The following is a 144179-nucleotide window of genomic DNA, read 5'->3' as shown; positions in this document are numbered from 1 at the left end:
TCAGCTGTATATATCCAAACTGCATCATAATTGTAAGAATGTCTTAGAAAGAAGATTCTCTCTAATTTTATGCCGCGACTTTCCACTATCGGTAAACTCAGCTGTAAATATACAAATAATTCCGTAAGAGCAACAAGCATGACATTAATGGACAGTGTGGAATAGATACCAGGCATATTATGAAAGTGTCGGGTCATGGATCGAAGTCATCTATCAAATCTTATTCCCACAGTTTTAATGAACACAAAAAGCGCGAGATATCAAATGATCTCTCGGACAGCTCGGTCAGGGTATCCGATAAACCACTAACTGTACATGCATGGTCAGAAAATTTAATACTGGATCTTGTGCTCAAGTCAATGATTCTGTTGACCAAGAACTCATGGGCATTCTCGTGCTGCCTTTTGACCAGTAGACTTGAGATTGACACAGCCTACAAATGTACAATCTACAATCATCCTCTCGACCAGTAGTTCATTGAGCAACACATCAGAAATGAGTGCAATGAATTTTACACCAAAATTTGAAAGTGGTTGCTCCGTGACATTGAACATCAACAACTATTACTGAAACTTTGTAGATTTTGGACACGTAGAAATCCTGCAGTTTGTTGAGACTGTTGAATTCTTTCCAAACATATTCTATTAACTATATTTTTACTTGTTAAAATTCACCATTTAAATGGGTTTTTTTTATTAAATCTATTCAACTGTTCTTCTTCATTTCGTTTCAAACTGTTCTCCTTATTTACATTTCCTGATCTGGTATAAAACTGAATGACGTCGCGACGGTGGTAGAAACTGAGGTGAAACTAAATGACGTCCCGACAGTGGTGGAAACAGATAAAACTAAATGACGTCACGACAGTGGTGGAAACAGATAAAACTGAATGACGTCACGACAGTGGTGGAAACAGATAAAACTGAATGACGTCACGACAGTGGTGGAAACAGATAAAACTGAATGACGTCACGACAGTGGTGGAAACTGTTGTGATTTGAGCCCTTATTAATCACACGAACAAGTGTTAACTCTTTGAATCCATTTATTGAACTAACCACATGTTACACAACTTCCGGTACTTGACACGCGCACGCGTATAATACTTAACCTGAGCTAAGCGAACCGAACCAATATTATAACATCTCCCCCTTTTCAAGGAAACAAAGTTACCAATAAACTCTTGAAAACACTAAAACTTTACACATAGTAAACATTTAACCATGTCCATATTAATCAATTAGCCATGTCCATATTGATCAATCGACACATGTAGACAGCTATGCCTTAGCTAGAACTAAACAAAATCATCGAAACGCTTGGGTTTCACAACACATCTACCCGAGCGCGTAGTAATAGACTTGGTTATTGAATTGTCACTGCGCGCAAGATCACGATCACGATCAGAGTCTAGCTCTGATGAACACTCATTGTCACAGTCTGAAATGTTCCTGTCCTTCAAAACATCCGCCGTGTTCCCAGGTGGGACATTAGGTTGGACTACTGGGTCTGGAATCACTTTGGACATTGGCTTGTCCAAAAGCACAGGGTTTCCAGCTCCCTGCATTACTTCGGAATCATCGACAAGCTTAGATCCGCGTCTGGTCAACAATAAGTGTCTTCGGTTCCTCCAGTAAACACCTTGTGATGTTCTGACCTAATAAGTTCGTCGTCTACGATTGGTCCTCTCGACGATCCCTTGTGAACTCCACAGTTTCTGGTTGTCAAGCTTGAGCTTAACTGTGTCTCCAGGCTCGAGTTCAGGTAATGTACGTACTGCATTGTGACGATCATATTGAGCCTTGTACCGCTCCTTGTAACTTTTGTCATGCTGATCAATACGTTTCTTACTTGGCCATTTTGGGTTCAGTGTTTTGGGAACAACTGGTACCGGGGTCCTTATCTGTCGTCCCATAATCAATTGACTTGGACATCGAGGCGATAGGTGTCGCCCTGTATGCCATGAGCGCCAAGAAGATATCGTCTTGTGCCAGAATCCGTTTGGCAATCTTCACTCCGCTCTCCGCTTCCCCGTTTGCCTGAGGGTAGTGAGGACTAGTAAAAGTCTGAACGAAGTTATACTTCTCAGCAAATGTGCTGAATTCTTTCGCAGTAAACTGTCGACCATTATCAGACACTAGTTCCTCGGGAACTCCGAATCGCGCAAATATGTTCTTTAATTTGCCGATAACTTGGCCACTGGTTATATTTGATAGGTGGGCAATCTCGAGGAATCGTGAATAGTAGTCCATGACCACTAGGTAGCTTTCATTTCTGAAATCACAGAGATCTGCGGAGATCTTCTGCCAAGGTCTCTCTGGTAGAGCGGTAACCTTCAACGGTTCTTTCCTTTGGGTAGGGCTATGCTCCTGACAGAATGTACACTTTTCCACTATTTCCTTGAGATCCTTACCGATGTTGGGCCACCACACGCACGTTGCTGCACGTTCGCGACACTTGGTAATACCAAGGTGGCCTTCATGAAGTGTTTCCAGAATTTCTTTCTGTAAACAGCGAGGTATAACGATCCTCTGTCTGTAAAGTAGCAATCCGTTTGAGACGGACAGTTCATTTCGCACCGCAAAATAGCCTTCCATATCATGTAAAGAGTTTTCGCGATCCGGCCATCCAGTTTTAGTAAGGCTCAACGCTTTCGCAAGCTGTGGATCCTCTGCTGTAGCTTGTCGTATCCGAGTCAGTTTGCGGTCTGAAATCGGCCATGTTGATTCAACCGAGTCTACAAACATTTCTACCTCATCATCTGATGGAACCTCAGATATCTCGAGAGGGCTCCTCGACAAAGTATCCGGAACAACCAGGAGCTTCCCTGGTACATGTTCTGCTATCGGAGTAAATCTCCTCATACGCATGAGGAGTCGTTGACATCTCAGAGGTGTCCTGTCTAGGTCCTGATTATTGATAAGTGGCACTAGAGGTTTGTGATCAGTGAACAATTTGAAAGACTCTAGTCCTATCAAATAACGCTCGAATTTCTCGCAGGCCCACACAGACGCTAAACACTCTTTTTCAATCTGCGCATACCGTGACTCAGCAGGAGTTAGGGTGCGAGAGCAGAATGCTACTGGCTTGAGCTCATCTCCATCCTTTTGGAATAGTGCACCACCCAGGCCATAACTGCTGGCGTCAGCACTGACAAACGTTGGTTTGTCTGGACCATAAAATGTCAATGTCGGAGTACTGGTCAGCTTTCTCTTTATCTCCTCGAACGCTCCTTGCTGATTAGGAGTCCACTGCCATACAACATCAGACTTCAAGAGGTCTGTCATGGGGCGTAGTATTGTTGACAGGTCTGGAATAAACCGTCCTAGGTAATTTATCATACCAATGACTCTCCTTAGCTCAGTAAGGTCTTTTGGTGGTTCGAGTCCCCTAATAGCTTCAACGCGACTGGGGTTAACGCTGATCCCATCTCCACTGACCACGTGGCCAAAATATTCCAGTTTTGACCTCCCAAACCCACATTTTTCCTTGTTAAGCTTAAGGCCCGATTCTCTTATCCTGTCCAAAACTTTGGCTAGACGTTCATCGTGTTCCTCTTGTGAGCTTCCATAGATTAACGTATCGTCGATGATTGCCTCGACTCCCTCCAGACCAGTCAACATTTCTGACATCTTGCGCTGGAAGATCTCAGGTGCCGATGTAATGCCGAAGGGGACACGACGAAACGCGAACCGTCCAAAAGGAGTTATAAAGGTAGTGAGCCGACTACTTCCAATATCCAAAGGGACTTGATAAAATCCACTGCTGGCATCTAACTTAGAGAATATTTTAGCTCCAGCTAGCTTAGGAGCTATATCTTCTAGAGTTGGTAGCATGAAGTGTTCTCGCATCACAGCTTCATTAAGTTTTTTGAGATCCACACATATTCGGATCTTCCCAGACTTTTTCACCACTGGAACCATGGGGGCACACCAGTCTGTTGGTTCTGTCACCCTTTCTATGATACCATCTTTTTCCATACGACTAAGTTCAGTTTTCACCTTTTCCAGTAATGGGAATGGTATTCGCCTTGAGGCACTGACGCAATAGGGAACAGCATGGTCCTTGAGTTTAATACTCACTGGTTCACATGCCAGTGATCCTGTTGTCCCAAACAAGTCGTCCGTTACTGCCTCCACTCTCACCACTAGCCCCATTTGATGCGCGACATTCCGTTTGAGTAAATTGCTAGAACTTGATCCCTCCAACACGCAGACTGGAAACTTGAATTGTCTCCCCTTCAATTTAACTACACAGTCAAATTTCCCTTCTGAGGGAAGTACCTTTCCTCCTGGACCCTGGAGAATTGAGCCAGTGGGGGACAACTTTGGTCTAGGGTAAAGTTTATTATATGTCGCTTGAGATATTACGCTGGTGTCTGCTCCAGTGTCTATCTTAAATGTTGTTGGGGTGTTTCCTACCTTGAGGGTAACTTCCCATGCCTTGTCATTGTGAGAATGCTTATTGTATTGGTGACCTTGGGCCTGTTGATGGGTACTTGGGTTGTTTTTCTTTTTAGATGGTCTCCCCTTTTTCACCTCTTCAACATGCTTATGACCCCCTTGATCTCGAATCTGTGACTTTACCAATTCTGCTTGCCTAGCAGTTTGAATGGCAGTCTCCAAAGTCAAATCTGCTTTCATCTGTAGTTTTTCAGAAATATTCCGGTCAGAAAGTCCGATTACTACCCTATCCCTCACAAACTCATCCTGATCTGAGAAGTTACAATGTTCGGCAATTTCATACAATGCCCTAACAAATTCCTCGACAGATTCCCCAGGTGCCTGTGACCGCTGATGAAAACGTGCTCGTTCGTGGATTATGTTTCGTTTTGGAATGAAATAATTGTGAAATTTCTCGATCACTTTGTCATATTTATCCTCGTCACCCGCGACATCGAATACCAATGTCTTAAATACATGCTCGGCCTGACTGCCCATAGCGTAAATTAATGCACTTATCTGTACTGCATCCTCATCCTTGTGTAGTTTGGTTGCGGTCCTGTAGCGCGCGAACCTTGTGCTCCAATCTTGCCACCCGCTTGGACGGCTAAAATCGAACTTTTCTGGGGCCTGGAACTTTGCCATCTGGACTGATCGATGTTGTAGTTCCTATTATATCACCAGAAAGTCACCACACTTGTTCATTCTGACACCATGTTGTGATTTGAGCCCTTAATCACACGAACAAGTGTTAACTCTTTGAATCCATTTATTGAACTAACCACATGTTACACAACTTCCGGTACTTGACACGCGCACGCGTATAATACTTAACCTGAGCTAAGCGAACCGAACCAATATTATAACAGAAACAGATAAAACTGAATAACGTCACGACAGTGGTGGAAACAGATAAAACTGAATAACGTCACGACAGTGGTTGAAACACATAAAACTGAATGACTTCACGACAGTGATGGAAACTGAGGTAAAACTGAATGACGTTACGACAGTGGTGGAAACTGAGGTAAAACTGAATGACGTCACGACAGTGGTTGAAACTGAGGTAAAACTGAATGACGTCACGACAGTGGTGACAACTGAGATAAAATGTGATCGTTAAAACTGAGGTAAAACTGAATGACGTTACGACAGTGATGGAAACTGAGGTAAAACTGAATGACGTCACGACAGTGGTTGAAACTGAGGTAAAACTGAATGACGTCACGACAGTGGTGACAACTGAGATAAAATGTGATAGAGGCCAGCAGTGTCAGGGCAACTAAAGGAAGTTGATGACGTCACCTCGATGTTAATACGGTGAGACGAACTACGCACGCGCATTGTTCTCTTCCAAACAGTTCACCTTCCATGAGTGTAGGCGTAGAGACGATTTATTTATATAAGCGATGTAAAGGTTATTGCTGCCCTCGGAGGAGGCATTTAAAATGTCTCTCCTTCGTCTGTATGTATGTCTGCTAGCTATAGGCTTCTGTGGAAGCTGAGACAGTTAGCTGTCCGTAAATTATAAAGCAACACTGCGCACTAAAGCTATTATACACTTACACAGAAGGGCAAAGGTCACGATGGGCGTGTTTTATCATGCAAATGAAGTCGGATATGAAGGAGAACTATTTGTTAATCCTACACTATAATGGTGTACACCGTTTTCGCAGACGTAGGCGAGGTACTTGGATTGTCCTGGATCTAGTCATTCACATCCGTGAGTGAGGTATCCCGAGGCAGTCCTACAGGTAGGGCGTTAGTATTGATCCTGCTGACCCTATCGAATGACGTAAAAGACGACTTTTAGGATATCATCTTATCTCTTCTTCCTAACTAAGTGTATTCTTCATAACATCTCTCTTGATTCCGCCTCGCATTTCGCTTTCTGTTGAGCGCTCGCCTCTGTGAGATAGGCTCTGAGTTCTGTCCTGAGAGGTAGTTTCTGCTCCTGCTTAGTTCTGATTATAAAATGGACTGCGACGATTGGTTCGCCCGTTGTCAATATAATGTGACCGGGTGGAGTGTGTTGCTTGGCGTCTTCGAACGGAAGCATGCATCAGTGATATAGCATTATAAAAAGGACAACAGTTCCACTTTACAAGAAGACATAACACCAGCATACCACAGTCTCCCAAAACACACTCTTCACACACGCTACACACCGCATACATGGGAGACCGTCTTGAAATGACTAAATGAAATGATTAATCAAACAAACAAACAAAAAAAGTGTTCCGAACCCCTGGAACAAACAAGCGATTTGTTCTGTATCAGAGTATGAGTCGGCCATGTAGCACTGTCGTATTGGCGAATACAAGAGAGATGGGTGTCATTCGGAGACCGACAATGCACCATGCTTCATATACTATTATATTGTCACTCTTCGTGTGGTGAGGAGTGCGATAGACTCGAATCACTCAACGAAATGGGACTAATTCACGTACCACGTGATACACGACAACGTTTTTGTGAAACTAGTGTTTCTATTGGTGATGGAATGATGATTATATATCACGCGCTGACGTCATTTCAGCGGATAGATTACATACTGTTACGTTCCACTATTAGATATAACGTTATCAGGTATCACGTGGTACATTGTTGTTCGCCACCATCAAGATTTTACTCAAACGATTTAGTTGTGCTACCATTGGGCGATATGCTTTGTCATCACGACGAAACGTGATACGGACCACGTGACACATTTGTTGATATCTGGCCCTGTAGCGCCGTGTGGCACCTATAGAGCATGCGCCGCAGCACATTTACAGCCAATCACCAGTCGTCAGTCATTAAGGGGGTTTAGTGTCACTCGACATTACACACAGACATTAAAGTCGTAATGAAGGGATTTAGACAGATAACAATGATTCATTATTTGAGTAAACAAACCATTCACACAGTGATGATAAGGCCAGTTTAACGTGGTGTCATTATAGTGGACCGTAATTATATAATCAAATATTTCCATTCTACTTTCAGTTTCCCGTTTGACCTATGTTAAACCAGATGGGCAATATCACGCTATGAACTCCAATCTGGTCAAGCGTATGAATATTTAACGTTTCCGCCGCGTCACGGACAGTGTATACAATATATACTTACGCCCATACATAACGGTCAAACAATTTAAAAAGTGGTTTTAAAGTTGTGTGGTCTATGAAATCTAATAGTATTATCATGTTTACATAATAGCATTTATCAAAAAATATCATCGCATAATTTTCATTTGTTCGCTTGTTTCAAACCGTTTTGTGTTGAACTATATTCAGAAGCTGATGATATGGCTGTTCCGTTTATTAAACTTGGTGACGTCAACACTAGCGCAAGCGGGAAAATTCAAAGGATATACGTGTATAGTGTTGAATTTTAATAATCGTAATGGAAATATAAGTAATAAACTGTTACCAGATTGGACATACACAGTTGATATGAAGCCCATCCGTCCGAAAGATAAATATTCATGGCGCCCGTTCGGGCGCCATTCTATTTATCTTCCTTCCGGATGGGATTCATATCAACTGTATGTCCAATCTGGTAACAGTTTATTGCTTAAATGATCTATTCTGTAATTGTATATTACATAGTTATCTGTCCTTGCGGGTATGGATTGAATGTGAAGTCATATGTTTGCGAGCGTGACGTCATACTTTTCAGTGAAAACGACATGGATTTCGCTCACAAAATAATGACGTCACAATGGTACCTACCCGCAAAGTTTCCTCCTAAAGCTCCTTTTTAAATAATCTGTTCTTCAGTACAAACTCGATAATTAAGAACTTGATTGGTCATGAGCGATACCTCCACTTCAATCTCATTGGCTGACTGAAATGAAAAGTTATTATGCTCCTTTCGGGACACCTCGTAATTTACCGTTGGCGTAACCCACACACCAGAGAACCTGGTAAAATTCATGCATATGCATGATAAAGTAAAACAACGAATTTCCACGGCCCGACTGAGGACATTTTTGTGTCATTTTTGTTGAAATGGGCCTGCTATCGTCTTATTGACGGCGCTTTGTATAGTTCTGTAGGGTGATTTTCAAAGTAAAATAATCGATTTCTCCAATTGTATAGTAACCGTTTTTAAGAAGAAATGCTAGAAATGTGATTTACATGTACATGTATAGCCGTTAAAGCTAAGACGGATAGAAGTTTTGTTTCGGGGAGTTGTCCACACTTTACGTATATAGTACATGTACCATGTAAAACATGAATGTTAACTATGTGTGATCTAGACACCTGAAAACGGAATATGGACACTCTGATGCGTCCATATTGATATAAACTGTACGTAATTCTCAGAGCCCCTGTGGTTAAAGCCAAATGGAGTATACTTTTGGTTACGGTGAGCTTCGCCCCATTACGTACCTCTTACACACCATACATTGTATGTATATAACATGTGTAAGGTCAGTGGACAATCTAGCTAGTCCCAATACACGTATATACATGTATACACAGTAATTAATTCTAGGAATCTAGCGGATATCAGGAAATTTTAGTCGCGATATCATAGAAGTTTGTCAGTATTTAGTCCTGTGTGATAGATGCCTGAGGGTACCCCTCTACATGTCTGGGAGATACAGAGAGCTGACGATAAAATTGGCGTGGCGCTGTAATCGCTGGGCGGTTTAGTAACGCCATTAGATGTGTTTGTGTTTGAAGCCTTATCGCCACCAGCTTAAAAGCCAGATATAATTTTCTCCGTAATTATATTGTACAGAGAATCAATCACATCACTAACGAGACCGCCATGCATATTCCAGGACAAAGCTACGAAACACCTGGCTAGTATCATCGCTAGATGGCGCGACAATCGTCCATCAACCACCATAGCTACCACTGGCGCCCCATCGTAACACACTGTGATAAAAACAAACAAGTCTTTCTACCAGATTTTTAGTTCGATAGAAATATGTTGGGGGAACGTTTCGCTAGTAGTTATATATATCACAGGGATTTGAGAATTAGTTTCAGTTTATATCAATTCGGACCCACCAGAGTGTCCATAGACCATTTTAGAATATAGGGGACTATATAATTAATCTGATTCAGTAAAAATCATATTTTACGTACTAAAAATGTTCTTTAAACACTGGTGTTCAGTATTGTTGTAAACTAATTCTTAGATCCCTGTATACTGAAGTTACTTGACATCTCACATTAGTCTAGGTGACCTAGACGCTTTCAGTTGATGACCCCGAGTACCTCAAGGAGTGCGTGTTAATGACCTAGAATGGCAGCTCCATTTTGTCATGTACCAGAGTGGGGTTGTGATCCTTTATATTCTCTTTACATGTGTAGTGAAATACCTGACTGGGGTTCGAATCGTGCCCTCTCTTACATTGTCACATCCATCGACCCAGCTTCAGTACAGAATGTTTATTTGTAGTTTAAATGAGACAATCGCACTAATTTAGTCAATATGTGCTGCATTCTATTGATTATTGATATATAACATATTTAACTTCAGAACCATACGGCGTTACTGATGAGTTGTCTATAATGTGCCATGTATCAGCTTATTAGGATATTTCTTTTTACTGTAAAGAAATATATCGCTGTTAGATAAAAAGAGTATCTAGCCATAATTGACCTCCATTTTGACTCCACATTTTAAATGATTCTTTATTGACACATTTTACTTATTAAACAGGTTATAATACGTGTATAACACTAAGTTAGTATTCACAGCATCGTTCTTAATGTGAAAAATTCAAAGTATATACCGGTAAAATATAAATTAGAAGTATATAACTGTAGACAGTATCTGTACCTGTAGACTATATACAGTATGGTGTCTGTACCTGTAGACTATATACAGTATGGTGTCTGTACCTGTAGACTATATACAGTATGGTGTCTATACCTGTAGACTATATACAGTATGGTGTCTATACCTGTAGACTATATACAGTATGGTGTCTATACCTGTAGACTATATACAGTATGGTGTCTATACCTGTAGACTATATACAGTATGGTGTCTATACCTGTAGACTATATACAGTATGGTGTCTGTACCTGTAGACTATATACAGTATGGTGTCTGTACCTGTAGACTAATACAGTAGGTGTCTATATGTAGACTATATACAGTATGGTGTCTGACCTGTAGACTATATACAGTATGGTGTCTATACCTGTAGACTATATACAGTATGGTGTCTATACCTGTAACTATATACAGTATGGTGTCTGTACCTGTAGACTATATACAGTATGGTGTCTGTACCTGTAGACTATATACAGTATGGTGTCTGTACCTGTAGACTATATACAGTATGGTGTCTATACCTGTAGACTATATATACAGTATGGTGTCTATACCTGTAGACTATATACAGTATGGTGTCTTACCTGTAGACTATATACAGTATGGTGTCTATACCTGTAGACTATATACAGTATGGTGTCTATACCTGTAGACTATATACAGTATGGTGTCTGTACCTGTAGACTATATACAGTATGGTGTCTATACCTGTAGACTATATACAGTATGGTGTCTATACCTGTAGACTATATACAGTATGGTGTCTATACCTGTAGACTATATACAGTATGGTGTCTATACCTGTAGACTATATACAGTATGGTGTCTATACCTGTAGACTATATACAGTATGGTGTCTGTACCTGTAGACTATATACAGTATGGTGTCTATACCTGTAGACTATATACAGTATGGTGTCTGTACCTGTAGACTATATACAGTATGGTGTCTATACCTGTAGACTATATACAGTATGGTGTCTGTACCTGTAGACTATATACAGTATGGTGTCTATACCTGTAGACTATATACAGTATGGTGTCTGTACCTGTAGACTATATACAGTATGGTGTCTGTACCTGTAGACTATATACAGTATGGTGTCTATACCTGTAGACTATATACAGTATGGTGTCTATACCTGTAGACTATATACAGTATGGTGTCTGTACCTGTAGACTATATACAGTATGGTGTCTATACCTGTAGACTATATACAGTATGGTGTCTGTACCTGTAGACTATATACAGTATGGTGTCTATACCTGTAGACTATATACAGTATGGTGTCTATACCTGTAGACTATATACAGTATGGTGTCTGTACCTGTAGACTATATACAGTATGGTGTCTGTACCTGTAGACTATATACAGTATGGTGTCTATACCTGTAGACTATATACAGTATGGTGTCTATACCTGTAGACTATATACAGTATGGTGTCTATACCTGTAGACTATATACAGTATGGTGTCTATACCTGTAGACTATATACAGTATGGTGTCTATACCTGTAGACTATATACAGTATGGTGTCTATACCTGTAGACTATATACAGTATGGTGTCTGTACCTGTAGACTATATACAGTATGGTGTCTGTACCTGTAGACTATATACAGTATGGTGTCTGTACCTGTAGACTATATACAGTATGGTGTCTATACCTGTAGACTATATACAGTATGGTGTCTGTACCTGTAGACTATATACAGTATGGTGTCTATACCTGTAGACTAATACAGTATGGTGTCTATACCTGTAGACTATATACAGTATGGTGTCTATACCTGTAGACTATATACAGTATGGTGTCTATACCTGTAGACTATATACAGTATGGTGTCTATACCTGTAGACTATATACAGTATGGTGTCTATACCTGTAGACTATATACAGTATGGTGTCTATACCTGTAGACTATATACAGTACAGTGTCTATACCTGTAGACTATATACAGTACAGTGTCTATACCTGTAGACTATATACAGTATGGTGTCTATACCTGTAGACTATATACAGTATGGTGTCTGTACCTGTAGACTATATACAGTATGGTGTCTATACCTGTAGACTATATACAGTATGGTGTCTGTACCTGTAGACTATATACAGTATGGTGTCTATACCTGTAGACTATATACAGTATGGTGTCTGTACCTGTAGACTATATACAGTATGGTGTCTATACCTGTAGACTATATACAGTATGGTGTCTATACCTGTAGACTATATACAGTATGGTGTCTATACCTGTAGACTATATACAGTATGGTGTCTATACCTGTAGACTATATACAGTATGGTGTCTATACCTGTAGACTATATACAGTATGGTGTCTATACCTGTAGACTATATACAGTATGGTGTCTGTACCTGTAGACTATATACAGTAGTGTCTTACTGTAGACTATATACAGTATGGTGTCTATACCTGTAGACTATATACAGTATGGTGTCTGTACCTGTAGACTATATACAGTATGGTGTCTGTACCTGTAGACTATATACTAGTATGGTGTCTATACCTGTAGACTATATACAGTATGGTGTCTATACCTGTAGACTATATACAGTATGGTGTCTATACCTGTAGACTATATACAGTATGGTGTCTATACCTGTAGACTATATACAGTATGGTGTCTATACCTGTAGACTATATACAGTATGGTGTCTATACCTGTAGACTATATACAGTATGGTGTCTATACCTGTAGACTATATACAGTATGGTGTCTATACCTGTAGACTATATACAGTATGGTGTCTGTACCTGTAGACTATATACAGTATGGTGTCTATACCTGTAGACTATATACAGTATGGTGTCTATACCTGTAGACTATATACAGTATGGTGTCTTATACCTGTAGACTATATACAGTACAGTATGGTGTACTATACAGTTGGTGTCACCTGTAGACTATATACAGTATGGTGTCTATACCTGTAGACTATATACAGTATGGTGTCTGTACCTGTAGACTATATACAGTATGGTGTCTATACCTGTAGACTATATACAGTATGGTGTCTATACCTGTAGACTATATACAGTATGGTGTCTATACCTGTAGACTATATACAGTATGGTGTCTATACCTGTAGACTATATACAGTATGGTGTCTGTACCTGTAGACTATATACAGTATGGTGTCTATACCTGTAGACTATATACAGTATGGTGTCTGTACCTGTAGACTATATACAGTATGGTGTCTGTACCTGTAGACTATATACAGTATGGTGTCTATACCTGTAGACTATATACAGTATGGTGTCTATACCTGTAGACTATATACAGTATGGTGTCTATACCTGTAGACTATATACAGTATGGTGTCTATACCTGTAGACTATATACAGTATGGTGTCTATACCTGTAGACTATATACAGTATGGTGTCTATACCTGTAGACTATATACAGTACATGGTGTCTATACCTGTAGACTATATACAGTATGTGGTGTCTATACCTGTAGACTATATATACAGTATGGTGTCTATACCTGTAGACTATATACAGTATGGTGTCTATACCTGTAGACTATATACAGTATGGTGTCTATACCTGTAGACTATATACAGTATGGTGTCTGTACCTGTAGACTATATACAGTATGGTGTCTGTACCTGTAGACTATATACAGTATGGTGTCTATACCTGTAGACTATATACAGTACGGTGTCTATACCTGTAGACTATATACAGTATGGTGTCTGTACCTGTAGACTATATACAGTATGGTGTCTGTACCTGTAGACTATATACAGTATGGTGTCTGTACCTGTAGACTATATACAGTATGGTGTCTGTACCTGTAGACTATATACAGTATGGTGTCTATACCTGTAGACTATATACAGTATGGTGTCTATACCTGTAGACTATATACAGTATGGTGTCTATACCTGTAGACTATATACAGTAGGTGTCTATACCTGTAGACTATATACAGTATGGTGTCTATACCTGTAGACTATATACAGTATGGTGTCTATACCTGTAGACTATATACAGTATGGTGTCTGTACCTGTAGACTATATACAGTATGGTGTCTATACCTGTAGACTATATACAGTATGGTGTCTATACCTGTAGACTATATACAGTATGGTGTCTATACCTGTAGACTATATACAGTAACTAGTATGGTGTCTATACCTGTAGACTATATACAGTATGGTGTCTATACCTGTAGACTATATACAGTATGGTGTCTATACCTGTAGACTATATACAGTATGGTGTCTGTACCTGTAGACTATATACAGTATGGTGTCTATACCTGTAGACTATATACAGTATGGTGTCTATACCTGTAGACTATATACAGTATGGTGTCTGTATACCTGTAGACTATATACAGTATGGTGTCTATACCTGTAGACTATATACAGTATGGTGTCTGTACCTGTAGACTATATACAGTATGGTGTCTATACCTGTAGACTATATACAGTATGGTGTCTGTACCTGTAGACTATATACAGTATGGTGTCTATACCTGTAGACTATATACAGTATGGTGTCTGTACCTGTAGACTATATACAGTATGGTGTCTATACCTGTAGACTATATACAGTATGGTGTCTATACCTGTAGACTATATACAGTATGGTGTCTATACCTGTAGACTATATACAGTATGGTGTCTGTACCTGTAGACTATATACAGTATGGTGTCTATACCTGTAGACTATATACATATGGTGTTCTATACAGACTACAGTATGGTGTCTATACCTGTAGACTATATACAGTATGGTGTCTGTACCTGTAGACTATATACAGTATGGTGTCTGTACCTGTAGACTATATACAGTATGGTGTCTGTACCTGTAGACTATATACAGTATGGTGTCTATACCTGTAGACTATATACAGTATGGTGTCTATACCTGTAGACTATATACAGTATGGTGTCTGATACCTGTAGACTATATACAGTATGGTGTCTTACCTGTAGACTATATACAGTATGGTGTCTATACCTGTAGACTATATACAGTATGGTGTCTATACCTGTAGACTATATACAGTATGGTGTCTGTACCTGTAGACTATATACAGTATGGTGTCTATACCTGTAGACTATATACAGTATGGTGTCTGTACCTGTAGACTATATACAGTATGGTGTCTGTACCTGTAGACTATATACAGTACGGTGTCTGTACCTGTAGACTATATACAGTATGGTGTCTGTACGTAGACTATAAGTATGGTGTCTATACCTGTAGACTATATACAGTATGGTGTCTATACCTGTAGACTATATACAGTATGGTGTCTATACCTGTAGACTATATACAGTATGGTGTCTGTACCTGTAGACTATATACGTACGGTGTATGGTGTCTGTACCTGTAGACTATATACAGTATGGTGTCTATACCTGTAGACTATATACAGTATGGTGTCTATACCTGTAGACTATATACAGTATGGTGTCTGTACCTGTAGACTATATACAGTATGGTGTCTATACCTGTAGACTATATACAGTATGGTGTCTATACCTGTAGACTATATACAGTATGGTGTCTATACCTGTAGACTATATACAGTATGGTGTCTATACCTGTAGACTATATACAGTATGGTGTCTGTACCTGTAGACTATATACAGTATGGTGTCTGTATACCTGTAGACTATATACAGTATGGTGTCTATACCTGTAGACTATATACAGTATGGTGTCTGTACCTGTAGACTATATACAGTATGGTGTCTATACCTGTAGACTATATACAGTATGGTGTCTATACCTGTAGACTATATACAGTATGGTGTCTGTACCTGTAGACTATATACAGTATGGTGTCTGTACCTGTAGACTATATACAGTATGGTGTCTATACCTGTAGACTATATACAGTATGGTGTCTATACCTGTAGACTATATACAGTATGGTGTCTATACCTGTAGACTATATACAGTATGGTGTCTGTACCTGTAGACTATATACAGTATGGTGTCTGTACCTGTAGACTATATACAGTATGGTGTCTATACCTGTAGACTATATACAGTATGGTGTCTGTACCTGTAGACTATATACAGTATGGTGTCTGTACCTGTAGACTATATACAGTATGGTGTCTATACCTGTAGACTATATACAGTATGGTGTCTATACCTGTAGACTATATACAGTATGGTGTCTATACCTGTAGACTATATACAGTATGGTGTCTATACCTGTAGACTATATACAGTATGGTGTCTATACCTGTAGACTATATACAGTATGGTGTCTGTACCTGTAGACTATATACAGTATGGTGTCTGTACCTGTAGACTACATACAGTATGGTGTCTATACCTGTAGACTATATACAGTATGGTGTCTGTACCTGTAGACTATATACAGTATGGTGTCTATACCTGTAGACTATATACAGTATGGTGTCTATACCTGTAGACTATATACAGTATGGTGTCTATACCTGTAGACTATATACAGTATGGTGTCTGTACCTGTAGACTATATACAGTATGGTGTCTATACCTGTAGACTATATACAGTATGGTGTCTATACCTGTAGACTATATACAGTACAGTGTCTGTACCTGTAGACTATATACAGTATGGTGTCTATACCTGTAGACTATATACAGTATGGTGTCTGTACCTGTAGACTATATACAGTATGGTGTCTATACCTGTAGACTATATACAGTATGGTGTCTATACCTGTAGACTATATACAGTATGGTGTCTGTACCTGTAGACTATATACAGTATGGTGTCTGTACCTGTAGACTATATACAGTATGGTGTCTGTACCTGTAGACTATATACAGTATGGTGTCTTACCTGTAGACTATATACAGTATGGTGTCTATACCTGTAGACTATATACAGTATGGTGTCTATACCTGTAGACTATATACAGTATGGTGTCTGTACCTGTAGACTATATACAGTATGGTGTCTATACCTGTAGACTATATACAGTATGGTGTCTATACCTGTAGACTATATACAGTATGGTGTCTATACTGTAGACTATATACAGTATGGTGTCTATACCTGTAGACTATATACAGTATGGTGTCTATACCTGTAGACTATATACAGTATGTTGTCTGTACCTGTAGACTATATACAGTACGGTGTCTGTACCTGTAGACTATATACAGTATGGTGTCTATACCTGTAGACTATATACAGTATGGTGTCTATACCTGTAGACTATATACAGTATGGTGTCTTACTACCTGTAGACTATATACAGTATGGTGTCTATACCTGTAGACTATATACAGTATGGTGTCTATACCTGTAGACTATATACAGTATGGTGTCTATACCTGTAGACTATATACAGTATGGTGTCTATACCCTGTAGACTATATACAGTATGGTGTCTATACCTGTAGACTATATACAGTATGGTGTCTATACCTGTAGACTATATACAGTATGGTGTCTGTACCTGTAGACTATATACAGTATGGTGTCTATACCTGTAGACTATATACAGTATGGTGTCTATACCTGTAGACTATATACAGTATGGTGTCTATATACCTGTAGACTATATACAGTATGGTGTCTATACCTGTAGACTATATACAGTATGGTGTCTATACCTGTAGACTATATACAGTATGGTGTCTATACCTGTAGACTATATACAGACTATACCTGTAGACTATATACAGTATGGTGTCTATACCTGTAGACTATATACAGTATGGTGTCTATACCTGTAGACTATATACAGTATGGTGTCTATACCTGTAGACTATATACAGTATGGTGTCTGTACCTGTAGACTATATACAGTATGGTGTCTGTACCTGTAGACTATATACAGTATGGTGTCTGTACCTGTAGACTATATACAGTATGGTGTCTGTACCTGTAGACTATATACAGTATGGTGTCTATACCTGTAGACTATATACAGTATGGTGTCTATACCTGTAACTATATACAGTATGGTGTCTATACCTGTAGACTATATACAGTATGGTGTCTGTACCTGTAGAAACTATATACAGTATATGGTTTGTCCTTTATGGTTGTCAGACTACCATCATTAAGTGGTGGTGTCTATTTGGACTGTAAGCTATATTTACAGATATGGTGTCTGAATACCTGTAGACTATATACAGTATGGTGTACTCACCTGACTTAGGGTTAGGTAACAGACAACACGGTGTTAGGGATGTGGTAACTACATGTTAGGGTGGTGATGGATACTAACATCGAAGGTGTTAGGGGTGAGTGTAACTACGGTGTTAGGGTGTGGTACTGGGTGTTAGGGGTGTACTACATCACGGTGTTAGGGGTGTGGTACTGGTGTGGTAGGTACTACATCACGGTGTTTAGGGTGGTAGGGTGTGGTACTACATCACGTGGTACTACTGTGTATACATCACGGTGTTAGGGGTGTGGTACTACATCACGGTGTTAGGGGTGTGGTACTACATCACGGTGTTAGGGGTGTGGTACTACATCACGGTGTTAGGGGTGTGGTACTACATCACGGTGTTAGGGATGTGGTACTACATCACTGTGTTAGGGGTGTGGTACTACATCACGGTGTTAGGGGTGTGGTACTACATCACGGTGTTAGGGGTGTGGTACTACATCACGGTGTTAGGGGTGTGGTACTACATCACGGTGTTAGGGGTGTGGTACTACGTCACGGTGTTAGGGGTGTGGTACTACATCACGGTGTTAGGGGTGTGGTACTACATCACGGTGTTAGGGGTGTGGTACTACATCACGGTGTTAGGGGTGTGGTACTACATCACGGTGTTAGGGGTGTGGTACTACATCAGTTTGGTACTACATCACGGTGTTAGGGGTGTGGTACTACATCACGGTGTTAGGGGTGTGGTACTACATCACGGTGTTAGGGGTGTGGTACTACTTCACGGTGTTAGGGGTGTGGTACTACATCACGGTGTTAGGGGTGTGGTACTACATCACGGTGTTAGGGGTGTGGTACTACATCACGGTGTTAGGGTGTGGTACTACATCACGGTGTTAGGGGTGTGGTACTACTTCACGGTGTTAGGGGTGTGGTACTACATCACGGTGTTAGGGGTGTGGTACTACATCACGGTGTTAGGGGTGTGGTACTACATCACGGTGTTAGGGATGTGGTACTACATCACGGTGTTAGGGGTGTGGTACTACATCACGGTGTTAGGGGTGTGGTACTACATCACGGTGTTAGGGGTGTGGTACTACATCACGGTGTTAGGGGTGTGGTACTACTTCACATTCACGGTGTTAGGGGTGTGGGTACTACATCACGGTGTTAGGGGTGTGGTACTACATCACGGTGTTAGGGGTGTGGTACTACATCACGGTGTTAGGGGTGTGGTACTACTATCACGGTGTTAGGGGTGTGGTACTACATCACGGTGTTAGGGGTGTGGTACTACATCACGGTGTTAGGGGTGTGGTACTACGTCACGGTGTTAGGGGTGTGGTACTACATCACGGTGTTAGGGGTGTGGTACTACTTCATCACGGTGTTAGGGGTGTGGTACTACATCACGGTGTTAGGGGTGTGGTACTACGTCACGGTGTTAGGGGTGTGGTACTACATCACTGTGTTAGGGGTGTGGTACTACATCACGGTGTTAGGGGTGTGGTACTACGTCACGGTGTTAGGGGTGTGGTACTACATCACGGTGTTAGGGGTGTGGTACTACATCACGGTGTTAGGGGTGTGGTACTACATCACGGTGTTAGGGGTGTGGTACTACGTCACGGTGTTAGGGGTGTGGTACTGGTGTTAGGGTGTGGTCACGGTGTTAGGGGTGTGGTACTACAACGTCACGGTGTTAGGGGTGTGGTACTACATCACGGTGTTAGGGGTGTGGTACTACATCACGGTGTTAGGGGTGTGGGTACTACATCACGGTGTTAGGGGTGTGGGTACTACATCACGGTGTTAGGGGTGTGGTACTACTCAGGGTTAGTGGTACTACGTCACGGTGTTAGGGGTGTGGTACTACGTCACGGTGTTAGGGGTGTGGTACTACATCACGGTGTTAGGGGTGTGGTACTACATCACGGTGTTAGGGGTGTGGTACTACATCACGGTGTTAGGGGTGTGGTACTACATCACGGTGTTAGGGGTGTGGTGTTAGGGGTGTGGTACTACATCACGGTGTTAGGGGTGTGGTACTACATCACGGTGTTAGGGGTGTGGTACTACGTCACGGTGTTAGGGGTGTGGTACTACATCACGGTGTTAGGGGTGTGGTACTACATCACGGTGTTAGGGGTGTGGTACTACTCACGGTGTTAGGGGTGTGGTACTACATCACGGTGTTAGGGGTGTGGTACTACATCACGGTGTTAGGGGTGTGGTACTACATCACGGTGTTACGGTGTGTACACTCACGTGTTAGGGGTGTGGTACTACGTCACGGTGTTAGGGTGTGGTACTACATCACGGTGTTAGGGGTGTGGTACTACGTCACGGTGTTAGGGGTGTGGTACTACGTCACGGTGTTAGGGGTGTGGTACTACGTCACGGTTTAAGGGGTGTGGGTACTACGTCACGGTGTTAGGGGGTGTGGTACTACATCACGGTGTTAGGGGTGTGGGTACTACGTCACGGTGTTAGGGTTGTGGTACTACATCACGGTGTTAGGGGTGTGGTACTACTCACGGTAGGTGTGGTACTACTCCGGTGTGGGGTTGGTACTACATCACGGTGTTAGGGGTGTGGTACTACATCACGGTGTTAGGGGTGTGGTACTACGTCACGGTGTTAGGGGTGTGGTACTACATCACGGTGTTAGGGGTGTGGTACTACATCACGTGTTAGGGGTGTGGTACTACGTCACGGTGTTAGGGGTGTGGTACTACATCACGGTGTTAGGGGTGTGGTACTACGTCACGGTGTTAGGGGTGTGGTACTACATCACGGTGTTAGGGGTGTGGTACTACGTCACGGTGTTAGGGGTGTGGTACTACGTCATGGTGTAAGGGGTGTGGTACTACGTCACGGTGTTAGGGGTGTGGTACTACATCACGGTGTTAGGGGTGTGGTACTACGTCACGGTGTTAGGGGTGTGGTACTACATCACGGTGTTAGGGGTGTGGTACTACGTCACGGTGTTAGGGGTGTGGTACTACATCACGGTGTTAGGGGTGTGGTACTACGTCACGGTGTTAGGGGTGTGGTACTACGTCACGGTGTTAGGGGTGTGGTACTACATCACGGTGTTAGGGGTGTGGTACTACGTCACGGTGTTAGGGGTGTGGTACTACGTCACGGTGTTAGGGGTGTGGTACTACGTCACGGTGTTAGGGGTGTGGTACGTACTACTCACGGTTAGGTGTGGTATACGGGTGTGTTAGGGGTGTGGTACTACGTCACGGTGTTAGGGGTGTGGTACTACGTCACGGTGTTTGGTATGAGAAAAACTGTTGTCGTTATCGTGACCCGTCTGTAAAAAGTTTCAGAAACCTGGTTTACTACAATATACGTCTTCAATTGGAATACCCTTTCGGATGTTATACCTTTAAACATTACCATGCCAAATAATCCATTTTCAAAGTCCTTCTTCAATTCATTCCGGTTACCGATCTGATCGTCAGGGTACCACCTTTTTTATCTTTTTTTTTATAATTATCTTTTTATTCATGATTTTCATTCAGTACAATATACAAATACACTCAATGGACTCTCAAACACAAAAAAACATACATTCATATATTAAACACATGCATATACATTACATACATACAAATACGAAGCTTAAATTTCTAGTACACAAGGAGAAAAAATGATATAAATTATTTGGAGTTTGGAGGTGAGGGGAAAAACAATTATATTGCGCTGAATATTAAGGAAAGGAATCAAAGACAGGATTAGAAGAAAAAGAAAAAAGTGATAGAGTTATAAAGAAAGAAAAAGGAATATGAAAAAAAAGTTGAAAGAGTCTAGGTAGGATGGAGACGGAGGAACAATTATTACTGTATAAAAACTCTTTAAAAAGAAAAAAAATGCAATTTCGGCTTTGTGCAAGGAATGGGGAAGGGGGGGATAAAATAAATAAATTATAAATGTGGATTTAATAAGTTTAATAAAGTAAATGTGTGACAAAGTGCAATTATAACTTGATTAGTTTTTCCCATTTTCTCCATTCATTTTTCAAATTTGAGTTTTACTTTTTCATCATTATTATTTGAAATATTTTTGAACTGTATAATGGTCTTTAATTGTGTTGATAAGAGCGTTGATGCTTAATGAGCTGCGTAAACATCTCATTCTGTAAATGTATTGCTTTATAATTATGATGATTTCATTGTCCACTCTATTACTATGGAGATAATTTTCATGCAAGAATCCAAAAAGAAATGATTTTTTTTTAACAGAAAAGATAATTAAGAGAGCTTGTAATAATGTGTCAAACTTTCAAGTAATTCCTGCACTTCCTCACACTCCCATAATATGTACGTAATCGTTTCAGGCTCAGTATTGCAGAGTACATAAAGAGGGGAGATAACTACTCTGATTTTAAACAAAAATGAATTTGTTGCCAAAATATAATGGATTAATCATATTGGAACCACTGTAGTTTGGTATTAGTTGTAACATTAAATGGATTTTTATTTATTTTACACCAAGATTCATAATCTATATTGTTAAAGTGAATAGTCGGGCAAAGAAAACCTGTCCAAATGCGTTCATTGGCCTTCCAAAAGTTCTCACATATTAATACGACGGTCAAGTTCTGCTTAGTTTCCCAGTTCTGACCATTAAAGTAAAGAAAAGTTGAAAGCATTGAAAGCGAGGCTGCGTGGAAATGTAACCACGGACATAGTGAGCCGGGAGGACGTTTTAGAATATCCGTACTTTAAATTAATTTCTTCGTACGCAGACAGATTTGGACGAGAGATTTTATTTTTCCATTTCATAAGAAATTATACTGGATACATTCACACCATTTTTACCGACTTTAGCCATCCTTGCCCGACTGTTCACTTAAAAAATTGCATTCTATCCATTTTCTAGGACCAGACGGTATTATATCGGACTTGTTTAAAAAGTTATAAAACAGTTTTGATCCTTTTCTATCTTTGAGAAAGAGTTACAGATTGATAGGCATATATGGATAACGAATATGTTATTTGAGAATTTGTGAAACAAATATTAAACAATTTGAATTCGAAATGGACAAGGGCTGTTAACAGTTAGCACCAGTGAATGGTACTCTCTTTAGTTGTATTCAAGGTACCATTCGTTCTTGAGACACCGTATGACTACAGGGTTGCCATCTAGAGCACCAAATGGCCACGAGGATTTAATTCAACTGTGAAGATACCAATATAGCAAATGTCGAGTTCAGTATGACTATGACAAGAATCCCTAAATTTAGTGTACAAACTGGAAATCATTCATCGTTATGTGGTAGTCATTTCTTGTAGCCAAGTAATGCAGTTTCGGGTCGGAAAGTTGTCCGTACTTCAAAGCCCTTGGATTATAAAGCCATGTTAGAGTTCAAGTGCATGGGCCTATTATAAAAATGCATATCTAACTGGAATCTCAGCACAAATACAACGGAAGAATCTTCCAAAAAGCCATTCTGAGTCTCTCTTCCTGCCTCCAGTCACTCTTTCGACTGTTATCAAGAGTCTGGAACATTTTTGGCCTAAAGGCTCGTGGCATATCAAATTATTGAACTCGTTTGATAAAGTACATATTACATAGTCACTAATGTAAGATCCTCTGTAGATAACACCAGTATGAATGTGATAATGTGTAAAATATTGCGTCCTAATTTTATCCCCTTTCTTACCGTCTCATAAGCCGGATACGGCTGGACATCATAAATCGTTTAAAACTTATATGCTATGGATTTTTGAAAAATTTCATTGTGATTTTACGATGTGTGAATATTGCATTGTAATTACATTAAGCAGTGGTCATATTTCTCATCTTACAATTGTACGTTTTCACTTTGTACCCATCCTCGACACTCCAGGGGTTCCAATCACTTACGATCTCTACACTCCTTGACTATTTCATAGTGAAATTGAAGGCAGCTCAGCGGAAAACATTTGACCAATCACAGACCAGCAAAGATTTCCTTCAAGGACTACAGAGAGAACGACGCCCAACTTCAAAGCCAAACAGTCAACCACAATGCACCGTTATACGGTTTTTTTGATGTACATCAAACGACTAAACTACCTGTTCTGTTCTGTTGCCTCCAGTTTTACTATGAGATAGTCCAGGGGTGTAGAGATCGTAAGTGATCGGAACCCATGGAGTATCGAGGATGTTTGTACCCAGTCGAAAAAATTGTCATATATTCCAAATACAGTGACACCGCTTATTATTTAGCAAAACTTGTAACGGTAAATAGTTTGGATCCCTTTGATCTCCAACATAGCTCGGCGACGATCAGTTTGCAAAACGTTTCTGATTGGCCGACCAATCAGGGTACAGTATCGGCGTGAGTGTAATAATAAGTGGTCGCTGTATTTGTGGTTCATTTGCTAATATTATGGGATACAAAGTGTATAGTCAAAGGGAGATAATCTGTAGTCGAAATAGAACATCTATCTAAACTGTGTATGTACTTAACCGCCTTCCGCATTTTACCTAATTTCAGTTTATTAAGTAATATTCTTGGTGTTTTTTGGGGTTTATGAAGTCATAGACACCAAATGGAAGGACATTTTTCATAGACGCTTCAGATTTTCCGTCCGTTTTGTTGTCAATGACTTCATCAACCCACAGGATCATTCTTATAATTTAATTTATATCATTTAATCTGGTACTCATATGCCATATATTTCCGTAATTTTAGTTACTTTTATAATTATAAAACAAATTGAGTTGTGGCGTAATGATACAAATTATTATGTTTTTTACCAAATAATGCAAATGAAGCTAATATTTTTTTCCGGGGGTTTATAATATCAGTCATATTTGAAACCATGTATAAATATATAAAGTAATACAGAATACAAACAGGTTTTCGTAATCTTGATTCAAATTTTCGTTGAAATTGATAAAATTGTGTATTTTAAAACAATTTTTTTACACCACCACTCAACACAATTCATCCTAAATATAGATGTGCCATCGATTGCCAGATTCGAAATCTAAGACCAAAAGTGATATCCCTGGCCAGTCTAGGTTGTCACTGGAAACAAAGCTCCCACAACAATACCTTATTATCCCATTCCACACCCTAATTACTTTTTAGACATTTAAGTTGACATCCCTGTAAACGGTATCGCCACTCTGAGTTCTGATCAATTTCTAAAAGATTTGATTGACCAGAGTGACATAGTTTGCGATGTTGAGAGCAGACGATCAAACAGAAAGAATGTCTTGTCACGCTACATGTAGTTTCAAACGGTTAAACCTGAACTATTTTGTATTTCTATTTACAAATTTTAGAAACGTTCATTTTGTGGAATGTTCAAATTATGCGTAGTTCAAATTGTAGATCATATCTTGTTTTGTCACCTGTAATATTTTATGAATGTCCGAATACATTTTAGGTATCATATTTGCGATAAGTTTTATCATTTGTTTGTCAATTTTTGTCTTTAAAGTCACATCTTCCGATTGTCCTCCAAGGATAAATTTTGTTTGTTCAATGTGATTGATTTTAGTATATTTAACATAGTCAGCAACCTCTAGAACATTTACAATCGTTTCTAATATTAAATCTCTCTCCTCATACAACACGTGGCATTCTATTATAGAGTATAAAGGTATGTATCTTATCCAATAATTCAGTTTGGCCAATGACCGTGCCGCTTTTAATTTTTTCTGCGAAAACGTTCTGTGTGTATGACGTCATAATACTATATTTACAGAAAACAAACATTTGCATCGATCAGCTGATTTCAAACATCACGCCAGTTTCATATCAATACAAAAATAGTTCCCCGCAATATTTCAACGTTTAATCTTGAATGTGTTGTTTCTTGATATAGAATCAACTAAGGTTTACTGTAATAAGTCAATCAAATCTAATTTGAACTATATTTCTAGTTTATCGTTTGTCATTTGCAAAAAAAGGTCGACCGGAAAGCGGAAGCTTGAGAACGACTTTGTCATCCAGCTGTTCCATTGATCTCGTTTCTTGTCATATATGGGTGTCATAATTTTAAATATTTAAGGATTAAATTGAAAAGATTTTTTATGTTATGGAGATATAACACAAAAATCTGAGTGTACTCTAAATAAACCGCGAAGCGGTTTATGAGGAGAGTACACTCAGATTTTTGTGTTATATCTCCATAACATAAAAAATCTATTCAAATTAATCCTTCTAATTCAATTTACTAAAGATAATCTCTTCAACATTTAAAATTCATTTTGGGACTCTTTTGTCTATGAAATTATTACGCCGTCATCTCAGCCAATCAGAAGCGACGTTACAAACGGCGACGCCATTTTTTCCTTTATGGGCTGATAAAGTAAATTTTTAAGCCAATGGAAATGCTCGTAACAAGCAAAATTGAATTATAATATAATAACCATTCAATTTTTTTCATTTTATGAATTATTCTAATATTAATATATGGATTGAAATTATTTTTCTAATTTTCATAGCGGCTATGAAAAGCAGAAGCTATCTACATATCTTCCGAGGAGCGCTAACGCGCTCCACGGGATATGTAGATAGCTTCCTCGGAAGATATGTAGATAGCTTCTGCAATTCATAGCCGCTATGAAAATTAGAAAAATGCATTTAATCCCTATTTACATACAGTTATTCCGGTCTATGGAAAAACAAGAGGCCCATGGGCCTTAACGGTCACCTGAGTTGGAATATATAATGAAACAAATAATGAAACAAATTAAAGACATATAAACACTATATGCTGGGCCTTGAAGTTGGTCAGTGACTTATAAATTTGACCATTTAGACTATGAAGAGTATTTGCTTCCATCAACCTGTGAACTTAGAGGTATTTTTTGAAATTTTAATCATTTTGTCCCTGTTTGGTCATGCCCCTCTGGTCCCCCAGGGGGTCATCGAGGACGGATATGGATGTTAAAATGCTATATCTTAGGCTAATAATTCTAATCAAGTTTGACTAATTTCCTACGAAAGTTGGGCAAATAATGTTCACAAATATGTTTTTCCTATATAAACTAAAGTAAACTTAACCCCTCCCAAGGGGGTAACGTGAGACCCCAAGGTCATATAATTCACAATTTTTATAAAACACCTTAAGACCTTTCCATCTATAATTATTTGATTCTACTATATCCAGAATTTCAGAAGAAGATTTTTGAAGATTTAGCCTATTTGACCCTTTTTTAGCCCCGCCCCTCTGCCCCCAGGGGGTAGGCCAGAACCAATGTGTATATGATATAAAAATGCTATCTCAGGCTAATAATTCTAACCAAGTCTGACTCGTTTCCAATGAAAATTGAGCAAAAAATGTTCATTAATGTGTTTTTCCTATATAAACTATAGTAAACTTGACCCCCTCCCCAAGGGGAAACAGGAGACCCTGGGGTCATATAATTTACAATTTTTATAAACAAACTTTAAGACCTTTTCATCTATAAAGTGTATTTGATTATACCATTTCCAGAATTTTAAAAGAATTTTTTTTTTGAAGTTTTAGCCTATTTGACCTTTTTTGGCCCCGCCCCTCTGCCCCAGGGGGTCGGCCAGAACCAATGTGTATATGATATTAAAATTCTATCTCAGGCTAATAATTCTAAACAAGTTTCACTCGTTTCCAATGAAAATTGAGCAAAAAATGCTCATAAATGTGTTTTCCCTATATAAACTATAGTTTAACTTGACCCCCTCCCCAGGGGGAAACGTGAGACCCCAGGGTCTTATAATTCACAATTTTTGTAAAGGACCTTAAGACCTTTCTATTTATGAAAAGTATTTGATTCTACCATTTCCAGAATTTCAGAAGAAGATTTTTGAAGTTTTAGCCTATTTGACCCTTTTTTTAACCCCGCCCCTCTGTCCCCAGGGGGTAGGCCAGAACCAATGTGTATATGATATAAAAATGCTATCTGAGGCTAATAATTCTAACCAAGTTTGACTCGTTTCCAATGAAAATTGAGCAAAACATACTCATAAATGTGTTTTCCCTATATAAACTATAGTAAACTTGACCCCCTTTCCAGGGGGGATACGTGAGACCCCAGGGTCATATAATTCACAATTTTTGTAAAGGACCTTAAGACCTTTCTATTTATGAAAAGTATTTGATTCTACCATTCCCAGAATTTCAGAAGAAGATTTTTGAAGTTTTAGTCTATTTGACCCCTTTTGACCCCGCCCCTAAGGCCCCTGGGGGTCAGTCATAGAAAATTTGTTAATAGGATTAAATTGCCTTCTCATACCGATAATTCTGACAACATTTGACTCATTTCCTATTACAAATGACCAAATAATGCGCAAAAATGGGTTTTCCCAATATAAACTATAGTAAACTTAACCCCCTCCCCAGGGGGAAACTAGAGACCCCAGGGTCATATAATTCACAATTTTTGTAAAGGACCTTAAGACCTTTCTATCTATGAAGAGTATCCAAGCCTCAATGCCTTCGCCGTTGCGAAGGGAGTGAGAGAGGAGTTCCTTCGATCTGACCTGGAGGTAGTTGTGGATTCCGTTGAACTTGGTCTTTATCTTGCGATCATTTATCAGAATAAACGCTCGGACCTAGACGTGCTTGGCCTTGATGATAAGATACTCAAACGCAGGAGTCGTGGCAAAGACATCAAAATCACAACGGATGAAGTTACTTCAGCTAGGAGGAGGGGAGAAAGACCACCAGGCTCCGACAAGAGTCTATTTAGAGAACGTGAAAGTGTACCTAGGTCAGATGAGACACGTCTCATGTTCGCGTTGGCCTTGGAAGAGGGGATCAAAATAGTAATGAACCACCAAACTTACACGTTTCAGGGAGACTTATACCACCAACAGAAAGGAGGTCCCATTGGTCTTAAATTATCTGGAGCGTTAGCCAAGATCCATATGATTTTCTGGTGCCGACAGTTCAGGCAGAAAATGGCAGCAGCCACGGTGTCAACCTTCCTTAACCACCAGGTATACGTACACAAAGTTTATGTGGATGACCAGAACCTTGTTGTGGAGGCGTTACCACCAGGTAGTAGGTTTGTTGAGAGCAAGATCGTGATTGTGGATGAATTGGTGGAGAGGGATAGAATAAGACCAGCAGATGAGAGGACGGCGCAGATAATTAAAGAGGTTGCCAACTCAGTATGCCCCTATACAAGAATGGAGGTTGACTATCCATCGGCCCATGATTCTGGATGGATGCCGTTGCTGGACATTCAGGTCCAAATTCGCGACGCGGATGGGTCTGTGGACTGGAAGTTCTACAAGAAAGAGGTTTCCAGCTCACAATTCATCCTCAATCGCAGTGCACTCCCTGTGTCCGTGAAACGCCAATCCCTAATTCAGGACGGCATACGCCGATTGCGTAACACCAGACCATCTTTGGTACCAGAACTGCGCCAAGAGCTTATGGAGGATCTTGCAGAGATGATGCTGATCTCAGGATACCCAGAGTCTTTTAGGGCCAATGTAATCATTGCTGCCCTCAGAGGCTATGCCAATCAGGTATGCGCGAGTGAGCGTGGTGATACGCCACTATATCGGCATAGATCTTGGAAGGAGAATGAGCGCAGGTCTATGAAGAACGTGAAAAAGGCGTCGTGGTTTCGACCAGCTGACACCGTAATTTTCGTAACATCAACTCCTGGTGCAGAACTTGCCAGACGTATACGAGGGGTGACAGCGGTACAGGGGCCCAGACTTGACGTGAATATCAGGGTGGATGAAACTGGTGGGCAGACGATCAAGCAGCAACTTGTTCGTACCGACACTAAATTTGGTGATGAGTGTCAACGAGGAGAGTGTGTGCTGTGTCAGAGCAACCCTGGTTCTGGTGGTGGGTCATTACATTTCCGGTCCGGTGCGCTGTACAAAGCCACATGCAAAATCTGTGCCAAGCACAACACAGTGGCTGAGTACATTGGTGAAACCGGCCGAAATGCCTATACCCGGTTCCAGGAACACAGGCGCCAAGTAGAGAGTGGTAATCTCTCTAATGCTCTGGCTAAGCACTTGCTCGAAGAACACCCAGGAGACGAAGGTGACATTAGAAACTTCAAGTGTGAAGTCCTCAAGACCTTCTCCAAGCCACTCAAGCGACAAGTTTCAGAGGCGGTCGCTATGCACGGATCAGTTGATGACAAGCTCCTCAATTCTAAGTCAGAATGGGAGCAACCGGCCGTAGAGAGATTGGTAGTCACTAGGGAACCACGACTGTGAACAGCAATATGTGATAGGAAATCTGATTAAAATACAGATCCTTATGACCATTCCGGTGATAAGAGGATCTGACAGCGTCCCATGGGGGGTCATGTCATGTTCAGGTGACCTTTATACCACGTGTACTCACGACCACGTGTAGGTTCTGCACCTTGCTGCATCAAGTGTAAACAACATTTCGCCCCAGTATACATATACGGTAAGCTATGTTGTTCTCTTGGGGCGATATGACCTTAGGTGTGAAAGTTTTGGGGGTAGCAATTTGACTGGTCTTTATCAAGGATCACGTGGACATGGCCCCTAGTGGGATTTTTTCTCTGATCCTTTTTATCAAACATAATGATAATGGGAATCTGTGTTTTATTTTATTAGATTTGATGTAATAGGCACTATGTCTACAGAATAGTGTGAGGTACGAGTTGTCTCAAAACAATAACATACCCTTAGTCGATTGTCAAAATTTTCTTTCGATTGCCACCTCGAAAAGCTGGTATGTCTGACGTTTCGACCGTGCATGTGATTGCATATAATATCCCCTTTTGATACGTCAGTGTTATGTTTATGGCTACACGAGTCTATCTGATAAAGTATCTTGTGGTTATAACCATTGTTTAAACACTGGGGTTGATTTAGTGCATATAGCATGTTGGGTCGAAATAACCCGCCATATACATCAAACGGGCCGAGACATTTCGTACCTGCACACAATAGATGTAAACAAACATGTAGACGAACACGTTGTGTTAGTGTTATTTCGGACTGAAGAAGGCCCTATAGTGGCTGAATGTATATTCCATAGAAATAATTTTGATTTTACTTTGAATTTATTTTGGCCTTTTATTTCGGATTATTAATATACTAGCCTTATACCGTTTTTCCTCATTATGAAGAGTATTTGATTCTATCACATCTGTGAGTAGAGAAGAAGATTTTTGAAATTTTACTCAATTTTACCCCTTTTGGCCCCTCCCACAGCCCTCTGGGGGGTGGGGACCATATAATTCACAATTTTGATTGGCCTTATGCCTTAAAAGGTTTGTGCAAAATTTCATTGAAATTGCTTCAGCAGTTTTGGAGAAGAAGTCGAAAATGTAAATTGTTTACGGACATACGACGCACGACGCACGACGCACGACGGACGACGACGGACAAAAGGCGATTAGAATAGGTCACTTGAGACTTCGTCTCAGGTGACCTAATAACCTCAATAAGAATGAGTGTTACATATGAAATTAGATTATCTAGAAATTATCAAAATTCCAGAATTTACATGTTCGGTTTATTAAAAAGACAGTGAATAAAATGTTGCTGAAGAAAGTTGGAGTTACCTTTATCACACAAAAAATATCAAAATAGAAATATAAAGCGCAGCTTGAACGGGCCGAAGGCCCGTTAGCGAAGCTAACACTTGTGATGAAGATGTATCGGTAACGTTATTCTATGTAAATCATCCAATATATGTAGAGTTGGAAAACTTTCTCGTAAACCGGAAACGGAAATCACATCAAGATCCAGCGTTGCGCGAGACAGTATCCAAAGTCACACTCTGAATCTAACATTCACATTTTGTCCTGAATCTTAACTTAAAAGCCGCTTTACGAGACAATTTGCTTTGGAATTTTCCGTCTGGCAACGCAACGGAAAATGACGTTGAGACATATTTTGTAGCCGCAGTCACGAATTTTTGCACTAAGTGAGAGTAGAAGTATCATATGCTAATACTGTTTTCTTGCTATAACCTCAATGCCAGTAATTCAGCAAGGCTATGATTCTAATAATGTTTTCTAGCAGTACATTGGGTATGACAATGCATACACTAAGAACAAAACACATGACATCGATAAGAGTTCAATAGCCTGATAGGTCAGGGGAGATAACTCTTTTGTCGTTATAAATTCTTTATTTGTCTGCTGGCATCTAAACTGCATTCATAACAATTAAATATTTGTATTTGGTATCAGTTACAAAAACCATCATTTACTCGATATCGAAAATCTCGTATGGCGGTGTCCTCTTTGTCTGGGCTCATGGCAAATGTATGTATTGTAAAGTATTTTTAATATCTCTTACATGTACTGTTTCAATGATTTTACTTACTGAATAAAATTACTGGTACTGTTTGCGAAGGCGCTTAAAATATTCCCCACGGTAGTAAAAAGGAGTACACTCTCATTCGGATTAGTAGATTAATTTTTTCCTGCGCATCAAAAAAGTGTCTGGCTTCGAGCGAAACCAAGGTTTTACCGAGTCATCTCGGCTTTCCTAAGTCTCGTGCCAAAATAAGCATTGTATTTAAGGATTAACTTGAATAGATTTTTTATGTTATGGAGATATAACACAAAAATCTGAGTGTACTCTAAATAAACCGCGAAGCGGTTTATGATGAGAGTACACTCAGATTTTTGTGTTATATCTCCATAACATAAAAATCTATTCAAATTAATCCTTATAATTCAATTTACTAAAGATAATCTCTTCAATATTCAAAATTCATTATGGGACTCTTTTGTCTATGAAATCATTACGCCGTCATCTCAGCCAATCAGAAGAAACGTTATAAACGGCGACGCCATTTTTTCCTTTATGGGCTGATAAAGTAAATTTTTAAGCCAATGAAAATGCTCGTAACAAGCAAAATTGAATTATTGTAAGATAATAACCATGTATACTCTATATGTTTGCTTTTGTGAAACACGGACGTCGAGGTTTCATAATAAGATGTAATCCTAAAAATATGAATTGTCATCATTTTATTGAACGAAACAAACGACCGCATTCACGACGATGAACATTGAGAGAACGATTAAATACAACACAGAACACGTCCACAGTCCCAGACACAGGGGCCTGACAATAAGTAACAGGTAATATACAACACAGATAGAGTAGTGTCCCACACAACATACACACGTCAAAAGTCCCAGACACAGGGGCCTGACGACTAGTGACGGGTAATATACAACACAGATAGAGTAGTGTCCCACACAACATACACACGTCAACAGTCCCAGACACAGGGGCCTGACGACTAGTGACAGGTAATATACAACACAGATAGAGTAGTGTCCCACACAACATACACACGTCCACAGTCCCAGACACAGGGGTCTGACAATTAGTGACAGGTAATATACAACACAGATAGAGTAGCGTCCGTAGGAGCCCCACACACCATACACACGTCCACAGTCCCAGACACAGGGGCATGACAATAAGTAACAGGTAATATACAACACAGATAGAGTAGTGTCCCACACACCATACACACGTCCACAGTCCCAGACACAGGGGCCTGCCGACTAGTGACAGGTAATATACAACACAGATAGAGTAGTGTCCCACACACCATACACACGTCCACAGTCCCAGACACAGGGGCCTGACGACTAGTGACAGGTAATATACAACACAGATAGAGTAGTGTCCCACACACCATACACACGTCCACACAGGGCCTGACACTAGTCAACATAAATAGAGTAGCCAGTCCACAGTCCCAGACACAGGGGCCTGCCGACTAGTGACAGGTAATATACAACACAGATAGAGTAGTGTCCCACACACCATACACACGTCCACAGTCCCAGACACAGGGGTCTGACAATTAGTGACAGGTAATATACAACACAGATAGAGTAGTGTCCCACACAACATACACACGTCCACAGTCCCAGACACAGGGGTCTGACAATTAGTGACAGGTAATATACAACACAGATAGAGTAGCGTCCTAGGGCCCACACACCATACACACGTCCACAGTCCCAGACACAGGGGCCTGACACTAGTGACAGGTAATATACAACACAGATAGAGTAGTGTCCCACACACCATACACACGTCCACAGTCCAGACACAGGGGCCCTGCCGACTAGTGACAGGTAATATACAACACAGATAGAGTAGTGTCCACCACACACCATACACACGTCCACAGTCCCAGACACAGGGGTCTGACAATTAGTGACAGGTAATATACAACACAGATAGAGTAGCGTCCGTAGGAGGCCCCACACACCATACACACGTCCACAGTCCCAGACACAGGGGTCTGACAATAGTGACAGGTAATATACAACACAGATAGAGTAGTGTCCCACACCCCATACACACGTCCACAGTCCCAGACACAGGGGCCTGACAATTAGTGACAGGTAATATACAACACAGATAGAGTAGTGTCCCACACACCATACACACGTCCACAGTCCCAGACACAGGGGTCTGACAATTAGTGACAGGTAATATACAACACAGATAGAGTAGCGTCCGTAGGAGCCCCACACACCATACACACTAGTCCACAGTCCCAGACACAGGGCCTGCCGACTAGTGACAGGTAATATACAACACAGATAGAGTAGTGTCCCACACACCATACACACGTCCACAGTCCCAGACACAGGGGTCTGACAATTAGTGACAGGTAATATACAACACAGATAAGTAGTGTCCCACACACCATACACACGTCCACAGTCCCAGACAGGGGTCTGACAATTAGTGACAGGTTAAATACAACATAAATAGAGTAGCGTACGTAGGAGCCCACACACCATACACACGTCCACAGTCCCAGACACAGGGGCCTGACAATTAGTGACAGGTAATATACAACACAGATAGAGTAGTGTCCCACACACCATACACACGTCCACAGTCCAGACACAGGGGCCTGACAATTAGTGACAGGTAATATACAAACACAGATAGAGTAGTGTCCCACACACCATACACACGTCCACAGTCCCCAGACACAGGGGTCTGACAATTAGTGACAGGTTAAATACAACAAAATAGAGTAGCGTACGTAAGCCCCCACACGCTATACACACGTCCACAGTCTCAGACACAGGGGCCTGACAATTAGTGACAGATTATATATATAATTATATCAGTTTGACCATGTTTATACCTTTTAGGGGTAAATTCCGCATTCTGAAGTTAACTACATATAAGTAGATAATACTACCATTACTATGTAGAATTTGACTTACCCATTTTTTTATCTAGACCCCTAAAAAGTCTATTATGGTCTATGTGCACCCTGGTGTGTCTTAGTAAATATACACTGTAACTATTTCTCAGACCCCTGTGGTCCTGCAAGGAGTGAACAAAGGAGACAGTCTCAGACCATACATTAATCAGAATACATCCTAATTATCATATCGACCAGTGATGGCGACCGATCATGTTACCCGGATGTAGACGTTATTTCGTAATGAAACAAACAAATAATATATTACATAGATTGATAGAGTTACCCGATAGAGTAAATTACGTGATAAATAACCCGATAGAATAAATCACGTGATGAATTACCCGATAGAGTAAATCACGTGATAAATTACCCGATAGAGTAAATCACGTGATGAATTACCCGATAGAGTAAATCATGTGATATATTACATAATCACGTGATGAATTACATAGAGTAAATCACGTGATAGATTGCACTATCCAAGCCTCCAAGCAATACGTTCTAGAACTTCTGGACTCATTCTGACAAGTCCTACCACACTTTCAGACATTGGAGAGTCGACTCAGTTAATGCCCTGACATATGGCGGTTACATGTTTGACATCCTAATCCTGTAGGGTTTGGCCTGTAGTAAGGACAGTCCATGATGGCACCAGAATCAGGAGCTGAAGTCCAGTTTCCCGGTGATGAAGTTTCCCAACGCCCCTGGATCGTCCGATCGGTAGTAGTCTGTACATAGCTCCCGGAAGTACGGTAGGTCAACTTTCTTAGTGTTGTTCTGAAGAAGGTGAAGGTCACACACATGAATTATAACTTGTGATGTCAATAGAGTACATATTTTCCTGTTAATTCCTGGTTATTCAAGGAAAGTTAGAGGAGATGATATCAGAAATACATCTGTACTGATGACAGTGTGAAAAGTTGATATTGCAGTGTTGTCTCCTAAAATAATGGGAGTGGAGCAAAATATTTCTATTTGTTGCGGGTAAATTGGCTTCTCTGAATTGTCATTTTAAAATGAATAAATTGCCGATATCAAACAACTATTCGTCTAGTGTCTTTTATTTTATAGCTAGTACACTTACAACTGAAAATAGCTGAAAAAAGCTAATACTCATATCGCTGGAAATAGCTAGTACGCTTAAAACTGAAAATCGTTAGTACACTTACAACTGAAAAATAGCTCAAAATAGCTAGTACACTAACAATTGAATATAGCTCATACGATTACAACTGAAAAAGCTAGTACGTTTGCAACTGAAAATAGCCGGTAAGTTTACAACTGACAAAAGCTAGTCCAATACAACTAAAATTAGCTAGTACACTAACAACTAAAATTAGCTAGTACGTTTGCAACTGAAAATAGCTAGTACACTTACACCTGAGAAAAGCAGAAACGCCTTTCGTGCATCTTTGGCAGGGATTCCAAAGTCAGCTAATACATATTCAAATTCCTCCGCGTCTATTTTCCCGTCTCCTGTAAAGTCATACTGATATCAGAGGTTTTGCATGGTGTACACAAAGACAACATTGGGCTTGATGCGATAACGGATTCGCAATTCTATAGTAATACACCATCAAGTACCGGTATATTATCAAATAATTCAATTTTCTTGTAACGTGCGTTTTCATTGGCTGAAAGATTTATTTAATCAGCCTATAAAAGAAAAAATGGCGTCGCCGTTTTTATTATCACTTCTGATCAAAAACCGCTAAATATGGTTTATTTGGAGTACGCTCGGATTTTTGCGTTATGTACATGTATCTGCATAAATAAACATCTATCCAAGTTACTCCTTCAATGACATAGAATGTTTCCTCAGTTTTATGGTTTCTTAATTCAAAAGAAGAAAATATTTTGATAAAAAATAATCCGGAGCCTACCAGTCCTATCATAGAGGTTGAATTTGTATTCTACATAGGACTCGAGCCAGTCTGGGAGTTTCCTGTCGGCCGGGAGAGCATCCGCCTTCTTGGCCTCCTTGATACATTGCTCATTAAAAGTAGTCCACATCCGCAGCTGAGGACATAATTACAGCATTATTAAATAGAATGCAATTTAGGATTATATTTTAAAGTTGGCCTTTACTAATAGCTTGATATTTTAATCCACATTCAATAAGGTTCGCCTTCTTCAACAATTATTTATTTCGAATTACTTCAACTTCAGTGGGTTTTTTCTACAATGCAAGAGCATCTGTCTGCAGAGCGCACTACCGCTGTACCCTCCCTCCCAAACCCATCAAATCATGAGTTATTTTTCTCGATCACGTGAATCACAATATAAACATAATGATCGAATTACCACATAGAGCATTGTAACAGTTATTTATGTCCTAAAAAACGTTAAATCGGTCGTCAGAATTTTAATAACGATATTCCAGTAGTTTGTATTTATATAGTATACTGATTATTCGGAAATCTACGTCCTTACCCATTCCCCTATAGTGATTTTTCCATCGTTGTTTTCGTCTCCCTTGTCCTGAAGAAGCCGCCATATTGTACGGAATAACTCTAGAGTTTTCGTATGTTTATCTGAACCAGGCTTCCAACCACTCCAATCACATATTTTCTGTAAAACAGACGAAAATAAAACGAATATAGAACAAGTGTATCACTATAGAACCAATGTATCACTATAGAAACATTGTATCACTATAGAAACAGTGTATCACTATAGAAACAGTGTATCACTATAGAAACATTGTATCACTATAGAAACAGTGTATCACTATAGAAACAGTGTATCACTATAGAAACAGTGTATTACTATAGAAACAGTGTATCACTATAGAAACAATATATCACTATAGAACAAGTGTATCACTATAGAAACAATGTATCAGTATAGAAACAGAGTATCACTATAGAAACAGTGTATCACTATAGAAACAATATATCACTATAAAACAATGTATCACTATAAAAACAATGTATCACTATAGAAACAATGTATCACTATAGAAACAATGTATCACTATAGAACAAGTGTATCACTATAGAAACAGTGTATCACTATAGAAACAATGTATCACTATAGAAACAGTGTATCACTATAGAAACAATGTATCACTATAGAAACAATGTATCACTATAGAAACAATGTATCACTATAGAAACAATGTATCACTATAAAAACAATGTATCACTATAAAAACAATGTATCACTATAGAAACAATGTATCACTATAGAACAAGTGTATTACTATAGAAACAGTGTATCACTATAGAAACAATATATCACTATAGAAACAAGTGTATCACTATAGAAACAATGTATCAGTATATAGAAACCAGTGTATTACACTATAGAAACAGTGTATCACTATAGAAACAATATATCACTATAGAACAAGTGTATCACTATAGAAACAATGTATCAGTATAGAAACAATGTATCACTATAGAAACAGTGTATCACTATAGAAACAATGTATCACTATAGAAACAATGTATCACTATAGAAACAATGTATCACTATAAGAAACAATGTATCACATAAAACAAGTGTATCACTATAGAAACAATGTATCACTATAGAAAAAGTGTATCACTATAGAAACAATGTATCAGTATAGAAACAGTGTATCACTATAGAAACAGTGTATCACTATAGAAACAATATATCACTATAGAAACAAGTGTATCATCTATAGAAACAAGTGTATCAGAAAACAATGTATCACTATAGAAACAGTGTATCACTATAGAAACAATAAACATAGTGTATCACTATAGAAAACAATGTATACTAGAACAAAAACAATGTATCACTATAGAAACAATGTATCACTATAGAAACAATGTATCACTATAGAAACAATATCACTATAGAAACAATGTGTATCACTATAGAAACAGTCAATGTATCACTATTGAAGAAAAACAATGTATCACTATAGAAACAGTGTATCACTATAGAAAACACTATTAGAAAATATCACTATAGAAACAATGTATCACTATAGAAACAATGTATCACTATAGAAACAATGTATCACTATATAAAAACAGTGTTATCACTATAGAAAACAATGTATCACTATAGAAACAATGTATCACTATAGAACAAGTGTATCACTATAGAAAACAATGTATCACTATAGAAACAGATGTATCACTATAGAACAAGTGTATCACTATAAAACAATGTATCACATCAATATAAAACAAGTGTATCACTATAGAAACATTGTATCACTATAGAAACAATGTATCACTATAAAAACAATGTATCACTATAGAAACAATGTATCACTATAGAACAAGTGTATCACTATAAAAACAGAGTATCACTATCTATAGAAACAATGTATCACTATAGAAACAATGTATCACTATAGAAACAAGTGTATCAGTATAGAAACAGAGTATCACTATAGAAACAAGTGTATCACTATAGAAAAAGTGAATCACTATAGAAACAACATATCACTATAGAAACAATGTATCACTATAGAAACAGTGTATCACTATAGAAACAATGTATCACTATAGAAAAGTGTATCACTATAGAAAACAATGTATCACTATAGAAACATGTATCACTAACAAGAAACAAGTGTATCACTATAGAAACAAATGTATCACTATAGAAAACAATGTATCACTATAGAAACAAGTGTATCACTATAGAACACAGTATCCACTATAGAAACAATGTATCACTATAGAAACAATGTATCACTATAGAAACAGTGTATCACTATAGAAACAAATGTATCACTATAGAAACAGTGTATCACTATAGAAAACAGTGTATCACTATAGAAACAATGTATCACTATAGAAACAATGTATCACTATAGAAACAATGTATCACTATAGAAACAATGTATCACTATAGAAACAGTGTATCACTATAGAAACAGTGTATCACTATAGAAACAATGTATCACTATAGAAACAGTGTATCACTATAGAAACAATGTATCACTATAGAACAAGTGTATTACTATAGAAACAGTGTATCACTATAGAAACAATATATCACTATAAGAAACAGTGTATCACTATAGAAAACAGTGTATCACTATAGAACAAGTGTATCACTATAGAAACAATGTATCACTATAGAACAAGTACACAATAGTATATCACTATAGAAAACAGAGTATCACTATAGAAACAATGTATCACTATAGAACAATGTATCACTATAGAAACAGTGTATCACTATAGAAACAAAAACAGTATCACTATAGAAAACAATGTATCACTATAGAAACAGTGTATCACTATAGAACAAGTGTATCACTATAGAAACAATGTATCACTATAGAAACAAGTATCACTATAGAAAACAATGTATCACTATAGAAACAGTGTATCACTATAGAAACAATGTATCACTATAGAAACAGTGTATCACTATAGAAACAGTGTAACACTATAGAAACAGTGTATCACTATAGAAACAACAGTGTATTATCACTATAGAAACAGTGTATCACTATAGAAACAATGTATCACTATAGACTACAGAAACAGTGTATAAAACAATCAGCTATAGAAACAAGTGTATCACTATAGAACAGTGTATCACTATAGAAACAGTGTATCACTATAGAAACAAGTGTATCACTATAGAAACAAGTGTATCACTATAGAAACAATGTATCACTATAGAAACAATGTATCACTATAGAACAAGTGTATCACTATAGAACAATGACTATCACTATAGAAACAATGTATCACTATAGAAACAATGTATCACTATAGAAACAAGTGTATCACTATAGAAACAGTGATCAATACAATGTATCACTATAGAAACAATGTATCACTATAGAAACAAGTGTATCACTATAGAAACAAGTGTATCACTATAGAAACAGTGTATCACTATAGAAACAATGTATCACTATAGAAACAATGTATCACGAATAGAAACAAGTGTATCACTATAGAAACAATGTATCACTATAGAAACAAGTGTATCACTATAGAAACAGTGTATCACTATAGAAACAGTGTATCACTATAGAACAAGTGTATCACTATAGACACAATGTATCACTATATAGCAAGTGTATTACTATTGAAACAGTGTATCACTATAGAAACAATGTATCACTATAGAAACAGTGTATCACTATAGAAACATGTGTATCACTATAGAACAAGTGTATCACTATAGAAACAATGTATCACTATAGAAACAAGTGTATTACTATAGAAACAATGTATCACTATAGAAACAATGTATCACTATAGAAACAATGTATCACTATAGAAACAATGTATCACTATAGAAACAGTGTATCACTATAGAACAAGTGTATCACTATAGAAACAATGTATCACTATAGAAACAATGTATCACTATAGAAACAGTGTATCACTATAGAAACAGTGTATCACTATAGAAACAGTGTATCACTATAGAAACAGTGTATCACTATAGAAACAATGTATCACTATAGAAACAGTGTATCACTATAGAACAAGTGTATCACTATAGAAACAATGTATCACTATAGAAACAATGTATCACTATAGAAACAATGTATCACTATAGAAACAATGTATCACTATAGAAACAGTGTATCACTATAGACACAATGTATCACTATAGAAACAAGTGTATCACTATAGAAACAAGTAATCACTATGAAACAGAGTATCACTAAAGAAACAATGTATGACTATAGAAACAGTGTATTACTATAGAACAAGTGTATCACTATAGACACAATGTATCACTATAGAAACAATGTATCACTATAGAAACAATGTATCACTATAGAACAAGTGTATTACTATTGAAATAATGTATCACTATAGAAACAATGTATCACTATAGAAACAATGTATCACTATAGAAACAATGTATCACTATAGAAACAATGTATCACTATAGAAACAAGTGTATCACTATTGAAACAGTGTATCACTATAGAAACAATGTATCACTATAGAAACAGTGTATCACTATAGAAACAAGTGTATCACTATAGAAACAATGTATCACTATAGAGAAACAAGTGTATCACTATAGAAACAATGTATCACTATAGAAACAATGTATCACTATAGAAACAATGTATCATTATAGAAACAATGTATCACTATAGAAACAATGTATCACTATAGAAACAATGTATCATTATACAAACAATGTATCACTATAGAAACAGTGTATCACTATAGAAACAGTGTATCACTATAGAAACAGTGTATCACTATAGAACAAGTGTATCACTATAGAAACAGTGTATCACTATAGAAACAGTGTATCACTATAGAAACAAGTGTATCACTATAGAAACAGTGTATCACTATAGAAACAATGTATCACTATAGAAACAGTGTATCACTATAGAAACAGTGTATCACTATAGAAACAATGTATCACTATAGAAACAATGTATCACTATAGAAACAATGTATCACTATAGAACAAGTGTATCACTATAGAAACAGTGTATCACTATAGAAACAATGTATCACTATAGAAACAATGTATCACTATAGAAACAATGTATCACTATAGAAACAATGTATCACTATAGAAACAATGTATCACTATAGAAACAGTGTATCACTATAGAAACAATGTATCACTATAGAAACAGTGTATCACTATAGAAACAATGTATCACTATAGAAACAGTGTATCACTATAGAAACAATGTATCACTATAGAAACAATGTATCACTATAGAAACAGTGTATCACTATAGAAACAATGTATCACTATAGAAACAGTGTATCACTATAGAAACAATGTATCACTATAGAAACAGTGTATCACTATAGAAACAATGTATCACTATAGAAACAGTGTATCACTATAGAACAAGTGTATCACTATAGAACAAGTGTATCACTATAGAAACAGAGTATCACTAAAGAAACAATGTATCACTATAGAAACAGTGTATCACTATAGAACAAGTGTATCACTATAGAACAAATGTATCACTATATAAACAATGTATCACTATAGAACAAGTGTATCACTATAGAAACAATGTATCACTATAGAAACAATGTATCACTATAGAAACAATGTATCACTATAGAAACAATGTATCACTATAGAAACAATGTATCACTATAGAAACAGTGTATCACTATAGAAACAATGTATCACTATAGAAACAGTGTATCACTATAGAAACAATGTATCACTATAGAAACAATGTATCACTATAGAAACAATGTATCACTATAGAAACAATGTATCACTATAGAAACAATGTATCACTGTATCACTATAGAAACAATGTATCACTATAGAAACAGTGTATCACTATAGAAACAGTGTATCACTATAGAAACAATGTATCACTATAGAAACAGTGTATCACTATAGAAACAGTGTATCACTATAGAAACAATGTATCACTATAGAAACAATGTATCACTATAGAAACAATGTATCACTATAGAAACAGTGTATCACTATAGAAACAGTGTATCACTATAGAAACAATGTATCACTATAGAAACAATGTATCACTATAGAAACAGTGTATCACTATAGAAACAGTGTATCACTATAGAAACAATGTATCACTATAGAAACAGTGTATCACTATAGAAACAGTGTATCACTATAGAAACAATGTATCACTATAGAAACAATGTATCACTATAGAAACAGTGTATCACTATAGAAACAATGTATCACTATAGAAACAGTGTATCACTATAGAACCAAGTGTATCACTATAGACAACAATAGTAATTGTATCACTATAGAAACAATGTATCACTATAGAAACAGTGTATCACTATAGAAACAGATGTATCACTATAGAAAACAGTGTATCAGTATAGAAACAAGTGTATCACTATAGAAACAATGTATCACTATAGAAACAGTGTATCACTATAGAAACAGTGTATCACTATAGAAACAATGTATCACTATAGAAACAATGTATCACTATAGAAACAATGTATCACTATAGAAACAATGTATCACTATAGAAACAATGTATCACTATAGAAACAGTGTATCACTATAGAAACAGTGTATCACTATAGAAACAATGTATCACTATAGAAACAGTGTATCACTATAGAAACAATGTATCACTATAGAAACAGTGTATCACTATAGAAACAGTGTAATCACTATAGAAAAGTGTATCACTATAGAAACAGTGTATCACTATAGAAACAGTGTATCACTATAGAAACAATGTATCACTATAGAAACAGTGTATCAACTATAGAAACAGATGTATCACTATAGAATGAACAATGTATCACTATAGAAACAATGTATCACTATAGAAACAGTGTATCACTATAGAAACAGTGTATCACTATAGAAACAGTGTATCACTATAGAAACAGTGTATCACTATAGAAACAGTGTATCACTATAGAAACAGTGTATCACTATAGAAACAATGTATCACTATAGAAACAAGTGTATCACTATAGAAACACTATATACCAATTGTATCACTATAGAAAACAATAACTATAGTATAGTGTATCACTATAGAAACAGTGTGTCATACTATAGAAACAAGTGTATCACTATAGAAACAATGTATCCCTAGAAACAGTGTATCACTATAGAAACAATGTATCACTAGTACAGTGTATAGCAAGTGTATTACTATAGAATATTAATGTATCACTATAGAAACAATGTATCACTATAGAAAACAATGTATCACTATAGAAACAGTGTATCACTATAGAAACACATGTATCACTATAGAACAAGTGTGTAACTACTATAGAAACAGTGTATCACTATAGAAACAAGTGTATCACTATAGAACCAGTGTATCACTATAGAAACAGTGTATATCACTATAGAACAATGTGTATCACTATAGTGTATCACTATAGAAACAATGTAATCACTATTAGAAACAGCATATCACTATAGAAACAATGTATCACTATAGAAACAATGTATCACTATAGACCACAATTAATCACTAATATAGAAACAGTGTATCACTATAAAAACAGTGTATCACTATAGAAACAATTGTATCACTATAGAAACAAGAATCACAAAAAAACATTATATCCACTATAGAAACATTGTATCACTATAGAAAACAATGAAACCCTATAGACACATAGTATCATTATAGAAACAGTGTATCACTATAGAAAAACAGTGTATCAACGATATAGAAACAATGTATATTATTTACATTTTAATACGTAATTATCAAGTATTATTACTTACTTGTCTAGTATCATCCTTACTTGTCCTAGTATCATACTTACTTGTCTATACCTACTTACTTGTCTAGTACCATACTTACTTGTCTAATGTATTAATACTTACTTGTCTAGTACCATACTTACTTTGTCTAGTCCAAACTTACATGATAACTTAGTATCACTATACTTACTTGTCTAGTACCATACTTTCTTGTCTAGTACCATACATTACTTGTCTAGTATTAAACTTACTTGTCAAGAACCAAACTTACTTGACTAAATTATACATACTTGTCTAGTATTATACTTACTTGTCTAGTATTATACTTACTTGTCTAGTACCATACTTACTTGTCTAGTATTATACTTACTTGTCTAGTACCATACTTACTTGTCTAGTACCATACTTACTTGTCTAGTATTATACTTACTTGTCTAGTACCATACTTACTTGTCTAGTACCATACTTACTACACAATGTCTAAGTATTATACTTACTTGTCTAGTACCATACTTTACTTGTCTAGTACCATACCATACTTACTTGTCTAGTACCATACTTACTTTATCTAGTTACCATACTTACTTGTCTAGAATATACTTACTTGTCTAGTATTAACTAGTCATACTTACTTGTCTAGTATTATACTTACTTGTCTAGTATTATACTTACTTGTCTAGTATTATACTTACTTGTCTAGTATTATACTTACTTGTCTAGTACCATACTTACTTGTCTAGTATTATACTTACTTGTCTAGTACCATACTTACTTGTCTAGTACCATACTTACTAGTACCACTTACTTGTCTGTATTATACTTACTTGTCTAGTATTATACTTACTTGTCTAGTATTATACTTACTTGTCTAGTACCATACTTACTTGTCTAGTATTATACTTTACTTGTCTAGTAACCATACTTACTTGTCTAGTATATTTACTTGTCTAGTATTATACTTACTTGTCTAGTACCATACTTACTTGTCTAGTACCATACTTACTTGTCTAGTATTATACTTACTTGTCTAGTACCATACTTACTTGTCTAGTACCATATTTACTTATCTTGTATTTTAACTTACTTGTCTAGGACTATCTCCATATCCTTCCATGTCCAAGTAGTATTAAACTTACTTTGTTTGAGATCTAAAAATCTTGTATTTTACATACTTTATCTATACTCCATGTCCCGTTCACCTGATTGATATGTAAAAACCAACTGATATGTAAATGATTGTCTATTATTGTGATCACATTCAGGTAGATGTTTGAGGATATTTTAACACTGGGTTTAGTCCTTTTCACTATGTAACGTATCGTTTATTACTGCGATCACATTCAGGTAGATGTTTGAGGATATTTTAACTCATAGTATAGACAGCTCATATTATGATTAATACGGAACTGTGTTAATATTGGTCACGTGATAGGAACAGACGCCAGCTGTCGGTAAATGTTAATTTCCTAGTAAAACACGATATAAGTCCGGATAAATCAGCGCGAGTATCGACCGGTATTCAAGTGGTCCAGGGAACACGTGCTACATATGTGTGTCCGGCAAAATCCCGCCACGTGACCTTACAATTCAGGGTCAAGGTTACATGTACGTAATTTCAAAACGATGAGTAATGTCAAGGTCATCGGCTAATAATGAGTTCAGCAATCAGTAATTAGTACAAATTGATTGCAGAAATTTGGGCAGTGATTGACCCTAGGGAGGATTAGGTATAACATAGCTAACAAACTGAATATGAGGATCAAATATATAGCTAACAAACTGAATATGAGGATCAGATATATAGCTAACAAACTGAATATGAGGATCAGATATATAGCTAACAAACTGAATATGAGGATCAGATATATAGCTAACAAACTGAATATGAGGATCAGATATATAGTTAACAAACTGAATATGAGGATCAGATATATAGCTTACAAACTGAATATGAGGATCAGATATATAGCTAACAAACTGAATATGAGGATCAGATATAAAGCTAACAAACTAAATATGAGGATCAGAGATATATCTAACAAACTGAATATGAGGATCAGATATATAGCTAACAAACTGAATATGAGGATCAGATATATAGCTAAACAAACTGAATATGAGGATCAGATATATAGCTAACAAACTGAATATGAGGATCAGATATAGCTAAACAAACTGAATATGAGGATCAGATATATAGCTAACAAACTGAATATGAGGATCAGATATAGCTAACAAACTGAATATGAGGATCAGATATAGCTAACAAACTGAATATGAGGATCAGATATATAGCTAACAAACTGAATATGAGGATCAGATATAGCTAACAAACTGAATATGAGGATCAGATATAGCTAACAAACTGAATATGAGGATCAGATATATAGCTAACAAACTGAATATGAGGATCAGATATATAGCTAACAAACTGAATATGAGGATCAGATATATAGCTAACAAACTGAATATGAGGATCAGATATAGCTGAATATGAGGATCAGATATAGCTAACAAACTGAATATGAGGATCAGATATATAGCTAACAAACTGAATATGAGGATCAGATATAGCTAACAAAACTGAATATGAGGATCAGATATATAGCTAACAAACTGAATATGAGGATCAGATATAGCTAACAAACTGAATATGAGGATCAGATATATAGCTAACAAACTGAATATGAGGATCAGATATAGCTAACAAACTGAATATGAGGATCAGATATATAGTTAACAAACTGAATATGAGGAAAAGATATATAGCTAACAAACTGAATATGAGGATCAGATATATAGCTAACAAACTGAATATGAGGATCAGATATATAGCTAACAAACTGAATATGAGGATCAGATATATAGCTAACAAACTGAATATGAGGATCAGATATAGCTAACAAACTGAATATGAGGATCAGATATATAGCTAACAAACTGAATATGAGGATCAGATATATAGCTAACAAACTGAATATGAGGATCAGTTATAGCTAACAAACTGAATATGAGGATCAGATATATAGCTAACAAACTGAATATGAGGATCAGATATAGCTGAATATGAGGATCAGATATAGCTAACAAACTGAATATGAGGATCAGATATATAGCTAACAAAAACTGAATATGAGGATCAGATATAGCTAACAAACTGAATATGAGAATCAGATATAGCTAACAAACTGAATATGAGGATCAGATATATAACTACATGTACAAACTGAATATGAGGATCAGATATATAGCTAACAAACTGAATATGAGGATCAGATATATAGCTAACAAACTGAATATGAGGATCAGATATATAGCTAACAAACTGAATATGGAGGATCAGATATATAGCTAACAAACTGAATATGAGGATCAGATATATAGCTAACAAACTGAATATGAGGATCAGATATATAGCTAACAAACTGAATATGAGGATCAGATATATAGCTAACAAACTGAATATGAGGATCAGATATATAGCTAACAAACTGAATATGAGGATCAGATATATAGCTAACAAACTGAATATGAGGATCAGATATAGCTAACAAACTGAATATGAGGATCAGATATATAGCTAACAAACTGAATATGAGGATCAGATATAGTAGCTGAATAAGATCAGATATAAACAAACTGAATATGAGGATCAGATATATAGCTAACAACTGAACTGAATATGAGGATCAGATATAGCTAACAAACTGAATATGAGGATCAGATATAGCTAACAAACTGAATAGGATGAGTATCAGACATAGTTAACAAACTGAATATGAGGATTAGATATATAGTTAAGAAACTGAATATGAGGATAAGATATATAGCTAACAAACTGAATATGAGGATCAGATATATAGCTAACAAACTGAATATGAGGATCAGATATAGCTAACAAACTGAATATGAGGATCAGATATATAGCTAACAAACTGAATATGAGAATCAGATATAGTTAACAAACTGAATATGAGGATCAGATATAGCTAACAAACTGAATATGAGGATCAGATATAGCTAACAAACTGAATATGAGGATCAGATATATAGTTAACAAACTGAATATGAGGAAAAGATATATAGCTAACAAACTGAATATGAGGATCAGATATATAGCTAACAAACTGAATATGAGGATCAGATATATAGCTAACAAACTGAACACGAGGATCAGATACATAGTTAACAAACTGAATATGAGGATCAGATATATAGCTAACAAACTGAATATGAGTATCATACATATTTAACAAACTGAATATGAGGATCAGATATAAAGCTAACAAACTGATTATGAGGATCAGATATATAGCTTACAAACTGAATATGAGGATCAGTAATAGCTAACAAACTGAATATGAGGATCAGATATATAGCTAACAAACTGAATATGAGGATCAGATATATAACTTACATGTACAAACTGTAACTTACATGGATCAGATATATAGCTAGCAAACTGAATATGAGGATCAGATATATAGCTAACAAACTGAATATGAGAATCAGATATATAGCTAACAAACTGAATATGAGGATCAGATATACAGCTAACAAACTGAATATGAGGATCAGATATATAGTTAACAAACTGAATATGAGGATCAGATATATAGCTAACAAACTGAATATGAGGATCAGATATATAGCTAACAAACTAAATATGAGGATCAGATATATAGTTAACAAACTGAATATGAGGATCAAACATAGTTAGACATAACTAACAGACTGAACATGAGTTTCAGAAATTGCTACCAAACTGAATATCAGACACGTGACTTACCAAAAAAGACATGGAACTCGTGAATCAATTTTTTTTTCTGGAATTCAGACAGCTCCGGATTAAAGAACCCTAGTACGATCCCCATCTGTTTCTTCTTATTACGGAACCCAGTCCGGACTACAACAGAGAAGCAAAGAACTTATTAGTCATTGTAGTATTTACTGTTATCAATAGGCCTCTTGTGACGTCAATATATTTTACGTCCCATTTTATCATTAGAAAGCATACTTCTGGGTAGTCTGGCTGGTTAAACAGTCACGTTAAATATATTTTAATTAGCTCAAAACCATTTACGTATATCTTCATAAATACAAATGCCTCGCTTGATAAAATGTAAATACATGTACATTATTAATTATCATAGCGCTATCGCGCACCATTAGATATGTATATACGTAGCTAGCCCAATGTACATCAGCGCATTTGTCTTTAAACGTCCAATTACTGGTTACTGGACAGAATAATGCAACAGGAGCCGAATTAAGTAACACAATTCCTATCTAAGATAATGCCATACCTGACACACCTGTTCACGTCCTAACAAGTTATCGTCCTAAGGCATACGTAGTCGTCCTTACACGTATAGTTGTCGTCCTAATATACGAAGTGATTGTCACTACACATAAAGTTATCGTCCTGTTAGGTTACGTCCTAATATCGTCCTGTTAGGTAGAGCTCACGTCCTAATATCGTCCTGTTAGGTTACGTCCTAATATCGTCCTGTTAGGTAGAGCTCACGTCCTAATATCGTCCTGTTCCGTAGAGCTCACGTCCTAATATCGTCCTGTTAGGTAGAGCTCACGTCCTAATATCGTCCTGTTAGGTTACGTCCTAATATCGTCCTGTTAGGTAGAGCTCACGTCCTATACTACAATGTTATTATATCCTTACACGTTCACACATTAACAAGTCGGCGATCCTCCCCGGTAAATACGGTACTTTAGGTTAAAATAAAAATCACAGTTAGAGAATATACCGTGTCCTCTGTATCAATATAACGTCACAGCTGGTGCGACGATCAGTGCACTGCGCATGCGTGATAAATGTATATTTGAGATGTATGTCTATTTTTTTCCGTCGGTGAAATCAATGTGACATGTGACAGCCATCGGTGGCGACACGCGGACAATGAACGCTGTGTTACCTTACAGTTGTGGATTTATAATTAATACGTATAGGAGTTATCTCCCTTCAAATGTAGAGTTGTCGACCTTTGTCTCGATTAATACAACGAACTGATATTTATTGAAGGGCCACGTCATGATAGGGTCGGATTTCCATATAAACGACTAGGTTAATAAAATTAAAGAACCTTAGTACGATCCCCAACTGTTTCTTCTTATTACGAAACCAGACTGACGCTGCTTGCACTTTGGAAACCATAGAAACCCTAAATGATGAAATCAGTGACGGACCAATCAAATGAATTTATTGATTAATATTTCCATTTGCTCGGGACTAACACTATATAACCTTACCAACCAAAATGGAAATTTATGAGATCATAATTCTCCTATAGCTCCCGTTTGTGTAGTGTTATGTATAACATGTATAATGACGTCGTTCTGAACGACGTCAAGACGTAATGACGCAATGCGCATTTTTTTTTTTTTTTTTTTTTTTGTGGGTACAGGCATGCTAACGGAATTGTTCTATGTTATTTGCGACAATATTTGTAGTTATGATTTGAAGATGTTGAATATCCTAAAGATAGAACATATTAATTGAAATACTAGAAGTGTACTGATGATTTTATCTTTATTTCCATGGACATATTTTACCGCGAATGATGTCGGGAGTTTTTATGACGTCGGAGGTACTTAATTAATTATAACGAGCTAACGCGCGTTATTCAATTTGTCTGCAATCCTGGGAGAATTATAGGACCATAAATCCCCCAAGAAGGCAATTTAAGGCTTAATCATTCACCGAAGAAAATTAATATTTGCTTTCAGGATAGATGTTTTGAAGTTTCGCTTGCCCCTTGCGCATGACGAACAGATGTCCAAACTTCTTCTGTTTTACGCAATATCTACGTAACACTAAACCCAATACTTCAAGATAGTGTGAATAGCGCACACCTTTACGATTTCTTGGTGCGAACTTACTTATATGATAATATGAATATGTGTTAATCTTGTACCACTGTCTACCATTGGTCCGAACTCATTTATTATGGATACCGATGCTAATGTTAACATCTGGTCGAGTCTGCCTGGTAATTAATGTTTCTCTATATGTTAAACTAATCACAATGTCTCTGTCCGCTCAATCTCTCACTATTATTCCAACTAGGTATATAATTTTCGACAATAAATCGATTTCTGCTACCACCAAGAATACGTACTTTTCTGTCTTAAAATACCAACTTTACGTATTCCGTTTACCATGTAATACAATATAAAATTTTGCATCAATTTAGTTGCAAATAAATTATTTTAACTTTATACATATTATGTATTGCGTGACAGATTTCCGCGCGCCATATGACAGATTTCCACGCGCCATATGACAGATTTCCACGCGCCATATGACAGATTTCCACGCGCCATATGACAGATTTCTACGCGCCATTCCTAAATGTATAGGTTAGATGTAAATTTATTTTTTTAACCATAAAATTATTATATAAAACTTTATAAATGTTATGTAAAGGTATAAAAGTATTATATAAAACTTTATAGATAGTATGTATAGGTAAATAATAAATGTTATAATGTTAAAAGGTATAAAATTATTATATAAAACTTTATTTATAAATGTTATGTAAGGTAGGTATAAAAGTATTATATAAAACTTTATAAATGTTATGTAAAGGTATAAAATTATTATATAAAACTTTATAAATGTTATGTAAAGGTATAAAAGTATTATATAAAACTTTATAAAAATGTTATGTAAGGTATAAAATATTATATATAAAACTTTATAAATGTTATGTAAAGGTATAAAATATTATATAAAACTTTATAAATGTTATGTAAAGGTATAAAAGTATTATATAAAAACTTTATAAATGTTATGTAAAGGTATAAAATTATTATATAAAACTTTATAAATGTTATGTAAAGGTATAAAAGTATTATAAAAAACTTTATAAATGTTATGTAAAGGTATAAAATTATTATATAAAACTTTATAAATGTTATGTAAAGGTATAAAAATTATTATATAAAACTTTATAAATGTTATGTAAAGGTATAAAAGTATTATATAAAACTTTATAAATAGTATGTATAGGTATAAAATTATTATATAAAACTTTATAGATAGTATGTATAAGTATAAAATTATTATATAAAACTTTATAAATGTTATGTAAAGGTATAAAATTATTATATAAAACTTTATAAATGTTATGTATAGGTATAAAATTATTATATAAAACTTTATAAATGTTATGTAAAGGTATAAAATTATTATATAAAACTTTATAAATGTTATGTAAAGGTATAAAAGTATTATATAAAACTTTATAGATAGTATGTATAGGTATTAAATTATTATATAAAACTTTATAAATGTTATGTAAAGGTATAAAAGTATTATATAAAACTTTATAGATAGTATGTATAGGTATTAAATTATTATATAAAACTTTATAGATAGTATGTATAGATATAAAATTATTATAAAAAACTTTATAGATAGTATGTATAGGTATAAAATTATTATATAAAACTTTATAGATAGTATGTATAGGTATAAAATTATTACATAAAACTTTATAAATGTAATGTAAAGGTATAAAATTATTATATATAAAACTTTATAAATGTAATGTAAAGGTATTATAATTATTAAATATAAAACTGTAAAAATAGTGCGTATCGGTATATAATTATTTTATAAAACTTTATAGATTGCATGTATAGGTATAAAATTATTATTTAAAATTTTATAAATGTTATGTAAAGGTATAAAAGTATTATATAAAACTTTATAGATAGTATATATAGGTATTAAATTATTATATAAAACTTTATAGATAGTATGTATAGATATAAAATTATTATATAAAACATTATAGATAGTATGTATAGGTATAAAATTATTATATAAAACTTTATAGATAGTATGTATAGGTATAAAATTATTATATAAAACTTTATAAATGTTATGTAAAGGTATAAAATTATTATATAAAACTTTATAAATGTAATGTAAAGGTATTATAATTATTAAATATAAAACTGTAAAAATAGTGCGTATCGGTATATAATTATTTTAGAAAACTTTATAGATTGCATGTATAGGTATAAAATTATTATTTAAAATTTTATAAATAGAATGCATTAGTATCAAATTGTTATATAAAATTTCATAGTTAGTATGTGTAAGTGTATAATTAATATATAAAACTTAATAGATAGTATATATAGGTATAAAATATTATACGGTATAAAACTTTATATAGTATGTGTCAGTGTAAAATCATTATATAAAATTTTATAGATAGTATGTGTAAGTATACAATTTTTATATAAAACTTTATAAATATTGTGTATACAGATGGAAATGTTATATAAAACTGCCGCAGTCCGTTTCCCTAGCTACTGTCGGTGCAATCGTAATACGTGTACAATATACTCACAGCTGTTACAAAATGATAGCTGATGTTTTAGGTGCTGAATATTTGTGTGGTTAGAGCTCATTGGATACAGTTTTATATTAGCTAAACTACTTAATTTATTTAAGTAAAATGAATTATTTTTATGAAAAATTTGAGGAAATAAAGAACTAATTATTATCATAAATGTTTCATTGTGCTAAAATGTTGAGGTACGAGAGAAAACTACATCTCGGGTTTTACAACATTAGATGTCCAAAATGAAAAATATCACCATAATTAATAATATCCTTCATATCCACATAAACTTTATGAATGTTCATCCTGTTTGTAGTTGAAGGTTATATATCAATAAACCGCATTTTGACAAGGTTTGGTACCGATATGTAAACTTGACGAAATTAAACTTTTCTCAAAAAAGATGTATAAAATATGAATGTAAAGTAAATAAAGTATAGTAAAGGAAATATAAGTAGATATGCTCAGTAATACACTAATCCCATTAAATATATTGTACTATAAACAATATACATGTATTAACGTTGTATCGAACATTACAGACGCCTGTGACCATGTAATTGTTTGTATATAGGTTTAGCTGAGTTGTTTATTATAACTTTACCATTTTTTTATGTTGCATATAGTGAACTGTTCTGGTCATTATCATTATGTAATGTGTCTATATCAATGTGTGTGTCATTATAGAAGGATGATTCGGAGCGTGACCGGATTTTCTTTTCTTTCTATCTCATTTGAATTAATATTGTATACGGATTTTGTGTTATTTCCATTACTCTTCATATTTGGAGGAAATAAAGAATTGCTAATAACGAAATATATTGTGCAGGAAACAATACCTGTTGTTTGGAACATAACAGACGCCTGCGACCATGTAATCTGTTGTATAAATGTTTAGCGGACATTGTCAAAAATAAACGTCTTGTCAATAGTGTGTTTACTTCTATATTGAGGACATTTAAATGAGGTAGAGGGCTGTACAGAACCAGTTTTAAATGGAGAAACTATTTAAAGATTAAAGATTACATGTCTGTGTACTATACCGCTGTATACGTGTGGTAACAGTATGACAATTCCGACTCACTACATACTGTCATCATAGTAAACACACGAGCGCTCCTCCCCCAATTTTTTTTTATTTCTACATTACGGCCCATTAGATAAAGTTTTGTACGTTGATTGTGAGGGAGTGTTTTAAATCTTCATTTTGAAATTACAAATCAACAAAAGAAAGACTATCAAAAAGTGCGTGTACATATATGTGCTAAATATAAACATTTATAACTTGTTAAAACTTTTCTTTCATTTTCAAAAAAAAAAGCTTAATCCAGGGATCCCGGGACTTCCTGGGCTCTTGCAGTGCTGTCTAGTGGAAGGTCTCAAGTTGGAGATTTCTGCACAATTAGTGAAATTCAAATATATACAATTGCATTTGTTGTCTGTAGACCTGTACGTGCGAGCGTGTGTGAGAGAATGCATGTACATATACACATGTAGTATGTATGTGTATATCAATAAAACTATTGTTTCATTTGTAAACAAATAATTGTAGATTACTGGAAGCATGAAAGTGTTGATATAGACACTGCCTGTCACCTATTGGCATTATCTATAAAATATTTTGAATTGAATTTTTAAAAAAAATATGATATTGACTGTGGAGATACGTATACGTAATTACATCCTTGATACTCTAGGGGTTCCGATCACTGACGATCTCTACACCCCTTAATGAACACTGGTCTATATGCACAATGCTACTCACTTAATTGGAGAATCCCGGTGGAGGTTTTACGTTTTCCGCCTGTTCGGGAACTCTGGGTTTCCGACATCCGAAGGAACTCTAAACACATTGTAATGATCGTGACGTAACAGCACGTGCGTTCCTGATTGATACCGTACGTATCGATAATCACATATCAGACCAGGAACCATCAATAAACAACATGGCAGCCGGTAGATTTGTTGTTTACGTTAGTCGTGAACTCTTACCTCTAGTGTTACTCTCACCACAGGTGTATACAGGTATTACAGACTGTTCACTCAGCCGTGACGGACAGGTAGATGCACTGTAGGTACAGTGTATTGATTGAAATCCACCTGTCTGCCATATGTTACGCTCTAGTGATTTAACGATAAGCAGATTACTTAGAAGTACCCAATACACACCTGGTGTAGTCGGACACTGAATCTGTTTACTCATACAGAACCGAAAACGGGGAAACAATGGAGCCGAAAACTCGGAAACAATGGAACCAAGACCTCGGAAACAATCGAGCCGAAATATCGGAAACAATAGAAACAAGACATCGGAAACAATAGAACCGAAACCTCGGAAACAATAGAACCGAAACCTCGGAAACAATGGAGCCGAAAACTCGGAAACAATGGAGCTGAAATCTCGGAAACAATAGAAACAAGACCTCGGAAACAATGGAGCCGAAAACTCGGAAACAATAGAACGGAAAACTCGGAAATAATAGAACCGAAAACACGGAAACATGGAACCGAAAACTCGGAAAGATTGGAACCGAAACCTCGGAAACAATAGAACCGAAAACTCGGAAACAATAAAACCGAAACCTCGGAAACAATGGTATCACTGGATGAGACTTACCACAAGTTTAAAAACTTGTTCCAATACATATATATATATGTCATTGTTTATATTAGCTACAATACAAATATGTTTAAATAAAAATAGCATGGTTATTGTTTTCTTTTTGCATATCTTGCCAGCTATGTACTCGTCTGGACGTACGAATGTAGAAACACCAATGCTTAAATGAAAAAAACTAATATTTTGTCAGCTTGATTGTTTTATTTTTACATTTCACTTCGCTTAATGAAACGAGTAAACTCCGCATTCCATTTCCCATTGAAGATGATTGTTCACGCGCTGACCTCTGACTGTTGTGAGTTTTCGCATCCTGAACTCATCAGGTATTACCGCGGAAATACGTTCTATTCTCTGAGGAGTCCCGGATGGAGTTTACGCCGCCTCAGTTTTGAATTAACTTTTGGCAATGAGGTCTTTTGTTATAGTGTTGTACACGGATAGAGCTTGCTCAAGTGATATTAGAAATTGTCAGTAGGCCTGCTATGCATATAAGAATGCGCATATCTTGATAACTTTATCAATGAACGCGAAACAGCATGGCTGAAAAGCATTCTTCTTGGAGTTCTATATTTCTCAGAAAGTACTGATTCAGAGGAAATCTTGCTCAAGTTAAACTTATAGGGTTTGTGTGGTCATTATCAGGCAGACTCGAGATGTAAAAATTCCCGATATATGGAAAAAAGGGGGGAAGGGTTGCGAAAAGCAGAAACCATTCACTGACGTATAGCATTATATGATCCCTCTGGGATCTCTTGTTTTATTACCATTAAAGAGTGTTATGTCAAGATTGAAGGTAGAAGGAAAATATTTTAGAATTAGATTTTAATAGAATCCACCAAAAAAATGACATTCGTTCAGGATTTTTTCGTTCCAAGGTAGCACGAGTTATCGCCCTTCTACCGTTCAGTATTGAATTTAGAGGCTTCTCCAGAGCATAACTAATGTTTATTTTGCTTTTGGTGCCTGCGCAACAGTATTTAATTAGGGCAATAGCGCCATGGATTTTGTACGGGGCATAATTAAAGGGACAATTCAGTGAGGCTAATTCTGTTACATAATCACGAAGCAAGATATGACATTAATGTGTTGTTCTACATTCCTATATAACAAGAAATATTGACAAAATTCACGACATTTTTAAATATTTTGATTGATAACTTTGAAATTCCAAATCATTGATCATGATGATTTAGCAGGTACAACATGTACGCTATGCTCATACTCAAGCCAAAGTCAGGTGCAATACTTAACCACTGAGGAGTTGATGAAATTATGTTTAGTCTAGAATATGGAACGCCACAGCTGCCTTAAGACTAGATGTTTTATTGCATCACGTCTCCATGTTATAGCATCGTGTCACCGTGTTATAGCATCGTGTCAACATGTTATAGCATCGCGTCACCATGTTATAGCATCGTGTCACCGTGTTATAGCATCGTGTCACCATATCATTGCATCGTGTCACCATGTTATAGCATGATGTCACCGTGTTATTGCATCGTGTCACCATTTTATAGCATGATGTTACCGCGTTATTGTATCACGTCCCCATGTTATTGCATGATGTCACCGTGTTATTGCATCACGTCCCCATGTAATAGCATGATGTCACCGTGTTATAGCATCGTGTCACCATATTATAGCATGATGTCACCCTGTTATTATACAGTTAAAGCATGGGATTGAGGGATATAGCAAGTTTCTGGTTTCCCGAGACTTGTCTATTTCCCGAGGCGGAGCCGAGGGAAATAGGCAAGTTCGAGCAATCCCATACTTTAAACTGTTTTAATATACCGATACATACAAAAGCTATGATTACACTAAAAATATATTTCTTTCATACGCTAACGTTCTCTCTATTCCTGTCGCGTACGGCAATGGCCATTGGAGATTGAGATAATTTTACATTGTAATCGATCTACGTAATCTTATCTTTAAACATACAAATTATTCTGAGATGATAACTGTGATTCTATGTCCGTTTTGTTTTGCTTCTATTCAAACCGCAGGTTAAAATTTGATTCCGCTATGATTTCTCGATATTTCATCATTTATTCCACTAGGCATAATACTAAATTTATTTAAGGATTAAAGTCTCTTTCTGGTGGTTCTATCGAAGGATAAAGTTGAGTAGGGTATCGATATTTGGAATGGACCGCGAAGCGGTCCATGAAACAAATATCGATACCCTACTCAACTTTATCCTTCGATAGAACCACCAGAAAGATACTTTAATCCTTATATTTACAGTCTGAACTATTATTTTCATAGCTCAAAATTTACCCTTAATAGTGTTTATAGCATTTATAAGACTAAAATTGAATTATATCGTTTGGTTCCGACAGGCACTTGGAACAGCCACTTGAAGTGGCGGAAATTCCCGCCAATTTATTCAATGAACATACCAATAAAATGAGTTCCGTCTGATGAAGCATATATCTGGGGTTTTCCCGGTATGGAACTATAAATCATTTTATTGATCTGTTGTTAAAAACACCATGGTGCAAAGCAGTTTGGTTTTAATATTTTGCTTCGTATGATTTCACACGCTTACACAATTCATAAGGAATTGGCAGGATATTTAACGATTTTAAAAATCTAAATGTATTCGACTTTGTGGTACATACATGCATGAACATACTTGTAATCAAGGCATAATGGAATAATTATATATTTTTTTTCGTGTAAGTTAAGGTTTTATCTCCATCGCTTAAAAGGGTACAATGTAAATCCCTTCAAAGTATTTACTTTTTCCCAAAAAAAAACCGATAAAAATCCCAATATATTAGATAATTTTATTGTGTCATTAATATTCAATATTGATAGGTTATATCTCGATATCCTTTAGCAATAAAAGAAAAGGGGGAGGGGTGGGTGGAAGGAATTGTAGCTGGCCATGAGTCTTCGCTGGTTGACTATATGTCATGCCCATCGTTTTCCAGGTTGTAAATGATATATTACACATTTTTGAATCAGCATTAAAGTCCTGTATTAAATCCGACTATCAATTCCACAAATGTGTGCGTACTTTCAAAACGCAGTTACAAGATCAATACATGACGCCGAATGCTTCTATAAGCCTTTTATTTTGTCCTTAGGGTGATCGGGTGGTGTATGGTTAAGCCGCTCGCCTTTCACCTAGCCAGCCGGGGATCCGATCCCCGGCACGGACGTGAAAAGTCAGAGGTCACCTGCCCGATCACGTGGGTTTTCCCCGGGCACTCCGGTTTCCTCCCACACTAAGACCCCGCGCGCGCGTACATCCGGGCCATCGAGAGTGAATTATATAAGTTGTATAACTTGTTTCTCACTTACTCGATTGTAAAATAAATAAAGTTTATATTAATATTCATATTTAAATTGTCATAAGAAAATGTGTGGTAAAGTAAAAAAGTGGAATGCGACAGAAAATGAGAGCTTTTAGGGTCTGGGTGCACCCCATGGCCAGATGCCTTCCTTTTTTGTTTCAATAAAAACATATCTTAAACGATAATGTTATAAGATAGGCAAACGATGTTGAAAAATTAATGCACATGACAAAAGTATCCCTATTAGAAAACAGGGTGATAGCAATGGTTCCTGGCACCGTATGGCCATAGACAAGACCAATAGCATTCTTTTCTTTCGTTGTCCAATACACGAATTATGAAGATTGTGTAAGTTAGGGAAAATGAATTATCTAATCTGACAGATAATGTATAAAAGTAAAAGCTTATATCGTTAAAAAAAGTTCACATACACTTTCATTAGTCCTATAAAAACCTTCAATAGGCGATTAGACTGAAAATGGTGTCTTCTTTAGATCTACAATTGTTCTCTATTACTTCAAAACCTCCAAAAAAGTATGAAAAACTGTACCCGAGTGATTTTCGGAGGCAGTGCTCCACTACGATACATAGGGACCAATTCGTACCCGGCCTAAAGGCATAGTAGGCCGGGTACGTATATTCGTTCTAGGCGGCCCCCAGACCCCCATCCTTTTCTTTGCTTCGTGCCTCTATGAATAGATATTCAGACTTTAGGCAGTGCAATTCTGTAATTTTATATTCAAAATATGACATTAGACGTCAAAAATAATAAACGAACATTTTTTACACGGCTTCAATTATTTTTTGGAAAAAGTGTACATTTATTCGAGGGCTTCTGGGGGCCTAGGCGGCCCCCACCCAGACCCCCGCTCTTCTTTGCTTTATGTCCATATATAAATATTAAGATTTTGATATTTGCAATTCTGTAAGTAAAAAAAAAATAAATCAACACTTCAAATAAAAAAATATGACACTTGACACGAAAACCATAAAAAACATCCTTAAATGGCTTCAATTATTTTCTGGAAAATGTGTTCATGAAATCCTCAGAATGCAGGATTTTGCATCATTTATTCGAGAGCTTCTGGGGGCCTAGGCGGCCCCCAGACCCCTCGCCTGATTTGCTTTGTCCCACGCCCCCTCTAACCTCAAAACCTAAATCCGCCCCTGCTTACGTACACAATTCATAACTTGGCAGGATATTTAACGTAGTTGTGACGCGGTGTCCGATACAAAACAGAGAGATTCTTCAATTTTGTGATCACTTGAGTTCTACTTAATCAGTTCACGTTTGAAATTTCTTGAATACACGGATGTTTACATAGTTTCATGTCATTATTTCTGGATTTTGGAGATTTTCAAATGTATCGGACGTCGTTTCGAGGAACATGTACAAACACAGGTAGGCCCACTACTGTAAACGTTTACTGTACCGCTCTCAAAATGTTAACTATATTCATATTGTTGTTTCAAACACTTCAATAAATATTAGAGGTATCTATTACAAGTATTGTAAAGCTACAATTGTAGGATTCCGTTTCATTGATATTTCGAAACACCCAAACGTACCTACTCTCGCCGATTCACAGTAGATTCTAGATAACGTACAGGACTTGTCTGTCCGCCGAGGTGAACAAAAATGCTTTGTCGTGCTAGGTCGTTTTGGTTAAACTTATCCACCTCAAATACTGATGTTGTTCTGACATATCTTATCCATTCGCGTACAACCAAAGATGTTAAAAATACGAATATAATGAAGATCTAGGCTACATGTGGTAGAGAACAACACAGACTCACCGACACACAACATGTAAACATTGCGACGTCATCGGAATGTGCAAAACTGTACACTGTACAACATTGTTTATTATTGGTCAAAGAGGTACGTAGTAACATAAACAATGTAACTTTTCTACATTTGTATTTACACACGTACATGTATATGTGTTAAAACCTATTTTGATACATGTACATGTTCATCGAACGTACGTTCGGTTACTGAAAACACCAAAAGTTTCTGATTTGGACCATCATAAATTCATCCGCGCGGCTCCAAATTGCGCGTGACATACTCAATCTATCGAGAAATAAAGTTGAGTAGCCTTTGGTTGAAATCAACGGGGTTTATACTATCAATTCACCACTGACTGTAAATATATATAAATATTGTTGAAATTCCGAGACGTTAACCACTTACAGGTAATCTAAGTATATAACGTCATTGTACCCAAATTGATACCAATACAAGTAGATTTCTCTTATATGACATTTGTTGATTGGTATGTTTCCCTTTTTTCTGTTTTGTTTTCAAAAAGAGCATATAAACTGTATTTTGATGCTTTGTTTTTCTTATTACAGTGCTTATTTTTATTGTTAGAGCGATTACTATCATGTCTCGAAATTTCTAGTTTTTTTGTCACATGATGTGTACCCAAATTGATACCCAGCAAGAAAAAATGTATAAAATTAAGAAAAATCAATTTATAAAGATTTTTGTGATTTTACTTTATAAATGGGACGTAGTTGCGATTATTATAACAAGCTATACTGAATACAGTAATACATTTTACTGTAAAAATTGTACAAGTGTTTTCACAACAGTAGTTGTGCTAATTTGGTACCCCGTAACACCATGTAATGACTTGTGTGATATTTCAATGATCTAAATTCAGTTTTCTGTGGCATTCACCTAAGCTTATATAGTTCCAATGTGGTGTATATGTCAAAAGACCACTATCAATTATTTTTAATGATTGTAAAAAAATCAATGCAAAAAAAAAAACTGCAAACATTTTATGAATCAGTCAAGTTACAAAATACTTGAATCTAGTAACAGTTTTAGTAAAAATTAAGACGGAGAAATAACGCTATACAAAGAGCAATTTGCATGTGACTGAATAAAAAAAAATAATGTGTGGCAACTATATTTTATCTATTTCTGTTAAGTGTTTATATCTTGGATTTCATTATTTAAGCAAATTTTTTTGAGGAGGCCTTACGCTTTGAAAAAAAACACTATTATAGTACAAAGAGTAATTGTCGCACGGCCACATTTCTAGGGATTAACACGTTTCAAACAGAGTCATCAATTTCAAAGTTATCTTTCAGAGAAAATAACAGAAATAATTACATAAAACGAAGCGTAATTATCAATAAATGACGCATCTTTGGTATCACCACTTAGAAATGAGGTAAACTTTAACAACACAAATGTTTTAGGTATTTTTTCAATTAGGGTATCAATTTGGGTACAGTATCAATTTGGGTAGAATGACGTTACATAACAACTGTACGTACCTGTAAAAGGTATTGTCCTCTGAACCTATTACATTTATCACATGCCTCTCACTTACAAGATAAACATGACGACGTGTTCGGTAACAGTTTACGATCGATACTAACGTCGTCTGAGTACGTCAACGGAGATGGCGTGATCGGAAACTAGCTCCGTCCAATTGTTACGTCACCTAGCAACTGATGGCGTGATCGGAAACAAGTCCCGCCTAGCTCCGTCCAATTGTTACGTCACCTAGCAACTGATGGCGTGATCGGAAACAAGTCCCGCCCACCTCAAATCTGATTGGTTAAACGGAAATACCCGAGTGCAAGGGTGTGCTAGCTTCCAGGGGTGTGCTAGTTCGACGACTAACACACAGCTGAGAGAGGTTTTTGGAAAATACAGGGAGCTATAATAAATTTAACAAAGTATCTTTAATATAGTGTAAATAGGACTACATGTATACATGTATCACAGGGGTTACCTCCCTTGTAAAACATAAAGCGTTTTTTTGTCCATGTCATATCTCTACCTTTTTTTTACATATGCATTGTACATCTACATGTAAGTAAATTAATGACAAGAACAACTTCCCTGTTATACTATCTAAATTTGTGTTTTAGAAGGTGTGTATGTGATATATTTATTTAAAGTAACACGAAAGCTTGAAGAAGAATCATCAGAAGATTTATTTCCTTTTAGCTGTGATTTTTTTCAGAGAAGTTCATCCAACGATAACCTTTTAAGAATATAATATATAACTTAACACATTACACATTTTTTGAAGATTGTGTATACTGTAATGTCATTGTACCCCAGTTTGTGCGTTATTGAACCGTTAATTGTTTACCAAAATATCAGTGTAATTTTGTGTGATGATCGTCCGATATTGGAGTCCTTAAGGCCAGATACATATGATACATGTCGTTGTGTATACACTGGTAAGTTTTTGTTTATTTATCAAAAGAAAACTATATAGACGTTTATATTTAATTTGGCTTCAGTCCATGATTTTGGTTGCGCGGCATCATCAGTTCAATAGATATATCATAAGAAATGTTTTCCACAGAAAATAATTTATAAATACAATGTATATAAAACATTATCGTATATAAACATTATCGTAAATATTACAAACGCCTCTTCTAATTATAGGTGAGGGTAGGTACCAGTTAGGTGACTTACCGGACTGGTAGATTGATTTTTATTGATTTAATTGGCTTATAGATATAATAATATGCATTTTTTGGGTCAAACTTTCACTCCAAAATTCTATCTTTGAAGACCTTTCCTTTGTCTGTGGGCAGTTCACAGAGAGAAGAGTGAAGATAATGCGTTTTCATGTTATAAAACGTTCACTTTCAACAAAATTGTTGATGTCATTAAAACATACGGTCCATTATCGCTGTCTAAAATAGCTATAAGTACAGTATCGCATTCATCATAGAGACACTACAATGTAATTAGTTACCATTTAAAGTTGTATGGTCTATACCTTTCGCTCTTTTGGTCATAGTGAAAACTGTTTAAGTGTTATACATATTTTTCTCCGTTTGCCTGAGGTTTAAACTTTCTAATTTTACCACTTTTTATAAAGTTGCTGCACTGGAAGTATCTTTAATTATAAAAGTAAAAAATCTTTTTAACGTGTACACGTGAAAAATAGGCTCGAAAGATGCCGAATCATTCCGAACTCTTCCGAACATCGTCGCGACAATCTCGAAGTAAAACGAGAGTTGTGAAACCAAGAGAAAATATCAACAATTTTTCAGAAATAAAATATGTGGTCGACCTCATCAGACTCTATCTACAAAGAAAATAATGCTCGCACATTACAATATTTGATACACACAACATTTTACGGTAATGTGTAAATTGGATGTTTCAAATACTCAATCTGTGGACATGCAGAAGGAAAACGTAAACAAACACGTGTGCTTACGCTAGTTACCTGTCTCACCACGTGCGGGTCGTGTCGAACCTCAGTCACGTGATACGATTAGGAATCCGACAAAAACCGAAGTCACTGAACATGGCGGTGATTGAAGGCGCTTTATTCAAAACCAGGAATATATGATTCCTAGATTTCGGCTCTCTTATAGCCGACATATGCTTTTGGGGAGCTTTAAATCATCAAATTACATGTCTATGTTTAAATATCAAATGTTTAAGTTACATATCGTTACAGTGAAATTAGCAGCAATACAACTTTAATGCTTAGTTTTGTGTGACTAAAAAGACATGTAACTAAACCGGTCACTGTGTACAAATACAAAAACCTGAGCGGGACGTGTGGCAGAACGGACATGTAAAAAAGAAACAAAAACTTAAAACATCCCTCAAGCAAAAAGGTTATTTTATGTGTTAATGACGCACAGGGTCAATTGTATTTTTAAAAGGATTTTACAAATATACCTTTATTATTTTGCAAGAACAGTGACAGTGGCGTAGGAAGATGAAACGTAATGGGGGGGGGGGGGGGGGGGGGGCCAATATTTTGTAACCCCCCAAGCGCCCCGCACCCACATGGATACTTTATGTTATTTTTTCATATATCATGACATATAATCCTTGTACACATCTATAGACAGTAGCGTCGCTAACAGGAAATTAATGAATACACAAAGTAGCGTGCGAGCGCCAAAGTCTCGAGAGTTTGAATGTTTGGGGGTCTGGGGGTATCCCCCGGAGAAAATATTAAGATTCAGAATGACTGAGATGAGTTTTAAGATGTGTTTTGATGATTTTGGAGCGCCGAAGGTGCGAGATTTTGTCGTTTGGAAGGTCGAGGGGTCTCCGAAAAAATATTACGATTTAGAATGGCTGAGATGAGTTTTACGATGATTTTGCGATTTTTTGGGAGCGCCCAAGGCGCGAGATTTTGTTGTTTGTGGGGTTCAGGGGTGTCCCCCGGGAAAAATATAACGATTTAGAATGACTGAGATGAGTTTTACAATGTATTTTGTTGATTTAAAAGCGTTCTTAACACGGTAATTTTTCGATTTAAAGTACCTGCATTTAGAAATGATAATTGTGAATGTCGTCATACCATTATGCATCCCTGCTCGATCTGAACATGTACATGTATACCGGATTCACACCATGAATCTTTTAAGAGACATTTTTTGAAACACTATAATCTCTTGATGGACATTTTAGTCTAGTTTGTATATATTGAGTTATCATTATTACAAGGTTTGAACATTACATGCTTGAAAGTTTTGGGAAACACGCCGCGCAGCGGAAAATTTTCTAAAATGAAGTACAAAAAATGTGCAGGATGATCTTCTTTTCTTTCAATGTGCATTTTTTAGAACATCTCACTTGGCGAAAATGGGGGGACATGTTTCCCCCTCCCCGTCCTGGGGAACGGGGGGGGGGGGGTCCCCCCCCCCCCGCCTCCTACGCCCCTGAGTGTTAATGACTGTATCTGTACAGATTGAAGAACTAAAATGCCGCGTTACCACAAGAAATTTGAAGACAACAACTATCGGACATCAGTTTCTTAATAGAGATACACAAGAAATTTGAAATACATAATAATTAAAAAAAAAACACTTTATATTTGACCCATATTTTCCACATTTTCTCTATCTACTGACTTCTAGGAAGGATTGTTTAGAGAGACGTGCGAAATTTTGGCCTAACTTGTTCACTTGATACCTTCGAATCAGCCAAAATGTGACAAATATATTTATGCTTATGATTATAACTACCGAAGCAATAAAAAATCAATTCTAGACATTAAGATAAATTTAGTATTTTAAGACAATTATATGAAAAAAAAAGATGAAAAACACGATAACCAATAATGGGTCATTTTACTTTCTATTGTTTTATTTACATGTACATGTACTTTCATACCACAATACTTTGAACTATTCAACGTAAAGAGTTGAAATATTAATAAACAACAAAGCCGTAATATGTTTCATGGATTTTAATAGAAACAGAACCGTTGTGTATAATCTTTTCACTGGGACCTTTTAAACTAAGCACTTCTGTTTGACTGTACACCGCCAAAAATAGAGCGACTGTATCATAATAAAAAAGGAGAGACACCTTTTCAAAGATACGAAACTATTACGAAACAGAATATATATTCGCTACCTATTTCATTAGTCATTAAAAAAAGTCATTAGAAAATTGTCATTTTGTAGCTGTAGATCTACTAATAGATCTAATCATACCTACCAAACGTCCTCCCGCCAAACAACACAGAAGATAATTTCCGGCTAGCAGATGGTGATCGGGATCGTCTTTTCGCTTGACTGTAAGGTAAAATCCAAATGCATTCCGAGTAGTCTTAATGGAAAACGTCTTAATAACTTGGCGACACGATGCTATAACCTGGTGACATGATGCATGCTATGACATGGTGACACGATGCAATAATACTGGTGATGGTGACATGATGCTATGACATGGTGACACGATGCTATAACATGGTGACACGATGCTATAACATGGTGACACGATGCTATAACATGGAGACAATGCATATAACATGGTGACATGATGCTATATACATGGTGACATGATGCTATAACATGGTGACACGATGCTATAAATGGTGACACGATGCTATAACATGGTGACACGATGCTATAACATGGAGACATGATGCTATAACATGGTGACATCATGCTATAACATGGTGACACGATGCAATAACACGGTGACACGATGCTATAACATGGTGACATGATGCTATAACATGGTGACACGATGCTATAACACGGTGACACGATGCTATAACATGGTGACACGATGCTATAACATGGTGACACGATGCTATAAAATGGTGACGTGATGCAATAAAACATCTAGTCCTAAGGCAGCTATGGCGTTCCATACTAGAACATATATCTAATGAAGTTAACCCACTACTGTAAGAGCGATTTGAGTAGCTCTAGACAAAAATATTTACTACACTGGCAAGGGCCAGGGTCCAGTTTTATATCCAACCATTGACATGTATGTAAAATGTATTGGCTCACCATTCTACCCGACATGTTGGTCAAAAATCTAATACGGTCGCTATGACCTGACTTCCGGTTTTAAACTTATATCATAATCTCGTTAACGGCTTGACAAATTTCTTTCTATTTGGGATATGTCATGTGGAATCAAAATTGGAGCAATTAATTAATGTAACATGTTTCTGTAAAACGTCACCTTCCGGTTGGAAATAAAGGTCAAAGTTCAAAAGTGCGATTTTTTAGAGAAATAAAAAAAATCATCAAAAATGTTCTAGAAAGCCTATAGACCTAATATTAGGTCTACAGCATGCTGACATATATAGGTTTGTTAATGTTAATGACCTTGAATTTCATTCAAGGTCACATGGACCAAAAATCCTGAAATCTTCAAATGATTTCTTGTGAAGTTCTTGGAAGCCTAGATACAAATGTACCTAATATTAGGACTGTAGCATGCTGACATAAATGGCTACAAAGTTTCTTAATATGATTGACCTTCATTCAAGGTCACAGGTGTCAAAAAACTTGAAATCTTCAAATAACTTCTTGCGAAGGCCTAAGGACCTAATATTAGGTTTGCATCATGCTGACGTAAATGACTATCACGTTTGCTCATGTGATTGACCTTGGCCTATATTCAAGGTCATGGGAGCCAAAACTCCTGAGATCTTTTAAATACTTCTTGTCAAATTCTGAAAGGCCTAGAGACCTGAAATGGGACCTGTATCATGTTGAGATAAAGGACTAATAAGTTTGGTATTCTGAGTGACCTTGACCGAAATTCCTTGTTTTTGAAAAGCTGTCAAATTGTCCAATGTCAATTTCAAGTTGCACGATATTCTCGTCAGTCAGGACTTAAATTTCGAATTACTCAGAAGCCGTGTAATATTAACGTTTTTGGTTCTTTAAAGATGTGAAGGAAAATCTCCCGCGGATCGTGGTTAAATTTCCCAAGTTGGGAAACCGATTGGATTACTAGGTAAGACCGTAATAAAACAATCCGTTATGCCTTTACACAAGTGTACATGTAACGAGAGTAGTTTATATGTATGAGCCACAAGATTGTTTCGTGAAGTAAGGGGGATAACTCCTACTCAATAAGAAAGCGGGGAGCGAACATCCTCACACCATGATTGTGGGACTCGTGTACCTGTGTTTAGGAGAGGTTTGATTACACGTTGGTACATTGTGTATCTGTGTTTATAAGAGGGGAGCTTTGATTACACGTTGGTACATTGTGTACCTGTGTTTAGGGGAGCTTTGATTACACGTTGGTACATTGTGTACCTGTGTTTAGGGGAGCTTTGATTACACGTTGATACATTGTGTACCTGTGTTTAGGGGAGCTTTGATTACACGTTTGTACATTGTGTACCTGTGTTTAGGGGAGCTTTGATTACACGTTGGTACATTGTGTACCTGTGTTTAGGGGAGCTTTGATTACACGTTGGTACATTGTGTACCTGTGTTTAGGAGAGCTTTGATTTACACGTTGTACATTGTGTACCTGTGTTTAGGGGAGCTTTGATTACACGTTGGTACATTGTGTACCTGTGTTTAGGGGAGCTTTGATTACACGTTGTACATTGTGTACCTGTGTTTAGGGGAGCTTTGATTACACGTTGGTACATTGTGTACCTGTGTTTAGGGGAGCTTTGATTACACGTTGGTACATTGTGTACCTGTGTTTAGGGGAGCTTTGATTACACGTTTGTACATTGTGTACCTGTGTTTAGGAGAGCTTTGATTACACGTTTGTACATTGTGTACCTGTGTTTAGGAGAGCTTTGATTACACGTTTGTACATTGTGTACCTGTGTTTAGGGGAGCTTTGATTACACGTTTGTACATTGTGTACCTGTGTTTAGGGGAGCTTTGATTACACGTTGGTACATTGTGTACCTGTGTTTAGGGGAGCTTTGATTACACGTTGGTACATTGTGTACCTGTGTTTAGGGGAGCTTTGATTACACGTTGGTACATTGTGTACCTGTGTTTAGGGGAGCTTTGATTACACGTTGGTACATTGTGTACCTGTGTTTAGGGGAGCTTTGATTACACGTTGGTACATTGTGTACCTGTGTTTAGGAGAGCTTTGATTACACGTTTGTACATTGTGTACCTGTGTTTAGGGGAGCTTTGATTACACGTTGGTACATTGTGTACCTGTGTTTAGGGGAGCTTTGATTACACGTTGGTACATTGTGTACCTGTGTTTAGGGGAGCTTTGATTACACGTTGGTACATTGTGTACCTGTGTTTAGGGGAGCTTTGATTACACGTTGGTACATTGTGTACCTGTGTTTAGGGGAGCTTTGATTACACGTTGGTACATTGTGTACCTGTGTTTAGGGGGGCTTTGATTACACGTTTGTACATTGTGTACCTGTGTTTAGGGGAGCTTTGATTACACGTTGGTACATTGTGTACCTGTGTTTAGGGGAGCTTTGATTACACGTTGGTACATTGTGTACCTGTGTTTAGGGGAGCTTTGATTACACGTTGGTACATTGTGTACCTGTGTTTAGGGGAGCTTTGATTACACGTTGGTACATTGTGTACCTGTGTTTAGGGGAGCTTTGATTACACGTTGGTACATTGTGTACCTGTGTTTAGGGGAGCTTTGATTACACGTTGGTACATTGTGTACCTGTGTTTAGGGGAGCTTTGATTACACGTTGGTACATTGTGTACCTGTGTTTAGGGGAGCTTTGATTACACGTTGGTACATTGTGTACCTGTGTTTAGGGGAGCTTTGATTACACGTTGGTACATTGTGTACCTGTGTTTAGGGGAGCTTTGATTACACGTTGTACATTGTGTACCTGTGTTTAGGGGAGCTTTGATTACACGTTGGTACATTGTGTACCTGTGTTTAGGGGAGCTTTGATTACACGTTGGTACATTGTGTACCTGTGTTTAGGGGAGCTTTGATTACACGTTGGTACATTGTGTACCTGTGTTTAGGGGAGCTTTGATTACACGTTGGTACATTGTGTACCTGTGTTTAGGGGAGCTTTGATTACACGTTGGTACATTGTGTACCTGTGTTTAGGGGAGCTTTGATTACACGTTGGTACATTGTGTACCTGTGTTTAGGGGAGCTTTGATTACACGTTGGTACATTGTGTACCTGTGTTTAGGGGAGCTTTGATTACACGTTGTACATTGTGTACCTGTGTTTAGGGGAGCTTTGATTACACGTTGTACATTGTGTACCTGTGTTTAGGGGAGCTTTGATTACACGTTGGTACATTGTGTACCTGTGTTTAGGGGAGCTTTGATTACACGTTGGTACATTGTGTACCTGTGTTTAGGGGAGCTTTGATTACACGTTGGTACATTGTGTACCTGTGTTTAGGGGAGCTTTGATTACACGTTTTACATTGTGTACCTGTGTTTAGGGGAGCTTTGATTACACGTTTTACATTGTGTACCTGTGTTTAGGGGAGCTTTGATTACACGTTTTACATTGTGTACCTGTGTTTAGGGGAGCTTTGATTACACGTTGGTACATTGTGTACCTGTGTTTAGGGGAGCTTTGATTACACGTTGGTACATTGTGTACCTGTGTTTAGGGGAGCTTTGATTACACGTTGGTACATTGTGTACCTGTGTTTAGGGGAGCTTTGATTACACGTTGGTACATTGTGTACCTGTGTTTAGGGGAGCTTTGATTACACGTTGGTACATTGTGTACCTGTGTTTAGGGGAGCTTTGATTACACGTTGGTACATTGTGTACCTGTGTTTAGGGGAGCTTTGATTACACGTTGGTACATTGTGTACCTGTGTTTAGGGGAGCTTTGATTACACGTTGGTACATTGTGTACCTGTGTTTAGGGGGAGCTTTGATTACACGTTGGTACATTGTGTACCTGTGTTTAGGGGAGCTTTGATTACACGTTGGTACATTGTGTACCTGTGTTTAGGGGAGCTTTGATTACACGTTGGTACATTGTGTACCTGTGTTTAGGGGAGCTTTGATTACACGTTTGTACATTGTGTACCTGTGTTTAGGGGAGCTTTGATTACACGTTGGTACATTGTGTACCTGTGTTTAGGGGAGCTTTGATTACACGTTTGTACATTGTGTACCTGTGTTTAGGGGAGCTTTGATTACACGTTTGTACATTGTGTACCTGTGTTTAGGGGAGCTTTGATTACACGTTTGTACATTGTGTACCTGTGTTTAGGGGAGCTTTGATTACACGTTGGTACATTGTGTACCTGTGTTTAGGAGAGCTTTGATTACACGTTTGTACATTGTGTACCTGTGTTTAGGGGAGCTTTGATTACACGTTGGTACATTGTGTACCTGTGTTTAGGGGAGCTTTGATTACACGTTTGTACATTGTGTACCTGTGTTTAGGGGAGCTTTGATTACACGTTGGTACATTGTGTACCTGTGTTTAGGGGAGCTTTGATTACACGTTGGTACATTGTGTACCTGTGTTTAGGGGAGCTTTGATTACACGTTGGTACATTGTGTACCTGTGTTTAGGGGAGCTTTGATTACACGTTGGTACATTGTGTACCTGTGTTTAGGGGAGCTTTGATTACACGTTGTACATTGTGTACCTGTGTTTAGGGGAGCTTTGATTACACGTTGGTACATTGTGTACCTGTGTTTAGGGGAGCTTTGATTACACGTTTGTACATTGTGTACCTGTGTTTAGGGGAGCTTTGATTACACGTTGGTACATTGTGTACCTGTGTTTAGGGGAGCTTTGATTACACGTTTGTACATTGTGTACCTGTGTTTAGGGGAGCTTTGATTACACGTTGGTACATTGTGTACCTGTGTTTAGGGGAGCTTTGATTACACGTTGGTACATTGTGTACCTGTGTTTAGGGGAGCTTTGATTACACGTTGGTACATTGTGTACCTGTGTTTAGGGGGAGCTTTGATTACACGTTTTACATTGTGTACCTGTGTTTAGGGGGAGCTTTGATTACATGTTTGTACATTGTGTACCTGTGTTTAGGGGGAGCTTTGATTACACGTTTGGTACATTGTTTACCTGTGTTTAGGGGAGCTTTGATTACACGTTTGTACATTGTGTACCTGTGTTTAGGGGAGCTTTGATTACACGTTTGTACATTGTGTACCTGTGTTTAGGGGAGCTTTGATTACACGTTTTACATTGTGTACCTGTGTTTAGGGGAGCTTTGATTACACGTTGGTACATTGTGTACCTGTGTTTAGGAGAGCTTTGATTACACGTTTGTACATTGTGTACCTGTGTTTAGGGGAGCTTTGATTACACGTTGGTACATTGTGTACCTGTGTTTAGGGGAGCTTTGATTACACGTTTGTACATTGTGTACCTGTGTTTAGGGGAGCTTTGATTACACGTTTGTACATTGTGTACCTGTGTTTAGGGGAGCTTTGATTACACGTTGGTACATTGTGTACCTGTGTTTAGGGGAGCTTTGATTACACGTTGGTACATTGTGTACCTGTGTTTAGGGGAGCTTTGATTACACGTTGGTACATTGTGTACCTGTGTTTAGGGCTGACGTTGTGACTGTGTTTAGGGGAGCTTTGATTACAAGTTGGTACATTGTGTACCTGTGTTTAGGGGGGCTTTGATTACACGTTTGTACATTGTGTACCTGTGTTTAGGGGAGCTTTGATTACACGTTGATACATTGTGTACCTGTGTTTAGGGGAGCTTTGATTACACGTTGGTACATTGTGTACCTGTGTTTAGGGGAGCTTTGATTACACGTTGGTACATTGTGTACCTGTGTTTAGGGGAGCTTTGATTACACGTTTTACATTGTGTACCTGTGTTTAGGGGAGCTTTGATTACACGTTGGTACATTGTGTACCTGTGTTTAGGGGAGCTTTGATTACACGTTGGTACATTGTGTACCTGTGTTTAGGGGAGCTTTGATTACACGTTGGTACATTGTGTACCTGTGTTTAGGGGAGCTTTGATTACACGTTGTACATTGTGTACCTGTGTTTAGGGGAGCTTTGATTACACGTTGGTACATTGTGTACCTGTGTTTAGGGGAGCTTTGATTACACGTTGGTACATTGTGTACCTGTGTTTAGGGGAGCTTTGATTACACGTTGGTACATTGTGTACCTGTGTTTAGGGGAGCTTTGATTACACGTTGGTACATTGTGTACCTGTGTTTAGGGGAGCTTTGATTACACGTTTGTACATTGTGTACCTGTGTTTAGGGGAGCTTTGATTACACGTTGGTACATTGTGTACCTGTGTTTAGGGGAGCTTTGATTACACGTTGGTACATTGTGTACCTGTGTTTAGGGGAGCTTTGATTACACGTTGGTACATTGTGTACCTGTGTTTAGGGGAGCTTTGATTACACGTTGTACATTGTGTACTTGTTTGGGAGCTTTGTTACACGTTGTACATTGTGTACCTGTGTTTAGGGGAGCTTTGATTACACGTTGTACATTGTGTACCTGTGTTTAGGGGAGCTTTGATTACACGTTGTACATTGTGTACCTGTGTTTAGGGGAGCTTTGATTACACGTTGGTACATTGTGTACCTGTGTTTAGGGGAGCTTTGATTACACGTTGGTACATTGTGTACCTGTGTTTAGGGGAGCTTTGATTACACGTTTGTACATTGTGTACCTGTGTTTAGGGGAGCTTTGATTACACGTTTGTACATTGTGTACCTGTGTTTAGGGGAGCTTTGATTACACGTTTGTACATTGTGTACCTGTGTTTAGGGGAGCTTTGATTACACGTTGGTACATTGTGTACCTGTGTTTAGGGGAGCTTTGATTACACGTTGATACATTGTGTACCTGTGTTTAGGGGAGCTTTGATTACACGTTGGTACATTGTGTACCTGTGTTTTAGGGGAGCTTTGATTACACGTTGGTACATTGTGTACCTGTGTTTAGGGGAGCTTTGATTACACGTTGGTACATTGTGTACCTGTGTTTAGGGGAGCTTTGATTACACGTTTGTACATTGTGTACCTGTGTTTAGGAGAGCTTTGATTACACGTTTGTACATTGTGGACCTGTGTTTAGGGGAGATTTGATTACACGTTGGTACATTGTGTAATTCACAGGGCAGCATTTCAAACATATATATACCTAAATAATACACATATATAAATATTTACGTACATTGTATATTGGCAATCAATGTTACTGACTTATCCAATTCCATGTATGCCTCCACATGTTTAGAAACGTTTTTATCAATATGCATGTTTGTTCAAAAATATCTCATACATGTTGGTTTTCATTCCTGATTAATCCGAGATTTTGATTTTATTTATATCATGATTGTTAAAATAAAGCCTGAGTAAAAGGAGCGGGTCGGTGTGACTTGTAAATAGTGTTTAATACGGTCTCTGTCACTCAGCTGACGGAGCATGCTTCTTTGGCTCAGTCGGTAGAGCCGTAGATTTCCACGCCGGAGACCCGGGTTCGATTCCTGGTCGGGGCACTCGACAGGAATGTGTATTTCCCTGTTGTCTACTCCTGTATTTGTCTAACCAGATTAATATGCAAACTCAATTTTAACTTTTGTCTCAAAAAACTGATTGGGAAGAAATAGTGCACGATTTTCTTTGTTGATAAATAAAAAAAATGTGTGTTCCAGGATCCATTGTTCATAAAATCAACAGAATCAACATGTAACACTGGTAGACCTAAAGTGTTCTAATAAGTTCTCCCAGTGAGCTGTTTTCATATTACGTTCAGTTATGGCGGTTTTATGTAGAGCTGACAAACTTTATGTTTAGGCTCCAAATTTTATATTCAAGTATTCCGCTTGGTGTTTAACCTCTGGGATATTCAGCTGATGGTATTGAAGATACATGTATGCATATTAATGATTAAGTATTTTCTCGATAAATCCAAGATGGTGGCTATGGTCCCTAGAGAGGTCGACATTCAGCACACTTTTCTAACAAACACCTATAACACAGACAGCCGCCATCTTTTATATTAAATTTGCCATGGATGAATGTACATTGGTAGAGTTACCTAGCTGAGATCATAGACAAAGGCAAAAGAATCTGGCTTATAAATATTAATTATAAGTGGGGTTGCTTACTTTGGTTTTTACAGACTTCAAACATCCCAGAATAATCAGACCTGTCTAAAATTAAACACAGTAAAACAATTGCAAATATTGTGGAAATACAAAACAAAATCTACACGTTTGTACAGGCCAAATAACTGTGTTAATATGATAAAGCATGAGCTTTATTTTGCTGAGTTTGTACATTGATCGTTTCTTCATTTCTGGTTCCGGCTCCATTATTACTATACACCGCCTGTATGGACCGTCGCTGTCCGGCACTGCCAATGTCACTCTAAATACTGCCTGGAGTGGACCGTCAGTGCCCTGCAACTCCAATGTCGTCCTAAATGCCGCCTGGAGTGGACCGTCAGTGCCCTGCAACTCCAATGTCATCTTAAATACCACCTCACTGCCCAGCAACTGATATGATCAAACTATTACCACGAGTATTATTTCAAAAGCAATGGCTCCAGGGACCGAAAATTTGTTTATACATGTAAATACAAACCAATTTTTTTACACCCAAATCATATTTCAAACTTACTTTATTTAGACACTCACAGTAACATTTAAAGTTAAAAAGTGTATACTATTGTAATCGAACTTCTTTTGCCTGCAAATTGCAATGAGTAACAAGAAACTGATTCGGGACAATTTAAAATTAATCCTTTATTGAATAAAATTGCTACAAAGGTTTTATTTTGGATTAAATTGAGTTTAATTGAGTTAATTACTTTTCCTGTGTGGTCCACGTTTTCTTGAACCCGTCTTATAAATGCCGAACCGGTCTTATCTGTTTTCTCGATTATCATGAATTTATCTAACAATTTTGTCGATTATCCGGCTAACCGGGGTTGAGTATGACGAAATCGATATTAGCGTTGTTGAGGGGTCATCGAAAATTGCATGAATGGTTGAAATGCGTGATTAACTTTTCTCTTGAAGAACAAAATAAACAACTTGCAGAGCAGGATTTAACAACCAATACAAACATGGCGAACACGGTGTCGAATTATACAGATATGTTTATTTCTTTACAAACATGGCGAACACGGTGTCGAATTATACAGATATGTTTATTTCTATACAAACATGGCGAACACGGTGTCGAATTATACAGATATGTTTATTTCTATACAAACATGGCGAACACGGTGTCGAATTATACAGATATGTTTATTTCTATACAAACATGGCGAACACGGTGTCGAATTATACAGATATGTTTATTTCTATACAAACATGGCGAACACGGTGTCGAATTATACAGATATGTTTATTTCTATACAAACATGGCGAACACGGTGTCGAATTATACAGATATGTTTATTTCTATACAAACATGGCGAACACGGTGTCGAATTATACAGATATGTTTATTTCTATACAAACATGGCGAACACGGTGTCGAATTATACAGATATGTTTATTTCTATACCAAACATGGCGAACACGGTGTCGAATTATACAGATATGTTTATTTCTATACAAACATGGCGAACACGGTGTCGAATTATACAGATATGTTTATTTCTATACAAACATGGCGAACACGGTGTCGAATTATACAGATATGTTTATTTCTATACAAACATGGCGGAAACACGGTGTCGAATTATACAGATATGTTTATTTCTATCAACATGGCGAACACGGTATGTTATTTCTATACAAACATGGCGAACACGGCGAACACGGTGTCGAATTATACAGATATGTTTATTTCTATACAAACATGGCGAACACGGTGTCGAATTATACAGATATGTTTATTTCTATACAAACATGGCGAACACGGTGTCGAATTATACAGATATGTTTATTTCTATACAAACATGGCGAACACGGTGTCGAATTATACAGATATGTTTATTTCTATACAAACATGGCGAACACGGTGTCGAATTATACAGATAATTTTATTTCATTATTTCTAACAAACATGGCGAACACGGTGTCGAATTATACAGATATGTTTATTTCTATACAAACATGGCGAACACGGTGTCGAATTATACAGATATATTTATTTCTATACAAATATGGCGAACACAATATATACATGTATGAACCTTCATTTTAAACTAGCGTTCATGTGATTAACAATTCAGTCAACACTAATATCCCAATACATCGATGGACACTTCCAAAACTCTTTCTCACATACAACTTTGATGTATATGGACAAATACTGTACTTCGTTGTGAATATTAACGAAATTTACAAAGAACTCCGTCTTGCTATTTTACATTAGCACACACAGTAATATATTAGACATGATCTAATTTGCCACGTTTCTCGTGAACTATATGATCACGTGGAGATTTAGCATATCGATTCAAAGTTTTTATCTTTTAGAAACCCCGAGTTAACGTTCCTTTTGTGACAGCTGGATTTAACGTTGAGTGTTCTCAGGGTGATGTCCTAGAGCCACTGGTTTTTTTTTGTTGTTTTTTTTTTTCTTTTTCTTTTTTTCTTTTTTTAAGTACTTGACATACTCCTTTTTGTCAAAGAAGCTGCATATGTAATTAAAAAATTAAGAATCTTTGATTCGGTCCATATAGTGTCATACTACCCTGGTAGACCTCACAGATATCAATATATGTATATTCATACAAAAATCATTTTCAAACTATTTTATTCTATCCAAGTCAATTACAGTGTACTTCGTTGGGAATCCCAAACTTTCGTCCGGTAGATAATTATTTTCTCGGATAAAGGGTTTGGTCTTTGCTGTTGTATCCGTGTTCATTTAGTGAGACACTTAAAGATGTTCCACCGACGACAGAGCATAAACGATACCCATCATTGAAAAAAACTGATATTTGTTCGTTTATAAATATGAAATAATTTATTTTACATGCGCAATCAGTGCATCATTCTCCATTTAGGACATGGAGCCATGGAAATTTGTTGGGACGAAATATTTTTTAAATTCTTATCTTGAAATAAAAATTAGAAACTCGAACATTTCAGTGTTGGTAATGGTTAAATAAGTAACTTTTATAACTGAAGAGGAATACTAATTCGACTTCTCCTGTTTTTGATAGAGAAAAAAAATCATTTGTCAGCGGTGTAGCATCTTCAAACACGATTACCGTATTCGACCCAATAAGCGCCCCCGTCCCTATAAGCGCCCTCCCCCTTTTTGAGGCCTCAATTTCAATTGTCCATGCATAAATAAAGACCAAAACTACACGAAACTGTTTAGATTTGCAATAATTTCGTCTTAGCATTGTTTCATTTTTCAATTTTTCAAACGCCCTGGGCGCTTATTGGTTCGAATACGGTACTTCTAAAATGGCGTGTAGCCACTAGTTATTCACGTTCATTCTGTACAAGGTCTGTACGTGGTGATTAACCTAACAATACAAAACAATTAACTAGTACCACGTGACCACGTGTGTCTGAGTGTACGCTATACGTTAATACCTTAACATTATCAGTCTGATAAGAGGCCCCGAGGGCCTGTATCGCTCACCATGCTAACGGAGACCCAGCAACGCTATTTTGGTTTACTGGGTACAGTATAACTCCTTTAACTAAACGATATTGATCTTCTGGAATCACGATTTTTATGAAAATTAATTGAATAAAAATTAAAAAAATAATAATAATATAAATAGTATTGTGTTCCATAACTTTCAATATGGGATACAGTGTTTCAAATGAAATGTTGACGGAAGTCGCGCCAAGGCTGGGGAGCTAAATATAAGCCATACAAGGCTATAACGTGTAACGATATCCATTCAATGGCAGTTTGTGAATTGTTCTTAAACTGCCTTTCAGGACATTTGACAATCATGATGATAAAAAGCTGAATTACACCGGAACATATGAATTGATATGATATCCATTTCAAATGTCAAGCATTCATGTAAATGTATATATCAGTTGACAAACCAAATGTTCATTTGCATTCAATGTGGAAACATCATGGTTGAACTATGGAAGACACGGAACATGCAGTAGAATTCATGATGTCATATGTAAATATCCCCATTCAGAAAACGTCATTGTTAACAATAAACAACAAAACATGAATTTCCATATGACATCACAAGTTAGTGCTTACTAAGTGACGTCATCAGTTAATGTCTACCAGGAGAAGGACGCATCTCCAAGATACACACCGTTGCTATGGTTGTTATAAGTAAAAACAGAACAAAGAACATTCGGTCAAGGACGAAAGCAACATCTCTCCATTCTTTATACACTTCCTCTTCGTAAAGTTCCTCTAGGTGGCGCGTCTGTAGCAAATCAATTAACTCTTTAATAGCGTCCTCGCGCTCCAGGTAACTCTCTCTGTATATATTATTTTCAATAGTTGACATACTATTCTCTATATCAAAGTGGTCTCTCACATTTGCATCCATACGTATGATTTCCGGATCCTCCATCGCGACTCTGATTTTCTTGTTTTTATTTTTCTTCCGGTTCCGGTAGTCTAATATTCTATCCTTTGTTGCGAATAGTCGAATATTTACACAAAGACATTTAGCTATGAATGTTAGCACAACAACACGAAGCCAGGCAGGTACTCGTTTGGGTTTACCGCGCTGGTGATGTATGCTTAGGATCCAAACAGAGGTTAATACCGACATACAACTCATGGACAGGACCACCATCAGATATATACCTGCAATATTATACAAATATATCTCAAATATATATAACAACATCAAATCTTAACAGAGGTTAGGACCGGCATACAACTCATGGATAGGACCACCAACAGATATATACCTGCAATATTATACAAATATATCTCAAATATATATAACAGCATTAAATCTTAAAAGAGGTTAGGACCGGCATACAACTCCTTGACAAGGACCACTATGAGATATATACCTGTAATATATAACAGCGGTTAGGAGCGACATACAACTCATAAATAGGACCACCATGAAATATACACATGTACCTGTAACATATACGACATATAAAATCTAAACAGAGGTTAGGACCGACATACAACTCATAGAAATGAAATATACACATGTACCTGTAACATATACACATATAAAATCTAAACAGCGGTTAGGACCGACATACAACTCATAGACAGCACCACCATGAAATATACACATGTACCTGTAACATATACGACATATAAAATCTAAACAGAGGTTAGGACCGACATACAACTCATGGACAGCACCACCATGAAATATACACATGTACCTGTAACATATACGACATATAAAATCTAAACAGAGGTTAGGACCGACATACAACTCATGACAGCACCACCATAAATATACACATGACCTGTAACATATACACATAAAATCTAAACAGAGGTTAGGACGACTACACTCATGAACACCCCTAAATATACACATGTACCTGTAACATATACGACATATAAAACTAAACAGAGGTTAGGACATACAACTCATGGACACACCACCACATACAAATATAACACATGTACCTAACACATATAACGACATATAAAATCTAAACAGAGGTTAGGACCGACATACAACTCATGGACAACACCACCATGAAATATACACATGTACCTGTAACATATACGACATATAAAATCTAAACAAGGTTAGGACCGACATACAACTCATGACACACCACCATGAAATATACACATGTACCTGTAACATATACAACATATAAAATCTAAACAGCGGTTAGGAGCGACATACAACTCATAGACAGCACCACCATAAAATATACACATGTACCTGTAACATATACGACATATAAAATGTAAACAGAGGTTAGGACCGACATACAACTCATAGACAGCACCACCATGAAATATACACATGTACCTGTAACATATACGACATATAAAATCTAAACAGAGGTTAGGACCGACATACAACTCATAGACAGCACCACCATGAAATATACACATGTACCTGTAACATATACGACATATAAAATCTAAACAGAGGTTAGGACCGACATACAACTCATGGACAGCACCACCATGAAATATACACATGTACCTGTAACATATACAACATATAAAATCTAAACAGAGGTTAGGACCGACATACAACTCATGGACAGCACCACCATGAAATATACACATGTACCTGTAACATATAGACATATAAAATCTAAACAGAGGTTAGGACGAATACAACTCATGACACACACCATAAATATACACATGTACCTGTAATATACATATAAAATCTAAACAGAGGTTAGGACCGACACAACTCATAAATATACACATGTACCTGTAACATATACGACATATAAAATTAAACAGAGGTTAGGACCGACATACAACTCATGGACACCAATAAATATACCTGTACCTGAAACAATACGACATAAAACAAACAATAGGACCGATACAAATACACACCACCATAAATATACACATGTACCTGTAACATATACGACATATAAAATCTAAACAGAGGTTAGGACCGACATACAACTCATGGACAGCACCACCATAAAATATACACATGTACCTGTAACATATACGACATATAAAATCTAAACAGAGGTTAGGACCGACATACAACTCATGGACAACACCACCATGAAATATACACATGTACCTGTAACATATACAACATATAAAATCTAAACAGAGGTTAGGACCGACATACAACTCATAAACAGCACCACCATAAAATATACACATGTACCTGTAACATATACGACATATAAAATCTAAACAGAGGTTAGGACCGACATACAACTCATGGACAACACCACCATGAAATATACACATGTACCTGTAACATATACGACATATAAAACTAAACAGAGGTTAGGACGACATACAACTCATAAACACCACATAATATACACATGTACCTGTAACATATACGACATATAAAATCTAAACAGAGGTTAGGACCGACATACAACTCATGGACACACCACCATAAATATACACATGTACCTGTAACATATACGACATATAAAATCTAAACAGAGGTTAGGACCGACATACAACTCATGGACACACCACCATGAAATATACACATGTACCTGTAACATATACGACATATAAAATTAAACAGAGGTTAGGACCGACATACAACTCATGGACAACACCACCATGAAATATACACATGTACCTGTAACATATACGACATATAAAATCTAAACAGAGGTTAGGACGACATACAACTCATGGACAGCACCACCATGAAATATACACATGTACCTGTAACATATACGACATATAAAATCTAAACAGAGGTTAGGACCGACATACAACTCATAGACAGCACCACCATGAAATATACACATGTACCTGTAACATATACGACATATAAAATCTAAACAGAGGTTAGGACCGACATACAACTCATAAACAGCACCACCATGAAATATACACATGTTAAAATCTAAACAGAGGTTAGGACCGACATACAACTCATAAATAGCACCACCATAAAATATACACATGTACCTGTAACATATACGACATATAAAATCTAAACAGAGGTTAGGACCGACATACAACTCATAGACAGCACCACCATGAAATATACACATGTACCTGTAACATATACGACATATAAAATCTAAACAGAGGTTAGGACCGACATACAACTCATGGACAGCACTATAATATGTAAACTAAAGTCGCTCAGAACACACATGAACCTAACATACTTGGAAGCAACGTACAGGATAGCCTCTGTAGATAGGACGTTAGGATAGCTTAGATAGCTGGATAGCTCTGTAGATAGGACGTTAGGATAGCTTCTATAGATAGGACGTTAGAACTAATTTTGTCCCTATATAGAATATCGCATGATCGTAGAAGGTGTCTAAAAGGAAGTTAACGTGCCTTCCTAACGTCCACATTGACACCGCCTCACTTTTGACCTAGAGATGAACTTTCAACCCTTTGTGAGAAAGACTATGGATTTTGTCTTCTGTCCGAAATTTTCTGCTCCTGTTTAGCGATCAGCATAAAGGGAGTGGGACGACTGGCTTGTCGGTTTTCAGTATAATGTGACTGGGTGGAAGCATGTTGGTTCTGTTTCTGGCAGCATGGACTATTAATGTAGGAATATAAAGAGCAACATATCCACAATTGCAAAATGACACTACACAGATATACCACCGCCTTCAAATACATACATTTAAATTCTTAACACATCGCAGACAGGAAAGATCCTCCTCAAATGGCCCTAGCTGTTAATAGGACGCTATACAGGGAAGCCACCCCTCCTGAAATAATCCTAGCTGTTAATACGAAGTTAGGCTAGCCAATATAGCTTGCGTTTGTTTTTGATTGGACGACCATACAACCAATCAGAAGACAGTATTGATACTTACTAATGACGGAGATGGACTCCGATGTCTGTGGCATTTTGTCCGCCACCATCAGCATGAAGACAGTTATAGTGAGGAGTACGGAGAGACCCAGAGTTATCTTCTCACCACTTTCCGGCGGAAGTAGAAAGCCGGCCAGGCACAGGAAGGACAGTATAATACATGGTATGATGATATTCATGAAGTAGTACTTAATGCGCCTGCGTAGGTAGATATAAAACGTCACATCCGGGAAGGGTTCTGAGCAGCAGTTGTAGTAGACCTGGTTCCTCTCTACCCTATTCTCTACCAGTTCCCACTCACCATTGTCCACAAAGTTAGACAGATCTATCGTCGTGGAACGATTGAAGACATTCACCTGGAACAAAACGTCACAAACAATCATCTATAAACCCAGAGGAGTCCGAAGTGAGTGTTAGGCATTCTTTCTAAAATCTCGTAAGGCGGCGCTACCGGTTATCCGAAACGAGCTCTAAAGACGTCAACGGTTCTGTGATACTCGTGGACCAGTAGGCGTTAGTGTAGTTTTAACGGAATATGCTGAAATTGTGTTTATAACATGTGGTATTAATGTTAAAGTAAGTACAGGGAATGATAGGCTCTAACATATACTTGTAGAAGCTGTCCGTAGACGGGATATGATAAATCAGTTAAATAACAACAAACAAACAAGATATTTAATTTCAGATTAGATGATATTCGTGGAATGGAATGCGCTAATGCAACAACATTTTCTCAAACGTTACAATTATATAATGAATGGGCACGAACTGACACAGACGAGGGGAACCTTTGGTTGGCACTTGTTGAACTGAAGCTTTCCGTACATTGGACATGTTGTTATTTGAATTCCTACAAGCACACAAATGTTTGACCTGAATTCCTACAAGCACACAAATGTTTGACCTGATTCTTGATAAGCATGTATGTCACAGGGGAAACTGGACAGATTCAGTTTATAAAAAAAACACAACATTACTGTTAGTTTTAACATTGGAAACATCATCGTTTACACTTCAGAAGTTTTTTTTTTTAAATTAATTGTCAGACGACCTATGCCAGCTTCTGTATACCGTAAGACGACAAACTTTCCTGTAACTGTTTACTGAAATGCTGTGTGTGGAGGTACTATTTGTTACTAGGTTGTAAACAGATTTAATCCCATAATAGATTTGCCTGTTTGACTATATAACCTGTAAACAACCTAAATAACGAATTCGTTAAACTTCAAAAACTTAACCAGTTGGTTTTTAATGAAATAAGTGAGCTAACCCGCTAATGGAAGCCATATTGTCCTGGACACTCGTAAAATGGGAGTTATCTCCCTGATGTATGGCAATGTTGGTTCCCAAAGTTCGTAAAGCTGTTACCAGTCGGTATCAACAATACATTTTTATTGTATGATAAATAAATATACGTCAGAAAGCGCATCTTCTCCTTCATCGGCCCGTATTACAAACTGAATATGATTTATACCAATGATACAAAGATACAAATATATTACCGAATGTACACAGATTCCGAACTATGGCAAAACCAAATATGCCAACAAAGGGTATTATTCAAATATCAACCTGTTTTCAGGTAGACACGGTGATATATCAACTCGAGGATATATCACTTACTCGGGTTGATAACTAACCGTATCCACTTGAAAATTAGTCGATAATTGTATAGTATCAAGGCGGGAAAGTCTAGTTTCAGCCAATCAGGAGAGAGCAAATCACACAGTCATATAATATCATGTCACCCATGTCACCTGAGGCTGTATTGCATGGCTATCCATATAGTGTCATGTAGCGTCGACACAATTACGATTTTATCAGTATAATTTTAACTTTTTTTCTTCAGAAAACGTGGCTGGTTTTACATTAAAAGATACAAACAACAAGATTTGCGTTGAAAAGGTCAGACACGTAATTTCTATCTATGGACCATTGATTTGCAGTCGCGGTTTTTTCGAATTTATTTGAAAATTACGGATAATCGTAACAATAAAATTTAAATGAAACGTCGAGGTACGAGAGAGAACAAATACTCTTTTATGCGTGGATATGAGTGGTAGGGATATTCTACCCTCGGCAAGCCTCGGGCTTTACAACACTTTGTGACCCTAACATAGAATATCCCTATCCTTCATATCCACATATGAGAGAGTATTTATTATTACATTCGCCACAAAAGCAACAAACTCAGCATTTTATTGAAAAATGTAGAAGTGATGTCGGTCACCCCTATAGTTTTAATGGTCACATATAGTACTGGTACGACATCTTCGTATTACGGGAAAACATGGAGATTATCATTTATATATTTTGTTCCGTAACTGACTTTAAACATATTTTATTGAGTACAAAAATGAAGTCTTCTCAAATCAACATGACATATATACAGATGAAGACATACATGTAGGTATGAATAATAATTGAATTCATCACAGTACATATTAACAAAATATACTATATATCGTATTATCATATAATGTTTAAAGTGAATAGTCGGGCAAAGAAAACCAGTCTAAATGCGTTCATTGGCCTTCCAAAAGTTCTCACATATTAATACGACGGTCAAGTTCTGCTTAGTTTCCCAGTTCTGACCATAAAAGTAAAGAAACGTTGAAAGCATTGAAAGCGAGGCTGCGTGGAAATGTAACCACGGACATAGTGAGCCGGGAGGACGTTTTTAAAATGTCCATACTTTAAATTAATTTCTTCGTACGCAGACGGATTTTGACGAGAGATTTTATTTTTCCATTTCATAAGAAATTATACTGGATACATTCACACCATTTTTACCGACTTTAGCCATCCTTGCCCGACTGTTCACTTTAAAATCTTTTGCTGCACTTTATAAATAATTGCACAAGTTCAAATACATGACAATTTACTTCAAAAGTTTTCATTTCCGCAAAGTAATAAATTTAAATTGACCTGTATATTTAAATCATTTAAAACTAGGAGTATATCTGTACGGGCAGCAGCATAATTTTGACATTCAAAAAAGTAATGGTTAGCATTTTCACAAGTGTAGTTACAATTTATACAAATAGAATTTGGTGCCAAATTTACACGAAAAATGTCATCTTTGAGAGAACTACACTGATGTTTTAATTTATAATGTATAATATTAAACTTTCTTTCTCCATAATTAAAGTAACATGGTAGACTAGTTGAAATAGGTCGGGAAAGAGGTAGTTTCAAGGAAGAAAAGAGGTAGGGAATTAACATTGACATCAATGGTGTTCCAGTTTCCTAAAGTAGTGGGAAAGTAAGATTTCGTTGTAGTAGAATTTAGAATTCGGAATCTTTCGTTATTTTTTAAAGTATAAGATAATTATAGTCTAATGTAGGAGGCAATAAGTTTGATAGATAACTTGGAGTCATATTATTGTTCATCTTACATAGTAATTGTAGTTTTCTTTTAGCTCTTCTATCTAAAAGGGGTTCCAATTCTGTTTCAAAATATAACGATTCATTTCTTGTATAAAACAGTGACCCAGTTATTTTCATACTTATGAATCAAGAAGAGCTTTTAATATTTTATTCAAAACCAAAATATTTACACATAGACATTTTTAGAATTTCAATACTAAGAATGCATCGGTTTTAAGTTTATAAGTACTTGTTTTTATTTATTTATTTATTTTTTTTTTTTTTTTGCTTGCTTGTTTGTTTGATTAATTAACGTCTTATTTACAGCCAGGGTAAGGTAAGGACGGCCTCCCAGGTTACAAGTACAAATATGAGCTGAAAATCAGTTATGATATACATATATATATACGGTCAAACCATAAGGCCAAGTTGTGGTCTACAATTTCAATTTACATTTTTACAGTGTTAGGCCTTGTATAATTGTATAGTGATTTCTGCAGGTATATTTCCATCCAAACATACATAAAACAAAACTAAAAAGAATTTTACAGTGCATACATTCTGTGTTGTAACTTATGTTTATTAGACATCACGCATGTTTATTTGTCCATTTGAATGATTTTTACAGCTTAATTCACCAATTCTGATGGTTTTCAATTAGAACGAATATACGTATCCGGCCTACTATAACTTTCTGCCGGGTACGAATTGGTCCCTACGTATACGTGTCGTAGTGGAGCACTGACTCCGAAAATCACTCGGGCATAGTTTTCTATACTTTTTTGTAGATTTCCAATTATTTTATGCGTATACATGCATTTACATATTATTTTTGTCCAAAACAAACATAACTACCATTCTTAATATCTACCGTACCGCTAACAAGACGTCAAACTCACAATTTGTGGACTTGTCGTATAAATTCCCTTCAGAAAGACCTCCATATGTATTATGTAAAAAAATAATGCCTCGGTGAGAATTAAATATTTTATGTGGTTCAGTTTTATTAACTAGTAGGTAAGTGATATAAAACAAGTACGATAAAAATGGAAACAAACGTTATATAATGGTTTGCATAATCGTTACTTTGCTCCATTAGCAGTAATAGGTACCAATTGTAGCTCTAAAGGCGACACCATTTTCTGTCAAAAAGTCTTTCGAGCTTCAATATTGCAGCTAGTTTTCAATATGATTACTGAAAACAAAATTGCATGTAGAAGTTTCCGTCCAGTTAAATGTTACTCAGTATTGTAACAGTAGGATTACGGGAGTATAAGATATACTCTTAAAGTTATTTATTCAGTGTAAAATTCTTAGCTTATACTTTTGGTGTGTTAAGACGAAAACATATCAGAGACCACTAAAATGTACGTGTTACTAATTATGTAAACCACTACTCTATGTTCTGACCGTCTGTATCTACTGCACTGTAAGCGTAAATATGATGATTTTGGCAGTACTGCAAAATTCGTTTTGAACTTTTATTTGTACTCGTAGAATTAAAACGTATGAATTGTAAGTCTTAAAATTCTCAAAATGGTGTTAATGTTTGATAGTGAATAACCTATTAAAAGCTCTTCTTGATTCGCGTTTATGAAAATTACGGCACATATAACTTTAACCAATTAATCTACTTTATTATTCATTTTTTGAAAAGTTCACAATTAAATTTTGTCATGGTAATCTTCAAAGGAGCATCCGACAGCTGCTGATGTATTAAGCGTGTAAATCGTTGTGTTTGATGTAGAAATATTGCTGTTGTAAGTTTTCATGTTGTGTTAGATAAAGATCTAATTTGTACCAGGGAAATCCTTCAATTCTTTGAAGGATATTAAGTAACTCCCATGTCTATATAGTGTTACAACCTGATATAATCTTATTTATAATTTTTGTGAGGAATTCACTTCCTAAATCTCGTTTGTTGATTTATATCACCGCTGCTACAGGAACATTACGACGCGAGAGGTGTGATATCAGTGCCGTTATATCTACCGATTGTATGTTAACGACTAAATTCCGCAGGTTTTATGTACTTTGATGTGAAATCAATTAAAAATAATTTCAGAATATGCTAATCAAATTTCTGTCGTGTTACCCGAATACTCCATACATCACAAAGTGTCTGATTATTTAAATTACCATGTTTATACAGATGTTAAATACCTCGTAAAACATAGAAAACAGAATTAATGGTGCGAAGAAATTTAAAAAGTCCATTCTGTTGAATGTACAATGTAAGTGTCTGAGGTAGTCAGCTTGGAATGTTTCGAGTGACTAGAATTTCTCTTTAGAATTATTAACTGTTATATTGCTATGAGAGTCTCCCATTAGCCTATTTGTTTATGTAGCCTGTTTACTTTTAAAGACGGACTTCCGGTGCATAGCTACGCTTGTCACTCATGTTATATGATGCAACTTTTAAGGGTTCTAAATCATACAAATATTAATTTTAAACCGAACACAGACAGCAGTTTGTATCTTTCAGTTGTTTTATCATGCTTTATCGCTGATTAGCACACTTTACCAGTGAACATGTATTACATACAGAAATCGCCCTTCGACATAAAGTTACCTCACATACATGTATGTACGTACATGTACATTTTATGCCATTCGGAACTCCTCAAATGTAACTGTCGTAAATTGACCCCGAATGTGCCACAAGTGTATCCATTTTGAAACAAAGGGTCGATTTTTATAACAACTGGGTGCCACTGAGGACACAAACTCTCGAAAGGCGTCAGTTCATTGAAACTGTATGTTTTCCGTCTAGAAGGAGAAAATGCTACATTTAATTTCTTAAAATACGACTATGTCAGTTCATCATTTCAATAACTATTCATTTTCTAAATGGGGAGAAATAAGGTTTCCGGCTAAGAAAATATTTGATTTCCTTACATATTCTTACAACTATCACATTCGAGGTTATGTTTGACGTCCGAGGTAATTATTGACGTCCGAGGTAATGTTAGACGTCTGAGGTAATGTTTGACGTCCGAGGTAATGTTTGACGTCCAAGGTTATGACTGACGTCCGAGGAGTTCCGATTGTTACACGTACCTGAAATCCATGATAGGCCCAGGAACCTAACTTGAGTTTACACGTCTGGTCGTCAAATGGAAAAAAAGTAATGTCGATTTTACAGGAGCTCCGAAAGCGTACCACAGGACCCCAAAATACCCGGCTGTCATTGTGGACCATAGCGAGGCTAGGCATGTACCCGGATGTGTAGTCGTCAACACTGCAAGAGATATATATGTGGAAAAAAATGATTGTACCTGTCTTCAAATGCATATCATGTTCCCATTAAATTTCACAATAAATTTCAAGGGCTATGGTATGACCTTAGGATCAAGCTTCAAGGGTCGAGGTCTGACCTTTGGATCGATTAGCTACTGTACATATATGTAGTGCCATGTAGTATTTATCGTTTCAAATAAACATTACAGTATGAATGATTTCCAGTAATTAACGGCAATTTTATGTTGCAATAAATACAGAATGTATTTCTATCTGTCAAAGTCCATATAAACAAAAAAAATCTTTTCTCATATCTCTGTAACACATTATCTAGCCTAGTCTGTCTTTGGTCTGAATGAAGTGGAAATATTACTTGGACACGATGTGTACCCGTAATGGACACTGTGTAAAATTGTAGTCTAAACATCGTGCACTCCGTGTCAGTTCACACCGTGTGCACAATGTGTAACCTTTAGTCTACTACCAACTGTAGAAACTGCAAAATGATTCCTTGCCTTTGGCAATTTCGTCAAAACTTTTGGACAAGCTTCAAGATTATATGGTTAATGAAGATGCCCAAGGCCTAGGGGCAGATAATCTTCAGCATGCACGCTAGCATTGGTGACGTCATACGTTTTGGGTGTACCCACTTTTGCTTGGTTAGTTTAAAGTGACGTCATACTTTTAGGTGTACCCACTTTTGCTTGGTTAGTATATAGTGACGTCATGCGTTTTTGGTGTTTCCACATTTGCTTGGTTAGTTTATAGTGACGTCATACGTTTTGGGTGTTTCCACTTTTGCTTGGTTAGTTTATAGTGACGTCATACGTTTTGGGTGTTCCCACTTTTGCTTGGTTAGTTTATATTATCATTGTGACAAGCCAATGTAAATATTTCAGCTCTGACGTCAAATATAAAGAAAACAACAAAACATTCGTAAAATAAAATGATGGAAAGCTTGAATGGGTTTTACCTATTGTAGAGTACAACGTCCGGTAGCCATATCCGGTTACAGGGGATCCGTATACTGGTCAGCCCACCGTAATCATTTTTATCCCAACTTAGTTTCTCGTCATACCATTCCTGAAACAGATCAAAATTTATCTGTCAGTTTCTCGTCATACCATTCATTCCTGACACAGATCAAAGTTATCTGTCAGTTCCTCGTCATACCATTCCTGAAACAGATCAAAGTTATCTGTCAGTTTCTCGTCATGCCATTCCTGACACAGATCAAAGTTATCTGTCAGTTCCTCGTCATGCCATTCCTGACACAGATCAAAGTTATCTGTCAGTTCCTCGTCATACCATTCCTGACACAGATCAAAGTTAATCTGTCAGTTCCTCGTCATGCCATTCCTGACACAGATCAAAGTTATCTGTCAGTTTCTCGTCATGCCATTCCTGACACAGATCAAAGATATCTGTCATTTCCTCGTCATACCATTCCTGACACAGATCAAAGTTAATCTGTCAGTTCCTCGTCATACCATTCCTGACACAGATCAAAGTTATCTGTCAGTTTCTCGTCATGCCATTCCTGACACAGATCAAAGTTATCTGTCAGTTCCTCGCGATCGTCATACCATTCCTGACACAGATTAAAGTTATCTGTCAGTTCCTCGTCATACCATTCCTGACACAGATCAAAGTTAATCTGTCAGTTCCTCGTCATGCCATTCCTGACACAGATCAAATTTATCTGTCAGTTTCTCGTCATGCCATTCCTGACACAGATCAAAGTTATCTGTCAGTTCCTCGTCATACCATTCCTGACACAGATCAAAGTTAATCTGTCAGTTCCTCGTCATGCCATTCCTGACACAGATCAAAGTTATCTGTCAGTTTCTCGTCATGCCATTCCTGACACAGATCAAAGTTATCTGTCAGTTCCTCGTCATACCATTCCTGACACAGATCAAAGTTAATCTGTCAGTTCCTCGTCATGCCATTCCTGACACAGATCAAAGTTATCTGTCAGTTCCTCGTCATACCATTCCTGACACAGATCAAAGTTAATCTGTCAGTTCCTCGTCATGCCATTCCTGACACAGATCAAAGTTATCTGTCAGTTTCTCGTCATGCCATTCCTGACACAGATTAAAGTTATCTGTCAGTTCCTCGTCATACCATTCCTGACACAGATCAAAGTTAATCTGTCAGTTCCTCGTCATGCCATTCCTGACACAGATCAAAGTTATCTGTCAGTTCCTCGTCATACCATTCCTGACACAGATCAAAGTTAATCTGTCAGTTCCTCGTCATGCCATTCCTGACACAGATCAAAGTTATCTGTCAGTTTCTCGTCATGCCATTCCTGACACAGATCAAAGTTATCTGTCAGTTCCTCGTCATACCATTCCTGACACAGATCAAAGTTAATCTGTCAGTTCCTCGTCATACCATTCCTGACACAGATCAAAGTTAATCTGTCAGTTCTTCGTCATGCCATTCCTGACACAGATCAAAGTTATCTGTCAGTTCCTCGTCATACCATTCCTGACACAGATCAAAGTTATCTGTCAGTTCCTCGTCATACCATTCCTGACACAGATCAAAGTTAATCTGTCAGTTCCTCGTCATGCCATTCCTGACACAGATCAAAGTTATCTGTCAGTTTTTCGTCATGCCATTCCTGACACAGATCAAAGTTATCTGTCAGTTTTTCGTCATGCCATTCCTGACACAGATCAAAAGTTAATCTGTCAGTTTTTCGTCATGCCATTCCTGACACAGATCAAAGTTATCTGTCAGTTTTTCGTCATGCCATTCCTGACACAGATCAAAGTTATCTGTCAGTTCCTCGTCATACCATTCCTGACACAGATCAAAGTTAATCTGTCAGTTCCTCGTCATGCCATTCCTGACACAGATCAAAGTTATCTGTCAGTTTTTCGTCATGCCATTCCTGACACAGATCAAAGTTATCTGTCAGTTTTTCGTCATGCCATTCCTGACACAGATCAAAGTTAATCTGTCAGTTCCTCGTCATACCATTCCTGACACAGATCAAAGTTATCTGTCAGTTCCTCGTCATGCCATTCCTGACACAGATCAAAGTTATCTGTCAGTTCCTCGTCATGCCATTCCTGACACAGATCAAAGTTATCTGTCAGTTTTTCGTCATGCCATTCCTAACACAGATCAAAGTTATCTGTCAGTTTTTCGTCATGCCATTCCTGACACAGATCAAAGTTAATCTGTCAGTTCCTCGTCATACCATTTCTGACACAGATCAACGTTATCTGTCAGTTCCTCGTCATGCCATTCCTGACACAGATCAAAGTTATCTGTCAGTTCCTCGTCATGCCATTCCTGACACAGATCAAAGTTAATCTGTCAGTTCCTCGTCATGCCATTCCTGACACAGATCAAAGTTATCTGTCAGTTTCTCGTCATACCATTCCTGAAACAAGTCAAAGTTCATCTGTCAGTTTCTCGTCATACCATTCCTGAAACAGATCAAAAATGTTTGCTTCCCGTCTTTTTTACCGCGTTAAATTGTACCTGCTGATCGTAAATGGCAGGTCCACTAAATCTAAGACTTTATCTTTTCTGTTTACGCCTCCCTTGACACCGCCTCACTTTTGGCCTCGAGTTAAACGCTCGTCCCGGTGAGGGATAAGTTCTCAGTTTCTGCTCCTATTTAGCATACTGGGAGTAAGACGACTGGTTTGCCCGTTTTGAATATAATAACCGGAATGCAACATACTGCTGTCCCCTAAAATAAACAGACATTCAAAAACACATCGTATACAGGAGAAGCTGCCCTTAACTCAAACCACCAAACAACACAGGTTTATTGTGGTGGGATTCTAGATATAATTCAAATTCCATGGAACATTTGTACCTACGGTAAGATCACAACAAAATATGTTTATATTTTCAGGTCATATGTTTTTATTTATAAGTATTATTATGGTTTGATTAGCTTCTGGTGCTTCTTTCACTTTCATCTTTTTTGTTCAACATTCGCGTTTTCTCTGTTTCCAAAAATTGTACTCGAAGTTTTATATTTTGGATTTCGATAACGATATTTTCGTATTTCTTTTGAACAATCCCACCTTCTGTTCGTCCTAATAGGCCAATTCATATTGTGTGATAATAATGTATGTCCAGTGGAAAAAATCAATCGATTTTATCACGACTGGAGAGAAAATGGCTTTCAATTCATTCCCACCATAGTTGCAGTTAGGCATATGGCGTTATGTTATTCCATCTTAAAAACAAATAAAATTGATACGTATCCACAAATTTCGCGCGCGATTCACAAAGTCGATACTATAGGTCCCTATTCTTACAAATCTCTTTTTTAATACACGGTGGGGAATCACGTGGTCTGTAGTTGATGTGTTACACGAATCAAAATGGCGGCCGCCAGCAGTTTTGCCAGAAAATTCAGGTAAGTCACTGAAAATACTCCATGTATCGGCATTTTATAGTGACGAGCATATGCTATACATAATTCTACACAAACCGATACCTTAGTTGTATTGCAACGCTCTGTACTTTTCTGTAACATTCTGACCAAAGTTTTGAATCGGAGCGATTTTGCTCGTTGTAGAATTGGTAGTATACACGAACATACACTTTTCGTACGTTTTCTGTGTTTAGACGGGGTCATTCGCTGTAAATGTGATATTGTCTATATGTTATAGTCTACATTCAATTGCACATCTAACCTTTCTGGCAGAAAACATCATGTTCATTGTTAATTCTTTGGTTTTACGAAAGGATGAGTAAACACGTACCGTTTTGGATTGATGAGTTGACACGAACTGCTACATATGTCCGTTACTTTAACTAAGCTGTCAAACAATGATATTGTAATAATTATGTTCAAGTATGTTTACATGATTAACTTATACCAGTTAGAATCAACCGCATGATGTAGTATGTGGGCGGTTAAAATTTAACGGAATATGTTAACAAGCTATCGTTCAATGGAATATCGTTCAATATCTATGACAACTGTTATAATATCCAGGACATTCACTACCTACTGCATCAAAGCCATGAATGCATATCATCTGGTTAAGGAAACAAACGGGAAGATTGGGGAATGTCATAACACTTTTTGTCTGTGTCCGTCCATTTCTAGAAGATCACTATAGATATATACGGTATCTAATACATATATTTAATGTTTTTAAGTGTTGGTAATGTTGAGATTCGTTTGTTAATCAGTTTTATAGATGAAACTGTTATAGAATGAACCTACAACTTAGTCACAGAAAGACATTGGTGGTTCCTCGTAAACAATTTAGGCTGACATAATACTTACCATAACTTTATTCATACAAAGGGAAAATCACAAACAAGTTTATAAACAACAAACAAGTAATTTGTACAACATCAATAACACACATTTGGTATTTTTCAGAGATCACTTAACAAGACTGGAAGAAAACGCCTGTCAGAACGACGGAAAGAAGGAACGTTTAACGTGTTGCCATACAAAAAGATTCCTGTGTGTCAGTCAAGAATACTACCGGATTAAAATAGGACTGTACAGAAGAGTATTAATAAAACTAATGAACGAAACCCATGCTTCAATATGTATTTATTGAGTATTTTAAAAACAGTAGTCTTAACATTAAAAATAAAAATGTATGAATAAACAAGTACAATATACGTAAATAATACTAGTGATCAATCATAAGATCTTCCAAATATTAATTAGCAATTTGGTTCCGTAGTGATTCTTTGTATCATATCATTATATGTTGATATGCTGTATTAAAAGGCCAGATAATAAACAAAATTTGTATACGTTTTATTTGGTACATGGGAACGCTTGTGAGCACCGTGTCTAGTTTTTTTTTATTAGAATTACGGTTATAACAAAGGTAACTAGTCTCGTCATTTTGCATAAAGAAATAAAGATTGTGAATTAAGGAAAGACCCAATGTCATGACTGTTTCCTTCATAAATAAGATTTAAAAAATCTCTCACTAAAAATTCCGAAGTTGTATAGTCAAACACATATACATGTATGTGGATTAACACCAGGGATCCTTTGTATTTCAAAGACAATTAAGAAATTTATCACTAATTTGTTATATTCAACACTCGCAAAAGTAATTGATCAATATATTTACCAACGACAGTGCTTAAATTCTTTTGGACTGCAGTCACTGGAGATCAACATGATGTAAGCCAATAATGACTGTAGGGTATATTTTACAGATTCCTGTTGTTTTGTATGGCATAATTGTAAAAAAGCAACGTACATGTTTGCCATTTTGACTGAAGCTGCAAACGGCGTCCACTTCCGGTCAATTGCGGTACTTCAAACGGGTATATCTTCTCACCTTCCAATGTTATGTGTTAAAGTTAAATCAATTAAAATATACTATTCTTACTTTTAACTGTTATAAGTTAATCTTACATACTTGAACACACACTATCAATGTTTGCCAGATTAGTCAAACTGACAGAAGTATGTAGCAGTTCGTGTCAACTCATCAGTCCAAAACGGAACGTGTTTACTCATCCTTTTACAAAACCAAAGAATTAACAATGAACATGACGTTTTCTGCCAGAAAGGTTAGATGTGCAATTGAATGTAGACTATAACATTTAGTCAATATCACATTTACAGCGAATGGCCCCGTCTAAACACAGAAAACGTACGAAAAGCATGTATGTTCGTGTATACTTCCAATTCTACTACGAGCAAAATCGCTCCGATTCAAAACTTTGGTCAGAATGTTACAGAAAAGTACAGAGCGTTGCAACACAACTAAGGTATCGGTTTGTCTAGAATTATGTATAGCATATGCTCGTCACTATAAAATGCCGATATAAAGGATATTTTCAATGATTTACCTCATTTTCTGGCAAAACTGCTGGCGGCCGCCATTTTGATTCGTGTAACACACCAACTACAGACCACGTGATTCCCCACCGTGTAATAGATTATCGGAAAATCTAATTCAATGAATTGTCAAAACAATATTTTAAATATAACAAATAATGCGTCTTCAGTAAAACACGATTTAAAACCTACTTTACGCTGTAGGTATGTGAGAAATGTCATCGTTTATTGCGGCTACGGCCAACAGCTTTATAGGAGATTTCATCTCTGGTATTTAATCTGGATGAAAACGTACCTTATCATTCCAAATGCCGTCATTGTTACCTGATCGCCCGCTATAAATAGCTTACTATTACACGTACTTCAGGTCGAAGCCGTGTATCGAAATCATAAGAAAAAATCAGTCTTCAATAGTTTATAACTTTTGAATTATTATTAAAAACATATTTATTTTGAAATTTATCGCTGAACATTATCTCATAACCGCGGAGGAATAATCAGAAACTTGTTTACCACGGCACCGTGGGACTAATTGCAGTCATTTCACACTACAGTTATATCTTGTGTACTGCTGCGTTAGTAATGAGTGCCTCTATCACAACGGCAGATAGCGTCTCTAAGCCTATTAATTTCTTATCATTTTAGCTCGAGCGGCACCCTGCAGCCACGTGATCATCTAACCACACGTGCAAGGGTCAGAGATAGTCTATATACCTGTGTAGATGGAGTCCGGGTTGACTGGTACTTTCTATAGAGGATTTCAGGTAAACACACTGAGGTAGCGAACTGCCGTAGATTAGACTGAACAAAACCTATATGGTTACTGTATCTGATGGGGAGGATAGCTGTACTTGAAATATTCATTCTCTATCGCCTCGCATCATCAGGTTTTAGGGAACTCGAACGTGTGTATAGACGTGTAACAGAATATCACAGGAAAATATCAACCGAGTCATAAGGGTTGTCGGGGGAATCGACCTAACTAAATGTGGAGTCAACACGACTATATAGAGGCAAGGGAATACTAGAGGATTAAATAAGCTGCAGAATGGGACAATAAGCCTAAAGGGAGACAATAAGGCTTCCGAACGAGTTAATAACACTACAGTTATTATGATGGTGGTTACAAAGTCCGAAGACTACAATGAGAGTGACTATGAAATAAGTGAGTAAGGTTACAACGAGAGTAATAAGGTTACAACGAGAGTAATAAGGTTATAAAGAGGTCAGTAAGGTTACAACGAGAGTAATAAGGCTATAGGTCAGTAAGGTTACAACGAGAGTAATAAGGTTATATAGAAGGTCAGTAAGGTTACAACGAGAGTAATAAGGTTATAAAGAGGTCAGTAAGGTTACAACGAGAGTAATAAGGTTATAAAGTCAGTAAGGTACAATGATCAGTAAGGTACAATGATCAGTAAGGTATAATGGTCAGTAAGGTACAATGGTCAGTAAGGTACAATGGTCAGTAAGGTACAATGGTCAGTAAGGTACAATGGTCAGTAAGGTATAATGGTCAGTAAGGTACAATGGTCAGTAAGGTACAATGATCAGTAAGGTATAATGGTCAGTAAGGTACAATGGTCAGTAAGGTATAATGGTCAGTAAGGTACAATGATCAGTAAGGTATAATGGTCAGTAAGGTATAATGATCAGTAAGGTACAATGATCAGTAAGGTACAATGTTCAGTAAGGTACAATGGTCAGTAAGGTACAATGGTCAGTAAGGTACAATGGTCAGTAAGGTATAATGGTCAGTAAGGTACAATGATCAGTAAGGTACAATGGTCAGTAAGGTACAATGATCAGTAAGGTACAATGATCAGTAAGGTACAATGATCAGTAAGGTACAATGGTCAGTAAGGTACAATGATCAGTAAGGTAAGTAAGGTACAATGATCAGTAAGGTACAATGGTCAGTAAGGTACAATGATCAGTAAGGTACAATGATCAGTAAGGTACAATGATCAGTAAGGTACAATGGTCAGTAAGGTACAATGGTCAGTAAGGTACAATGGTCAGTAAGGTACAATGGTCAGTAAGGTACAATGGTCAGTAAGGTACAATGATCAGTAAGGTACAATGATCAGTAAGGTACAATGGTCAGTAAGGTACAATGGTCAGTAAGGTACATATAATGTACAATCAGTAAGGTACAATGGTCAGTAAGGTACAATGGTCAGTAAGGTACAATGGTCAGTAAGGTACAATGGTCAGTAAGGTACAATGGTCAGTAAGGTACAATGGTCAGTAAGGTACAATGGGTCAGTAAGGTACAATGATCAGTAAGGTACAATGATCAGTAAGGTACAATGGTCAGTAAGGTACAATGGTCAGTAAGGTACAATGGTCAGTAAGGTACAATGGTCAGTAAGGTATAATGGTCAGTAAGGTACAATGGTCAGTAAGGTACAATGATCAGTAAGGTACAATGGTCAGTAAGGTACAATGGTCAGTAACGGTCAGTATGGTAGAACGGTCAGTAAGGTACAATGGTCAGTAAGGTACAAATGATCAGTAAGGTACAATGATCAGTAAGGTACAATGATCAGTAAGATATAATGATCAGTAAGGTATAATGGTCAGTAAGGTACAATGATCAGTAAGGTAAAATGGTCAGTAAGGTACAATGGTCAGTAAGGTACAATGATCAGTAAGGTACAATGATCAGTAAGGTACAATGATCAGTAAGGTACAATGATCAGTAAGGTACAATGATCAGTAAGGTACAATGGTCAGTAAGGTACAATGATCAGTAAGGTACAATGATCAGTAAGGTACAATGGTCAGTAAGGTACAATGATCAGTAAGGTACAATGGTCAGTAAGGTACAATGGTCAGTAAGGTACAATGGTCAGTAAGGTACAATGGTCAGTAAGGTACAATGGTCAGTAAGGTACAATGGTCAGTAAGGTACAATGATCAGTAAGGTACAATGGTCAGTAAGGTACAATGGTCAGTAAGGTACAATGATCAGTAAGGTACAATGGTCAGTAAGGTACAATGATCAGTAAGGTACAATGATCAGTAAGGTACAATGGTCAGTAAGGTACAATGATCAGTAAGGTACAATGATCAGTAAGGTATAATGGTCAGTAAGGTACAATGATCAGTAAGGTACAATGGTCAGTAAGGTACAATGATCAGTAAGGTACAATGATCAGTAAGGTATAATGGTCAGTAAGGTACAATGGTCAGTAAGGTATAATGGTCAGTAAGGTATAATGGTCAGTAAGGTACAATGGTCAGTAAGGTATAATGGTCAGTAAGGTACAATGATCAGTAAGGTACAATGGTCAGTAAGGTACAATGATCAGTAAGGTACAATGGTCAGTAAGGTACAATGATCAGTAAGGTACAATGATCAGTAAGGTACAATGGTCAGTAAGGTACAATGGTCAGTAAGGTACAATGGTCAGTAAGGTACAATGGTCAGTAAGGTATAATGGTCAGTAAGGTACAATGGTCAGTAAGGTACAATGGTCAGTAAGGTACAATGGTCAGTAAGGTACAATGGTCAGTAAGGTACAATGGTCAGTAAGGTACAATGATCAGTAAGGTACAATGGTCAGTAAGGTACAATGGTCAGTAAGGTACAATGATCAGTAACGGTCAGTAAGGTATAATGGTCAGTAAGGTACAATGATCAGTAAGGTACAATGATCAGTAAGGTACAATGGTCAGTAAGGTACAATGGTCAGTAAGGTACAATGGTCAGTAAGGTACAATGGTCAGTAAGGTACAATGATCAGTAAGGTACAATGGTCAGTAAGGTCAGTAGGTACAATGGTCAGTAAGGTATAATGGTCAGTAAGGTACAATGGTCAGTAAGGTACAATGGTCAGTAAGGTACAATGGTCAGTAAGGTACAATGATCAGTAAGGTACAATGGTCAGTAAGGTACAATGATCAGTAAGGTACAATGATCAGTAAGGTATAATGGTCAGTAAGGTACAATGATCAGTAAGGTACAATGATCAGTAAGGTACAATGGTCAGTAAGGTACAATGATCAGTAAGGTACAATGGTCAGTAAGGTACAATGGTCAGTAAGGTACAATGGTCAGTAAGGTACAATGGTCAGTAAGGTATAATGGTCAGTAAGGTACAATGGTCAGTAAGGTACAATGATCAGTAAGGTACAATGATCAGTAAGGTACAATGGTCAGTAAGGTACAATGGTCAGTAAGGTACAATGTCAGTAAGGTACAATGGTCAGTAAGGTACAATGGTCAGTAAGGTACAATGGTCAGTAAGGTACAATGGTCAGTAAGGTACAATGGTCAGTAAGGTACAATGGTCAGTAAGGTACAATGGTCAGTAAGGTACAATGGTCAGTAAGGTACAATGATCAGTAAGGTACAATGGTCAGTAAGGTACAATGGTCAGTAAGGTACAATGATCAGTAAGGTACAATGGTCAGTAAGGTACAATGGTCAGTAAGGTACAATGGTCAGTAAGGTATAATGGTCAGTAAGGTACAATGGTCAGTAAGGTATAATGGTCAGTAAGGTACAATGATCAGTAATTGGTACAATGATCAGTAAGGTACAATGATCAGTAAGGTACAATGATCAGTAAGGTACAATGGTCAGTAAGGTACAATGGTCAGTAAGGTACAATGGTCAGTAAGGTACAATGATCAGTAAGGTACAATGGTCAGTAAGGTATAATGGTCAGTAAGGTATAATGGTCAGTAAGGTATAATGGTCAGTAAGGTACAATGGTCAGTAAGGTACAATGGTCAGTAAGGTAACAATGATCAGTAAGGTATAATGTGGTCAGTAAGGTACAATGGTCAGTAAGGTACAATGGTCAGTAAGGTACAATGGTCAGGTAAGGGTACAATGGTCAGTAAGGTACAATGGTCAGTAAGGTACAATGGTCAGTAAGGTATAATGGTCAGTAAGGTACAATGGTCAGTAAGGTACAATGGTCAGTAAGGTACAATGGTCAGTAAGGTACAATGGTCAGTAAGGTATAATGGTCAGTAAGGTACAATGGTCAGTAACGGTCAGTATGGTACAATGGTCAGTAAGGTACAATGGTCAGTAAGGTACAATGGTCAGTAAGGTACAATGGTCAGTAAGGTACAAAGGTCAGTAAGGTACAATGGTCAGTAAGGTACAATGGTCAGTAAGGTACAATGATCAGTAAGGTACAATGATCAGTAAGGTACAATGGTCAGTAAGGTACAATGGTCAGTAAGGTACAATGGTCAGTAAGGTACAATGGTCAGTAAGGTACAATGATCAGTAAGGTACAATGATCAGTAAGGTATAATGGTCAGTAAGGTACAATGATTCAGTCAGTAAGGTCAGTAAGGTACAATGGTCAGTTAGGTACAATGGTCAGTAATGTATAATGGTCAGTAAGGTACATGGTCAGTAAGGTACAATGATCAGTAAGGTACAATGGTCAGTAAGGTACAATGGTCAGTAAGGTACAATGGTCAGTAACGGTCAGTAAGGTACAATGATCAGTAAGGTACAATGGTCAGTAAGGTACAATGATCAGTAAGGTACAATGGTCAGTAAGGTACAATGGTCAGTAAGGTACAATGGTCAGTAAGGTACAATGGTCAGTAAGGTACAATGGTCAGTAAGGTACAATGGTCAGTAAGGTACAATGGTCAGTAAGGTATAATGGTCAGTAAGGTACAATGGTCAGTAAGGTATAATGATCAGTAAGGTATAATGGTCAGTAAGGTACAATGATCAGTAAGGTACAATGGTCAGTAAGGTACAACGGTCAGTTAGGTACAATGGTCAGTTAGGTACAATGGTCAGTAAGGTACAATGGTCAGTAAGGTACAATGATCAGTAAGGTACAATGGTCAGTAAGGTACAATGGTCAGTAAGGTACAATGGTCAGTAAGGTACAATGGTCAGTAAGGTACAATGGTCAGTAAGGTATAATGGTCAGTAAGGTACAATGATCAGTAAGGTATAATGGTCAGTAAGGTACAATGGTCAGTAAGGTATAATGGTCAGTAAGGTACAATGGTCAGTAAGGTACAATGGTCAGTAAGGTACAATGGTCAGTAAGGTACAATGGTCAGTAAGGTACAATGATCAGTAAGGTACAATGGTCAGTAACGGTCAGTATGGTACAACGGTCAGTAAGGTACAATGCTCAGTAAGGTACAATGGTCAGTAAGGTACAATGGTCAGTAAGGTACAATGATCAGTAAGGTACAATGGTCAGTAAGGTACAATGATCAGTAAGGTACAATGGTCAGTAAGGTACAATGATCAGTAAGGTATAATGGTCAGTAAGGTACAATGATCAGTAAGGTACAATGGTCAGTAAGGTACAATGGTCAGTAAGGTACAATGATCAGTAAGGTACAATGGTCAGTAAGGTACAATGGTCAGTAAGGTATAATGGTCAGTAAGGTACAATGGTCAGTAAGGTACAATGGTCAGTAAGGTACAATGGTCAGTAAGGTACAATGATCAGTAAGGTACAATGATCAGTAAGGTACAATGGTCAGTAAGGTACAATGGTCAGTAAGGTACAATGGTCAGTAAGGTATAATGGTCAGTAAGGTACAATGATCAGTAAGGTACAATGATCAGTAAGGTACAATGGTCAGTAAGGTACAATGGTCAGTAAGGTACAATGGTCAGTAAGGTACAATGGTCAGTAAGGTACAATGGTCAGTAAGGTACAATGGTCAGTAAGGTACAATGGTCAGTAAGGTACAATGGTCAGTAAGGTACAATGGTCAGTAAGGTACAATGATCAGTAAGGTACAATGGTCAGTAAGGTACAATGATCAGTAAGGTACAATGATCAGTAAGGTACAATGGTCAGTAAGGTACAATGGTCAGTAAGGTACAATGGTCAGTAAGGTACAATGATCAGTAAGGTACAATGGTCAGTAAGGTACAATGGTCAGTAAGGTACAATGGTCAGTAAGGTACAATGGTCAGTAAGGTACAATGATCAGTAAGGTACAATGATCAGTAAGGTACAATGGTCAGTAAGGTACAATGATCAGTAAGGTACAATGGTCAGTAAGGTACAATGATCAGTAAGGTACAATGGTCAGTAAGGTACAATGGTCAGTAAGGTACAATGGTCAGTAAGGTACAATGGTCAGTAAGGTATAATGGTCAGTAAGGTACAATGATCAGTAAGGTACAATGGTCAGTAAGGTACAATGGTCAGTAACGGTCAGTAAGGTACAATGGTCAGTAAGGTACAATGATCAGTAAGGTACAATGGTCAGTAAGGTACAATGGTCAGTAAGGTACAATGGTCAGTAAGGTACAATGGTCAGTAAGGTACAATGGTCAGTAAGGTACAATGATCAGTAAGGTACAATGGTCAGTAAGGTACAATGGTCAGTAAGGTACAATGGTCAGTAAGGTACAATGGTCAGTAAGGTACAATGATCAGTAAGGTACAATGGTCAGTAAGGTACAATGATCAGTAAGGTACAATGGTCAGTAAGGTACAATGGTCAGTAAGGTACAATGATCAGTAAGGTACAATGGTCAGTAAGGTATAATGGTAAGTAAGGTACAATGATCAGTAAGGTACAATGGTCAGTAAGGTACAATGATCAGTAAGGTACAATGGTCAGTAAGGTACAATGGTCAGTAAGGTACAATGGTCAGTAAGGTACAATGGTCAGTAAGGTACAATGGTCAGTAAGGTACAATGGTCAGTAAGGTATAATGGTCAGTAAGGTACAATGGTCAGTAAGGTACAATGGTCAGTAACGGTCAGTATGGTACAACGGTCAGTAAGGTACAATGGTCAGTAAGGTACAATGGTCAGTAAGGTATAATGGTCAGTAAGGTACAATGGTCAGTAAGGTACAATGGTCAGTTAGGTATAATGGTCAGTTAGGTACAATGTAAATGGTCAGTAAGGTATAATGGTCAGTAAGGTATAATGGTCAGTAAGGTACAAATGGTCAGTAAGGTACAATGGTCAGTAAGGTACAATGGTCAGTAAGGTACAATGGTCAGTAAGGTACAATGATCAGTAAGGTACAATGGTCAGTAAGGTATAATGGTCAGTAAGGTACAATGGTCAGTAAGGTATAATGATCAGTAAGGTACAATGATCAGTAAGGTACAATGATCAGTAAGGTACAATGGTCAGTAAGGTACAATGATCAGTAAGGTACAATGATCAGTAAGGTACAATGGTCAGTAAGGTACAATGATCAGTAAGGTACAATGGTCAGTAAGGTACAATGGTCAGTAAGGTACAATGGTCAGTTAGGTACAATGGTCAGTAAGGTACAATGGTCAGTAAGGTACAATGGTCAGTAAGGTACAATGGTCAGTAAGGTACAATGGTCAGTAAGGTACAATGATTCAGTAAGGTACAATGGTCAGTAAGGTACAATGGTCAGTAAGGTACAATGGTCAGTAAGGTATAATGGTCAGTAAGGTATAATGGTCAGTAAGGTACAATGGTCAGTAAGGTATAATGGTCAGTAAGGTATAATGGTCAGTAAGGTACAATGGTCAGTAAGGTACAATGATCAGTAAGGTACAATGGTCAGTAAGGTATAATGGTCAGTAAGGTACAATGATCAGTAAGGTACAATGATCAGTAAGGTACAATGGTCAGTAAGGTACAATGGTCAGTAAAGGTAGTATGGTGGTCAGTAAGGTACAATGATCAGTAAGGTACAATGGTCAGTAAGGTACAATGATCAGTAAGGTACAATGGTCAGTAAGGTACAATGGTCAGTAAGGTACAATGGTCAGTAAGGTACAATGATCAGTAAGGTACAATGATCAGTAAGGTACAATGGTCAGTAAGGTACAATGGTCAGTAAGGTACAATGGTCAGTAAGGTACAATGATCAGTAAGGTACAATGGTCAGTAAGGTACAATGGTCAGTAAGGTACAATGGTCAGTAAGGTACAATGGTCAGTAAGGTACAATGGTCAGTAAGGTACAATGGTCAGTAAGGTACAATGGTCAGTAAGGTACAATGTCAAGTAAGGTATAATGGTCAGTAAGGTACAATGGTCAGTAAGGTACAATGGTCAGTAAGGTACAATGGTCAGTAAGGTACAATGGTCAGTAAGGTACAATGGTCAGTAAGGTAACAATGGTCAGTAAGGTACAATGGTCAGTAAGGTATAATGGTCAGTAAGGTACAATGAGTCAGTAAGGTACAATGGTCAGTAAGGTACAAACGTAAGGTACAATGGTCAGTAAGGTACAATGGTCAGTTTAGGTACAATGGTCAGTAAGGTACAATGGTCAGTAAGGTAACAATGATCAGTAAGGTACAATGGTCAGTAAGGTACAATGATCAGTAAGGTACAATGGTCAGTAACGGTAGTATGGTCAATGGTCAGTAAGGTACAATGGTCAGTAAGGTACAATGGTCAGTAAGGTACAATGATCAGTAAGGTACAATGGTCAGTAAGGTACAATGGTCAGTAAGGTATAATGGTCAGTAAGGTACAATGGTCAGTAAGGTACAATGATCAGTAAGGTACAATGATCAGTAAGGTACAATGGTCAGTAAGGTACAATGATCAGTAAGGTACAATGGTCAGTAAGGTACAATGGTCAGTAAGGTACAATGGTCAGTAAGGTATAATGGTCAGTAAGGTACAATGATCAGTAAGGTACAATGATCAGTAAGGTACAATGGTCAGTAAGGTACAATGGTCAGTAACGGTCAGTATGGTAGAACGGTCAGTAAGGTACAATGATCAGTAAGATACAATGGTCAGTAAGGTACAATGATCAGTAAGGTACAATGGTCAGTAAGGTACAATGATCAGTAAGGTACAATGGTCAGTAAGGTACAATGGTCAGTAAGGTATAATGGTCAGTAAGGTACAATGGTCAGTAAGGTACAATGGTCAGTAAGGTACAATGATCAGTAAGGTACAATGGTCAGTAAGGTACAATGATCAGTAAGGTACAATGATCAGTAAGGTATAATGGTCAGTAAGGTACAATGATCAGTAAGGTACAATGATCAGTAAGGTACAATGATCAGTAAGGTACAATGATCAGTAAGGTACACAAGTGATCAGTAAGGTACAATGATCTAGTAAGGTACAATGATCAGTAAGGTACAAATGGTCAGTAAGGTACAATGGTCAGTAAGGTACAATGATCAGTAAGGTACAATGGTCAGTAAGGTACAATGGTCAGTAAGGTACAATGGTCAGTAAGGTACAATGGTCAGTAAGGTACAATGATCAGTAAGGTACAATGATCAGTAAGGTACAATGGTCAGTAAGGTACAATGGTCAGTAAGGTACAATGGTCAGTAAGGTACAATGATCAGTAAGGTACAATGGTCAGTAAGGTACAATGGTCAGTAAGGTACAATGGTCAGTAAGGTACAATGGTCAGTAAGGTACAATGGTCAGTAAGGTATAATGGTCAGTAAGGTACAAAGGATCAGTAAGGTATAATGATGTCAGTAAGGTACAATGATCAGTAAGGTACAATGATCAGTAAGGTATAATGATCAGTAAGGTACAATGGTCAGTAAGGTATAATGGTCAGTAAGGTACAATGGTCAGTAAGGTACAATGATCAGTAAGGTACAATGGTCAGTAAGGTACAATGGTCAGTAAGGTACAATGATCAGTAAGGTACAATGATCAGTAAGGTACAATGGTCAGTAAGGTACAATGGTCAGTAAGGTACAATGATCAGTAAGGTACAATGATCAGTAAGGTACAATGATCAGTAAGGTACAATGATCAGTAAGGTACAATGATCAGTAAGGTACAATGGTCAGTAAGGTACAATGATCAGTAAGGTACAATGATCAGTAAGGTACAATGGTCAGTAAGGTACAATGGTCAGTAAGGTACAATGATCAGTAAGGTACAATGGTCAGTAAGGTCAGTAAGGTACAATGGTCAGTAAGGTACAATGATCAGTAAGGTACAATGGTCAGTAAGGTACAATGATCAGTAAGGTACAATGGTCAGTAAGGTACAATGGTCAGTAAGGTACAATGATCAGTAAGGTAACAATGGTCAGTAAGGTACAATGGTCAGTAAGGTACAATGATCAGTAAGGTACAATGATCAGTAAGTACAATGGTCAGTAAGGTATACCAATGATCAGTAAGGTACAATGATCAGTATGGTACAATGGTCAGTAAGGTACAATGGTCAGTAAGGTACAATGGTCAGTAAGGTACAATGATCAGTAAGGTACAAATGGTCAGTAAAGGTACAATGATCAGTAAGGTACAATGGTCAGTAAGGTACAATGGTCAGTAAGGTACAATGGTCAGTAAGGTACAATGATCAGTAAGGTACAATGATCAGTAAGGTACAATGGTCAGTAAGGTACAATGATCAGTAAGGTACAATGATCAGTAAGGTACAATGATCAGTAAGGTACAATGATCAGTAAGGTACAATGATCAGTAAGGTACAATGGTCAGTAAGGTACAATGATCAGTAAGGTACAATGATCAGTAAGGTACAATGGTCAGTAAGGTACAATGGTCAGTAAGGTACAATGGTCAGTAAGGTACAATGGTCAGTAAGGTACAATGGTCAGTAATGGTACAATGATCAGTAAGGTACAATGGTCAGTAAGGTACAATGATCAGTAAGGTACAATGATCAGTAAGGTACAACGGTCAGTAACGATCAGTAAGGTACAATGATCAGTAAGGTACAATGGTCAGTAAGGTACAATGGTCAGTAAGGTACAATGGTCAGTAAGGTACAATGGTCAGTAAGGTACAATGGTCAGTAAGGTACAATGGTCAGTAAGGTACAATGGTCAGTAAGGTACAATGGTCAGTAAGGTACAATGGTCAGTAAGGTACAATGGTCAGTAAGGTACAATGGTCAGTAAGGTACAATGGTCAGTAAGGTACAATGGTCAGTAAGGTACAATGATCAGTAAGGTACAATGATCAGTAAGGTACAATGATCAGTATGGTACAATGGTCAGTAATATACAATGATCAGTAAGGTACAATGGTCAGTAAGGTACAATGGTCAGTAAGGTACAATGGTCAGTAAGGTATAATGGTCAGTAAGGTATAATGGTCAGTAAGGTACAATGGTCAGTAAGGTACAATGGTCAGTAAGGTACAATGGTCAGTAAGGTACAATGGTCAGTAAGGTACAATGGTCAGTAAGGTATAATGGTCAGTAAGGTACAACGGTCAGTAAGGTACAATGGTCAGTAAGGTACAATGGTCAGTAAGGTACAATGATCAGTAAGGTACAATGGTCAGTAACGGTCAGTATGGTCAGTCAGTAAGGTACAATGGTCAGTAAGGTACAATGATCAGTAAGGTACAATGGTCAGTAAGGTACAATGGTCAGTAAGGTACAATGGTCAGTAAGGTACAATGGTCAGTAAGGTACAATGGTCAGTAAGGTACAATGGTCAGTAAGGTACAATGGTCAGTAAGGTACAATGATCAGTAAGGTACAATGGTCAGTAAGGTACAATGGTCAGTAAGGTACAATGGTCAGTAAGGTACAATGGTCAGTAAGGTACAATGGTCAGTAAGGTACAATGGTCAGTAAGGTACAATGATCAGTAAGGTACAATGGTCAGTAAGGTACAATGGTCAGTAAGGTACAATGGTCAGTAAGGTACAATGATCAGTAAGGTACAATGGTCAGTAAGGTATAATGTCAGTAAGGTACAATGGTCAGTTAGGTATAATGGTCAGTAAGGTACAATGGTCAGTAAGGTACAATGATCAGTAAGGTACAATGGTCAGTAAGGTATAATGGTCAGTTAGGTACAATGGTCAGTAAGGTACAAGTAACGGTCAGTAAGGTACAATGGTCAGTAAGGTACAATGGTCAGTAAGGTACAATGATCAGTAAGGTACAATGGTCAGTAAGGTACAATGATCAGTAAGGTACAATGGTCAGTAACGATCAGTAAGGTACAATGGTCAGTAAGGTACAATGGTCAGTAAGGTACAATGGTCAGTAAGGTACAATGGTCAGTAAGGTACAATGGTCAGTAAGGTACAATGGTCAGTAAGGTACAATGGTCAGTAAGGTACAATGATCAGTAAGGTACAATGGTCAGTAAGGTACAATGGTCAGTAAGGTACAATGGTCAGTAAGGTACAATGGTCAGTAAGGTACAATGGTCAGTAAGGTACAATGATCAGTAAGGTACAATGGTCAGTAAGGTACAATGGTCAGTAAGGTACAATGGTCAGTAAGGTACAATGGTCAGTAAGGTATAATGGTCAGTAAGGTACAATGATCAGTAAGGTACAATGGTCAGTAAGGTACAATGATCAGTAAGGTACAATGATCAGTAAGGTACAATGGTCAGTAAGGTACAATGGTCAGTAAGGTACAATGGTCAGTAAGGTACAATGGTCAGTAAGGTACAATGGTCAGTAAGGTACAATGGTCAGTAAGGTACAATGATCAGTAAGGTACAATGATCAGTAAGGTACAATGATCAGTAAGGTACAATGATCAGTAAGGTACAATGGTCAGTAAGGTACAATGGTCAGTAAGGTATAATGGTCAGTAAGGTACAATGGTCAGTAAGGTACAATGATCAGTAAGGTACAATGATCAGTAAGGTACAATGGTCAGTAAGGTACAATGGTCAGTAACGGTCAGTATGGTACAACGGTCAGTAAGGTACAATGGTCAGTAAGGTACAATGATCAGTAAGGTACAATGGTCAGTAAGGTACAATGGTCAGTAAGGTATAATGATCAGTAAGGTACAATGATCAGTAAGGTACAATGGTCAGTAAGGTACAATGATCAGTAAGGTACAATGGTCAGTAAGGTACAATGATCAGTAAGGTACAATGATCAGTAAGGTACAATGGTCAGTAAGGTACAATGATCAGTAAGGTACAATGGTCAGTAAGGTACAATGATCAGTAAGGTACAATGATCAGTAAGGTACAATGGTCAGTAACGGTCAGTATGGTACAATGGTCAGTAAGGTACAATGGTCAGTAAGGTACAATGATCAGTAAGGTACAATGATCAGTAAGGTATAAATGATCAGTAAGGTACAATGGTCAGTAAGGTACAATGATCAGTAAGGTACAATGGTCAGTAAGGTATAATGATCAGTAAGGTACAATGATCAGTAAGGTATACAATGGTCAGTAAGGTACAATGATCAGTAAGGTACAATGGTCAGTAAGGTACAATGATCAGTAAGGTACAATGATCAGTAAGGTACAATGATCAGTAAGGTACAATGATCAGTAAGGTACAATGATCAGTAAGGTACAATGATCAGTAAGGTACAATGGTCAGTAAGGTACAATGGTCAGTAAGGTACAATGGTCAGTAAGGTACAATGATCAGTAAGGTACAATGGTCAGTAAGGTACAATGGTCAGTAAGGTACAATGGTCAGTAAGGTACAATGATCAGTAAGGTACAATGATCAGTAAGGTACAATGATCAGTAAGGTACAATGATCAGTAAGGTACAATGATCAGTAAGGTACAATGATCAGTAAGGTACAATGATCAGTAAGGTACAATGATCAGTAAGGTACAATGATCAGTAAGGTACAATGGTCAGTAAGGTACAATGGTCAGTAAGGTACAATGGTCAGTAAGGTACAATGATCAGTAAGGTACAATGGTCAGTAAGGTACAATGATCAGTAAGGTACAATGGTCAGTAAGGTACAATGATCAGTAAGGTACAATGATCAGTAAGGTACAATGGTCAGTAAGGTACAATGATCAGTAAGGTACAATGATCAGTAAGGTACAATGATCAGTAAGGTAGTAACAACGGTCAGTAAGGTACAATGGTCAGTAAGGTACAATGGTCAGTAAGGTACAATGGTCAGTAAGGTACAATGATCAGTAAGGTACAATGGTCAGTAAGGTACAATGATCAGTAAGGTACAAAGGTCAGTAAGGTACAATGGTCAGTAAGGTACAATGGTCAGTAAGGTATAATGGTCAGTAAGGTATAATGGTCAGTAAGGTACAATGGTCAGTAAGGTACAATGATCAGTAAGGTACAATGGTCAGTAAGGTACAATGGTCAGTAAGGTACAATGGTCAGTAAGGTATAATGGTCAGTAAGGTACAATGGTCAGTAAGGTATAATGGTCAGTAAGGTACAATGGTCAGTAACGGTCAGTATGGTACAACGGTCAGTAAGGTACAATGGTCAGTAAGGTACAATGGTCAGTAACGGTCAGTATGGTACAATGGTCAGTAAGGTACAATGGTCAGTAAGGTACAATGGTCAGTAAGGTACAATGGTCAGTAAGGTACAATGGTCAGTAAGGTACAATGATCAGTAAGGTACAATGGTCAGTAAGGTACAATGATCAGTAAGGTACAATGGTCAGTAAGGTACAATGGTCAGTAACGGTCAGTAAGGTACAATGGTCAGTAAGGTACAATGGTCAGTAAGGTACAATGATCAGTAAGGTACAATGGTCAGTAAGGTACAATGATCAGTAAGGTACAATGGTCAGTAAGGTACAATGGTCAGTAAGGTATAATGATCAGTAAGGTACAATGATCAGTAAGGTACAATGATCAGTAAGGTACAATGGTCAGTAAGGTACAATGATCAGTAAGGTACAATGATCAGTAAGGTACAATGGTCAGTAAGGTACAATGGTCAGTAAGGTACAATGGTCAGTAAGGTACAATGATCAGTAAGGTACAATGGTCAGTAAGGTACAATGGTCAGTAAGGTACAATGATCAGTAAGGTACAATGATCAGTAAGGTACAATGGTCAGTAAGGTACAATGGTCAGTAAGGTACAATGGTCAGTAAGGTACAATGGTCAGTAAGGTACAATGGTCAGTAAGGTACAATGATCAGTAAGGTACAATGATCAGTAAGGTACAATGATCAGTAAGGTACAATGGTCAGTAAGGTACAATGGTCAGTAAGGTACAATGATCAGTAAGGTACAATGATCAGTAAGGTATAATGGTCAGTAAGGTACAATGATCAGTAAGGTACAATGGTCAGTAAGGTATAATGATCAGTAAGGTACAATGGTCAGTAAGGTACAATGGTCAGTAAGGTACAATGGTCAGTAAGGTACAATGATCAGTAAGGTACAATGATCAGTAACGGTCAGTATGGTACAACGGTCAGTAAGGTACAATGATCAGTAAGGTACAATGGTCAGTAAGGTACAATGGATCAGTAAGGTACAATGATCAGTAAGGTACAATGGTCAGTAAGGTACAATGGTCAGTAAGGTACAATGGTCAGTAAGGTATAATGGTCAGTAGGTACAATGGTCAGAAAAGGTATAATGGTCAGTAAGGTACAATGGTCAGTAAGGTACAATGTTCAGTAAGGTACAATGGTCAGTAAGGTATAATGGTCAGTAAGGTACAATGGTCAGTAAGGTAGAATGGTCAGTAAGGTACAATGGTCAGTAAGGTATAATGGTCAGTAAGGTACAATGATCAGTAAGGTACAATGGTCAGTAAGGTATAATGGTCAGTAAGGTACAATGGTCAGTAAGGTATAATGGTCAGTAAGGTATAATGGTCAGTAAGGTATAATGGTCAGTAAGGTATAATGGTCAGTAAGGTATAATGGTCAGTAAGGTATAATGGTCAGTAAGGTATAATGGTCAGTAAGGTATAATGGTCAGTAAGGTATAATGGTCAGTAAGGTACAATGGTCAGTAAGGTACAATGGTCAGTAAGGTACAATGGTCAGTAAGGTACAATGATCAGTAAGGTACAATGGTCAGTAAGGTACAATGGTCAGTAAGGTACAATGGTCAGTAAGGTAGGTCAGTATGGTACAATGGTCAGTAAGGTACAATGGTCAGTAAGGTACAATGGTCAGTAAGGTACAATGGTCAGTAAGGTACAATGGTCAGTAAGGTACAATGATCAGTAAGGTACAATGATCAGTAAGGTACAATGGTCAGTAAGGTACAATGGTCAGTAAGGGTCAGTATGGTAGAACGGTCAGTAAGGTACAATGATCAGTAAGGTACAATGGTCAGTAAGGTACAATGGTCAGTAAGGTACAATGATCAGTAAGGTACAATGGTCAGTAAGGTACAATGGTCAGTAAGGTACAATGATCAGTAAGGTACAATGATCAGTAAGGTACAATGATCAGTAAGGTACAATGATCAGTAAGTCAACAAATGGTCAGTAAGGTACAATGATCAGTAAGGTACAATGGTCAGTAAGGTACAATGTCAGTAAGGTACAATGGTCAGTAAGGTACAATGGTCAGTAAGGTACAATGATCAGTAAGGTACAATGGTCAGTAAGGCATAACGGTCAGTAATGGTCAGTAAGGTACAATGGTCAGTAAGGTACAATGATCAGTAAGGTACAATGGTCAGTAAGGTACAATGTCAGTAAGGTACAATGGTCAGTAAGGTACAATGTGATCAGTAAGGTACAATGATCAGTAAGGTACAATGGTCAGTAAGGTTACAATGATCAGTAAGGTACAATGATCAGTAAGGTACAATGGTCAGTAAGGTACAATGATCAGTAAGGTACAATGGTCAGTAAGGTACAATGATCAGTAAGGTACAATGATCAGTAAGGTACAATGATCAGTAAGGTACAATGATCAGTAAGGTACAATGGTCAGTAAGGTACAATGATCAGTAAGGTACAATGATCAGTAAGGTACAATGATCAGTAAGGTACAATGGTCAGTAAGGTACAATGATCAGTAAGGTACAATGATCAGTAAGGTACAATGATCAGTAAGGTACAATGATCAGTAAGGTACAATGATCAGTAAGGTACAATGATCAGTAAGGTACAATGGTCAGTAAGGTACAATGATCAGTAAGGTACAATGATCAGTAAGGTACAATGATCAGTAAGGTACAATGATCAGTAAGGTACAATGATCAGTAAGGTATAATGGTCAGTAAGGTACAATGGTCAGTAAGGTATAATGGTCAGTAAGGTACAATGATCAGTAAGGTACAATGATCAGTAAGGTACAATGATCAGTAAGGTACAATGGTCAGTAAGGTATAATGGTCAGTAAGGTATAATGATCAGTAAGGTACAATGATCAGTAAGGTACAATGGTCAGTAAGGTACAATGGTCAGTAAGGTACAATGGTCAGTAAGGTACAATGGTCAGTAAGGTACAATGGTCAGTAAGGTACAATGGTCAGTAAGGTACAATGGTCAGTAAGGTACAATGGTCAGTAAGGTACAATGGTCAGTAAGGTACAATGATCAGTAAGGTACAATGATCAGTAAGGTACAATGATCAGTAAGGTACAATGGTCAGTAAGGTATAATGGTCAGTAAGGTACAATGATCAGTAAGGTACAATGATCAGTAAGGTACAATGATCAGTAAGGTACAATGGTAAGGTACAATGATCAGTAAGGTACAATGGTCAGTAAGGTACAATGGTCAGTAAGGTACAATGGTCAGTAAGGTACAATGGTCAGTAAGGTACAATGGTCAGTAAGGTACAATGATCAGTAAGGTACAATGGTCAGTAAGGTACAATGATCAGTAAGGTACAATGGTCAGTAAGGTATAATGGTCAGTAAGGTACAATGGTCAGTAAGGTACAATGGTCAGTAAGGTACAATGGTCAGTAAGGTATAATGGTCAGTAAGGTACAATGGTCAGTAAGGTATAATGGTCAGTAAGGTACAATGGTCAGTAAGGTACAATGGTCAGTAAGGTATAATGGTCAGTAAGGTACAATGATCAGTAAGGTACAATGATCAGTAAGGTACAATGGTCAGTAAGGTATAATGGTCAGTAAGGTACAATGGTCAGTAAGGTACAATGATCAGTAAGGTACAATGATCAGTAAGGTACAATGATCAGTAAGGTACAATGATCAGTAAGGTACAATGATCAGTAAGGTACAATGATCAGTAAGGTACAATGGTCAGTAAGGTACAATGGTCAGTAAGGTACAATGATCAGTAAGGTACAATGGTCAGTAAGGTACAATGATCAGTAAGGTACAATGGTCAGTAAGGTACAATGGTCAGTAAGGTACAATGATCAGTATGGTATAATGATCAGTAAGGTACAATGATCAGTAAGGTACAATGATCAGTAAGGTACAATGATCAGTAAGGTACAATGATCAGTAAGGTACAATGGTCAGTAAGGTACAATGATCAGTAAGGTACAATGATCAGTAAGGTACAATGATCAGTAAGGTACAATGGTCAGTAAGGTACAATGATCAGTAAGGTACAATGATCAGTAAGGTACAATGGTCAGTAAGGTACAATGATCAGTAAGGTACAATGGTCAGTAAGGTACAATGGTCAGTAAGGTACAATGATCAGTAAGGTACAATGATCAGTAAGGTACAATGATCAGTAAGGTACAATGGTCAGTAAGGTATAAAGATCAGTAAGGTACAATGATCAGTAAGGTAATGGTCAGTAAGGTACAATGGTCAGTAAGTAACAATGTCACAACGAGAGTAAATGGTCAGTAAGGTACAATGATCAGTAGAGGTAATAATGGTCAGTAAGGTACATGGATCAGTAAGGTTACAACGAGAGTAATAAGGTATAAAGAGGTCAGTAAGGTTACAACGAGAGTAATAAGGCTATAAAGAGGTCAGTAAGGTTGTAACGAGAGTAATAAGGTTACAACGAGAGTAATAAGACTATAAAGAGGTCAGTAAGGTTGTAACGAGAGTAATAAGGTTACAACGAGAGTAATAAGACTATAAAGAGGTCAGTAAGGTTGTAACGAGAGTAATAAGGCTACAACGAGAGTAATAAGGCTATAAAGAAGTCAGTAAGGTAACAACGAGAGTAATAAGGCTATAAAGAAGTCAGTAAGGTAACAACGAGAGTAATAAGGTTATAAAGAGGTCAGTAAGGTTGTAACGAGAGTAATAAGGTTACAACGAGAGTAATAAGGTTATAAAGAGGTCAGTAAGGTTGTAACGAGAGTAATAAGGTTATAAAGAGGTCAGTAAGGTAACAACGAGAGTAATAAGGTTATAAAGAGAGTCAGTAAGGTTGTAACGAGAGTAATAAGGTTACAACGAGAGTAATAAGGCTATAAAGAAGTCAGTAAGGTTACAACGAGAGTAATAAGGCTATAAAGAAGTCAGTAAGGTAACAACGAGAGTAATAAGGCTATAAAGAAGTCAATAGGGTAACAAAGGAAATAAGAAGGCTACAACTGGGGAAAATTATTCTACAAGAGGAACCATTGGAGTCAATACGAGGACAGTCAATAACACAGTGAACGGTTTAATCTATGAGATATACCATCTGTATTATCTGTTTCTCTGCTCCAATCTGAAATAACGTTCCTCTTCACATATTTCTAAAATGTGTTTAGTCTTCAGGTTTCGTCAAACATTGTCCTACTTTTACAAGTATGAAAGTGATTTGTTATCTCAGCATGATAAAATGGCGCTGTTCCTGTGCTGAGTGTGTTAGTATATGCATCTCGCGCATCATAATTGTTAGGCCCCCTGTGTCTTTGAAAATAAATTATATCACATCGCTCAAGTACATGGAAATCTTTTACTGAGTTAACAGTGCTGATGAATACCACGTTTTTCTACATTTTCCAGTTTCACACATGCGGAATGTATCTTTATTGCACAGAAAACCAATTATGCTCGATACTTCTTATCGCCAATCAGAAGCCATGCCACACGTGGGGGCTCATGAAAAATCAAAATGGGGGCTCATCAAACAGTCATTCGTGGGGGCTCACCATACAGTCATACGTAAGCACTCATCACACAGTCTTACGTGGGGACTCATCACACAGTCTTACATGGGGACTCATCACACAGTCTTACGTGGGGACTCACCACACAGTCTTACATGGGGACTCATCACACAGTCTTACGTGGGGACTCATCACACAGTCTTACATGGGGACTCATCACACAGTCTTACGTGGGGACTCATCACACAGTCTTACATGGGTGTTCATCATACAGTCATACGTGGGTGTTCATCATACAGTCATAAGTGGGTACTCATCACACAGTCTTACGTGGGGACTCATCACACAGTCTTACATGGGGACTCATCACACAGACTTACATGGGGACTCATCACACAGTCTTACGTGGGGACCCGTCATACAGTCATACGTGGGGACCCGTCATACAGTTACACGTGGGGGCTCATACAGTCACAAGTGGGGTTCATCATGCAGTCATTTTTTGGACTGATCATACAGTCACAAGTGGGGGCCCGTCACAAACTAAAATGAGTGTGTGTACCAAACCACAATGGGAGCTCATATACAGTCACAGGTGGGGGCTTGTCACAAAGCCACACGTGGAGCTCATATACAGCCACAGGTGGGGGCTTTTTACAAAGCCACACGTGGAGCTCATATACAGCCACAGGTGGGGGCTTGTCACAAAAGCACACGTGGAGCTCGTATACAGTCACAGGTGGGGGCTTGTCACAAAGCCACACGTGGAGCTCATATACAGCCACAGGTGGGGGCTTGTCACAAAGCCACACGTGGAGCTCATATACAGTCACAGGTGGGGACTTGTCACAAAGCCACACGTGGAGCTCATATACAGTCACAGGTGGGGGCTTGTCACAAAGCCACACGTGGAGCTCATATACAGCCACAGTGTGGGCATATACAGTCACAGGTGGGGGCTTGTCACAAAGCCACACGTGGAGCTCATATACAGTCACAGGTGGGGACTTGTCACAAAGCCACACGTGGAGCTCATATACAGTCACAGGTGGGGGCTTGTCACAATGCCACACGTGGAGCTCATATACGGTCACAGATTGAGCTAATCTCACACAGTTATCACCAAAGAAAACGCGTTTTTCCATATAAAGCTTTCATATTTTTTTCAGATCAAAGAATAGAATGGTTGTCACTGATCAGCCATTTTGAATCTGGTTAGCCTAAAAGTATACAGAAGATCTCGAATGTATCAATCTCAAAAGAGTACTCCAATCCCTTTTATCGTAGTCGTACAAAAAGGAGGGAGAGCAACAGACAGATAGGCGGACGGAAGGACGGACGGAGGGGGCAACAGACGGACGGACGGACATGTTGATTACTATAAGGCAGGCCTTAGTTACTGCTTTTCATGCAGTACGCTGTCGTATTCATCATGTCTTTTCCTAATTACTGAAGGGTTGTTTTAATCATTATAAATCACATGTATTTTACTTACCACTTCCATCCAAACATTTGTTGTCAAGATCTGGTTTTTCTCGTCCTGAAACATTCAATATGATATCCCATATATAACGTTAACATACAATCCCACCAGTCGTATACTAACAACAGTATCCTACAGAGAGGGGTATATACATAAGGGAGAAAACCTCTAGCGCAATAACATACACACAAACGTGTTGTAACATTTCACATCTTTACACTGCGCAACTTGTACTAATGGACACCAACTGAAGCTCTTAAGACGTCACCATTATCATACACGAATAACGAATACGCGGAAATCATTGGACAAATTAAACTATTGGCTAAGATATCAATGCGCAAGAGCTTCACTGCTTTTATTGTAAAAGTTAGTAAAAGAACGGAACTTATTGCTTAATTAGTATTCCACTAGGTTATTCAAATTAAATTATAAACGTTCTTCTCAATATCGTTTGGATTTATCAAGTCATAGACAAACAACCGGACATGACGCTGTGCTTCGGTCTTTTTTGTCTATGACTTCAAAATCACATACAATATTGAGAATAATGTTTAAATACATATATGTTGTAGGAATGATATGCAAAATATTGAAATCAGATAACGAAATACACAAATCATGCAGATGACGAAATTCTCAAATCTGATGACGAAATACTCTAATCTGATGACGAAATACACAAATCTGATGACGAAATACACAAATCATGCAGATGACGAAATTCTCAAATCTGATGACGAAATACACAAATCATGCAGATGACGAAATTCTCAAATCTGATGACGAAATACACAAATCTGATGACGAAATACACAAATCTGATGACGAAATACACAAATCAATACGTCTCGAGGTTGTGGTATAGTAATTGGCCCAGCCATCTACATTAGTATAACAACACTTCAACCGTCCACCTTTACTAAGTAAACACAGCCATTTAATCAAGTGTTGTAATGCATTTTGACGTTTCTTAAATTGTTTAAGTATTTCGACCACTTATCAGAATTTGTCTGCGTCGAGTCTTGTCGACATGTTTTTAAAATAGTGTTAATACATTAAAACAGTCTGTCAGTAGACATTACGGACTGAACTCTGAATCGTGTGTAGAAACTGTATTCACTCTAAGTAACGGAAGGAGTTATTCTATTGTTTTGGTTTTTTTTTTATTATTATTGATGAAGTCGTAAAACAGAAAGACATTCTTCAGACAGCCTTTAATACTTCGCTAAACAAAACACAAAAACTTTTTTACTTTCAATGAGGATTTAGTTTTTATTCTGTGAATATCTTTATTTTAGAATTAACTTGTAAATCGGTTTATGATGAGTCGGTACCCTCAGATCTATCTCTATAACATAAAATATCTATTTAAATGAACCCTTATAATTCGTTTTACTTATAAAGTGAATATCTGCAATACCTTTCAAAATTTTTGAACTAATTTTCTCTGAAATTGTTACGCCATTATCTCAGCCAATCAGAAGTAACGTTGCAAACAGCGCGTCATTTGTTCCTTTATGGGCCGATAAAGAATTGTTTAAGCCAATGAAAATGCTCGTTACATTCAAAATTGAATTAATTGAAATAAAAGATGACGATTTTGTACATTGCTAAAGACGCTAATTAAAAGTAAGACTTACGAGATCGAGTATCTGGGTCAAGGTCAGTCCGAGTTTGACCTCCACAGGTGATGACGAGTTGTAGACCGGACGTATAGACTTCTCGTATCCGGCCATCAGATACAACATCAGGCGCTGTTCAGACGAAACGTTCACTGTCTTAGTCAGGACCGGGCAATCTACACAGAAAGGCGTGACGTATTACACATAATGTAAAAGTTGTCATAGGTCTTAAAATATCAACTGTATTTGCTTGAAAATTCATCCACATTCGCTACAGAGAATAAGGTAACAACATCTACTGTATACGAATATTAGGAAATCTAAGTAATGATATGTCGTAAAACCCCTTTTAGTAAGAGCTGTGAACATGTCTCTAACCAGGAAAAGTCAGCTCCTGAATAAATTATACAATGTAGTCTAATAATTTTGCCTGTAACAAGCATTTGAATTAGCGTAGCATTTACTTTATCAGCCCATAAAGAAAAATATGGCGTCGACGTTTGTAACATCGCTTCTGATTGGATGAACAAACGGGATTACGATTTCATGGAAAAAAAAGAGTCCCAAAATGAATTCGAAATTTTGAAGAGCTTATCTTTCATAAATTGAGTTGTAAGGATTTATTTGTCTATTTTTTATGGTCGAATTGCCTCTGTGGTTTTATTGTAGATTTAGACTTAGATCAGTTGAACTGATTCTCTAGCCTCTCACCCTTAACACTTTCAAAAGTCGTCTAAGTATCCACTGGCACATATATCCTTTATAGATAAGTTTTATCCCAGTTTTCATATAACAAAACCGGACAACAACTAGTTATACGAGCTGTAAGTAAAAATGTCACATTTAACAGACCTCTGGGGACCAACGAAATCACTTCGTTATAAACATTGTTCGCTATACACAAATACGCGTACCCAGAAACGACTACGTTACGGTACGTTAAAGTCTTATATTTACAGTCTGCACTGACGTGGACTCAAGAACCATGCTTTCTAGTAATATCATATTATCAGTGTATAATGCTAGTACAACACGTGCGGGAATAGTCGCTGGCGTAGCAACGTGGGATCATGACCCCACTTTTGGTGGGAACATATAAATGACTAGATTCCAATCAGCTATTCAATCGAATTCGTTGACGATGACGGGAGAGAACAAAATATGGGTATTTTAATAAAAAGATATTCAAATGTCGCGAGAATAAAGAATAAATATATTTAAAAAATATATTGGAGAACTGTACATAGAAGGAATAGATTTTTATTTTGTTGGGGTTATGAGGTTATAATGATAATGGAGCCCGTGTAAATTTTATGTAGCCCGGCTCCGCTCTGACATTCTTCATATTTAATTCATGTTTCCACATTTTGGGCGATATTTTGAGGAATGTTGCATAGATACTGTAACCATGCAGTAATTACTTATCCTGCTCGTTTTGAATATCGATCATTTATTTATTTATTTACAGAATTCGTGAAAACGAGTTTATTGCAGTAACATTTGTCAGAAGTGTTTGTAATATTTCTCTCAGAAGTAGACATTGTATACTAAGGCATGTATACATTTATTTTCTCTCAGTGCCGGATATTTTCACAAGATCCGTTTCACTTGCAGAAACAACTGCAATGTTATCGAATGCCAATTGTTTGCCGGCAAAAGTTGAAAGTCAAACTTTGCTATGTATTATTTGTAAAGATTGGAAAGCTAAATGGTAAAGATGTTGTAGGATTTAATATCAACAGTTTATATTCACTGTTAACAAAGGCTATTTAATGATCACTTTTATGATAAGGACATGATTGATACACACACGTTTTTGTATTTTCTGTGAACGTACATCATCCATGCTTATTGTCGAATTTATTTCATTATACTTAATATTGGAAGATGTTGATTTCAAGTTGTGAAATACAAAACCGTCTCAAAGGGCTGCCGTGTCCAGACATCTACTCAAAGCAATAGGAACCACACGCTCCATACACAGTCAATTTTCTTCACGTGAATTTCACGTGAACCGGGAAAAAACGTGAATTTCACGTGAAGAAATAAGGTACGAGATTTAGAGAAGAGTCACGGCATCAACTTTGAAAAACAATCGTCACAGTTTTGTACAGATATATAATTTGTAGAACAGATAGAAAGCCTGGGAAAGATTTTCTTAAGAAAACTCTTCTCGGCCCTAAGGAATTGATGTATTGACGTTAAACTTATCGACATTTGTTTCATAATCAAATGAAGCGCCGTCGTTTGGAAATTCGTCATGTTTTGATATGGAGATACATGTAGCACTAATCTGATATGTCACATGCGTTTAATGTTTCTAGTACCGGAGAGGAATGTGAAGTTTGATGATATCAATAATATATTCAACCTATATATAGATATATATATAACTCTGTAATAAGATAAAATATGTAGCGAAAAATGAGACGCAGAGTAAATACAACGTAAATGTTCACATGTACAGTCAAACCTCTACGATTCGAACTTCGATAAATCGAATTTCTCGCTGTTTCGGACTTTTTACACTAAGAATGAGTTTGGAACTCTGTTTTGCAAAAAGTCCTGCATTAAGGAGCATGCGATCCTCGCCACAAGACTTTGGTATAGTGATTTTATACGAAACTAAGTCTTGCATTTTGAGACTTAACTACATAGAAACAACCTCGTCATGGAAATCAATATGGAACTCCCAGATGATTTAGACGCAAACTTTCATTAATTGACATCTCAATTCAAATAAAACTCTAGAACCGTGACAGTTTGAGGAATTTAGACAAAAACGCATTATAACTGACGATATTGACAGAATTCTCAAATGACACTCATTTCTATAAATATTACCGAATTACACAATCCACTGCCAGGTCGTGAGCTGACTTTAATGATTTATTAACTCCTAAAGCCTGTACAAGGAAACTTAATACAGGGACCCAGATTTCTACACAGGAGAACAAGTACAGATACCATGATCTAATGCCGAATGGATCGAATGTTTGTAATACATTTGTATTAGGGGACCTGTCTAATTGATGATTTTTCTCTGGGTACTCCGGTTTCCACTCACAGCTACATCTCGCGCCCTTAACATACACTGTGTTTGTATAGGTTTCGTGTAAATACCGTAACATTGGCTACAAATGACCATTTTAATGTATAATGCAGTTCCCATAGAGTAGAGCCACAGGTTTACCATTTTAATGTATAATGCAGTTCCCATAGAGTAGAGCCACAGGTTTACCATTTTAATGTATAATGCAGTTCCCATAGAGTAGAGCCACAGGTTTACCATTTTAATGTATAATGCAGTTCCCATAGAGTAGAGCCACAGGTTTACCATTTTAATGTATAATGCAGTTCCCATAGAGTAGAGCCACAGGTTTACCATTTTTTGGCTTAAATTGCTTTTACTTAAATCATCACTGCGTCACTATTTTTGGCAGTATCGAGCTAATTTTTGTTGTAATTCTTTACTAGTTTGGTGTTAACTAAAATATTAAGCATTAATGTGTGAATTGATACGCTTTTGTCACTTTATTTTAACATTAAAAGATGTTCCACCGCCGACAGAGCATAAATGATATTCATCATTTCAACAATAATTGGTGTTTAATCGTGTGTATATATATGTCTAATTAACAGAAAAAAAATAAAATAACGTTATTTATTTTGCCTTTGGTGCATGCGCAATCAGTACTTCATTCCATATAGGATAGAGTGCCACGGATTTTTGCGGGATGTAATTCATTATTATTCATATTTCTAACTTGAATTAAAATAAGAAGCTCAAACTTTTTAATGGTGGTAATGGTGTAAAGTAAGTGACTTTTGTAAATGTAGAAAAACACTAAATCGTCTGCTCCTGTTTTTGATAGTAAAAATACCATTTGTCAGCGGTGGAGCATCTTTAACGGTAATTTGAGCACTTTATGTTTTTCCTCTAAAATATTGGAAAATAACAGATATTGAAATGGGGCAAAAAAGTAAGCACGCAGGGTCCCCCCTCCCCATTTGAAAGTCTGATTTAAAAAGAACAACCTTTTCCTTATTGATATTCAAAATATTTCCAAACGTTAAATGCCAGAACTTTTTTCTATAAAGGTTTAATTTGATTTAATTAGTTTAACGTCCTATTAACAGCCAGGGTCATTTAAGGACGTGCCAGGTTTGTTGGTGGAAGAAAGCCGGAGTACCCGGAGAAAAACCACCGACCAGCGACCAGTACCTGGCCACTGCCCCACATGGGATTCGAACTCGCGACCCAGAGGTGGAGGACATGTGGTAATATGACGGTACATCTTAACCACTCGGCCACCGCGGCCCCTCTTCTACAAAGGGTTAAATCTGGCAAAAATCGCTGAAAATGGTGTATTTTTTAGCTCAAAACTAAGGGGTAGGGGTAGTATATGTCGTTATTCTGAGAAAAAATATGAGTCTTATTAATCATACCTGATATATTGTTAAAGAAGACCACTGGAAAATAAATTATGCAAATATCCATGCATATCAAACACCTCATTAGGAAATTATAGCTTTATTCTCTGGTGTATATGGTCAAAACGGCAGAATTCCCATAAAATCCAATATTTTGTCAAATAGGTATCTTTGAGTGACAACAGTTCAAAAACGAGCACGGACGTATGTTTTTTTCTTCCATTTCTTCTATGGTATATGAACTTCTATTTCTAAAATTCTATACGAGAAAAAAAGTTTAATACAGGAAAATTTTGACTTCTCAGAGGTGCTCACCCTTAATGACTCCTTACAGATAAACTTCCATACATACGTCACGTCATTTTTTCCGACGTCATTTTCTTGTTTCTTTCTGACGTCACAATGAGTTCTAGCCAATGAAAATCTCTCCATGTCATATTACACTAGTGACACATGCAAATATATTACACGGGCGAAATCACTGGATATCAGGTGGATTATGTGATAAAAATGAATATCTCTCTCGCAGATCTCTGATTTTAAACCTTAATAAATACAGCTAGTCAGTCAGCTGATAATAGGTCGGTGATACATCATTCACACGCGGTTTGTTTATTTTTACGTCCTATTAACAGCCAGGGTCATGTAAGGACGTGCCAGGTTTGTTGGTGGAGGAAAGCCGGAGTACCCGGAGAAAAACCACCGACCAGCGGTCAGTACCTGGCAACTGCCCCACATGGGATTCGAACCCGCATCCCAGAGGTGGAGGGCTTGTGGTAATATGTCGGGACATCTTGATAATAGGTCGGTGATACATCATTCACACGCGATATTGCCGACGTATACAACCATGGAAAAGCGTGAAATAAAATATGTTTATGGAGAACTGAGTACAACTACATAAAATTCCATCTTTAAATCAACGCATATTGCACTGATACTTAAATAGACCTTTAAGGGTGGTACAATTGCCCAATCTACTGAAGTGACCTATATCTTTCTACTTGTGTCCATTGTATTATTTTTACATGTTACAAATGCGGTCCGTGTAAGCTTTAAAATTTTGAACTTATTCTTAAAACAGTTTACATTATAACTTACACATTTATAAACAAAGAATAGATATAAACACATAGGAAGTATTCTGCGAGAATTGAATACAGAATAACTCAGTATTCTTTATGTCAGACAAACGTATCTACTGTTTTGTGTGGTTCAAACTTGCCTGTAGAACAATCACAGATTTATGGTGATTGTGAGAAACTTTGCAATGGAACATACATCTACATATCATTTAATTTTATTGAAAAAAATATATGTAGAACTCAATTCAATGTAGAAAATAAACGAATAACTGGTGTTCAATGTATGATCAAAATTTAAAGCAGGAAGTTTTTCTATGGCGCGAGAATTATTGCTAATTTTTTCTAATCAGAAAATTATGCTCACATTATTATTCCTACCTAGGGTCAGATTTGCAGTCAATTATATTTATTATCAAATTATCTTTAATTCTAATTAAGCATATAATCATGAAAGTGATATCGTAAAGCACACATAGAAAATAGATCTATCGTTACTTCAGGTTTTACTTGCGTGTTGTTTAGATATACCACTATGAAAAAAATCCGAGAATGTCGCGAAACCCCGACGTTATCGTGACATCACAATAGAGACATTGACGTTGAGTATTGATTCGGAAAAAAAGAATCCCTTGAAAAACCACTATAATGTTACATTTAAAAATACTTCATTTTATCAAATAGAGTATAAAATTAATTATAAGTATTGATGTCACTATTTTTTTAGTTTTATATCGGGATATGAAAAAAAAAATTGTTTGCAGATTTTTGTGAGAATCTACTACGCGGATTCACACAGTTTGCAAACAACTTTTTTTCATATCCCGATAAAATTAAAAAATACAGACATCAATGCTTAAGAGTTATACACGGTAATATAGTGTGTAGATTTTAAATTTAATTCTTTCTTCATTCAAAAAAAAAATTACCGTTGTTTTATGATTGGTTAGATAATATGATTATCTTTGTTACGATAGATTTTGTACTATTTATATCCCGTCTTTGCACATTACAGAGTTAGCTCCCTTGCGAGTAGGTATCGATTGTTACGTCATTTTTTGTGAGCGCAATTTCACGCCGTTTTCTCCGAAAAGTATGACGTTATGTTAGCAAACACATGACATTACAATCAATACCTACCTGCAATGACAGATAACTCTGTAATATGCAAATAATATACGGAATAGATGCATACATATTAATTTTATATTAAAGGCCCACTACTTTTCCAGAGCAAAATAAAAAGGTTTCTTAAAAACATTAAAAACATCAGAAAATATATACCAATGGCCTAAGATGAGTTTACAACACCAAACATATGCAAGATTTCCTGATGAATATAAGATAACAGTGCAGAGTCATTTCGCTGCTTTACCGTCTGGCGCAATGATAGTAAACTACCGCGCGGTATTTAGGACGACGGCGGGAAACATAAGACGACCTGCGTTATGGAAATTAATATTTTATTTATTTTAATCAGAAGGTGATAATACGTGTAGTATTAACGCTAAGTTAATAACTTTTGCGACGCTACAAAATTATCGATCTCGTTTTACATTCCCATTTTAAAAATTCAAATCCGTTTTGGAAAGGTAGTGGGCCTTTTATAATCTGTATTTTTTTGTTTTGTTAATACGATACCTTACTTAACGTTCCTGTTAGCTCCTAACTAGTGATCTTTTGCATTTGCTTTTTGTTTATGAGTATGCTTTTGAAAAGTCGAATCCGGCCAAACGAAAGTCCCTTGTACCTGCTGTAGGCACCAGTAAACATAACGACATGGTTTTTATTTAGTAACAGAAATATGTTACAGTTTACCAACCCTGTAGACTTGTTACTCAAATGTACATTTTTTCATTTACATTTTTTTCGCATATCATGCCAACCATACAAGCTACATAACACTTTATAAGTCAATAGTAATACCTGATGTTAGCCCTGATGCATACATGTATATATCTTTTATACAGCTCAGTTACATGTTGTATGTGCAAGAAGTGATATGCATACAAAATATAAAAAAAATATCCTTAACCTCCTCTGACCTAGATTACAGGGCTTAAAGTAGCAGGGTAATATCCTTAACGACTCGGTCACTGTGACCTAGATTACTGGACTTAAAGTAGCAGGGCAATATTCTTTACCTCTCGGTCACCGTGACCTAGATTACTGGGCTTAAAGTAGCAGGGCAAAAACCTTAACCACTAGGTCACTATGACCTAGATTACAGGGCTTAAAGTAGCAGAGCAATATCCTTAACCTCGTGTGACCTAGATTAAAGGGGTTAAAGTAGCAGGGCAATATTCTTTACCTCTCGGTCACTGTGACCTAGATTACAGGGCTTAAAGTAGCAGAGCAATATCCTTAACCTCCTGTGACCTAGATTACAGGGCTTAAAGTAGCAGGGCAATATTCTTTACCTCTCGGTCACCGTGACCTAGATTACTGGGCTTAAAGTAGCAGGGCAATACCCTTAACCACTCGGTCACTATGACCTAGATTACAGGGCTTAAAGTAGCAGAGCAATATCCTTAACCTCGTGTGACCTAGATTAAAGGGGTTAAAGTAGCAGGGCAATATTCTTTACCTCTCGGTCACTGTGACCTAGATTACAGGGCTTAAAGTAGCAGAGCAATATCCTTAACTCTCCTGCGACCTAGATTACAGGGCTTAAAATGGCAGGGCAATATCTTTAATCTCTCGGTCACTGTGACCTAGATTACAGGGCTTAAAGTAGCAGGGCAATATTCTTTAACCTCTCGGTCACTGTGACCTAGATTACTGGGCTTAAAGTGGCAGGGCAATATCTTTAACCTCTCGGTCACTGTGACCTAGATTACAGGGCTTAAAGTAGCAGGGCAATATCTTTAACCTCTCGGTCACCTTGACCTAGATTACAGGGCTTAAAGTAGCAGGGCAATATCCTTAACCTCTCGGTCACCTTGACCTAGATAACAGGGCTTAAAGTAGCAGGGCAATATCCTTAACCTCCTGCGACCTAGATTACAGGGCTTAAAATGGCAGGGCAATATCTTTAACCTCTCGATCACTGTGACCTAGATTACAGGGCTTAAAGTAGCAGGGCAATATCTTTAACCTCTCGGTCACCTTGACCTAGATTATTGGGCTTAAAGTAGCAGGGCAATACCCTTAACCTCATGTGACCTAGATTACAGGGCTTAAAGTAGCGGGGTAATATCCTTAACCATTCGGTCACCTTGACCTAGATTACTGGGCTAAAAGTAGCAGGGCAATACCCTTAACCTCTCGGTCACTGTGACCTAGATAACCGGGCTTAAAATAGCAGGGTAATATCCTTAACCCCTGTGACCTAGATTACTGGACTTAAAGTAGCAGGGTAATATCCTTAACCCCTGTGACCTAGATTACAGGGCTTAAAGTAGGAGGGTAATATCCTTAACCACTCGGTCACCGTGACCTAGATTGCAGGGCTTAAAGTAGCAGGGCAATATCCTTAACCTCCTGTGACCTAGATTATAGGGTTCAAAGTAGCAGGGCAATAGATTGCAGGGCTTAAAGTAGCAGGGCAATATCCTTAACCATTCGGTCACCTTGACCTAGATAACAGGGCTTAAAGTAGCAGGGCAATATCCTTAACCTCCTGTGACCTAGATTACAGGGCTTAAAGTGGCAGGGCAATATTCTTTACCTCTCGGTCACTGTGACCTAGATTACAGTGCTTAAAGTGGCAGGGCAATATCCTTAACCTCTCGGTCACTGTGACCTAGATTACAGTGCTTAAAGTAGCAGGACAATATCCTTAACTTCTCGGTCACTGTGACCTAGATTACAGTGCTTAAAGTAGCAGGACAATATCCTTAACCTCTCGGTCACTGTGACCTAGATTACAGTGCTTAAAGTAGCAGGGCAATAGATTGCAGGGCTTAAAGTAGTAGGGCAATATCCTTAACCTCTCGGTCACTGTGACCTACATTACAGTGCTTAAAGTAGCAGGGCAATATCCTTAACCTCTCGGTCACTGTGACCTAGATTACAGTGCTTAAAGTAGCAGGGCAATAGATTGCAGGGCTTAAAGTAGTAGGGCAATATCCTTAACCTCTCGGTCACTGTGACCTAGATTACAGTGCTTAAAGTAGCAGGGCAATATCCTTAACCTCTCGGTCACTGTGACCTAGATTACAGTGCTTAAAGTGGCAGGGCAATACCCTTAACCTCTCGGTCACTGTGACCTAGATTACAGTGCTTAAAGTAGCAGGACAATATCCTTAACCTCTCGGTCACTGTGACCTAGATTACAGTGCTTAAAGTAGCAGGGCAATATCCTTAACCTCCTGTGACCTAGATTATAGGGTTCAAAGTAGCAGGGCAATAGATTGCAGGGCTTAAAGTAGCAGGGCAATATCCTTAACCTCTCGGTCACTGTGACCTAGATTACAGTGCTTAAAGTAGCAGGGCAATATCCTTAACCTCTCGGTCACTGTGACCTAGATTACAGTGCTTAAAGTAGCAGGGCAATATCCTTAACCTCCTGTGACCTAGATTATAGGGTTCAAAGTAGCAGGGCAATAGATTGCAGGGCTTAAAGTAGCAGGGCAATAACCTTAACCATTCGGTCACCTTGACCTAGATTACTGGGCTAAAAGTAGCAGGGCAATACCCTTAACCACTAGGTCACTATGACCTAGATTGCAGGGCTTAAAGTAGCAGGGCAATATCCTTAACCTCCTGTGACCTAGATTACAGGGCTTAAAGTAGCAGGGCAATAGATTGCAGGGCTTAAAGTAGCAGGGCAATATCCATAACCTCTTGGTCACTGTGACCTAGATTACAGGGCTTAAAGTAGCAGGGCAATATCCTTAACGACTCGTAAACTACTACTAAGAATTCAGAGATTTTTGTGAAAAGTCGGTCATCGGGGTATAAATTTTATTTCAATTTATAGAATATTAACTTCCTGCATCATTTGGTTATCAGAGCCTGTCAGTGAAGGGGATAAAGACTAAATGTCGGATTACATGTATAAATGTCTTTAAATGTCGGCCACTACAACACTGAAGTACTGTACATTCTAACGACCGAACCCAAGCACCTGTAGAAAATTCCGGATTTAACAGCCTACGTTTGAGATGAATTACAGAGCTGTCGGTAATCAAACGTTTTTTGTTGTCATCAATCATTTTCTCGTCATCTCCTTGCCGTCAGATCAGAAACCTGAGTAGCATCACTAAAGCTCTCTCTGTTGAAGTTAAGGCCGGTGGTGAGGACTCCCGGCCAGTTGTAATGATCTAGACGAGAGTTTACTAGGTGCTATGCAAACTTCTATAATTATCTTGTAACTGACTTTCACAATAATCTTTAATGTCCTACACATTTTTTTTTTTTTTTGTAACGAGCATTTTTATTGGCTTACAATTACTTTATCAGCCCATAAAGGAAAAAAAACAGCGTCGCAGTATGTAACATCGCTTCTAATTGGCTGAGATGAAGGCTTTAATGATTTCATAAACAAAAGAGTCCCAAAATGAAGTTTGAATACTAAAAAGATTCTGCTTAGTAAATTGAATTATAAGGATTGATTTTAATAGATTTTTTATGTTATGGAGATATAACACAAAGATCTTACATATATAGTTTACTATTTAAAGTACATTCAGATTTAGTGTTATATCTCCATAACATAAAAAATATATTCAAATTAATCCTTAAATAGACGTCTTGTTGAAGTAGGATACTAGTTGGGCGACACCTGAAGGAGTGTCGCGGATAAAATGAAGAGAAGAGAAATGGGAGATAACTCTTGTTGTTATTCTCAAACGAGACCAATTTCATTAGGTTATGGAAAATATACCAGAGTTTTGAAGTCATATCAGGATTTTAGTCTATGTGATTTTCTATAAAACCACCAACAAAGGAAGGTAATTAAAAAATGAAAATCTTTTTAAGCTACATCCTCAATACTCCATGGGTTACTATTACTGACGTAATATCCATCCCTTGACTATCTCATAGTAAAATTGAAGCCACTTCATTGAAGTAGGATATTATGAATTATTAGTGTTTTACGGGGATAATACGAAAAGATATTGGGTCAATGAAAAGGTTGTATTGGGCGAAGCGGAGCCGACACCCAATACAGTCTTTTTAATTGATATAGAGATGTGAAGCCAGAGGAGGGGTATCAGACCCATAAGACATATATACACGGTATTATAAATCACGAGGTATAATTACATGTACGTATACAATACCAGCTGCAACAGGTTATGATGAGATGATGCAGTTATATAATACATCCCCTTTAATTCCTAGACATAAAATACAATTTTGTAGCTGCAATTTGACATCAAGTCAATCCTAAGATGTTCGCTAAGAAATTGAAACATCGCATTAAAGAGCATCAACATAAAACATAAAACAAGATACATCAAATAATTCGTCAGGTACTGCACCTGCTGTGAATTCCAGACCTAAGATGAAAGGATGTGATCAACTTTTCTTTCCATACATGAAATAAGCAAACGTATTTAGTTAAAGTGGGCTGCAACTTTGGGCAGTTCATTATAAAGGAAATGAATTACTATTGATATTTAGATTTGAAAAAGTTTCAAAACTTATTATAAAACGTCATGAAATGGAATCTCTCGTCATTACAGTGTGGTATATAAATACATTTACCAGTACGATGGTCCCAGGGAATTGTTTCAGTCAATCCTAGTCACTGCTGTATACATGAGAACTCGCTTAATTCGAACACTCGGATAACTCGAAGTTTTATCTCCGTCCCTTCGAGTTCGTATTAACCGAGTTCCACTCTATATTAAAAGGTACAATACTTTCAAAAAAGAACGAAAACAAATACGCACAGGTATTTCTCCACTAAGATGTTCGGACAGCTTCGTATGTTTCTGCTGCTATGACGTCATTGTATGATCAAATGAAGTTAGTCAACGTGACCCTGTGTATTTATTCTTTGCTACTAAACATGGATTCACTATTGCAGATTCCCCAACAAGGATGTTTTACCCTATTTTTACTCCATTTCAGGCCAGTTTTCGCATTGTCTGCATGTAGCGAAAACCTACTTTCGCTTCGCGTTTGTCTGGCATATCGCATATATCATTGAAGAAAATAGGCGTGCCGCTTAAGACTCGTATAATTGGAAAATCGACTATTAAATACAAATTGCATCGGTTTGGAACAACTTATCAGAGAGGTTTGTTTGTGATAAACGCTTAAATTGTTAAAAAAAACCGAAGTAGATAATCACTGAAAACCCACTAATTTATTAAATAATTTCCATGCTAGTGAATGTTTGAAGTACCAGGGTAATTAAAAACTACTATAATAAACTATGTATGTACAGTACAGAGTATGTAGTAGAGAATTTGTACCAGGCATTTATCATATACCAAAGTATAATGAACAATATGGTTTAAGTACGAATTCGATAAAAGTGTGTGGCATGTCAGTCAGGAAGCTCTATACTGGGATTTAAGTTGTTTATTGTGTGGATTCAGTGTAATAGGCTCCTGACTAGATACTTTCTGGTTGATGCTAAATAAAAGACCATTCAAATTGATTTTATCCCATCTCATTTAGCATACGTCGAAACACAAATGTCAACGGCAGTAGCACATGGTGCTACGCGCAATCGTGATCCAATCTTCATTTTGTTTCGATGAAATATTATATCTTTAATCGTACGTTAAACAAACTGTATACGTTGCCTAAACACTTAAAACATTGCACAACTAATGGGTAAACACATGACGATAAATTGTACGGTGTTAAATTAAATGTATAGCGGTGCGACAAATGTATAGCGGTGCGACAAATGTACAGCCCTGCGACAAATGTACGGCGCTGTGACAAATGTACGGCGCTGCGACAAATGTACCGCATATTACACATATTAACTAACTGGACTCCTGGTTACAGCCAAGTAATCATATCAGACCCCTTCTTAGTGGCATATATTACAAAAAGAACCCCACTTGTAGAACCACTTCGGGTGCAATTATGTACTTCGACTAGCACGTGAAAAACACGTGCACCTAAATTTAGCAGTAGTGGATATCTTGTACATTTTTGTGTACAGAAAATGTAAATTAGGAATTGTATTTAGTATACATAGAGTAAACCGGTTTTAGATGTCTGTATCAACATACTGTATGCTAATACAGAAGAAGATATGTGGGTGACGCGGGTGGTCGGGGTCTATAAGACCAATATGATATGCTCTGATATGCTCCACTAATACATGGCCATTATGAGACGGGCGTCATTTTCTGTTTTTATCGTATGTGCATACCATTGATTACAAAACAATTTCTATAACACAGTGAAATATTTAAGCTCTATAAATATAGAAAATTTAATTTGAAAACACCGGAAGTAGGTTTTATTCTATCTCCATCCTGAAGAGTTACAATTTCACAAAAGCTTGTGAATAGGTATTAAGGTAAGTATTTGATATAAACTTATTACTGTAGCAGATACATTGTCTGTATAAACTTATTACTGTAGCAGATACATTGTCTGTATCTTCCTCCAAAACTAATTATATTTAGCTCCCCACTGGTAACGGGCAATTTAGATATAGTCTAATCCAGTACAGATTAGGTGGAATTCCGGGGGGAAAGTGTAATACCGAGGACAGCAGAAAGGGCAGGGTGATGGCGGATAGCAGAGAGGGGTTAGTGAAGAGGTAATATACAGGGTTAGTGGGGGGATAGTGTACAGGGTTAGTGGGGGGGTGGGTGGGTAGTGTACAGGGTAAGTGAAGGGTTAATATACAGGGTTAGTGAAGGGGTAGTATATAGGGTTAGTGAGAAGTAGTATACAGGGTTAGTGAAGGGGTAGTATACAGGGTTAGTGTAGGGTAGTATATAGGGTTAGTGTAGGATAGTATATAGGGTTAGTGAGGGGAAGTATACAGGGTTAGTGAAGGGGTTGAGTATAGGGTTAGTGAAGGGAAGTATACGGGGTTAGTGAAGGGTAGTATATAGGGTTAGTGAAGGGGAGGTATACAGGGTTAGTGAAGGGGTAGTATACAGGATTAGTAGGGGTAGTATATAGGGTTAGTGAGAGGATAGTGTACAGGGTTAGTGAGGGGTATTTTAAAGGGTTAGGGAGGGGATAGTGTACAGGGTTAGTGAGGGGTATTCTATAGGGTTAGGGAGGAGATAGTGTACAGGGTTAGTGAGGGGTATTTTAAAGGGTTAGGGAGGGGATAGTGTACAGGGTTAGTGAGGGGTATTTTATAGGGTTAGGGAGGGAATAGTGTACAGGGTTAGTGAGCGGTATTTTATAGGGTTAGGGAGGGGATAGTGTACAGGTTTAGTGAGTGGTATTTTATAGGGTTAGGGAGGGGATAGTGTACAGGGTTAGTGAGGGGTATTTTATAGGGTTAGGGAGGGGATAGTGTTCAGTGTTAGTGAGGGGTATTTTATAGGGTTAGGGAGGGGATAGTGTATAGGGTTAGTGAGGGCTATTTTATAGGGTTAAGGGAGGGGATAGTGTACAGGGTTAGTGGGGGGTGGGTGGGTAGTGTACAGGGTAAGTGAAGGGTTAATATACAGGGTTAGTGAAGGGGTAGTATATAGGGTTAGTGAGAAGTAGTATACAGGGTTAGTGAAGGGGTAGTATACAGGGTTAGTGTAGGGTAGTATATAGGGTAGGTAGTATATAGGGTTAGTGTAGGATAGTATATAGGGTTAGTGAGGTTAGTGAGGGGAAGTATACAGGGTTAGTGAAGGGGTTGAGTATAGGGTTAGTGAAGGGTTATACGGGGTTAGTGAAGTATAGGGTTAGTGAAGGGTAGTATATAGGGTTAGTGAAGGTGTAGGTTAGGAGTATAAGGGATTAGTGTACAGGGTTGTAGGTAGGGTTAGTGAGTGGATAGTGTACAGGATTAGTAGGGGTATATTATAAAGGGTTAGGGAGGGGATAGTGTACAGGGTTAGTGAGGGGTATTTTATAGGGTTAGGGAGGGGATAGTGTACAGGGTTAGTGAGGGGTATTTTATAGGGTTAGGGAGGGGATAGTGTACAGGGTTAGTGAGGGGTATTTTATAGGGTTAGGGAGGGGATAGTGTACAGGGTTAGTGAGGGGTATTTTATAGGGTTAGGGAGGGGATAGTGTACAGGGTTTAGTGAGGGGTATTTTATAGGGTTAGGGAGGGGATAGTGTACAGGGTTAGTGAGGGGTAGGAGGGTATAATTATGAGGGTTAGGGAGTGGGGATAGTGTACAGGGTTAGTGAGGGGTATTTTATAGGGTTAGGGAGGGGATAGTGTTCAGGGTTAGTGAGGGGTATTTTATAGTTAGGGTTATAGGGAGGGGGGATAGTGTACAGGGTTAGTGAGGGGTATTTTATAGGGTTAGGGAGGGGGATAGTGTACAGGGTTAGTGGGGGTATTTTAAAGGGTTAGGGAGGGGATAGTGTACAGGGTTAGTGAGGGTATTTATATAGGGTAGTGAGGGGTAGCTTATTTATAGGGTTAGTGAGAGGAGTGTACAGGTTAGTGAGGGTATTTTATAGGGTTAGGAGGGGATAGTGTACAGGGTTAGTGAGGGGTATTGTATAGGGTTAGGAGATAGTGTATAGGGTTAGTGGAGGGTATAGTTACAGGGTTAGGAAGGGGTAGTATATAGGGTTAGTGAAGGGATAGTATACAGGGTTAGTGAGGGGTATTTTTATAGGGTTAGGGAGGGGTTAGTGTACAGGGTTAGTGAGGGGTAGGGTTAGGGAGGGGATAGTGTACAGGGTTAGTGAGGGGTATTTTATAGGGTTAGGGAGGGGATAGTGTACAGGGTTAGTGAGGGGTATTATAGGGTTAGGAGGAGATAGTGTTACAGGGTTAGTGAGGGGTATTTTAGGAGGGTTAGGTAGGGTTAGTAGTGGTATTTAGGGTTAGGGAGGGAGTGTACAGGTTAGTGAGGGGTATTTTATAGGGTTAGGGAGGGGATAGTGTACAGGTTAGTGAGGGGTATTTTATAGGGTTAGGGAGGGGATAGTGTACAGGTTAGTGAGGAGGGTATTTTATTTTAGGTTTATAGGGTTAGGGAGGGGATAGTGTACAGGGTTAGTGAGGGGTATTTTATAGGGTTAGGGAGGGGATAGTGTACAGGGTTAGTGAGGGGTATTTTATAGGGTTAGGGAGGGGATAGTGTACAGGGTTAGTGAGGGGTATTTTATAGGGTTAGGGAGGGGATAGTGTATAGGGTTAGTGGGGGTATTTTATAGGGTTAGGGAGGGGATAGTGTACAGGGTTAGTGAGGGCTATTTTATAGGGTTAGGGAGGGGATAGTGTACAGGGTTAGTGAGGGGTATTGTATAGGGTTAGAGAGGGGATAGTGTATAGGGTAAGTGGAGGGTATTTTATAGGGTTATAGAGAGGGATAGTGTAACAGGGTTAGTGAGGGGTATTGTATAGGGTTAGTGAGGGTAGGGTTATAGAGGGGATGTATAGGGTTAGTGAATATTTATAGGGTTAGGGAGGGAGATAGTGTACAGGGTTAGTGAGATGGTGGTATGAGGATAGTGAGAGGGTGGTGAAGGTTAGTGAGGGTTAGTGAGGGTTAGTGAGGGGGTTGGTTGAGGTTAGTGACGGGTGATGGTTAGAGAGTTAGTGAGGGGATGGTGAGAGTTAGTGAGGGGATGGTGAGAGTTAGTGAGGGGATGGTGAGAGTTAGTGAGGGGATGGTGAGAGTTAGTGAGGGGATGGTGAGAGTTAGTGAGGGGATGGTGAGAGTTAGTGAGGGATGGTGAGAGTTAGTGAGGGTTGGTGAGAGTTAGTGAGGGGATGGTGAGAGTTAGTGAGGGGATGGTGAGAGTTAGTGAGGGGATGGTGAGAGTTAGTGAGGGGATGGTGAGAATATTGAGAGGATGCTGGGAGTTAGTGAGGGGATGGTGAGAGTTAGTGAGGGGATGGTTAGAGTTAGTGAGGGGATGGTGAGAGTTAGTGAGGGGATGGTGAGAGTTAGTGAGGGGATGGTGAGAGTTAGTGAGGGGATGGTGAGAGTTAGTGAGGGGATGGTGAGAGTTAGTGAGGGGATGGTGAGAGTTAGTGAGGGGATGGTTAGAGTTAGTGAGGGGATGGTGAGAGTTAGTGAGGGGATGGTGAGAAATATTGAGAGGATGCTGAGAGTTAGTGAGGGGATGGTTAGAGTTAGTGAGGGGATGGTGAGAGTTAGTGAGGGGATGGTGAGAGTTATTGAGAGGATGCTGAGAGTTACTGAGGGGATGGTGAGAGTTAGTGGGGGGATGGTGAGAGTGAGTGAGTGGATGGTGAGAGTTAGTGAGGGGATGGTGAGAGTTAGTGAGGGGATGGTGAGATTTAGTGAGGGGATGGTGAGATTTAGTGAGGGGATGGTGAGAGTTATTGAGAGGATGCTGAGAGTTAGTGAGGGGATGGTGAGAGTTAGTGAGGGGATGGTGGGAGTTAGTGAGGAGATGGTGAGAGATAGTGAGGGGATGGTGAGAGTTAGTGAGGGGATGGTGAGAGTTAGTGAGGGGATGGTGAGAGTTAGTGAGGGGATGGTGAGAGTTAGTGAGGGGATGGTGAGAGTTAGTGAGGGGATGGTGAGAGTTAGTGAGGGGATGGTGAGAGTTAGTGAGGGGATGGTGAGAGTTAGTGAGGGGATGGTGAGAGTTAGTGAGGGGATGGTTAGAGTTAGTGAGTGGATGGTGAGAGTTAGTGAGGGGATGGTGAGAATTAGTGAGGGGATGGTGAGAGTTAGTGAAGGGATGGTGAGAGTTAGTCTTGGAAAAAAATTAAGAGGACGATATATTGTAACCGTTTGAAATAAGGCGGAGAAATTGAAACGGTGTAGGTGTGGTAAAAGATTCCAGCTTAGGCTTAAAATAGCTTAACTATGGCAGGAGAACTCCACTGGGCTCCAAGTTAATGTTATTGGTAGATGTTCACACAGATCGGAACAGATATGACATCTATTTTAAGACAATTTAATTTTGGTTAAAACTGGAAGCATTAGATACAATAGTTAACTACATGTACAACTGTATTATGTTTGAATGGTTCGAGTTTCTGCACAAACGGACAAACAAGGTGTCGCCGTTTTAATGTCCGCGTACTTGGTTAGCGCGGCGGAAATTAAAAGATTTACATAAAGGCTTGACAGTTAACATGGATAACTGAGATTAAGTTTCTTTATACACCTGTCTACAGCCAACGACTCCTAGATTCACCTTCATTGATTTATAGATAAAACGTCACTTGGAGCTACACCAAGGATACTTGTATTGAGTATCGTCACTACCATTACTTTTCGTGTTTTGTTAACAATCGACATGGTGTTAAAACATTAAGCTCATATTAATTACATCGTTGTTTATGTGATTTAACTTTTTGAATGCTGACGTGTTTTAGATCCCTGAGCATCATTACCGACGGCGTGACTTCACACTCTCTAATGTCTACTGTACTGTACCTAACAGATCGCAAACATGTTTTAATACTAACTACATGTATACGGGTGATAAACATCAATATCTGAGTCATAAACCTGCTCATTACATCAGACCATCAACAAGCGATAGTTATATACATGAGATAAGATGTACAATGTAAGTCTATCACCAGGCTGTAATACCTGGCCAGACAGGTATCGATAACAAAATAAGTAACAGTACCAATAAAATGGTATATGTGTAATGAATAATGCTTATTTCTGTGCAAGATCCTGATTGTATGGTACACACTTTACACTCGTGTCTCGCGTGACATTTGGTAAGGAATTTCACCATTAGATTTAAGGACTTTTACCATTAGATTTGGTAAGGACTTTTACCATAAGATTTGGTAAGGACTTTTACCTTTACATTTGGTAAGGACTTTTACCATTAGATTTGGTAAGGACTTTTACCATTAGATTCAAGGACTTTTACCATTAGATTTGGTAAGGATTTTTACCATTAGATTTGGTAAGGACTTTTACCATTAGATTTAAGGACTTTTACCATTAGATTTCATAAGGACTTTTACCATTAGATTTGGTAAGGACTTTTACCTTTACATTTGGTAAGGACTTTTACTTTTACACTTGGTAAGGACTTTTACCATTATATTCAAGGACTTTTACCATTAGATTTCATAAGGACTTTTACCATTAGATTTGGTAAGGACTTTTACCATTAGATTTGGTAAGGACTTTTACCATTAGATTTGGTAAGGACTTTTACCATTAGATTTGGTAAGGACTTTTACGATTAGATTTAAGGACTTTACCATTAGATTTGGTAAGGACTTTTACCTTTATATTTGGTAAGGACTTCTACTTTTACATTTGGTAAGGACTTTTACCTTTATATTTGGTAAGGACTTTTACCATTAGATTTGGTAAGGCCTTTTACCATTAGATTTGAGGACTTTTACCATTAGAGTTGGTAACGACTTTTACTATTAGATTTGGTAAGGACTTTTACCTTTATATTTGGTAAGGACTTTTACCATTAGATTTGGTAAGGACTTTTACCATTAGATTTGGTAAGGACTTTTACCATTAGATTTGGTAAGGACTTTTACCATTAGATTTGGTAAGGACTTTTACGATTAGATTTAAGGACTTTACCATTAGATTTGGTAAGGACTTTTACCTTTATATTTGGTAAGGACTTCTACTTTTACATTTGGTAAGGACTTTTACCTTTATATTTGGTAAGGACTTTTACCATTAGATTTGGTAAGGCCTTTTACCATTAGATTTGAGGACTTTTGCCATTAGAGTTGGTAACGACTTTTACTATTAGATTTGGTAAGGACTTTTACCTTTATATTTGGTAAGGACTTTTACCATTAGATTTGGTAAGGCCTTTTACCATTAGATTTGGTATGGACCTTTACCATTAGATTTGGTAAGGATTTTTACCTTTATATTTGGTAAGGACTTTTACCTTTATATTTGGTAAGGACTTTTACCATTAGATTTGGTAAGGACTTTTACCATTAGATTTGGTAAGGACTTTTACCTTTATATTTGGTAAATACTTTTACCATTATATTTGGTAAGGACTTTTACCATTAGATTTGGTAAGGACTTTTACCATTAGATTTGGTAAGGACTTTTACGATTAGATTTAAGGACTTTTACCATTAGATTTGAGGACCTTTACCATTAGATTTGGTAAGGACTTTTACCATTAGATTTGGTAAGGCCTTTTACCATTAGATTTGGTATGGACCTTTACCATTAGATTTGGTAAGGACTTTTACCTTTATATTTGGTAAGGACTTTTACCTTTATATTTGGTAAGGACTTTTACCTTTATATTTGGTAAGGACTTTTACCATTAAATTTCATAAGGACTTTTACCATTAAATTTCATAAGGACTTTTACCATTAGATTTGGTAAATACTTTTACCATTATATTTGGTAAGGACTTTTACCATTATATTTGGTAAGGACTTTTACCTTTATATTTGGTAAGGACGTTTACCTTTATATTTGGACGTTAATTAATCAAACAAACAAACAAACAAACAATGTTATGTGTTGAAATGAGATTAAATCTGTATCATCACATAGAAAAAAACGAGAATAATCTCAAATGTTTCCTCAGTACACATGTATACATAAAGAAAACCAAAAAAAGAGAACTTGGCAAATCTGCACGGAAATTTAAATATTGCTATTTAATAAATCAATCAGATAATTGTGAATAATGAGAGGGGATATTATTTTGCCTCTATAAATACATTAACCAGATTACATTGAAGGAAGAAATATTTATATTAGAAATATTCTACAATGTTTTTACGTCTAAGCTGATTTGTATCTTGGCAATACATTTTCTGTACAGTACAAGAAAACATTGGACATAAAGACATTAGACAAGTCATTGTTATTGACCGCTTTAGTCTCACTGTCGCTGTCAGTAGCAATAATTACATTAGTTAATATTATTTGTTACACAGTTTGTTAGTGAC

At 37.3% G+C, this 144179-nt stretch overlaps 2 protein-coding genes across 2 annotated transcripts; both read right to left on the bottom strand.

Annotated features, from left to right (window-relative positions):
- Positions 1 to 35348: 35348 nt before the first annotated feature.
- Positions 35349 to 57152, bottom strand: LOC138306555 (calexcitin-2-like). Its single transcript, XM_069246999.1, has 6 exons — positions 56827 to 57152; positions 50474 to 50590; positions 37963 to 38129; positions 37413 to 37548; positions 36908 to 37005; positions 35349 to 36306 (listed from the first exon to the last, which is right to left on the bottom strand). The coding sequence occupies exons 1-6, from the start codon at positions 56912 to 56914 to the stop codon at positions 36187 to 36189; spliced, it is 726 nt and encodes a 241-aa protein (XP_069103100.1). The 5' UTR covers positions 56915 to 57152; the 3' UTR covers positions 35349 to 36186.
- Positions 57153 to 79282: 22130 nt separating this feature from the next.
- LOC138306098 (neuronal acetylcholine receptor subunit alpha-10-like) lies at positions 79283 to 122901 on the bottom strand. Its single transcript, XM_069246461.1, has 6 exons — positions 122750 to 122901; positions 121119 to 121163; positions 93157 to 93266; positions 92004 to 92184; positions 85576 to 85930; positions 79283 to 81919 (listed from the first exon to the last, which is right to left on the bottom strand). Exons 1-6 carry the CDS (start codon positions 122855 to 122857, stop codon positions 81372 to 81374), a joined length of 1347 nt encoding a protein of 448 aa, XP_069102562.1. The 5' UTR covers positions 122858 to 122901; the 3' UTR covers positions 79283 to 81371.
- Between the last annotated feature and the right edge of the window lie 21278 nt (positions 122902 to 144179).

This window comes from Argopecten irradians, chromosome 13, assembly GCF_041381155.1.
Source record: "Argopecten irradians isolate NY chromosome 13, Ai_NY, whole genome shotgun sequence".
In the NCBI taxonomy this organism is placed as follows: Eukaryota; Metazoa; Mollusca; class Bivalvia; order Pectinida; family Pectinidae; genus Argopecten; species Argopecten irradians.
Note: the sequence above shows the minus strand (reverse complement) of the source record. Positions and strands in the feature narration are given on the sequence as shown.

What these genes read in the sequence shown, in the direction of transcription:
- LOC138306555 (XM_069246999.1), bottom strand. Translation starts at nt 56,914, where the DNA reads ATGTGTTTAGAGTTCCTTCGGATGTCGGAAACCCAGAGTTCCCGAACA. An exon ending in CACCGGGATTCTCCAATTAA is followed by an intron (nt 50,591 to 56,826) that starts GTGAGTAGCATT and finishes TCTCTGTTGTAG; the next exon opens with TCCGGACTGGGTTCCGTAAT. An exon ending in AAATCACTATAGGGGAATGG is followed by an intron (nt 37,549 to 37,962) that starts GTAAGGACGTAG and finishes TTATGTCCTCAG; the next exon opens with CTGCGGATGTGGACTACTTT.
- LOC138306098 (XM_069246461.1), bottom strand. Translation starts at nt 122,857, where the DNA reads ATGTTGTATCTGATGGCCGGATACGAGAAGTCTATACGTCCGGTCTAC. An exon ending in TGACCCAGATACTCGATCTC is followed by an intron (nt 121,164 to 122,749) that starts GTAAGTCTTACT and finishes TGAATGTTTCAG; the next exon opens with GACGAGAAAAACCAGATCTT. An exon ending in GGGCCTATCATGGATTTCAG is followed by an intron (nt 85,931 to 92,003) that starts GTACGTGTAACA and finishes GTTTTGTTCCAG; the next exon opens with GTGAATGTCTTCAATCGTTC.